This window comes from Ptychodera flava, chromosome 3 (assembly GCF_041260155.1).
Source record: "Ptychodera flava strain L36383 chromosome 3, AS_Pfla_20210202, whole genome shotgun sequence".
NCBI lineage: Eukaryota > Metazoa > Hemichordata > Enteropneusta > Ptychoderidae > Ptychodera > Ptychodera flava.
In genome coordinates this window covers 50,452,687-50,596,865 of record NC_091930.1, presented here as the reverse complement: position 1 = coordinate 50,596,865, position 144,179 = coordinate 50,452,687, and the positions used below count along the sequence as shown (strand labels likewise).

General features: G+C 37.4%; 4 protein-coding genes across 6 annotated transcripts; all 4 read right to left on the bottom strand.

The window, feature by feature from the left end:
* Window positions 1–27,723: 27,723 nt before the first annotated feature.
* Window positions 27,724–33,205, bottom strand: LOC139129386 (uncharacterized; the record flags this gene model as incomplete). The annotated part of the gene is made up of 5 exons (XM_070695021.1): window positions 33,140–33,205; window positions 31,109–32,390; window positions 30,698–30,793; window positions 29,107–29,493; window positions 27,724–28,272 (listed from the first exon to the last, which is right to left on the bottom strand). Coding segments are annotated over exons 1-5 (2,380 nt in total), but the record flags the coding sequence as incomplete, so codon positions are not given.
* Window positions 33,206–44,445: 11,240 nt separating this feature from the next.
* LOC139130233 (uncharacterized) lies at window positions 44,446–60,081 on the bottom strand. The gene is made up of 3 exons (XM_070695983.1): window positions 59,708–60,081; window positions 56,020–56,556; window positions 44,446–45,298 (listed from the first exon to the last, which is right to left on the bottom strand). Exons 1-3 carry the CDS (start codon window positions 60,036–60,038, stop codon window positions 44,961–44,963), a joined length of 1,206 nt encoding a protein of 401 aa, XP_070552084.1. The 5' UTR covers window positions 60,039–60,081; the 3' UTR covers window positions 44,446–44,960.
* An 18,876-nt stretch (window positions 60,082–78,957) lies between these two features.
* LOC139127187 (uncharacterized) lies at window positions 78,958–134,369 on the bottom strand. 2 transcript variants are annotated; one of them, XM_070693118.1, is made up of 6 exons: window positions 134,091–134,369; window positions 133,728–133,809; window positions 131,656–131,826; window positions 130,595–130,678; window positions 129,848–129,958; window positions 78,958–79,124 (listed from the first exon to the last, which is right to left on the bottom strand). In XM_070693118.1, the coding sequence occupies exons 1-6, from the start codon at window positions 134,184–134,186 to the stop codon at window positions 79,105–79,107; spliced, it is 564 nt and encodes a 187-aa protein (XP_070549219.1). In that variant the 5' UTR covers window positions 134,187–134,369; the 3' UTR covers window positions 78,958–79,104. The 2 variants fall into 2 exon arrangements, with proteins under 2 accessions (XP_070549219.1, XP_070549214.1); XM_070693113.1 differs by lacking the exon at window positions 78,958–79,124 and adding an exon at window positions 129,395–129,573 and having other exon boundaries at window positions 134,091–134,368.
* Window positions 83,136–96,504, bottom strand: LOC139127175 (uncharacterized). Of its 2 annotated transcripts, XM_070693103.1 has the most exons (7): window positions 93,891–94,043; window positions 89,353–89,431; window positions 88,024–88,099; window positions 87,326–87,574; window positions 85,979–86,065; window positions 84,008–84,126; window positions 83,136–83,426 (listed from the first exon to the last, which is right to left on the bottom strand). In XM_070693103.1, exons 2-6 carry the CDS (start codon window positions 89,401–89,403, stop codon window positions 84,008–84,010), a joined length of 582 nt encoding a protein of 193 aa, XP_070549204.1. In that variant the 5' UTR covers window positions 89,404–89,431; window positions 93,891–94,043; the 3' UTR covers window positions 83,136–83,426. The 2 variants fall into 2 exon arrangements, with proteins under 2 accessions (XP_070549204.1, XP_070549194.1); XM_070693093.1 differs by lacking the exons at window positions 89,353–89,431; window positions 93,891–94,043 and adding an exon at window positions 96,417–96,504.
* Window positions 134,370–144,179: the final 9,810 nt, after the last annotated feature.

The following is a 144,179-nucleotide window of genomic DNA, read 5'->3' as shown; positions in this document are numbered from 1 at the left end:
GTGACATTTTGTCAACACACTTTGCTCCTATACTTCTCCCTGTGTACCAAAAATCAGATCCCTAGCTCTATTGGCAAGCCCGGAATTAGATATGCGCATAATTAATGAGCGAGGTGATGTGGTACCATATTGTCTTCCATCCAACCAAATATCAAGGCAGTAGCACTTGTGGTTACTGATTTACAAGCATATTCGTGAAATCGAGGTCAAAGGTCATCCTGGTCACGTGACTTTTTGCAAAAATCTTGGCTTCCACAGGTCTCCCCATGTACCAAAAATCAGACCCCTAGCTCTATTGGCTTGCCCAGCATTGGCATTAGCAGCCCCTGTGCACTAATGCTGGCTGAGCATATTCCCCATTCATAAGCTATAGGCTGGCCTCGTACGTAACTCAATGAGATGAAAGCTCGCTTGCTTCACATTCTGAAAAACTGATCTGATTTTGCAATGAATCTCATGTTGGCTCTAAAATCAGCTTACAACCCATGCTCTATCTTTGTAAGCCACTAGCTGAGTGCTGATCAGCTGCTATTCAAACATAGAGACAGGCACTATTTTTTGAACCGGACTATCTTCGTGGGTAACGGATGACCTTTGACCTAGTAGCTCTACCTTTGACCTAAGCATCTCAACAGCATATCCCTGTCTATGTGTACCCTGGCCCATATGCCTACAGCTTTCTCCTATTGCTTTCATTAGGGTTTCGACACCATGGGTGCGAAACCCTATAGTAATCGTTCTGTTTTTTATTATTATTATTAGGGTTTCGACACCATGGGTGCGAAACCCTCTAGTAATCGTTCTGTTTTTTATTATTATTATTAGGGTTTCGAGACCACGGGTCCGAAACCCTCTTGAAATCGTTCCGTTTTTTATTATTAGGGTTTCGACACCATGGGTGCGAAACCCTATTGTAATCGTTATGTTTTTTATTATTATTATTATTATTATTATTATTATTATTATTATTATTATTCTTCTTCTTCTGTCGCGCTTTTGCACCTACCACGCAAACACCGCTGCACCTAGAGACTTCATATTTGGTACACAGGTACAACTCAGCAAAAGTAATTTTTTTGTCACATGACCATAACAAAAGGTCACGTGACCTTTCGGCCATTTTGAAAATAAACTTTAAAATTGACCTCATTTGCATAAAAATTAACCAATCAAAATTCTGTCCTAAATTTTTGTAGACCATAGGGTTAGGCCCCTTCATGCCAAATATCAAGGTCACAGCTCTTGCCGATTTTGAGAAGAAGATTTTTAAAGTATTATTTTTCATATTTTTCTGTGACCTTTGACCTCCCCTATTGATTTACAAATGCCCATTATAGGCTAGCCAATAGAGCTAGGAGTCTGGTTCTTTTTCGACATAGACGATCATTGGCTGTTAATGTTCACCGAAAAATTTTGGGTCAGGTCACGTGACCTTGACCTCATTAATTATGCGCATATCTAATTCTAGGCTAACCAATAGGGCTAGAGATCCGAATTTTGGTACACAGGGACTACTATGGGATAGAAATCTATTGCAAATATGTCACGTGACCAGACCTCATTAATTATGCGCATATCTAATTCTAAGCTAACCAATAGGGCTAGAGATCCAAATTTTGGTACACAGGGACTACTATGGGATAGAAATCTATTGCAATTATGTCACGTGACCAGACCTCATTAATTATGCGCATATCTAATTCTAGACTAACCAATAGGGCTAGAGATCCGAATTTTGGTACACAGGGACTACTATGGGATAGAAATCTATTGCAAATATGTCACGTGACCAGACCTCATTAATTATGCGCATATCTAATTCTAGGCTAACCAATAGAGCTAGAGATCCGAATTTTGGTACACAGGGACTACTATGGGATAGAAATCTATTGCAAATATGTCACGTGACCAGACCTCATTAATTATGCGCATATCTAATTCTAGGCTAACCAATAGGGCTAGAGATCCAAATTTTGGTACACAGGGACTACTATGGGATAGAAATCTATTGCAAATATGTCACGTGACCAGACCTCATTAATTATGCGCATATCTAATTCTGAGCCAGCCAATAGAGCTAGAGGTCTGATTTTTGGTATATAGGGATAACTAAGCAATACAATTTTTTTGACAAAATGTCATGTGACCTCGATGACCTTTGACCTTGAATATACGTATATGTCCATAACTCAGTAACCACAAGTGGTACAACCCTTCATATTTGGTATGATGGGAGACCTTATGACATCACATCCTGTACCTCATTAATTATGCGCATATCTAATTCTGAGCCAGCCAATAGAGCTAGATGTCTGATTTTTGGTATATAGGGATTACTTAGCAGTACAATTTTTTTGACAAAATGTCATGTGACCTTCATGACCTTTGACCTTATATATTCATATATGGGCATAACTAAGTAACCCCAAGTGCTAGACCCTTCATATTTGGTATGATGGGAGACCTTTATGACACCACATCTCTGTACCTAATTAATTATGCGCATATCTAATTCTTAGCCAGCAAAGAGAGCTAGAGGTCTGATTTTTGGTATATAGGGAGAGCTTAGCAATAAAAATTTTTGACAAAATGTCATGTGACCTCCATCTCCTTTGACCTTAAATATACCGATATGCCCAACTTGATAACCACAAGTGCTACAGACTTCATATGTGGTATGATGGGAGACCTAATGACACTGCATCCTGTACTTCATTAATTATGCGCACAATCTAATTTTTCTTTTGCTCTTAATGCTGCTACTTGTGTCGAAACCCGGTCATCGCTGCTTGCAGCTATATTTATTAGGGTTTCGACACCATGGGTGCGAAACCCTATTGTAATCGTTCTGTTTTTTATTATTATTATTATTATTATTCTTCTTACGACGATCTTTTGCAGCTACCACGTGAACACCGTTGCACCTAGAGACTTCATATTTGGTACACAGGTACAACTCACCAAAAGTAATTTTTTTGTCACATGACCATAACAAAAGGTCACGTGACCTTTCGGCCATTTTGAAAATAAACTTTAAAATTGACCTCATTTGCATAAAAATTAACCAATCAAAATTCTGTCCTAAATTTTTGTAGACCATAGGGTTAGGCCCCTTCATGCCAAATATCAAGGTCACAGGTCTTGCCGATTTTGAGAAGAAGATTTTTAAAGTATTATTTTTCATATTTTTCAGTGACCTTTGACCTCCCCTATAGATTTACAAATGCCTATGATAGGCTAGCCAATAGAGCTAGGAGTCTGGTTCTTTTTCGACATAGACGATCATTGGCTGTTAATGTTCACCGAAATATTTTGGGTCAGGTCACGTGACCTTGACCTCATTAATTATGCGCATATCTAATTCTAGGCTAACCAATAGGGCTAGAGATCCGAATTTTGGTACACAGGGACTACTATGGGATAGAAATCTATTGCAAATATGTCACGTGACCAGACCTCATTAATTATGCGCATATCTAATTCTGAGCCAGCCAATAGAGCTAGAGGTCTGATTTTTGGTATATAGGGATAACTTAGCATTACAATTTTTTTGACAAAATGTCATGTGACCTCGATGACCTTTGACCTTGAATATACGTATATGTCCATAACTCAGTAACCACAAGTGGTACACCCTTCATTTTTGGTATGATGGGAGACCTTATGACATCACATCCTCTACCTCATTAATTATGCGCATATCTAATTCTGAGCCAGCCAATAGAGCTAGAGGTCTGATTTTTGGTATATAGGGATAACTTAGCAGTACAATTTTTTGACAAAATATCATGTGACCTTCATGACCCTTGACCTTATATATACATATGGGCATAACTAAGTAACCCAAGTGCTTGACCCTTCATATTTGGTATGTTGGGAGACCTTATGACACAACATCCTGTACCTAATTAATTATGCGCATATCTAATTCTGAGCCAGCCAATAGAGCTAGAGGTCTGATTTTTGGTATATAGGAATAGCTTAGCAATAAAAATTTTTTGACAAAATGTCATGTGACCTCGATGACCTTTGACCTTAAATATACCTATATGTCCACAACTTGATAACCACAAGTGCTACAGACTTCATATGTGGTATAATGGGAGACCTAATGACACTGCATCCTGTACTTCATTAATTATGCGCACAATCTAATTTTTCTTTTGCTCTTAATGCTGCTACTTGTGTCGAAACCCGGTCATCGCTGCTTGCAGCTATATTTATTATTATTATTATTATTCTTTTTCTTCTTCCACCCTCTAAATGCAACTGCCACGCGAACACCGTTGCACCTAGAGACTTCAAATTTGGCACATAGGTAAAACTCCTCACAAGTAATTTTTTGATCACATGACCATAACAATGGGTCACGTGACCTGGCCGCCATATTGAAAACAAACTTTCAAATTGACCTCATTTGCATAAAAATTAATCAATCAAAATTCTGTCCTAAATTTTTGTAGACCATAAGGATAGGCTCCTTCATGCCAAATTTCAAGGTCACAGGCCTGGCCGATTTTGAGAAGAAGATTTTTAAAGTATTATTTTTCATATTTTTCAGTGACCTTTGACCTCCCCTGTAGATTTACAAATGCCCATTACAGGCTAGCCAATAGAGCTAGGAGTCTGGTTCTTTGTCGACATAGACCATCAGTGGTTCTTTATGTTCACCAAAATATTTTGGGTCAGGTCACGTGACCTTGACCTCATTAATTATGTGCATATCTAATTCTAGGCTAACCAATAGGGCTAGAGAGCCGAATTTTGGAACACAGGGAGTACTATGGGATAGAAATCTATTGTCAATATGTCACATGACCAGACCTCATTAATTATGCGCATATCTAATTCTAGGCTAACCAATAGGGCTAGAGATCCGAATTTTGGTACACAGGGACTACTATGGGATAGAAATCTATTGCAAATATGTCATGTGACCAGACCTCATTAATTATGCACATATCTAATTCTAGACTAACCAATAGGGCTAGAGATCCGAATTTTGGTACACAGGGACTACTATGCAATAGAAATCTATTGCAAATATGTCACGTGACAAGACCTCATTAATTATGCACATATCTAATTCTAGGCTAACCAATAGAGCTAGAGATCCGAATTTTGGTACACAGGGACTACTATGGGATAGAAATCTATTGCAAATATGTCACGTGACCAGACCTCATTATTTATGCGCATATCTAATTCTAGGCTAACCAATAGGGTTAGAGATCCGAATTTTGGTACACAGGGACTACTATGGGATAGAAATCTATTGCAAATATGTCACGTGACTAGACCTCATTAAGTATGCACATATCTAATTCTAGGCTAACCAATAGGGCTAGAGATCCGAATTATGGTACACAGGGACTACTATGGGATAGAAATCTATTGCAAATATTTCATGTGACCTAACCTCATTAATTATGTGCATATCTAATTCTAGGCTAACCAATAGGGCTAGAGATCTGAATTTTGGTACACAGGGACTACTATGCAATAGAAATCTATTGTAAATATGTCACATGACAAAACCTCATTAATTATGTGCATATCTAATTCTAGACTAACCAATAGGGCTAGCGATCCGAATTTTGGTACACAGGGAGTACTTTGGGATACAAATCTATTGGAAATATGTCACGTGACAAGACCTAATTAATTATGTGCATATCTAATTCTAGGCTAACCAATAGGGCTAGCGATCCGAATTCTGGTACACAGGGAGTACTATGGGATACAAATCTATTGCAAATATGTCCGTGACCGGACCTCATTATTATGCACATATCTAATTCTAGGCTAACCAATAGGTCTAGAGATCCGAAATTTGGTACACAGGGACTACTATGGGATAGAAATTATTGTCAATATGTCACATGACCAGACCTCATTAATTATGCGCATATCTAATTCTAGGCTAACCAATAGGGCTAGAGATCCGAATGTTGGTACACAGGCAGTACTATGGGATAGATATCAATTGTCAATATGGAACATGACAAGACCTCATTAATTATGCACATATATAATTCCAGGCTAAGGTGATAGAGCTAGAGGTCTGATTTTTGGTATAAAGGGATAACTATGACATTGAATTCTTTTAACAAAATGTCACATCACCTCGACTACTTTTGACCTCGATTTCACAAATACTACCATAGCCTCCCATCTTTTTGCATATGTATTTCTCTATTGCCCCTGTTGACCGAGATGTCTCGAAACCCGGTTGATTGCTGCTTTGCAGCTATATTTAGGGTTTCGACACCATGGGTGCGAAACCCTCTTGTAATCGTTCTGTTTTTTATTATTATTATTCTTCTTCTTCTTCTTCCGTCGCACTTCTGCAACTACCACGCGAACACCGTTGCACCTAGAGACTTCATATTTGGTACACAGGTACAACTCAGCAAAAGTAATTTTTTGGTCACATGACCTTAACAAAAGGTCACGTGACCTTTCGGCCATTTTGAAAATAAACTTTAAAATTGACTTCATTTGCATAAAAATTAACCAATCAAAATTCTGTCCTATATTTTTGTAGACCATAGGATTGGGCTCCTTCATGCCAAATTTCAAGGTCACAGGTCTTGCCGATTTTGAGAAGAAGATTTTTAAAGTATTATTTTTCATATTTTTCAGTGACCTTTGACCTCCCCTATAGATTTACAAATGCCCATTATAGGCTAGCCAATAGAGCTGGGAGTCTGGTTCTTTTTCGACATAGACGATCATTGGCTGTTAATGTTCACCGAAATATTTTGGGTCAGGTCACGTGACCTTGACCTCATTAATTATGTGCATATCTAATTCTAGGCTAACCAATAGGGCTAGAGATCCGAATTTTGGTACACAGGGACTACTATGGGATAGAAATCTATTGCAAATATGTCACGTGACCAGACCTCATTAATTATGCGCATATCTAATTCTAGGCTAACCAATAGGGCTAGAGATCCGAATTTTGGTACACAGGGACTACTATGGGATAGATATCTATTGCAAATATGTCATGTGACCAGACCTCATTAATTATGCGCATATCTAATTCTAGGCTAACCAATAGGGCTAGAGATCCGAATTTTGGTACACAGGGACTACTATGGGATAGAAATCTATTGCAAATATGTCACGTGACCAGACCTCATTAATTATGCGCATATCTAATTCTGAGCCAGCCAATAGAGCTAGAGGTCTGATTTTTGGTATATAGGGATAACTTAGCATTACAAATTTTTTGACAAAATATCATGTGACCTCGATGACCTTTGACCTTGAATATACGTATATGTCCATAACTCAGTAACCACAAGTGGTACACCCTTTATATTTGGTATGATGGGAGACCTTATGACATCACATCCTGTACCTTATTAATTATGCGCATATCTAATTCTGAGCCAGCCAATAGAGCTAGAGGTCTGATTTTGGTATATAGGGATAACTTAGCAGTACAATTTTTTTGACAAAATGTCATGTAACCTTCATGACCTTTGACCTTATATATACATATATGGGCATAACTAAGTAACCCAAGTGCTAGACCCTTCATATTTGGTATGATGGGAGACCTTATAACACCACATCCCGTAACTTATTAATTATGCGCATATCTAATTCTGAGAGAGCCAATAGAGCTAGAGGTCTGATTTTTGGTATATAGGGATAGCTTAGCAATAAAAAAATTTGACTAAATGTCATGTGACCTCGATGACCTTTGACCTTAAATATACCTATATGTCCACAACTTGATAACCACAAGTGCTACAGACTTCATATGTTGTATGATGGGAGACCTAATGACACTGCATCCTCTACTTAATTAATTATGTGCACAATCTAATTTTTTGTTTGCTCTTAATGCTGCTACTGGTGTCGAAACCCGGTCATCGCTGCTTGCAGCTATATTTATTATTATTATTCTTCTTCTGTCGCACGTTTGGAACTCTGGAGCTAAAACCGCTGGACCTAGAGTCTTCAAATTTGGCATATAGGTAGAAGTCTGCGAAAGTAAATTTTTGATCACATGACCATAATCAGGGGTCACGTGACCTTTTGCTATTTTGAAAATAAACTTTAAAATTGATTTCATTTGCATAAAAAATGATAAATCAAATTCTGCTCAAGTCACTTTTTAGACCATATAGTCTTGCTCCTTCATGCCAAATATCAAAGTCACAGGTCTTGCCAATTTTGAGAAGAAGATTTTTAAAGTATTATTTTTCTGATTTTTCATTGACCTTTGACCTCCCCTATACCTATGCAGCTAAGCTATGGCAATGGCTTATTCTGGCCTATGTTAAAGTCCAAGACAGCCAGCGTCTATTGGACAATGGCCAGTAGGGGACCAAATTGCACTCCACAATTTTGGGGATTCCACTTGACCTTTGACCTTCGCATCTTCCTGCAACTCATTTATTTTGCGCATTTCTAATTCTGAGCTAGCCAATAGAGCTAGAGGTCTGATTTTTGGTATATAGGGATAACTTAGCAATACAATTTTTTTGACAAAATGTCATGTGACCTCGATGACCTTTGACCTCAGATATACATATATGGCCATAACTCAGTAACCACAAGTGCTACACCCTTCATATTTGGTATGATGAGAGACCTTATGACATCACATCATGTACCTCATTAATTATGCACATATGTAATTCTGAGCCAGCCAATAGAGCTAGACGTCTGATTTTTGGTATATAGGGATAACTTAGCAATACAATTTTTTTGACAAAATGTCATGTGACCTCGATGACCTTTGACCTCAGATATACATATATGGCCATAACTCAGTAACCACAAGTGCTACACCCTTCATATTTGGTATGATGAGAGACCTTATGACATCACATCCTGTACCTCATTAATTATGCGCATATGTAATTCTGAGCCAGCCAATAGAGCTAGAGGTCTGATTTTTGGTATATAGGGATAACTTAGCAATACAATTTTTTTGACAAAATGTCATGTGACCCCGATGACCTTTGACCTCAAATATACATATATGGCCATAACTAAGTAACCACAAGTGCTACACCCTTCATATTTGGTATGATGAGAGACCTTATGACATCACATCATGTACCTCATTATTATGCGCATAACTAATTCTGAGCCAGCCAATAGAGCTAGAGGTCTGATTTTTGGTATATAGGGATAGCTTAGCAATCAATTTTTTTGACAAAATGTCATGTGACCTCGATGACCTTTGACCTTAAATATACCTATATGTCCACAACTTGGTAACCACAAGTGCTACAGACTTCATATGTGGTATGATGGGAGTCCGTATGACACTGCATCCTGTATTTCATTAATTATGCGCACAATCTAATTTTTCTTTTGCTCTAATGCTGCCACTTGTGTCGAAACCCGGTCATTGCTGCTTGCAGCTATATTTAGGGTTTCGACACCATGGGTGCGAAACCCTCTTGTAATCGTTCTGTTTTTAGGGTTTCGACACCATGGGTGCGAAACCCTCTTGTAATCGTTCTGTTTTTTAGGGTTTCGACACCATGGGTGCGAAACCCTATAGTAATCGTTCTGTTTTTTATTATTTATTATATTATTATTTTTCTTCCGCCTCCTAAATGCGCTTGCCATTCGAACACTGTTGGACCTAGAGTCTCCAATTTAGCATATAGATAAAACACCTCGCAAGTAATTTTTTGATCTTATTACCATAACAATGGGTCACGTGACCTTTCGGCCATTTTGAAAATAAACTTTAAAATTGAGCTCATTTGCATAAAAAGTGATAAATCAAAATTCTGCTCAAGTCACTTTTTAGACCATATAGCCCTGCTCCTTCATGCCAAATATCAAGGTCACAGGACTAGCCAATTTTGAGAAGAAGATTTTTAAAGTTTTCAATGACCTTTGACCTCCCCTATACCTCTGCAGCTAAGCTACGGCAATGGCTTATTCTGGCCTATGTTAAAGTCCAAGACAGCCAGCGTCTATTGGACCATGGCCAGTAAGGGACCAAATTGGACTCCACAATTTTGGGGATTCCACTTGACCTTTGACCTTGGCCTCTTAATGCAACTTATTTATTATGTGCATATGTAATTCTGAGCCAGCTAATAGAGCTAGAGGTCTGATTTTTGGTATATAGGGATAACTTAGCAATACAATTTTTTTGACAAAATGTCATGTGACCTCGATGACCTATGACCTTGAATATACATATATGTCCATAACTCTGTAACCACAAGTGCTACACGCTTCATATTTGGTATGATGGGAGACCTTATGACACCACATCCTGTACCTCATTAATTATGCGCATATCTAATTCTGAGCCAGCCAATAGAGCTAGAGGTCTGATTTTTGGTATATAGGGATAACTTAGCAATACAATTTTTTTGACAAAATGTCATGTGACCCCGATGACCTTTGACCTCAAATATACATATATGGCCATAACTAAGTAACCGCAAGGGCTACACCCTTCATATTTGGTATGATGGGAGACCTTATGACATCACATGCTGTATCTCATTAATTATGCGCATATCTAATTCTGAGCCAGCCAATAGAGCTAGAGGTCTAATTTTGGTATATAGGGATAAGTTAGCTGTACAATTTTTTTGACAAAATTCCATGTGATCTCGATGACCTTTGACCTCAAATATACATATATGGCCATAACTAAGTAACCTCAAGTGCTACACCCTTCATATTTGGTATGATGGGAGACATTATGACATCACATCCTGTACTTCATTAATTATGCGCATATCTAATTCTGAGCCAGCCAATAGAGCTAGAGCTCTGATTTTTGGTATATAGGGATAACTTAGCAATACAATTTTTCTGACAAAATGTCATGTGACCTCGATGACCTTTGACCTTAAATATGAGTATATGTCCATAACTCGGTAACCACACGTGCTACACCCTTCATATTTGGTATGATGGGAGACCTTATGACAACACATCCTGTACCTCATTAATTATGCGCATATCTAATTCTGAGCCAGCCAATAGAGCTAGAGCTCTGATTTTTGGTATATAGGGATAACTTAGCAATACAATTTTTTTGACAAAATATCATGTGACCTCGATGACCTTTGACCTTAACTATACCTATATGTCCACAACTCAGTAACCACAAGTGCCACAGACTTCATATTTGGTATAATTGGAGACCTTATGACACAACATCCTGTACTTCATTAATTATGCGCACAATCTAATTTTTCTTTTGCTCTAATGCTGCCACTTGTGTCGAAACCCGGTCATCGCTGCTTGCAGCTATATTTATTATTCTTCTTCTTCTTCTGTCGCACGTTTGGAACTCTGGAGCAAAAACCGCTGGACCTAGAGTCTTCAAATTTGGCATATAGGTAGAAGTCTGCAAAAGTAAATTTTTGATCACATGACCATAATCAGGGGTCACATGACCTTTTTGCTATTTTGAAAATAAACTTTAAAATTGACTTCATTTGCATAAAAAGTGATAAATCAAAATTCTGCTCAAGTCACTTTTTAGACCTTATAGCCTTGCTGCTTCATGCCAAATATCAAAGTCACAGGTCTTGCCAATTTTGAGAAGAAGATTTTTAAAGTATTATTTTTCTGATTTTTCTATGACCTTTGACCTCCCCTATACCTATGCAGCTAAGCTATGGCAATGGCTTATTCTGGCCTATGTTAAAGTCCAAGACAGCCAGCGTCTATAAGACAATCGCCAGTAGGGACCAACTTGCACTCAACAATTTTGGGATTCCACTTGACCTTTGACATTGGCATCTTCCTGCAACTCATTTATTATGCGCATTTCTAATTCTGAGCTAGCCAATAGAGCTAGAGGTCTGATTTTTGGTATATAGGGATAACTTAGCAATACAAATATTTTGACAAAATGTCATGTGACCTCGATGACCTTTGACCTTAAATATGAGTATATGTCCATAACTCAGTAACCAGAAGGGCTACACCTTTCATATTTGGTATGATGGGAGACCTTATGACACCACATCCTGTACCTCATTAATTATGTGCATATCTAATTCTGAGCCAGCCAATAGAGCAAGAGGTCTGATTTTTGGTATATATAGGGATAACTTAGTGATACAATTTTTTGACAAAATGTCATGTGACCCCGATGAACTTTGACCTCAATTATAAATATATGGCCATAACTAAGTAACCCCAAGTGCTACACCCTTCATATTTGGTATGATGGGAGACCTTATGACACCACATCCTGTACTTCATTAATTATGCGCATATCTAATTCTGAGCCAGCCAATAGAGCTAGAGGTCTGATTTTTGGTATATAGGGATAACTTAGCAATACAATTTTTTTGACAAAATGTCATGTGACCCCGATGACCTTTGACCTCAAATATACATATATGGCAATAACTAAGTAACCCCAAGTGCTACACCCTTCATATTTGGTATGATGGGAGACCTTATGACACCACATCCTGTACCTCATTAATTATGCGCATATCTAATTCTGAGCCAGCCAATAGAGCTAGAGGTCTGATTTATGGTATATAGGTATAACTTAGCATTACAATTTTTTTGACAAAATGTTATGTGACCTCGATGACCTTTGACCTTAAATATGAGTATATGTCCATAACTATGTAACCACAAGTGCTACACCCATCATATTTGGTATGATGGGAGACCATATGACACCACATCCTGTACATCATTAATTATGCGCATAATCTAATTTTTCTTTTCCTCTAATGCTGCCACTTCAGTCGCGACGCAGCTCCGCGATTTGGCGGTTAATTTGAACTGCGCACTTTTTCTGCGCAGGTTGCCAGGATTGCTCATGGCGGATTGAGCTGTACGATCATATAAGTGGTATGAGTTAGGAATCGTTGGAATTCTCGAACATCTGTTAATCTGTCTGTCTAATTCAGGCAGAATGTATTAAGGGAAGACGTTGCCTTTGTGTGGACGATTGCATGATATTTGTACATACGACATCGACCTATTTTATATGTCAATGAATGTAATACGTTGATTTCCAGCTACTCGTTACGTACCGATTCTTTTCGAAATGGCAAAACCGTCCTAGACAGGATTTACCTAACCATTAACAGAAATGTCTTTTATCATCCTTGTGCTACGAAATTGTGGAATATGGAACCGGTACATCCATTAAGACTAGTAAAATTTTGCAGTAAAACTCTGCCTGTACGGTGACTGGTTTCACCCATAGAGCTGCAGGGCGTGTGGACGGAAATGTTGGGCGACAGTTGATTTAGCGCCAGCGCTCCGTTTTCCATATCGGCGATTGTTCCTCTTTAGGCCCCTAAATTCCAAAATGTTCTTGCCAGACCGGGTTCGGACCTTATTTCGCACCTACTCGCCAAAGGATGTCCCGATGTTTGTTATTTTCGCTGATAAAACTCGTATTTCGATTGACATGTGGTAGTATCCGCTGTTCAGCTGTGTTGCCACGTCCATGCTTAATATTGTCTTTTTTATGAGCCACAAAGGTGAAAAAATCTTGTAATTGTTAGATTCAGATCATAAAGCAGATCATAAATCAGCACGATTTCAAAAATAGTGTGCGACCTTCATCTGAGTTTATTCAGCACAAATCCGAAGTATTAGGTAAGATTTGATCTTGTGACCATTGAGGGCGCTTCTTGGCTGCATCGGTAGGTGAACTGAGTGCGGGAACTGTTTTGACGAATTGGCATAGCCGTCCTAGAAAAAGAATGCGGTAAGGAAGTGGATTATTTGGTCAAAACATAATCTGTTATGGGTTCAGTGCATTTTCGACTCTGGACACAAACGTTTTGCTGCTTTTTACGGTCGATGAATAGATTATATCGCATCGATACGATCGCGAGTTGTCTCCCATGCCTGCCGATTTTGGGGGGTTCTTGATGAGGTAACCATTGATTTGACCGATGTAGTTATTTATAATGTTCTGTTTTCGGACTGTGTTGATTTAGAACGCGAAATGAAATCATTTAAGGTGAAAAATTCCACGACAAACGAGGACATGTTGAGTGCGAAAATGGCCGCCATATATTTGAATTTAATGTATGCAGACCCCCCACGAACGGCAAATGGATTCTATTGTTCTCGCAGAGCTGCGTCGCGACTGCTTGTGTCGAAACCCGGTAATCGCTGCTTGCAGCTATATTTATTATTATTATTCTTCTTCTTCTTCCGTCGCACTTCTGCAACTACCACGCAAACACCGTTGCACCTAGAGACTTCATATTTGGTACACAGGTACAACTCAGCAAAAGTAATTTTTTGGTCACATGACCATAACAAAAGGTCACGTGACCTTTCGGCCATTTTGAAAATAAACTTTAAAATTGACCTCATTTGCATAAAAATTAACCAATCAAAATTCTGTCCTATATTTTTGTAGACCATAAGGTTAGGCCCCTTCATGCCAATATCAAGGTCACAGGTGTTGCCGATTTTGAGAAGAAGATTTTTAAAGTATTATTTTTCATATTTTTCAGTGACCTTTGACCTCCCCTATAGATTTACAAATGCCCATTATAGGCTAGCCAATAGAGCTAGGAGTCTGGTTCTTTTTCGACATAGACGATCATTGGCTGTTAATGTTCACCGAAATATTTTGGGTCAGGTCACATGACCTTGACCTCATTAATTATGCGCATATCTAATTCTAGGCTAACCAATAGGGCTAGAGATCCGAATTTTGGTACACAGGGACTACTATGGGATAGAAATCTATTGCAAATATGTCACGTGACCAGACCTCATTAATTATGCGCATATCTAATTCTAGGCTAACCAATAGGGCTAGAGATCCAAATTTTGGTACACAGGGACTACTATGGGATAGAAATCTATTGCAAATATGTCATGTGACCAGACCTCATTAATTATGCGCATATCTAGTTCTAGGCTAACCAATAGGGCTAGAGATCCGAATTTTGGTACACAGGGACTACTATGGGATAGAAATCTATTGCAAATATGTCATGTGACCAAACCTCATTATTTATGCGCATATCTAATTCTAGGCTAACCAATTGGGCTAGAGATCCCAACTTTGGGACATAGGGACTACTATGGGATAGAAATCTATTGCAAATATGTCACGTGACCAGACCTCATTAATTATGCGCATATCTAATTCTAGGCTAACCAATAGGGCTAGAGATCCGACTTTTGGTACACAGGGACTACTATTGGGATAGATATCTATTGCAAATATGTCACGTGACCAGACCTCATTAATTATGCGCATATCTAATTCTAGGCTAACCAATAGGGCTAGAGATCCGAATTTTGGTACACAGGGACTACTATGGGATAGAAATCTATTGCAAATATGTCACGTGACCAGACCTCATTAATTATGCGCATATCTAATTCTAGGCTAACCAATAGGGCTAGAGATCCGAATTTTGGTACACAGGGACTACTATGGGATAGAAATCTATTGCAAATATGTCAGGTGACCAGACCTCATTAATTATGCGCATATCTAATTCTAGGCTAACCAATAGGGCTAGAGATCCGAATTTTGGTACATAGGGACTACTATGGGATAGAAATCTATTGCAAATATGTCACGTGACCAGACCTCATTAATTATGCGCATATCTAATTCTAGGCTAACCAATAGGGCTAGAGATCCGAATTTTGGTACACAGGGACAACTATGGGATAGAAATCTATTGCAAATATGTAACGTGACCAGACTTCATTAATTATGCGCATATCTAATTCTAGGCTAACCAATAGGGCTAGAGATCCGAATTTTGGTACACAGGGACTACTATGGGATAGAAATCTATTGCAAATATGTCACGTGACCAGACCTCATTAATTATGCGCATATCTAATTCTGAGCCAGCCAATAGAGCTAGAGGTCTGATTTTTGGTATATAGGGATAACTTGGCAGTACAATTTTTTTGACAAAATGTCATGTGACCTTCATGACCTTTGACCTTATATATACATATATGGGCATAACTAAGTAACCCCAAGTGCTAGACCCTTCATATTTGGTATGATGGGAGACCTTATGACACCACATCCTGTACCTAATTAATTATGCGCATATCTAATTCTGAGCCAGCCAATAGAGCTAGAGGTCTGATTTTTGGTATATAGGGATAGCTTAGCAATAAATTTTTTTGACAAAATATCATGTGACCTCGATGACCTTTGACCTTAAGTATACGTACATGTCCACAACTTGATAACCACAAGTGCTACAGACTTCATATGTGGTATGATGGGAGACCTAATGACACTGCATCCTCTACTTCATTAATTATGCGCATATATAATTCTGAGCCAGCCAATAGAGCTAGAGGTCTGATTTTTGGTATATAGGGATAGCTTACCAATAGAAATTTTTTGACAAAATGTCATGTGATCTCCATGACCTTTGACCTTAAATATGAGTATATGTCAATAACTAAGTAACCACAAGTGATACATCCTTCATATTTGGTATGATGGGAAACCTTATGACACCACATACTGTACATATTAATTATGCGCATACTGTAACTTTTTTTTGCTCTAATGCTGCCACTTGTGTCGAAACCCGGTCATCGCTGCTTGCAGCTATATTTATTATTATTATTATTCTTTTTCTTCTTCTTCTTCTTCCGTCCTCTAAATGCAACTGCCACGCGAACACTGTTGCACCTAGAGACTTCAAATTTGGCACATAGGTAAAACTCCTCACAAGTAATTTTTTGATCACATGACCATAACAATGGGTCACGTGACCTGGCAGCCATATTGAAATTAAACTTTCAACTTGGCTTAATTTGCATAAAAATAAACCAATCAAAATTCTGTTAGATATTTTTGTAGACCATAGGGCTAGGCTTCTTCATGCCAAATTTCAAGGTCATAGGCCCTGCCGATTTTGAGAAGAAGATTTTTAAAGTATTATTTTTCACATTTTTCAGTGACCTTTGACCTCCCTCATAGATTTACAAATGCCCATTACAGGCTAGCCAATAGAGCTAGGAGTCTGGTTCTTTTTCGACATAGACGATCATTGGCTGTTAATGTTCACCGAAATATTTTGGGTCAGGTCACGTGACCTTGACCTCATTAATTATGCGCATATCTAATTCTAGGCTATCCAATAGGGCTAGAGATCCAAATTTTGGTACACACAGGGACTACTATGGGATAGAAATCTATTGCAAATATGTCACGTGACCAGACCTCATTAATTATGCGCATATCTAATTCTAGGCTAACCAATAGGGCTTGAGATCCGAATTTTGGTACACAGGGACTACTATGGGATAGAAATCTATTGCAAATATGTCACGTGACCAGACCTCATTAATTATGCACATATCTAATTCTAGGCTAACCAATAGGGCTAGAGATCCGAATTTTGGTACACAGGGACTACTATGGGATAGAAATCTATTGCAAATATGTCACGTGACCAGACCTCATTAATTATGCGCATATCTAATTCTAGGCTAACCAATAGGGCTAGAGATCCGAATTTTGGTACACAGGGACTACTATGGGATAGAAATCTATTGCAAATATGTCACGTGACCAGACCTCATTAATTATGCACATATCTAATTCTAGGCTAACCAATAGGACTAGAGATCCGAATTTTGGTACACAGATAGTAGTTTGGGATAGAAATCAATTGTCAATATGTCACATGACCAGACTCATTAATTATGTGCATATCTAATTCTAGGCTAACCAATAGGGCTAGAGATCTGAATTTTGGTACACAGGGACTACTATGGGATAGAAATCTATTGTCAATATGTCACGTGACCAGACCTCATTAATTATGCGCATATGTAATTCTAGGCTAACCAATAGGGCTAGAGATCCGAATTTTGGTACACAGGCAGTACTATGGGATAGATATCAATTGTCAATATGGAACATGACAAGACCTCATTAATTATGCACATATATAATTCCAGGCTAAGGTGATAGAGCTAGAGGTCTGATTTTTGGTATAAAGGGATAACTATGACATTGAATTCTTTTAACAAAATGTCACATCACCTCGACTACTTTTGACCTCGATTTCACAAATACTACTATAGCCTCCCATCTTTTGCATATGTATTTCTCTATTGCCCCTGTTGACCGAGATGTCTCGAAACCCGGTTGATTGCTGCTTTGCAGCTATATTTATCAATATGTCTTTATTTTCACACAGATCAATGCATGAAGACAAAGTTACACCTTCCATGATGAATATTAGAAAGAACTTGTAACAGAATTGGAGATGATGTCAAAGATGGCAAAGGTCAATCAGTCAGCCATAGTGAAATTTCTTATGAAGTGAAGTTCATCTAACACATTGGTTGTGAAGACTTGGAGACAGATGATGAAGCCAATGAGAGTGTCACCAACTCTACAGATTACATCCTTACCAGTAGTAACAACAACGGTGAAGATGTCTTTGGGTTCAAGTGACCCTGAAATTCAATACTGTGTACATATTGTACACACAAACCAAACGGCCCTTTTCAGGGCCATCACATCCTCCAAAAAGAGAACTACCGTGTACAAACCATCATACCTTCCATTCTCTAACTTTTCACGGCAGACATTCTTGAAACAATATGATTTCATGAAGACCAGTTTGTTTTGCTATTGATATTATTGAACATTGCCCTAACATTGAAATAACAAATTTCAACATGAATGACTCCAAAAAAAGACATTTACCAGCTATGAATTCAGAACACACCATTTCCAGATCTGTTACAATGACAGTTGTTTCATTTGATTAAAAGAAAAAGAAGGTAGAAGCAAGAACCTCAATGGATGTACCAAGTGCTGTTTAATGCACTATGAATTACCAATTCTAATTCTTTTTAATTGAATTAACCACTCTTTTTTTAAGGTAGGGGAATTAGCTGAGCGGTTTCAATGAAGAATGATTTCGTTGACACTATGTCCTTGCTCCATGACTTGGTTCTATACTTGGTTCTGTACGTTGTGAGTTCAAATCCCAAGAATTTTACAGTAAATAATTTCACTTGCATTTCAGCTGAAATCATTGAAAACACTGATATGACTTGGAGGAACTGAGATGTTGCTGAGTGGTTTTGAGGCTGATATCTTTCCTACTTGTAGGTAAGTAGTTACTGCAGGTTGTGAATTTGAATCCAATGAAAAATTATTGGATTTGAAACATCACCCAAGGCAAACCAAATTAAGGCTGAATTAGCAAGCTGAGAAGTGGTCCAATGATCAGAATTACAACTTCTATTCTCATTTTCAGAGTTCTAGTTGTATGATATATATCTACAGTCATTGATTGTGAGTTGACCATGTACTGATATATCCCCTGTATTCACAACACCAGCTGATGTGTGACCCAGCTGTGATCAGAATTTAACTCATGTTTCTATTTCAACTTCTGTTCTCATTTTCAGAGTTCTAGTAATGATATCTCAAGTCTTTGATTGTGAGTTGACCATGTACTGATATATCCCCTGTATTCACAACACCAGCTGATGTGACCCAGCTGTGATCAGAATTTAACTCTGTTTCTATTTCAACTTCTGTTCTCATTTTCAGAGTTCTAGTAATGATATCTCCAGTCTTGGATTGTGAGTTGACCATGTACTGATATATCCCCTGTATTCACAACACCAGCTGATGTGACCCAGCTGTGATCAGAATTTAACTCTGTTTCTATTTCAACTTCTGTTCTCATTTTCAGAGTTCTAGTAATGATATCTCCAGTCTTTGATTGTGAGTTGACCATGTACTGATATATCCCCTGTATTCACAACACCAGCTGATGTGACCCAGCTGTGATCAGAATTTAACTCGATTTCAACTTCTGTTCTCATTTTCAGAGATCTAGTAATGATATCTCCAGTTTTGGATTGTAAGTTACATGTAGACTAGTATGACTTGTCATCGGCAGGTCTTGTTTCCGGATCATACGAAAAAAAGCCATCCTAATCAAGTTTTGATAACAATATGACAATTGCAGATCAGTGACACGGTAATACCGATCACATCGCCATGCAGCCTTAGGTCTTTGTTAATCAATTGCTAACATAATGCTTTTGTCAACAAACAGCCTGAGTACTCCTAACACTAGAAACCATGGTGTTTGCAAATTGCCCTGCAGTCACCCAGCTAACTACCAGTATAACAACCCTGATGTATGTCCAAGGGAAGCCATGCAAGCGTAGAATGAAATTTCATGCCAACAATAATTTCAATATTCAGGTGCCGCCAACTACGCTGTTCGTGCAAAAAGGTGTTTGTGCAAAGTTTTTCAGCATGCGGGCAAATTTCAAAACTAATCAGTGGATGGGCAGAAAAAATCGATATTTACACTGGGCGGGGAAGAAATTTCATTATTTTCAGTGGGCAGGGAGAAAATTTTTGACAGTGGGTACTGGAAAATACATAGGGGGAGGGGAAAACCATGGTTGATAGAACTTGAGGGGAGAGCACAAAGCGCCTAACCTAGAGGGGGAACAATATTCCAAGGGATACTGCTTGCTACTCGCGCAGTTTTGAGTTGATCTAGGGTACCTAGTGGGTGTCTAGTGGGCAATGGGGAATTTCAGTTGTGGGTAGAGGGCAGTGGGAATCAATTGAATTGTTGTAGGGAGTGGGGAGCCGGCTGACCGTAGATTCTGGAGGGCAGTGGGCATCAAAAAATTCAGTGGGTGGGCACATTTTCTGTGTATGCTGGTGGGAGGGCAGGTATGAACAGCTTTACTTTCCCCTCCAAATTTTAGGTCAAGGTGAAAAATAAGTGAAATTGGTATATCAGCCTTCAAAACATGTTTTAGGATGATTTTGCGAAATTGATGAAATTTACCAGTTGGCAGCACCTGCATATTCTTATCTGTTAAAAATGTTTATCAAAGCTTAATCATGCTTTGTTAATTTTAAATTAATAATTACTTCACTTTTTAGCCCTGTACATATAGTGTACCTGGTCAAGTCTGTGTGATATTCTAACCAATGTAAACAATGATAGTTGCTCAGTGGATGATTTTATTGGCTACAAGTCTTCTTTGTTCATGGATGATAGCTAAGATAAGGAATATATCTCAACTGCACTTTATTCCATGTATTAGATAAATTCTGAAAAAACTTTGTCAACAACTTATGAACTCTTATACTACAGCAATAAAAAACCTATTTAATATATAAAAAAAACTCTTATACTACATAGATAGAAAGCCTTCCAGTTTTCAGGACATGCCTATATACAACATGGTCTGTAACGTCTACAGACTGTGAAAAATAAATAACCTATGGTACAGAAAACGGGGACATATTTCAGAGTTGTATCAACAGAACTAGCTGAATCAGGTCTGATAGTACAGGACTGTACGTATACACAGAGGTGAAATATCTGACTGTGTCCAGTGCTGTGAACTCTCGACTGAAACATTAAAGCAATGAATCCGGTACAGAGTCGTCTTCATACAGATCCTGAGACACATATTTTAGACCTTATATATCACATCACTGTGATCATATCACTGTATGCAAATCATATGCCCTTGCAGCGCTGGGGGATAAAGATCTGTATATCTACCCAGGTTGTCGCAGCCAATATGACGTATTTGCGGACACCACATGGTTGTGTCAGGGCCAGGTGTCACAGGGCCTGTCACAGGGGTGGCATGTTGTTGCTTGCCATCTACTGGGTATCAGGTGTAAGCACAGCTACATAGGTACTTGTTCTAAAATTTTAAAAGTTTCCGCTGATGCTAGACAACTTCTAACATCTAAGAGTTTTGCAAAAGTTAATGACCTGAAAAATGCACAATTACTTTGGAATCAAACAGAGAGATTTAATCAATTATGTACACCAAACCTTTCACACCATAAATTTTAATGCTATGTGGATTAAATCAGCCACAGCCCAATGATGATGTCAGAGGTCATGTCTGGAAAAATGCCTCATGTAATATAGTATCTCTCATAGAAATCACAGCAGTTGCTCTGAACAAACACTTTCTCATTAGACAATGCAATGTGCCTTTACTTTGAAAACAGCTTCCAAACTCTTACTTCAGAATTTATGTCTATAACTAATGAAACAAGCATGTGATAATATTTGCTAAGCAACTTACTGGGCTTTTGACGTTATATCAGATGAAATGGAATTGTTGATTTCATAACAGTTAAAGTTGAATTGTGTGTATATACACCTGTTGTATTGGTTATGTGAAAAAATGCCTCACACAGTTAATGGTGGGTGTGACCCCAGGATGACCCCACTTCAAAACAGTGGCCCACAACCAAATGTTGTGGATTCACAGCTGGTGTTACCTTTTGATTACATACCCTGCAACAATGTTTAGCCTTAATAGAAACAGACAGCAAAATTCCATTAAAGTAATGACCATTTCCAACCAGTATCTTAAGTCGATCCTCCATACATGCCTTTCAAATGGATTAAACATTGTGAACATGTAATGAAGACACAAAAAAGAAATTTTATCAGAAAGTATTACAGTAAAAAACTACCAAGTCACCATTTTTTCGCTCAGTATTTCCTTAAGGTAATATGCACCTCAAAAGTGAAAGATTTAAACGTTTGCTTAATCGTTCCTAAAGAAATTTTTCAACCATTCTCTTTCAAAATCAAGAATAAAAACCGGGGGTCACCGTGCAAATTTTGGTACCAAAGAAACGAGTAACTCAAGATTTTATCGATATTTAAAATTCAAAATGGCCGCCATCCCTGTGTTAACTCCATGGAGAAAACTGAAATTTTCGAATTTTGAAAAACTAAGCCAGTAAAAAGTTTTCTTTCACCAATAGCTTTTAAATGAACCCAAACAAGTGGTATATCAGAAAACAATTGTGAAAATTTGAGAGTCCGAATATCTGGTCCCCGAGGCGCGATCTATGTTAAATGAATTAAACCTACCAATTTGGCTTTAAGTGATATCAAATATTTTCTTGCCTTCGAACATATCCAAGTCAAGGTGTAGCCAACTGGTAAATTCAGTCAATTTTACAAAAATCATCGCGAAATATATAACTTAAGTCGATATGCTGATTTCACCTATTTTAGTGACCTTTTAGAGGGAAAAGTGAAGCTGTTCGAAACTCCCCCCCCCCCAGCGTATACAAAATACCTTCGCTCCCAGTGAATTATAATGCCAGCTGCCCTCCAGGATCTATAATCTGCCCACTGCCCCTCCGCACAACAGTTCAAGCTCCCCACTGCACTCTCAAATCCCCACCACAGACAATTCTCTTCTGTTCCTTTTCACCATTGCTAATCAGTTCTTTTGAATAGGATTTGCCCAGACTGTATAGGAGTGGCCGGATGTGAGCCCCAAAGTGCAATCTGGGTAACTGAGAGGTAGATGAGCAGCATACTGATTATTTTCTAATTTACACATTGAATGATTTCCTTTAATTAAGACATATCAATACTGAATAGGTTGATTGTGACCATATTTCTGAAATTCAAAGATCATACTTTCAGTTAAACTGAAAGTTTACGAGCATGATAATCTGAGTATTAGCTCATTACCATATTCAGCAACTCTCTGTAACTAGGTCTCATGTAAAAGCTCAATTCACTGAATTTGATGAGAGTTGGAGAAATACTAGTCCTTCTTTGAGTTTTGCTTTTCCTGGAAATTAATTTAGAATGAAATATTGATCATTGGCTTATTTCCATATTTAATTAATTTCATGAGGTCATCAATACTGAGTGCATTGAATTTGAGCAGACTTCTAAGATACATTTGTCAAGCTTAGCTTTGGTCATGCTGTAAATTTTATTTAATGACTTGTTGATAAATAGCTCATTTACATAATTAATGAAGTTTTGTAATAAGTTCATATGTCAAAAATTATGAATACACTGAATTGTAACAGTTGTCTGAGGTACAGTGGTACTGTCACTGAGATTTAGTAAAGCTTAATGATTGATGAGCATCAGACGCGATAAGTAGCTCATTTGCATATTGAATTATATTCAATATTTTGAAATTAGGTCAAGTGTCAAAACTGAATGCACTGAATTTGAACACCTACGACATTGATGAATGACCTGTGTCTGTGCGCACTTTGATTGCACACATGCAGCGTCTGTGATTTATGACAGAGAATACATAAAGCGATAAAGGACCAGAACAACCTCTGACCTTTGACCTGTGGTAGTTAGAGATTTCTGTACTTCTGAACAACATCCACCACTATGGCAAAGAAAATATTTGGACTGACCCTCTACATATGTTTGAAGAATTTATTAGAGAAGCTGGAGTCAATGATTTCACTTAAAATATTTTGCTAATTGTATGAGCCGAGGAAAAGTAAAAAAAGCTGAAAAGTCCCACGGCCAGCAATTTTGAAAGCTAATTGAAAATTACACTCAAGTCATTCACTGCCATCTCAGGCAATGAATACCGGTCTCGCTGAATCACATCATATATCTCTCTATCACAGGCTAATTGGATATTATTTGTTCTGATTTTCCAGTTAATGATCAAAAATTAATTATGAATATTGAAAAATTATTAATATGAATGTTACAGAATAATTAAATCTTAGTTTTTTTCAAAAAATGTCGTCTATTTTGTGTAAATATCTTCCGGAAACATCATTGTTGTTAAAATTATGATTATTAATAAATTATTATTATGATTTCAAAATCATATTTACACATTGTAATCTGCTCATGTATACAACGCTCTAGAAACCCTTATTTAGTTCATAATCTATGCAAAAAATATACAAGTGACACCATGACCCATGTTCAGTCTACGGCGAATGTTACTACACAGTGTATATAATAATATATAATATATAATATATACACTGTGTAGTAACAAACATGTCCATGTTAACACAGTCCGCGCAAATAAATCATAGTACATGCTCAATGATATAAGTGTGCTGAAAATGTGCATTTCAGTCAAGGTTCAGCCAACGTCTGCACATAGATTCTCACAGCTGTGTCCAAACTCTAGAAAAGTCTCTGTTGAGCAAATTTTGGACGTCATGCGCAGTAAGCGTTCAGAACATTGACTGTTGTGTATTATATTTGCCAAATTTCCGGAACCATGATAAAATCCGATAGACAACAATAACAAAAACTAAGTTTTGGTCTAAACAACAAAAATGCAAATAAGAAGTCGGGAGATTTTCCACAACGTACCTATTAAGAGGAAATAATAAAAAAAAAAGGCATTGCAGTAATTTTTATGTTGATGTACCCAATGATGTAGTTGTGTGCATCCTGAAAAGTCAAGTTTACAAGAGATTTCTTTGGGAAAGTAACTAGCCTTTAAAGGTAAAAATCATAAAAATATGACGACAGTCAGTTATTACACTTGTATATATTCTAGAAAAATGAATAAGAGTTCTGCTTCAAAACCAAGGATATGTCAAAGCTCGAAAAATTCGAAAAGAATTGTGTGTGGTAACTTTGATGCAAAGTACAGTGTATGCGGTTTACGATAGAGAGAGAATATTTCCATAAATATGAACATATGAAGAAGTGAATCATTTTACTGTCAATGATCTGTTCACCAAAATTTTATAATTAAAATTTGTAGGGAATAGCCTGGAGGAAATTTTATAAAATTTAGTGCATTTCCAAGATGCTGCCACCAACGACAACACAACTTTTGAACTCATTTCAATGACATTGACCGTTAAGTTGATATTCGAGATTAAATTTAATGAAAAAATGGTTACAACTGGGCAATATTTTCTATCATTTTCAAGAAAACGGGAGTTCAATTACTCGATACTGGACAAGATCTTGATACATCACAAACCAAAGGTCCCACCACGAGCACTGATAAACTACTCAGAAAACGTATTGATAAAAAGTTTATCACGGAAATGTTTCAACATCCTTCTATACATGGTTTATATTTTGGGAATGATACTCGTCTCTTCCATGGATTTGTCTACAATTTCAAATGGACTGGACTCTGTCGTTTCTAACAATGCAGACTTACCAAATTATAATTGAGACACAGTTCGAAACACGACAAAAATTTCTACAGTAACTCATCACCTTGAAATGCAGCTTTGAACAGCAGTCAAACACCAGGATCAAATCATGACAACTACCTCTACGAATGAACTCACGTGTACTTAATTAAGAGTACAGTGACACCGGATGATAACTAAGCTGATTTCATGACGTCATGATGTCCATCTTTTACAGTCTGTCATCATTATGTAGTACAAGGCAACAAAAACAATGCATTTTAAACCAAATTAATGAAAATAAATTCAAGAATTGCTTAAATTACAAGAAATTCAAAAAGCATGACTTCATAGGCTGATCAATAAAGACATACAACCATTTACTTGTCAAAACCACACGAATTGGACGGAAACAGTCAGGGATTTAATATTGGCATTTTTCAGGTGATGGTCTTGATCTCAATTATTCCAAGAAGCCTTTTCAAAAAAACCTCTTGTACCACTGCTTTGAAATTGACTTTGAAAGTTTTTAGGGACCTACTTTAACATTAGTGAAGTAGTAGTTTGATGTTGGGTAGAAACGTGCCAATTTCTTGTCAGAATTATTGTGCAAATATGAACAAAATGCGTATGACATTCTCAATTATGATTATGGAAATATCGACAATGCTGCTAGGCAGAGAATTAAGATCAGTTTGAGACTAATGATGCCCCTATTTTTATTTGTGACTGAAATCGAAACAGATGAGAATACAGCGTCGTTGACGCTATTTTTATATTTAAAGGGGTTAACAACAAAGATTTGTGGGAGATATTACTTGCAATGGGGAAAAACTTTAGGATTCGTGTCTCTACAGTGTAGAGGGATGTTTAGTCTGTACATGCCAGTACTGCTTCTAGCGGTATTTGAGAACAAATATCTCGTCTTTTACCGCCTATATTTAAGGATTCGTAATTTGTAAGGACTGTCAATAATTTACTCCCATTAACAATGTATGGCCTGAAAAAAATACGACTTGACAGTAAAGTTTAGAAAGCCCTGATAGGTAATCGGAGTAGAGCTTTTCCACCAGTTTGCCGGATTATAGGTAGCAAAAAGCTAAAATAGATTGATAACTTTTGGTAGATGTCATATCACTGTTAAATCGCTCGATTGTGACCACGAGCCTACAGGTCGTGATTTTATGTCCCTTAGCTGTTTGATTTATGAGCTGCTATTCTCACACAGCGTGTATATTTAGAATGGCGTGTACCGTTCGCTCCTGTACATTGTACCTGCCTGCACATTAAGCTGTAATCAGCTATGATAAATAGTCCTAGGAGTATGTATTAAGTGCTCAGGCCGAACAAAAAAATTTGTGCTGTTCCGATAACCCGACCTACCCTACTTTTTACCTGCTGTCCCTAAACTTTTTAGAGCTACGTAAGAAGAAAGAAAAAACCGTAAAATCACGCGTTCGTTACTTGGCATTTGATTTTTCCTTAAACGAGGATGTCTTTTTTGTTGTTGTTTTTCCTTTTATATTTAAGATACATTTTTCTGCAAATGTTGTCGCGTGTGTTTGACCGCCCTGAACCCCTAAAAATGCATAAAAATATTTTGGAAAAAAAAATTCCTGCGGACCTACCTTCAATATTTTAGAAAACCATGTTATCGGAACAGCACAATTTATTTTCTTGGCCTCAGCTGTTATCACGCATCACATGACATTCACAACATATCTAGATAACCAAATTATTATGGTGCTCCTTAACATATATTTCACCTAATGCTGAATCATGGTCTAAACTAGCATATCACCCACCTTGTGTAACTCGTTCTACATCACTCTGCAACTCATTGATGCGTGTCTTCCTGGCTTCACTCTTTTCCTTCAAAGGTGTAGCCTGGTTAGTTACGTATTCCCTCTGCATCATCAGTTTTTGACCAGCTTCATGCAGGACTGCTTTGCTGTGAGCAGAATGTTTACTGGCATGAATTTTCAGCTGGACAAACTCGTTGACTGTGTCGTCTGCCGCTTTGAAGAAAGAGCTGGTTTCAGTGTTCAGAGTCATTCTGAGTTCATCCCGTGTTCCTTGAAACTGCCTGAACTTTCCTCCATTGACTTGGACATCAGCTGTGACTTTCCATTGCTTTGTGACAAACGTTGATCTGTGGCCCTGTAACTCCTCTACACTGAAGTCATCTCTACTCAGTAATTCAGAGATGGTTTGGTTGTCCCGTATCTGCATCCGTGACAGGGGTAGATTTAGACTGTCCACTGTATGGTGCCGGGTAATATCCTCACGCGGTGCAGCCTTCAGTTCAGTTATTGCAGCAACACTACGTCGACGAGATGGAGTTTGCACTGAACCTGTTGAGATGAATGCAATCAAAGTTTGTAAAAAATATTGACATTATTTTCCAGGATGCTATTAATATTGTAATGATGTGACCCAACGGCTCGATCAGCAAAAGTCTTGTTTCTGATAATTCGCAATGAGAGATGGGGAGAACAAGGAGTTTGTATATCCGTGATTGATCTTGTCTTGTGAATTAGGCACAGCGGACTTAGTTTAGCAGGAGAGATAAATCGTGACTTTATTCATTATAATACAGACAAGGTGAAAAAGCTCACATTTGCTATCACTGCGGCTGAACACCTTCAACAAAGCAGACTTGCGTGAACATGTGATGCAAAGGAAAATATCAGCAGAATTATTATTTCATAAGCATTTGCAAAAGAGGCAGAAAATGTTTAAGTGTACAATAATATTGTTTTCCCATGTTTTGGTTCTAGAGCGAGCAGAATGTCTATTTTATATTTCTGTCATTAATGCTGGCTAGCAAAATGCATTCCAGAAGTTGTTAATCAAATTTTGCCTTGCGTTTGTTACTTGGCCAGTCAAAATTTTGTGTCGTTACATGTTTGACAATTCGATAGAATCTGCATTTTTAAATAGATGATTATTCTATTCTCCAGCACTAGCTTCCCCGAAGGTGGATTTTTTAATGAAATATGTCTGCACGCGACATTTCTCTAAACGTAGGTTGAGAACACGGATGTATTTCACCATGGCCATTTCACCTTGTGTACTCACTTCAACAAAGAAATCCCGGCTACTCAACTGTAAATATCACTATCTAAACTAGTGCAGAAATAAACTGCCTTCACTATACATTTAAACAGAATGTTTTAAATTGTTACCTGTGATCAGTGGCAGTTCCCTCTTACAGAGTAAATACTCCTGTACTGAAATGTAGATATCAAGGGTTAGGTAGTGAGCTTGAATCTTTCTGAGTAGTGTTGGTGTGATGATTGTAGAATGGATGGTTTTGTCCAGTCGTCCACTGATATACTCACTCCACAGGGCTTCCAGTGCTTCGAGTGATCCACATTTCATCACGTATCGAATACTTCCCTTGTCAACTTTCGCCACTTCCAAGTCATCGTGTACATCACTCAGCACTCTGCCCGTCCCTTCGGTTGCTGGTCTATTTTCTTCCATTTCGTAGAATCTATTCTCTACTTGTAACATAGATGCACCATTCACTGCATGCCCTTGCGAAGTTCCAACTTGTACACCGATAGTACCTGAAAAAATATTAATCAACATTACTGGCCCGTCCAGTTTTAAAATTTATTTATTTGAACAACTTTTCCATCTGGACTTTATTGTATGATTGACGAAAATTTGTTGCTAATTTCCTGCCCAATGCAATGATCTATTCATAACAGGAAATAACGTTATAAGTGTTATCGGTCGGATTTTTTATATGTAAAATCTTAAATGCGAATTCAAGCCGTAGCTAATGTCAGGGGAATAAAGACAAGTTAGTTTCAGTTACTACGAGCTAAGCTCCCTATAGGCTTTGAATTTATTAATGCTTGCTTACTTCAAGCCAGAGTTAAAGTAAAAACCCGCTAAGGGAAGTGTGCTCGGCATGGAGATCAACATTGATGGTGATTATCAATACCAACTCAGCCGAATATACTATAGTAACCGGAACGAAACAGGCACACTGGTTGCCCACAATCTGCTCAGATATAAAGGCAAGAGAAATATTTAGCTTACTCAATAGAAACTCATAACTCTTTAAAGCTCCAATACCTGTAACTTTTGGTGTATTTTTGGTATGTTTGTTCTGTTTGAAATATACAGTTTCTTGTTCTACCACCAATTTCATGACAGGTGAAAATTCCTAGCGTTCCTAGCGTTTGTCTACATAACCCGAATATGTGTGGAGTGGTCCACGTTATTGTTTTTCACGACTGGATTTACCACCGTACGGTAAGCATAGAAAATACAATTGTGCACAACGTTGTGGAGGCATATGCTTTCCATTCCGGCATAACTTTGGAAAAGGAAATTGAGACATTAGTCTCTTTCTCCTGAACAAAAGACGCTAAAACTTGATCGAAGGCAAAGTTTTTAACGTCGCCCTCTCTGCTATTGCTGTTGTACGAGAACGAAAACACTTACAAATTGCGAAATTCGTCCGATGTATTGGCACATTAAAATATATAGAAGCTGCCAAAACAGTTAGCCTGGTGTTTTGACTCCACTCTGCCTATACAATGACATCTGTTTTTAAAGCTGACACGTTAAATCAGCCAAATCTGCAATTTTTGAAAACTGTCATACATCACGAAGTCGTGCAAATTTGATAGGCTGTTTTTTTCCACAAATTACCGCTTACTACGAAGAACTATTTCAGCAACTAGTAAACATTTGCCACAAGTGAGTGAATGTCTGCATACGTTTACAACTGAATTAGCACAGAAAAATGACACTTACAAAGTTCTCGAGCTGGACTTTGTGAATGTTGAGAGGTCAAAACATTGCCTGCTGAAGTGGATGGTTGACCGTCGAGACTTTCTTGTTTGTTTGATTCTGTGAAGAAAAGAAGTTAAGTTGAAAGGCGGTGAGACATTGCAAATTGCATATATCTAGAAAGGCATGATTTAGATGACGAATATGTAGCTTTGTCGTCTAGTATTTTCAGCGCAGACGTGATGTTACCAGTGCGACCTTCAACTCGGACTAAGCCGTCTTTCTTCACAAAGCCGCCGCCACACTTGGTAAATAACGATATATTTTCTGATCGTGATATCCTGATGTCACATTCATGAATTCGAAGTGGATGAGTTAAATACATGATAAGAAGCTCTGCAATCCTTAAGCTAGTTGCATTATAAAGCCTCTTACCTCCAGTCAAATGTTTGGGGATCTGGCCTCCTAATGCCATGTGTTGCAATGTCGACTGTTCTAGATGTTCTCCTATCACCGTTACGAACTCAGAGTTCGCGTTCCTCAACTCTTCCATTACTGTAGTCTTCATAATCTCTCTCATCTCTTTTGCATTCTTCAGATACACCGCGTAATGTTCAATGATGTGTATTATCTTGGCCTTTAGCGCCTTTGGGCCTTTACGCATTTCAACGACTACGTTTTCCCGGTAATATTTAAAGTATTTCTTGATGAAGTGGTCTCCTTCCGAGGCTGTAGGGAGTATTATCGGTTTTCCACTGGCTATCGTTGCAACGATAACACTCAGCGAATTGATCGAAGGCAGTGGAATAACGACGAGATGTGCGTGCAGCAGTACCTTTCTGAATGAATTATTTTGGAGTCCTTTAATTATCACTGTGAGATTCGAGTGTGGTTTCAAACATGCCTTTATTTCTTTGTCGTCATGTTTATTCATGCACAGAATTTCCCATTTCGGTGGTTCACTCTCCAGTTTTTCGTAACTTTCAGCCACGATATTTAGGGCTTTCGGAACGACGGCGCGATGATTCAATACTGATATGGCATTCTTTTCAAAGGGAGTCATAATTCGAAAATTGTGACTGTCAGGAGGGTTTCTAGGGACAGGCATATCGAAGTAACGTTCGTCTGGTAGTGGTACAAGTTGTAGGTGCTTGGTCGATGGGTCGCGATACGTAGATTCAAAGTGATCAAATATTTTTGGACCAATTGACAATACAACAAAAGCATTCTGGTTTTGTTCATCGAGGCATTCACGTCTGTATTCGAACTCTTCTTTGTCATAAGGAAACATCTCGTGGGTTAGTTCTTCTGGATTCCATACATTGACATGAATGTATTCTGCATTGGTGAGTACGTTGTCTTTTAAGTGAACAGCAACGGATGAAGAAACGATTCCGAATCCGAAAATGAACTTCAAGTTTGGAATATCTTTTAGATTCGGATAGAAGGTTGTATGCGCCGAAAGCCAAAAGTAGCTTGGTTTCTCCTTCTTAAAGAGAGCATTTCTCTTTGGTAAAACTAACGTAACTCCCAGTCGTTCTGCCTCCTTCTCTGTTGTGCCATTCGCATCTAAAACTGTACAATGAATGGTGAGTCCAGACGATTTCAACTGGTCAAGTAGTTGGTAAAGGGCAGCTGCAATGCCTCCATGGATCGGTGAACCCCATTTTTCTAGCAAAATTAACGCCGCCGGTGAGTTCACATCATCATCCAATTTCTGTAAATGGAAATATCGGTCATGTGAAACTAAACCTGTAGTCACAATTTGTGAGTTCTCGGGCATATACCTGACACATGAAAACATACAAGGGGATGTATACATGGACTAAACAACGTGTCGTTGGGTGATTAGCGTAATGCGAGCGTATAGTGACTACATACCTGTAAAATCGGTATATTAGAAAATATTCCCTGATCGAAAACTTTTGACAGAAAGAGAATCATTTGATCACCTAAACATGTTTCATTCCCTGACAGATTAACTTAGCTCTATTTTATTCAGAGAACAGAGCATAACTACTCGTCTGTAGTTTGATTGACCCAATAGTAAATTCTGTCTGGCCAAATCCTACTATTTTTGTCTTAATGCTGAGTATTCCAAACATCACTTTCGTATCACAGGCCACCTTTTGTTCACGCAAACACTCACTATGCTCCAAATGTTACTTCAATGGAGAGAGATATATTTGACAAGCTTTTTGCTTTGACCTCTGTTACTATTGAGGCGGTAGTTTGTCAGCATATTTCTAGAAATATTTTGGTGTAGATTTGGGAATTGTAGCGAAATAAGACTGCTAGCGTTTTCAAAATCTAATATCTATGCAAAGACCCTCAACGGATATAATCTCACAACATGTCACCTTCTTCCACTCAAACAGAGGTATATCAGATCAAAATATGTACGTATATGATTTAAAAGCAAGGTATCATGTCAATATTAACGAAAAAAATATCGGTCACACTTACCCGAATTTTCTTCTGTATCACTTCCCCACCGTTTTTCCTATTACTATCATCATCATCCATCACCATCATCGACGTCATTATCACCATCTCCAGTATCATGTTTCCTTTTTTGGCCCTCTCCAGCTCTACTCCCGCCGGCGATGACTCCCGCCATAGTGTAAAATCACATATCGTGGAATGCTGCAGTGTGGAATTGGAAAGGCTTAATCTTTTGCACAAAGTTTTATTTATTTATTTATTTATTTATTATTTACTTATGTATTTATTTATTTATTTATTTATTTATTATTATTTATTTATTTATTTATTTATTTATTTATACCCATCCAACAGGCGAACCCAATACAGGATGAGGAACCCATAACTCACTACCCAATGGAGCAATGAGGAGTAAAGTGCCTTGCTCAGGGACACACACCGTGCTAGAGTCTTGAACTCACCATCCTCCGACAGTGAGTCCGTTACCCTGGACCCACCGGGCTTGAAATAGCCATGATCCTCCGATAACGAGTCGGGCACCCTAACCACTGCCCCTCGGCGCCTCCTCGATGAAACTTTCAACAGGTCTTTTACCATATCATTAATTCAAGAATAAAGATCAGGGGTCACCGCGCAAAGCTTGGCAGGAGAGAAACAAATTACCTAACATTTGCCACTATTTAAATTCAGAAAGGCTACCACCCTTATGGTAGCTGTATGTCGAAAAATTATGTTTTTCTATAAACTAAGAATAATGATTTTTCCCTCACTGCATGAGCTTTTAAATGCCCCCTCTCTCAAAGAGGTAGATCAGAAAAGAATAATAAAAAATGCATGGCCCATTCTACCATAATAGCAATCAAAATATAGACACTAAGCCTGAGAGCGAATATCGAAAATTTACTACTCTGTAGGATTTTTCTGACCCCAGAGAATGCAAACATACTGTATCTAATCTCATTAAATCTATAAATTTGCTGATAAGCTCTCACCAGTGAGCACTGATGATTAGTCTAATCAGTCTTTCGTGGTCAATATATTGTTGACTAATTTGTCGGCCCTTCAACGTCATCACAAGTAAAACCCACGCCAACGTCTCACCTCCTTTCCTGTGTCCTGCCACTACCTGCCACTAACGATGTCATGACCCTGTCAAGTTGCAATATACAATGCTGATAACGGACGAGCTTATTGAATGCTGACACTCTGATGCGTTTATATGGCGATATAGTTAAGCGCCCTCATAGATCCCAAAACAAGGCCTCTGGTTTTGTCTTTGGTTTATGGTTCCCTCAGGACAGAACATTTCTTTTATATACAATGCATCATGATAACACGTGATATATGACTGTTTTTATCCATATGTAAGAACCATATTGCCTCGTGAAAGTCTACAATCTGACAAATAATGTCATCAAGTTTCAAAAATTACTAGATGCGTTTAAAAAGAACAGTGAGCGTGTGCGAGCTTCTAAATTATCATTCAGATGAAACGAAAATGTGCGAATTGTGAACAGGTCGAATAAGTATATGCTGCCTAGAAAAGGTCAGTTTATTCGAAAATGAATAACAAATATGCCTATATAAACTATTATAGTTGATTATCCTGAAATGGACTGTGTAGGGCGGCTCGATGACAGCTCAAAGTTCGGTGTGAGTAACCAAAACTAGTACCATGTCACGACATGACATCAGAGACAGGCACACACTGTTATTTAGACAGGTGGCTATAATACATAGCCAAAGATGAATTGCTCTGTGTCAAGGGTGTACAAGATTCTTTCGTTGCTATCGCTTCATAGTGTATGAGTAACAGGACAGTTATCCTGGGACATTTAGTCCCCGGACATTTGCAACCTACCATTTACCCCCCAGCTATTTACCACCCGACACTTACCACTTGGACACTTGCCACACAGGACATTTACCACCCAGACAATTACCACCCCCTTCTCTTAAAAATTAATTTGAAAGACATCTGATTCACTATCTTTAATTTCAAACGTTTCAACTTTGTTTTGATGTAGCAGAGACGCTTTCTATGATTCAAAAAGCCTTATGGAGTGTAGTTTATATGTTGGTGATGAAGAATTAGTAAATATTTTATGAAGCATCTAACACACATTCTACCGTAAAACATGAAACTGAAGATATGTGTAACTATTATTGCAACCCGTTTAAATACAAAAATAGAAAAATAAAAGTTGAAATATTAATTGTTGCCTAGTGTTAGGGCCAAGGTTAGGTTTAGGGTAACCAATAATAAAATGATTCGTAAGCTAGAGACATTATTTATTCCCATAACACCATACTTGTTATTTTAATGTCATTTATAGTACTCATTTATTATATCACGTATGGGTAGACATACAGTGTTAGATTCAAAATTAGCATTTCAACTGACAGCCACAGACAACTCCGAGTGGCGTAGTGGTTAGAGCGGGGGTCTTTAGTTCAGGCGTCACGGGTCGATTCCCTTACAGGCATAGCCTAAAATTTAGAATGTATAGTACACTTGCGAGGCATAGTAAAAGGTAAACCATGTGGAACCCAGCAGGAGACAGTACTAGAAAAGATGCACACGCAGTCTTCGCGTTTGTTCGGAACCGTCTTTTTTCATCATTTCCTATTTAACATTTTTGACAAAGCAACATTGTCGTTATAAAAAGTGTTAGGGGTAAATATCCTAGTGGTAAATGTCTGGTTGGTAGTAATTAGCCGGGGGGGGGGGGGGGGGGAATGTTCGGTGGTGATTGTAAAGAGGGTATTTGTCTGGGTGGGTCTGTCTTAGAACCAATAAACTATGGGCTCTCGGCGGACTTGACCATACATGTACGTCACAAAAGCCTATCTTTCATGAATGGTGGCAATTCAATAACATTGAAATATTTCAACAGAAAGGCTGAAGTAAACTGTAAATGGTGGCAAGGATTCCTTGGCTGCCTGAGGCAGTACGGTAAACTCTTTGTAATTCATAATACATTTAGTTCAGTTGTATAGTGACTTCCTTGGCGAATTTGCTAACCCAGTCTGATTAAATTATGGCAAAAATTAGCAATGATTTACTTGTACGTTTTGTGTTTAACCGTATAGTTCTGACAAGAGTGAGAAGATATGTCTAATCATGCCCTAAAGATGAAATACTCCATCCATACAGAAATCTGTGGCTGAGAGATTATCCCAGGACAGGTTACCGTTTTCATTCTGGAGGCTTGCAACAAAGTAGAATCCTCTGTCACGTATTGAGGAGTTATATATTGATTTACATCGACGATGATATGTATATCATTCAAGATTATCTAACTTGTCAGAAACACTTGTAAATCCTCCACACACAAATTATAAAGGAACTATGATTGAAGTACCTCATCGAGAAAGGTAGTGATTCTAAATGCAGAAATTTAAACATAATAGAAGGTCTTGAATAAACTTTTCTTTTACCGCTTTTAGCCTGTAGTGTAGGATGAATTTGAAAGATTGCTTTATATAGTCGTCTAATTACCTTTTAGCAAATTCATGCGCACTGTTTCTGCTGCTTGACGTCAATAGCCTGTAGGCCTGCATTGAAAATGTATCTCATCATTACCTTTCTTTGTGGCCATTTCACGGGAATTTACATAAATATAAGACAATATGTTCTATTTTACTTATGATTTCAGGTGTTGTGTTCACCTTCTGAACGTATGTTAACGGTCTTTTGGTAATTATACAAATCATGGTAAACGAAATTATGTTAGTATTTCCACATTTTTCCCTCGTCACAAACCAAGTGGGCAATTGAGGCAATCCTACTTGGTGCCCGGAGGCGTCACTAAAATACACTCTAACTAATATGATGTGAATAACACTAGAAAACATTATCTAGGACAAATTGAAAATCAACGATTTCAATTGTAATTTTGCGTATTCATACACTTCCGTGCTGTGAATAATAAAAATGTTTTGGTGATTTTTTATAACTGTTATGACCTCTTCCATTTTCTCTATCCACAGACAGTGTGTTCCCAGTGTATCATGGTTGAACGGCATAGTCAAGACAAAGCTAATACCACGAACGATTTGCCGACAACAGGCGTGGATAATGCAGTTGTTAGTTTAAACAATGCCCCTTACCTGCAAGGTAATCTGCTGAAGGTGACGAAGCTCCTGCAATGTTACAACTGTTTATATCAGTACAGTTTTTTAAAATACAACACTACTGATTTAGTCCGATTTCATCAATAACTTTCAATCATGAAAAGGTCATTACAAGTCCAGCAAATTTACCAGTAGATGAATTCTAGTGGAAAACACAACTTGAATTGTTCACAGTCGTGCTGTCACATGACCATGTTAATCATTAATTATGCCTGGCTGTTGCCTATGGCACTTTGAGGTCACCAAACTCGTTAGTAGAATATATTTTCGATGTGTTTCGCGTGTTCAAAATCAAAGATTGCAAGGGAAGTATATTACCGCACAGCGTCTCTTTCAAAACAGGCAAAGCAGAACCAAATTGAAAGTTTACAAAAAGATCATGTAAATAAAACTTAAATACAGGAAATGTTGGCATAACAATAAAATTTATAGTTTACGCCGGTATCGGTAAATAATAATGTTCTCTTCATCATTGAATTTTGCTTGAGGTCTACAATGTGCTGCACTTAATACACGTACTCCCTGAGGAACGGTCCTGGCCAGTTTTTCATAATGTGTATGAAAAACAGTCATTCTCTGCATCAGCCAGCATTCAACAGCAAAGCCAACAATATATAGAGTCTGTCTTTTTTCACTTTGAAACAAGATCTGGTAATGGTGGCTTGTGATATGGAAATGAATGTAATTTTTTAAGACTTTTATTTGGCGAAACACATAACGGCCGGATTCAGTAATATCTGGTTTTCAAACGGGAACTGAAACACAACCCACATCGTCATGCGTTTTGCATCAATTTTGATAAGAGGAGAATTAAATAGTCAAACGACTTCTCGTCCTGCTGAAACTTTTACAAACGTTTTGTGCTTCCAGCTCTGCCTTTAATTAAAAAACTGCTAACTTCAAATTTGACTAAACACAATAACACTCAGCCACCCTGTTCCCTGTTAAACAATCTTTGTCGGTCCCGTTTAGATACCTAAGTTAACCTTGAACAATTAATATAACTTTTGATAAACATCTTGTCAGCTTGTCAAGTAAAATATTGCTCAATGTACCAGCACATGTGACATGTGAGCCAGCTTTTTAGCAGAAAAATCACCTTTTAAATGGGCAGTGCTTCAGGTGTACACCCGGAATAGAATAGAAGGTGATATGGCCAAAAGCTTTGTTCGCCATTGTTCATGAATTAGTGTTCTTGATCAAAATGTCGTATCTAGGATAGGCATTGTATACTAAAATATTGGCAAATGAGTTCATAAGAATTGGATAAGCATTTATCCAACCAACGCTAGGATTTGGTATATTCTGTACTAAGGTGACGCCACAGCAAAACGTTTTATTTAGAAACTAAGTGACACTAGACCACATAATATGTGATAGATCCAGCGGGTACAAAGTACAGCGTGATTTATGATTGCTGGTTGTGACACTGTATTGTAAAGCTGCGATAAAATTTCATTCCAGCTGTCTTAGTTTTGTCCACCTAATTTGTAGTAATTTGCATAGCATTCGCTTGAAACTATTTGACGGCATACACTAGCATCACATGGTTTCCTATGAGGTGAAATGTATTGTGTCGAAGCGGCATTTCATCTCCATGGAAACAGCAGGTTTTAACTCATGCTATTTCTCTCCGTCTTACAACACAACTTATACATGTAGTATGTAGAGTCAGACTTGTCACCACTCACTCTAAAATATACAACCTCGGTATATCAATTTTGTCGGTACCTGGGAGGACATACAGTCTAGTACTTCAGTGTGTGTCTTATCAATTGCATGCACACAGTTATTTATTGCTTGGCAAGCTTGTTGACCTTTAGGCGACCTAAAATAGACTCGTCTGGTTCCCGCCCCTATCTACCGCTGGCTGCGCTGTGCTAAGATGGACAGGAATTTAGGCTATCAAATAAACCAAGTTAGGATTAAGCACAGATGATATTAAATGCATAGTTTGTCAAGACCATTTTAGCTTTGATGGAATGTAAAATGTTGTGTTAATAATGGTGGAATTTCATTGTTTAAACTACATTTTTGACAAAATTGTCACGACGATTTGACTAAAAGGTGTTTCTAGCACCGAGGGAGTTTAATTTATTGGAAAGTGCCCACAGCTCCGCCATGTATATAGTTAGGGTTGGAATTTGCGGTGACCGAATCTTTTATTTCATAATAACACACACCTGGACAACAAATGTAGTTTTCACTCTGACGCAATCAACTTGTGACGTGTAGATGAATATCATAGCATGTATTGCAGCCCATATTTCAATCATTATCACATGCACAAGCCAAGTTTGTCGTCTCCGAACAAAAAATACGGGATTTATTCTCTGGTCGTTCTACGTCACGACAACCCGCGTCTATGTCATCAATTTTGGTGCGTCGGACCTTTTTTTTGTCGATCTTCGGTGTGCTCGTAAATATGTAAACAAACAACATGGCGGCCGATGTTTCTCCCACGATCAAAAGTCATGTAATGAAATCGATATTTTCACAGACTACGACATTACTAATCCGAACAATGTAAACACAAGAGTGTACCGCCTGTATATTCCGAAGGAATTATGTGAATGATTTGCGGAAACAACGAACTCGAAGTGGTCGCGTATAGCCTACCGTGGGTTCCGTACGCATTGCAAACAGGCGCGACCTTTACAGTGTTCGCGCCGTCGAGATTCAGTCGATATTTGTTCCCGAAAAATAGCGTATCTTCGTCTGTGATAAATTTCTAGGACTATGCTATCTTTGAAATAGATTATAACTTTGCGGAAGATAGCCTACGTGTAGACCGAGGAGAGCTGTCATTTGCTCCACACACGAACGAACGTGAGTGCTAACGCAATCGACGGACGACTGGAAATGATTGACAACTTGTGCATGGCGCACTGATATTTATTCCTAAAGTAGTTCAAAGTTTAAACGCGGAATCGTCATGGAAAACTTATTTTATTTTGCAAAAAATAACGAATTCTTGGCTTGTGCATGTGATAAGTATATTATTCCCTAATATTTTTCTTCGTTCAGCTCGGAAAATACTCGTGACGTAATGACCGTGTCACCACTCGTCTTCGACTCGTGGTGACACGGTCATTACGTCACTCGTATTTTCCTTCGCTGAACGAAGAAAAATATTAGGGAATAATATCTAATTGTTATGCGATTTATCGATATTTAATGCATAAATATTTTAGAAGCCAGCGTTCCTATGTAAAACACGTAATTTGATCATTTTAGATCAGAAGTTGTTAAATTTAAAATAGTTCCGGTCACATTTAGTCAAATAATGACTATGCGTACCTTTTACGTCGTCAACAAGTTAACATTGAATCCTGCGGACGCGTAACGTTCGATATATGAGGCGAGTAATGCATATATATATATATATATATATATATATATTATATATATATATATATATATATATATATATATATATATATATATATATATATATATATATATATATATATATATACTAATTGGTCTGCTAGATTACAGTGATAAACTTCGTCCATTGGCATTACTATGTCATTCACAAAATACCTTCGTCAGTAGGCGTGCTGCAACATGTTTAAAACCCAGTCAACTCTGTCGCAAAATACTATCATCTGATTATAATGACAGACACTGTACCCTTACTGTAGAAATGACCTCTGATCGATTGATTTTAGTCTTCATCCTCTAAACAGAATTGTATGGCATTCAATAAGTAAGCGTTATAACTCCTTGTCCATCAGGCTGACTTTTGGACGTTGGCTTATCTGAACGCACATGTGTGTTAATTTATTACGATGTTGAGGTCACCTTGAAACGGACCAAGCTGTCGTCGCATGTACTCAAATCGAATCTTGAATGAAGTCATAATATGACTGAGGTTTTCTTTTTAATGTTGTCATCTGCTTGTCGTGGTTTATTGGCTGGTGTTTTTCGTGGTCTACGGATCTCTGGATTCTAAGCAATCAACTGTTATGATATCTTACATCAGTCAGGCTTGACATTAAATAAGGTACCGTCAATTCTTATGTCCACTCCAAGCATAGTAATAGTAAAACTGTTCTTATAATGTTAAAATATGCTAGATATTTCCCTCAGCCGAGGAATAATCTAGGGCGGGAAACGAACATAGATTCTGTCTTCATTTCCGCTATAGACACGAATTTGGCTGAGCTAATGCAAATAATGCAAGATTTTAGGCTAACGAATATTATCTATTATGATGATTAATCGAGACAGTATTTTTTTACTCAGACAATGCTCATTAATACTGTTTGCACAAATAAATGCATAGTTTGTCTAGAAATTCTAACAATATATGGAGCTACCACCCTTTCGAACGTAATAATTTATGTCATTAGTACTTCTAGTACTAAGCTACAATAACGCTTTCCTGACAATTGTCTCTGGGCAAATGTTAAAGCAACGTTTCAGTATTACAATATCCAAGGCATTTTTAATAATAATATTCTAACTCGATCTTATCAATGTTAATACATTAAGGAATACTACACTTGAATGCGGAACGATATCGTATACACCACTCTGTTTTGTTCGATAACAGTGTATCTTACCTGCAAAGTTGACTGGAGACAGTGACGCGGACTCAACGTTGACAAATATGGTTATGTCGTGTTTTTGTCCTCTTCAGAAAACACGTCGGTCTTTATCAGTATTCAACAGGGATTATGGTTAGTAACAAATAAGACATGTAAACCTCTGTGAATCCGATCCAACCGTGAAATAAAATCAGGAACCAAATAACAGTCCCGGCCTACCAAAGCGAGGGATCACAAAGCATTTGTTATACAGTGCTGTCACATGATAAAGTTAATCATTAACCATTTCAGACTCGTTTTCGTCCAAACAGAGCACCAATGACGCCACGCGCAATATTTTTAGATATAAACGACGCAAGATTATAAGATCTTTCGTTTGTGCTAAAATCTGCTCACAATCTCTTTCTGATCACGATAACTTCAGTGCTCAGTTTCATTTCCCATGTAGATGAAAGTAAGAAATTTATATTGCCTGTTATGCCTTGGCTTGTCTGCTGCCCGTTGGTGGGTCGTCAGTTCAGCATATGCTGTTTGTTAGTCGACCTCAATGCTGATGTTTAGAAGTCTGATTTTATTTGCAAGAGGTTTACATTTTATATGTAATTTTTAATGTAAACGTTGATTCTTTGTAATCAGAAATTACAATTGCAATTTATGATCTGCACCTTTTGGCAGAGTTACTTAAGAACATTTCCTTTCAGAGACAAAATTCTTCATGACATTTCTGGAGAGGCACATCGTTAAGAAAAAGATATTACAATTACTTCCGACAAAAAATGACACCAAATATGATAATAACGACGAAATTAAGTGAAGTGGAAACGGGCATCGACAAGTGAAATGTTTCTTTATGCATGACTCACAAAGTTAAGCATAACCAAAATTGAGGAATATTATGACCATTGAAGCATTTTATATTATATCTGCCGATATTGTGCGTAAAGCTGTTAGAAATTGAAAGTGAAGGGTTTGTATTGGCATGAGTGTGGGAACCACTTTATGAATGAACAACAAATACCCTTGATGACAAGTCATGTTATATAAGCCTGACACATTGTATAGAACAACTATTAGCACAGGATATCCAGTGCAGGCTATCTGTACATTACAAGCTGAATTGAGTATTCATGGCATTTTCTGGTGTAAAGATGATAAACTGTAGCAGAAGCAAAACAAATAGATAGTGCTACTTGAACTAAAAAGATGACGAACTAAGCTGAGGATTTTATCACAAAGTTTCAAGCATTTAAGACTTGAAGGAGAAGGCTACGCGTCCTCTGAATGATACGGCTTTTTAAAATAGTTCTGTTCTCTTAAGTTAAATGCCCGAGCGTGATCGATACTCGGCTGCTCAGCAGTACAGTTTTAAAATTGAATATAGAATAGTAATACAGATAGTCGAGAGGAATGTTTAGTTGTAAAAGGGAACAGATTGCATGATAGACTGTAAAAACGGCCGATAGAGGTCGCTGTAACATGAAGAATTGAAATTTTCAACATTCGAGTTCCGTATTGAACTCAGAACAGAAATTTGAATCGTAATGTTGAAAAATTGAATTCAGAATAGGACGGTAAAATAGAAAGTAGTAATTTTGACATGGATTGGACAACATAATCTCTTTCTGTTTAAATGCACGTTTTATAGTTTAAGCACATATTAAAACACCACAGTTTGCTTTCACACAAAGTTTATGTTTAACAGACTTCAAATATAGCATTCTCTTTTCACGATATCAATGTTTTTCGGTCGAGTTTACAACAGTGTACTTGTTACAACTTAACATATTTCGAAATTCTTTATTTATGCATCATGCTTATTGTCTTGTTATTGTTTAAATAATAAAACTGTAAACTAAAATTGCAGTAAAGACCAACGTCAGCAATGTCGTACCGTTCTGAAAGCGATATTGATGGAAGAGCCCCCTTGCGACCAACAACTCCCTCTGATACTGACACGCAGTTGAAACATGGCAGCTTGTCCACGACAGGACAATTTGCCTACTCCGTATAAAATTCCCGAAAACTGCGGAACTCATTACCAATGTTGAGAAATCTGTGCTCCGTACGTTTCCGCACACATATATCTGTGAAAATCGTCGATTTTTACGACAGGTTTTATAAAATTGCATGTACGACTGGAATTTTCCTTAAAATGTCATTATTTTGTGTTGTAAGTATACAAAATAATGATTTTACCCAAAATTATAAACTCTATGGTAGAAGTACAAGTAAAATTCAAATCTATCTACAGTCTGTCAGTTGCATTGTGTTGTGTAAAATTAGTCTGGAAGATGTAGATTTTCACCACAAATATACCTGCAGACTTTACATGTTGTATTGTCATGTCTGCTTCTATGTATGTTTCTGTACACTCATGCACACATCTGTGAAAGTAAAAAAAAATTATGCTGACAAATATTTCACAAAAAATTGCAACAGGCTGCAGTTGGAAAATGAACAAAAATGATTAATAAGAATCAGTGTTTAATTTTAAAAAGTTTGGTAAAACAGTCATTCTAAGTGAGAACATTATTTTCGATCCAACATAACATTGGTGAATAAGAAAAACTGTCGGCGTGACAACAAAAAATACCCATTTACAGCCTGGCAGTTGCAATGAGTTGTGTAAAATTTGTCAGAAAATCTGTAGATTTTCACTAAAGATATCTCTACAGAGTTGACATGATGTGGTGTCATGTCTGCTTATATGTACAGTAGTTTAATACAGTGTGGCTGTGTTACAACTAATCTGTATGGATTATCCTTACACAGTGCAATGTAACAGGGTTTCTCTAACTGACCCTGACCTTTATAGCTGAGAAATTCACCATCACAATTGAAGTGAACCACTCTATTCCCACTCCAATCACAAACATATATGCCATCTTGTTGGTGATCAAAACACAAACCCCAAGGCCACTCTAAGTGTCCCTTGCCAATGTCTCTTATACTTTGCATCTGGTGATTCAAAACATGAACACATTTCCTGCCAATGCCTCTATCTGATACAAAAATACATTTCTTATTCACAATCAGATCACAGGGATTTATGACTTGTCCTTCTTCAGTTCTTGCAATGTGTTCACCAGATTTATTATATTTTCTCACATATCCATTCAAGTCACCAATGAATATAAAACCATCAGGACTCAAGCTGATACCTCTTGGATCAATTCCTTCTTTAAAATCTTGCTTTGTCCAGAACTCACCACAACTTGGCCATTCCCGTAATCACTCATAAAGTATTGGTCATTGTCTTCATCCACTGTGACATCCTCCGGATTAAATGGATTTGGGAATGCATGGAATTGTAAGATGAGATCACAGCAGAGTTTGATTGGATCAATAACCTGAACTCTACGATTCCATTCATCACATATAACCCATTGACCGTTGTTCTTGATGTATATTCCCATGGCCCAATCAAATCGTCCCGGCATTGATCCTTTCCCAAACACTTCCAGGACACTTTCCTTGACGGGATAACCTAGTAGCAACACAAAAACATAAACAAACGTCAAAGGTCAATTTGTAAACTACATTATCTAAGGACTGGTAAATTTCTTCGGCCAGTCCTTTATGAAGTCAAACATTTTCAGATCTCACAAATTTTGACTGAATGTAATCTTCTTTGGTTTACACAAACACATGGAACATGTAAAGGATAAGCTTCCTTACATTGTTATGTAAGTCACGTGTTTCCATGGCAACACAATTCTATTTTATTGATGGAAATGTGTCCATAAAGTAAGTAATTGTATTGTTTTGTTGATGTGTTACTGGTGGAGCAGTCAGCTTGCAAACAATCTTGTCATGATTTGATTTCATCAGCACTTCATAGTTTATTACTGTGTATGTTTTGTTGGGTTGTTTTTGTAATTAAACCAGATACTTTTATCGAAATTTTACTTACCTAATTCATAGTTTATTTCATTTGTGATGTCGGGATTGTTAAAATAATTTTTATTCACTTGTTTCTACTTCTCTGTCAAAATAATATCAGACCGTAGATCTTTTGTTTCGTTTTATGATGTCAAACATTTTAATACTAAAAGGATGTTTTATTTTGTTTGTTTTGTCAGGACATTTTAAGATAATTTTTTGTGTACCAGTATCTACTTCTCAATCCAATGATGTCAGACTGTAGATCTGCGTTTATGATGTCAATATTTGATGCTGAAGGGATGTTCATTTGTTTGTTGTGTTGGTCATATTGGAATGATGTTTTGTGTCCTAGTTTCTACTCCATCCAAAATCATATAAGACTGTAGATCTGTAGTTTCCGTCTATGATGTCAATATTTTATTGCTAAACTGATTGTTATTGGTTGTGGATTGATGTATGCCTCCATAAATGAGTTTTAACCAATTGACATGTTTTTACAAAGTATCTGCTAGAAATTTTAAAATCCCCACTAATGCCTTTTTAGATGCGCTGTCAGAGACACAGAGCTTATCAAATAGGTTGATTTTCCATCGCCCGTCCGTCGTCCGTGAACAATTGCCTTCTCCTCTGAAGCATCAAATTTGGCTGCTGTGAAATTTGACATGAGTTCACTTTGGGTGACCATACTTTAGTTTGTCCGAATCGTCGTGAAATTTGCACATTTGCATTTTGGGAGCATTTAATGCTGTTTTTGTAAAAACATTCTTCTCTGAAACCTCGTGTCCGAAATGCAGTTTACTTAGAGTGACTTCAGTTGATTTATTAAAATCGCGGTGACAATTGCATATTTGTATTTTTAAGGCATTTTTGTCATTTTTGATCAAAAATGTTTTCCTCAGGAAGTACTGTTCTAATAACTTTGAAATTCGGTATACAGATTTCTACAAATGAACGTAATGTAATATATTGAAATTATGTTGAAATCTGCAATTTTGTATTTTTGGGGCAATATTTGCCATTTTTGGTCCAAAAATACCTTTCTCAAAAAGTACTCATCTGATAGCTTGGAAATGTGCTGTATGGGTTCCTACAGATGAACTAAATGTGATATTTATGATGAAATCTGCAATTTAGTATTTTTGGGGCAATTTTTGCTATTTTGGTCTAGAAATGTCTTTCTCAAATACTGCATGTCTGATAGCTTTTATATTCTGTATACGGGTTCCAAGAGGATATTCTATATTAAAATGATGATGAAATATGCACTTTTAACTGATTTTTGGGAGGCAACATTTGCCATTTGTGTCAGAAAATTCAATTCTCAAAAATCTATTATCAGGTAGCTTAGGTTGATGTGTTCACAGAGAGGATCTTCATGTGATATGTTCAAATTATGATGAAATCTTCAATTGTGTATTTTTACAGCTATTTTTGCAATTTTTGTCTAGCCAACGTAATGAGCTATCAAAAATTTTCACCTTCTTCATCTATACGAGTCAATATCAGCCGCTAGTTCGCTTGTTCAGGAAAATATGCAAAATGTCTACTATAATGTCCTCAGGAAGCCTTCAGAAACAGTAGTTGTACCAAAGATGTCGTAAAACAAAGAGAAATAAGTAACTGTCTTTCATCCTAAGCTGAAATAAAATCTATTCACTGATTCATCATAAACGTCCACATTCTATAGGTGCTAAAGTTACCGGTATGTATGTGATGCAAACCTGAATATTCCTGTAGTCAATTCAAATTTACTGACGGACAGTACAGAGTTTTGTTAAATAAAAGTCAATCAGCATGATTTTCACCAGTGGTTTTCATACTTTTTTTCCTTACAGAAGATAAAATGATGTCAAAGTTTGTTGCCCGAATACTTTATACTAGTTATGTTACTAGGTTTGTGATTTTATATTATTTTGTATATTTGCATACAAATCTTCCAAACGTTTTGGTGGTACCATGGAGGTAGAGACAAGAATCTCAATGGATGTACTTTGCTAGTCAATGCACTATGAATTACTGAATCTAATTGAACCACTCTTTCATAGGGTAGGGGCTTAGCTGAGCTGTTTTGTCTTTTGTCTGATGTCTTCATTAGCTGGTATCTGTACGATGTGAGTTTGATGTGAGTTTGAATGACATTGAGAATTTAATGAAATTTTACTTGCTTATAGCTAAAATCATTGAAAACATCACTGATATGACTTGGAGGCACTGAGATATCTTAATGATGAGTGGTTTTGACCCTGAAATCTTTCCTACTTGTAGGTAATTAGTTACTGCATGTGTTGAAATTGGTTCCAATGGCAAATTACTGGACTTTAAACATTTACCAAACAGACACCATGCACAGACTAATAAGTGAGCTGAAAAATAATCAACTTTGAGTTCTAGTAATGATATCTCCAGTCTTTGATTGTGAGTTGACCATGTACTGATATATCCCCTGTATTCACAACACCAGCTGATGTAACCCAGCTGTGATCAGAATTTAACTGTTTCTATTTCAACTTGTATTCTCATTTTCGGAGTTCCAGTAATGATATCTCCAGTCTTTGATTGTGAGTTGACCATGTACTGATATATCCCCTGTATTCACAACACCAGATGATGTGACCAAGCTGTGATCAAAATTTAACTCTGTTTCTATTTCAACTTCTGTTCTCACTTTCAGAGTTCTAGTAATGATATCTCAAGTCGTTGATTGTGAGTTGACCATGTACTGATATATCCCCTGTATTCACAACACCAGATAATGTGACCAAGCTGTGATCAAAATTTAACTCTGTTTCTATTTCAACTTCTGTTCTCACTTTCAGAGTTCTAGTAATGATATCTGCAGTCTTTGATTGTGAGTTGACCATGTACTGATATATCCCCTGTATTCACAACACCAGCTGATGTGACCCAGCTGTGATCAAAATTAAACTGTTTCTATTTCAACTTCTGTTCTGATTTTCAGAGTTCTAGTAATGATATTCCAGTCTTTGATTGAGAGTTGACCATGTACTGATATATCCCCTGTATTCACAACACCAGCTGATGTGACCCAGCTGTGATCAGAATTTAACTGTTTCTATTTCAACTTCTGTTCTCAATTTTAGAGTTCTAGTAATGATATCTCCAGTCTTTGATTGTGAGTTGACCATGTACTGATATATCCCCTGTATTCACAACACCAGATGATGTGACCCAGCTGTGATCAAAATTTAACTCTGTTTCTATTTCAACTTCTGTTCTCACTTTCAGAGTTCTAGTAATGATATCTGCAGTCTTTGATTGTGAGTTGATCATGTACTGATATATCCCCTGTATTCACAAGACCAGCTGATGTGACCCAGCTGTGATCAAAATTAAGCTGTTTCTATTTCAACTTCTGTTCTCATTTTCAGAGTTCTAGTAATGATATCTGCAGTCTTTGATTGTGAGTTGACCATGTACTGATATATCCCCTGTATTCACAACACCAGCTGATGTGACCAAGCTGTGATCAAAATTTAACTCTGTTTCTATTTCAACTTCTGTTCTCACTTTCAGAGTTCTTGTAATGATATCTCAAGTCGTTGATCGTGAGTTGACCACATACTGATATACCGGGCCCTTTATTAACAACACCTTCTGATGATTTGAATTTAACCCTGGTTCTACCTTATAATTCAGAGTGTTAGTACTGATATCTCTCGCCCAAGACTTGCTCCAAGTCTGGTAAGGGCATATAAATATTAAATAAGAAAATTAAAATTGAAGGAATAAATTTCAGTAAACTGTTGCTTTATGGTTAGTTGATCGTGTAATTGAAACATATAATATCCTTTTGAAGGCTATTGTGTAGATAGAGCGGACATTAAATCTACAGACTAGAGTCAGTGTACATCGCAGGGTTATATGTTTCTATAAATATGTTAGGCCTTCTATGCATGCATGAAAGGGCAGGCAGAGTTTCACCAGGATTTTTTCATGACCATTGAATGTGTTGTACTTGATTACGGAAGATTTATCTCATGAATGTTCGTCATGGTAACTTCATGACTCTAGTTTTTCAAGTTGGGTAAATTATCGACCTGATCGAGTCAAACAGAAAACCTTGTATCCGTGGAACTTGGCGGCATCGTATAGTGGAGGCCTACTGATATCTCCATTGCCCCGTGTCTTTTAATACCATAATGTGTGAATTAATAGTTGGATTACAGTACTGACTTATCCCTGACAGGTTGAGATTTTGTTTCCGGATGATGCCAAGAAAACCATTCTGATCAAATTTTGAGAACTACCTGATCAGATTGGCGTGATTATTGATGTGATTTACTGTTTGTATCATTAGCCTGTGGTCTTTGTTAATCATTTGCTTACAAAGTATGCTTTTTTCAACAAACAGCATCACTCCTAACACTAGAAACCTGGGCATTTGCAAACTGCTCCAGTCACCTGAGCCTTCCATTAACAACCGTGATGTATGTCTACGGGAAGCTATGCATGCCTAGAATTAAGTTTCATGCCAACAATATTTTCAATATTCTCTTCTTTTAGAAATATTTATTAAAACTATATCATGCTTTGTCAAAATTGACTAATGATTACTTTACTTTTCTGTCCTGCATATAGTATACGGTCAAGTCTGTGTGATATTCTGACCAATAGTAGCTCTGTGGATGATGTCACTTTTGTTGGCTACAAGTCTTCTTTGTTAATGGATGATAGCTAAGATAAGTAATATTTCTCAACTGCATTTTATGCCATGTATTTGATAAATTCTGAACAAACTTTGTCAACAACTTACACTGAACTTATACTACACAGCTAGTTAGAAAGCCATACAGAGTTTCCAGGACATGCCTATATACAACATGGTCTGTTTAGAAACAGTAACAAACTGTGAAAGTTAAATAACCTATGGTAAAGAAAACTTGGACACATTTCAGAGTTGTATCAACAGAACTGAATCAGGTCTGATAGTACAGGACTGTACACAGAGGTTAACTTTCTGACAGTATCCAGTGCTGCGGATTCTCGACTGAAACATGGTTGCATATCCAGTACAGTGTCCTCCTTATACAGGTACAGAGACAGATAGAAATTTCAGACCCTGTCACATCACTGTCTGCAAGTCATGCCCTCACAATGCTGGGGAAACAGATCTGTATATCTATTCAAGTTGTCACAGCAAATATGATGTCTTTGCTGACAAAGCCCTTTAGCACGTGGTAACAATGTGTCAGGGCCTGTCACAGAGCCTGTCACAGTAGTGGAATGGTTGTTTGCTACAGGTATGTACAAGCGTGGTATACAGGTACAGGCACAGCTACATAGGTACTTATTCAGGAAATCTTGATGATTAAACTTCTGAGATGATTGTTTTATTTAAGATAGAATGCACCTCGGGGACAAATATTGAAATTTTAAATTTTTTGTGATCTACCACTTGTTGGTCTCGTTTTAGAGCTCTCGTACAAAGGAAAACTTTTACCGTCTTAGTTTTTCTAAAATGTAAAATTTAACTTCCCCCATAGAGTTAACACAGCAATAGCGACCATTTGGAATTTCAAATGTCGTAAAATGTTGGGTAATTTGTTTTGCTAGATCCAAACTTTGCACTGTGACCCCTGATTTTTTTATTGTTGATTTGTTAAAAGAACGGTTTCAAGTTTCATTTAGGAAAGTTTGAGCATAGGTTTAAGTATTTCACTTTTGAGGCGCATACTGCCTTAAGACGTAATTCTCAAGTAAGAGTTTGGCAACAAAAGTTTTTGAGAAGCCAGTCAATCAGTGCATTGGAAAGGATGTTAAAGTAGAGTGTTTGGACTCTCACCCTTTTTAGTTCTGTATTATATTGGTCTACCACTAATCGGGGCAAATTCTGAAGCTCTTAGAGAATGTGACGTTTTCTCTGACTTAGTTTATGAAAATTGCGAATTGTATTTTTTCCCCGTCGAGATAACACATGGATGGTGGTAATTAACTGTGAATGTCAAATATTGATAAATATTGGGTAATTTATTTCTCTAGTATCAAAATTTAGAACCTTGAACCTCGAGTTTTACTTTTGATTTTAAAAAGGAATGGTTGAAATTTTGCTTGAGGAAAATTTGAGCAAAAGTTCAAAACCTTCATTTTTTGAGCAGTGAGTTACATTAAGTAACGGTAGATTTTTGGATTTACTGAGATTGATATTTTTAGACATGAGAATCCTATTGTACATGACATCAAAAGCACAAATATGAATTTTATCATTGCTTTGTAATCACACAGAGAGATTTAATAAATTATGTACACCAACATCTTCGAGACATAAACTGTCATGCTACGTGGATTAAATCTGCCACAGCCCAATGATTACTTGACACTAGATTGCTAAATGTAAAAGTTGTAGGTCATGTCTTGAAAAATGCCCTCATCATGTATGGTAACCATCATTGAAATCACAGCAGTTGCTATGAACAAATAATATTTCATCAGAAAATGCGCTGTGCCAGCTTTAGTTTCAAAACCGTTTCCAAACTCTTACTGCAGAATGTCTAAAAAAGTAAATGAAACAAGCTAGTGATAATTTTTGTTAAGCAACTCAATTACCATGCCACTACAACTTTATAAGGCTTTGACGTTATATCAGATGAAATGGAAGTTTTGATTATAGAAAAATTAAGGCTTTGCATATACACCAATTGTATTTGATTAACCCTTTGAGAGCTGTAATTTTTCATGCCAAAATGTTAGTGCAACACATAACTAATTTTTATGAATGTTTCTGTTACACTGTGTCATCAATATTTTGGCAAAAATCTGAAAATAACCTGACTGGGGTATATCTTAGAAAGAAGACTAAAATTGATTTTTGCGCTCAAAGGGTTGAGCGTTAGAATGCTTCACACAGTTATTGGTGGGTGTCCGTGTGACCCCTGGATTACTCCAGTTCAAAACAGAGGTCCGCACTCGAATACTGTGGATTCACAGCTAGTGTTGTCTTTTGATTACATATGCAAATGGCTTGTACACGTCCTCCAACAATGTTTAGCCATCATAGAAGCAGACGGCACAAAAGTAATTGCAATTGGAGTATTTCCATATATTATTAATTTAATGAGAGCTAAGCCGTCAATACTGAGTGCATTGAATTTTAGCAGACTTCTAAGGTACATTTGTCAGCTTAGCTTTGGTCGTGATGTAATTTTGTTGATGACATGTTGATAAATAAATCATTTGCACAATTATAAAATGTTGTAATAAGTTCATATGTCAAAAGTGAATACACTGCATTTGAACAGTTCTCTGAGGTACACTGATACTGTCACTGAGATTGAATTTGAAATGTCTGATGAACATGACATATGATGAATACCGTAGCTCATTTGCATATTGAATTATATTCAGTATTTAAAAGAAGGTCAAATATCAAAGCTGAGTTTGAACAGGTACGACACCGATGAATGACCTGTGTCTAGTGCATACTTTGATGGCACGCATATACGGTCTGTGATTTATAACAGTGAATACATGAAGTGATAAAGGATCAGAACCAGCTTTAACTTTTGACCTGTGGTAGTTTGAGATGTCTCTACGTTTTACTGACCCTGAACAGGTGTTTGAAGAACACAGTTTGAAAATGCTGAGCCAATGATTCATCTTAAAATATTTTGCTTATTGTATGAGCCAAGAAAAAGTAGAAAAATTGCCGAAAAAATTGTCCTTTTGTCAACATTTTGAAAGACAGTTAAAAATTGCACTGAATTACTCACTGCCATCTTAGGGCAATAGAATACTTCACTGGACATTGCTGAACTTATATTCATTTTCTCTAACCAGGAACATACCATTAAGCGGAACATACCCATTAAGCGGAAATATTAAAAGGAAAAATAGCATTGCAATAATTTTTATGTTGATATATCCTAATATGGTATTTGTGCGCATCCTAAAAATTACTTTTACAAGAATTCTCTTTGGGAAAGTAACTAACCTTTTTAGGTCAAAATAATGGAAAAAACTGACAGACAGTTATTACTCTCGTATAAATTAAAGAAAACAAGAGTTTTAATGCAATTGACAGTGTTGTGATTATTATAGGGAATAGACGAAACAATAAAATATAAATACAAAATAAAATAGCACACTACAAAGTAAACATTTCCAAAAAGCTTGCCAAGTCTCGGTAGCATAAATATGGACAAATGAGTCAATAATTTTTATATTAATGTTTTGTTTGTCAAGGTTTCATAATGAAGATATGTAGGGAATGGCCTGGAAGAAATTTTATAAAATTAAGTGCATTTCCAAAATGCTGCAGCCAACACAAACTGAATTTGTGAAATCATTGAATGAGTTAAAGTTGACAACTTAGATTAAATTTATTGAAAAAAAATTACAACTTGGTAATATCTTCTCTCATTTTCAGTAAAACAGGACTTCAGTTGCTCGATACTGGACAAGATCTTGATACATCACAAACCAACAGTCCCACCAGGAGGCAAACTACTCAGAAGACCTTTTCTATCAGAGCTTTTGTACACTGACAGGTCTACAAGGACAACAGATGACATCACGTTTGACCTTTGGATATTTTGCTGACGGCTACACTGGTACCGAAGGTTTATTTTCGCAGAGAGCAATGTCTCAATATAAAGGTTATCACAGAAACGTGTCAACATCCTTCTGTATATAGTTTATATTTGAGGAATGTTGATACTAGATTCTTCAATATAGTTGTCTACAATTTCAAATGGAATGGGCTCTGTCGTTTCTTACAATGTAGACTAACCAAATTGCAATTGACACATTTCCAAACACGACAAAAATTTCTACTCCTCATCACCTGAAATACAGCTTTGAGCAGCAATCAAACACCAGGATGAAATCATGACAACAAACCCTATGAATGAAAACACTGCAGTGAAGCCTGATGATAACAGAGCTGATTCTTTGATGTCATGCTGTGAGATTTTTACGATCGCGTCTCTCATCACTATATAGTACAAGGCGACAAGAACCACGTATTTAAGCACAGTTAATGAAATAAATTTCAAAAAGTGCTAAACTAAGGCGAGCATGACTCCATCAACTAATCAGTGAATACATAAAACCGTATACTTGTCTTAACCACTCGCATCGGACAAAAGCAGACGGGAATTTCATATTGGCATTTTTCAGGCGTTATTTTTGATTTCAATTATTGCAATAAGGCTTATTAAAAACATCTTGTGCCACTGCTTTGAAATCTACTTTAAAGGTTTCTTGGGAATCGACTTTGACAATAAGTGAAATAGTTTGATGTGGGTAGGAACATGCCTAATTCTGGACAGAACTATGGTGTAACATTATGAACAAAATGCGCCTGGCATTTTCCATTATGTGCGTGAAATAACGACAAGGCTCCTAGGCAGAGAATTAAGATCAGTTAGAGATTTATGGTGCTCCAATTATTTGTTAATAAATCTTAATCAGATCAGAACATAATGTTGTTGACACTATTCTTATATCCAAAGACGTCAATGTCAAGAATTTATTGGGATATTGTTAATTTAGGATCCTTGTCTCTACAGGGTGGAAGGAGGTTTAATTTTACCTACGAGTATTGCTTCTTGTGACGTTTGTGACCAAATATCTCGTCTTTTACGACTGTTAATAATTGACCTTATATAAATGATATATGGTCTGAAAAAACGACTGGACAGTAAAGTTCAGAAAGGCCAGATAGGAAATGCAAGTAGCAATTTTTCCACCATTTTGCTAGCCTAGACCCTATTCTTTGCTTTTGACCTTCGTCCGTAGTAATGACGAAGGTCGAAAGCGGAGTATAGAGTCTAGGCATGGAGCTAAAAACGTTAAACTTTCTAGCTCCATGGTCTAGACTACCAGTTTGCAGGATTGTTGGCAGAAAAAACTAAAAATCGATCGATAACTTTTAGTTCATGCCATACCACTTTTAAATCGAACGATTGTAAAGGTAAAGTCGTGCTTTTATGTCCCTTACAAGTTTGATTTGTGAGCTGGTATTCTCACACTATGTATATATTAAGAATGGCGTGTACCGTCCGCCCCTGTACCTTGGTACCTGCCTGCACATTAAGCTATTAGTAGTCTTAGGTGTATGCATCGAGTTCTCAGCTGTTATCACGCATCACACGACATGCACGACTTCAGCCGACATCAATATACTTGAAACAGCATTAATTGTAGCTACAGTCGACCCCGGGCGTCGACCTCCGTTAAAAGCCACCGTACGCACACTCTTCAACTGTACACGAATTACGGTGTCTTCTTTGGATTAGATTACAGAAACCACACGCTAACCTTTCACCTAATACTGAATCATGGCCTAACTGACATATTACCAACCTTGTGTAGCTCGTTCTACATCACTCTGCAACTCATTGATGAGTGTCTCCCTGGCTACACTCTTTTCCTTTAGAGGTATAGCCTGGTTTGTGATTTCTTCCCTCTGCATCATCAGCTTTTGACCAGCTTCATGCAGGACTGCTTTGCAGGTAGCAGAATGTTTACCGGCATGAATTTTCAGCTGGACAAACTCATCCTCGACTTTATGGAAAGAACTGGCATCAGCTTTCAGAGTCCTGATGAGTTCTTCCTTTGTACTTTGAGAGTTCCCGAACTTGGCTTCTTTGAAATACACATCAGGTCTGACTTCCCATCGCTTTGTGACAAACTTTGTCCTGTGGCCCTGTAACTCCTCCACACTGAAGTCATCTCTGCTCAGTATATCAAAGATGGTTTCGTTGTCCTGTATTTGCATCCGTGACAGGGATAGATCTAGACTGTCCACTGTATGGTGCCGGGTAATATCCTCACGCGGTGCAGCCTTCAGTTCAGTTATTGCAGCAACACTACGTCGACGAGTTGGAGTTGGCACTGAACCTGTTGAGTTGAGTACAAATCACAACGTCTCAAAAATACGAAGTGCGTTTTCTAGGAGGCCAACTCTACTGTGATAATCGATATGGAATTATATGAATCACTGATTCGAATTATTTCTGATACTCCTCAGTGAATGACAGGGGAACAAAGAGAATCCATGTTCGTGATTTCGGTTCTACCTTCAACATTTGGCACAGCGATTTTATAATTATATATAATCCCATGGTATTTTCTCTGTTTGACGTCATCGTATACGAGTGTTTTTCGCGGAGCCGTGCAACTTCGAGCCGAAGGCGAGAAGTTGTGCGGCTCCGCGAAAAACACGAGTATACGATGACGTCAAACAGAGAAAAATATCATGGGATTATATATTTATCACATGAACAGTCTTCTTATTTTCTTTTGATGTGAATGGATCAAAATTATCGTAACAAATTGCATGAATTTCGTCGCTATTTGTGTTTTACTCACGCGGATTACTTTCATTTAAAGAGTAAAGCGGCCCGTCACCCAGGAGATACTTTCATTCATAAATCCCATCAAGCTGAAATTTGCTACATGAAATGGTATCTCCACCAACCAGACATACGGATTCTGTCACGTGAACCTGTCAATCATTGTCTCGCGCTGTACCGATGCCAAGGCAAGTCGGCCATCGGTACGGTGAGTGGTGGACATAACTTTCATGATCGTACTAGCGACGGATAGCATAGTATTCAGAGTTATTCAGAATATTTACAAATAGATTTTGAAGTAAATGCAACGACACGATCGAAACAGTAATTCTCATTCTCAGAGATTCCGTGGCTTTTCAAAATATCACACAAGTTTACGACCGTGGCGAGCGCGAAATATTCTGTTCGATGACACACAGAGTGTACCTCAGGCTCATTGCATGTTTATGCCCACCCCCCGGCCACAACGCTGCCGTCACCGGTCTCTGCCATGCCGGTGTCAACTCGTTAATCCCGATCTCGGTCGTCAATGTTTTCGTCTTAAGGACTTTGATGTTTGCAGTGACATATATCTCACCCGTAGATACATGTACATCCTAATTTTACTTGACGGAAACTCTGTTTTGAGTGTTGTCTGAGTCAACTTTCGAAGTACATCGGATTCCACAGCGCTGCAATGCATATATGTCTTCGCTATACAGCCTTACGCCGCGCTACAGGTTTGATTCCGAGCAAGAATTTACAGAATTTGTTGTATGATGAAGGAAATTTATCGTTTTTAGTCGAATGACTTTATGCTTGTGCCTGTATGTCGCTTTCCCGATGATTATACTGTACTCATATCAGTAGAACTTCCGTTGAGGTGTAGATTTCAGGTTTATCGCCAACCGGGATCGCCAGGTACGACATCGACATTGAGCGTTACGAGGCGACGTGGCTGGATCGGCGGTATTCGGGGCGGTATCCCCATTCGATTCCCGATAACAGCTATAGTTTTAGCGACTAGAAATTTCGCTGGACATGCCTTTTATGTTTCCATGTGTGGATTTATCGGGTCACCTTTTTTGTAAAAATGTCATGAGAGCACGGCATCGATCACGACAAATCGGTCTATGTTTACGTCGCGACCCGCATAGTGTATGAACGGTACCATGCAAGAAAAAAGTTCCGGTTGATGACGTACAACAGGGGTAATTCGGATTTCTTATCCGTCCTGTTCTACGTCACACAGGTGGGAATTCGGGCCAGTTCATGTGATAATATCCCTAATGTCCCATAATAGTTACAACCATGTTCATATTTATAATGACGTAACCAAGGTAACTCGAGCACCTGTGTATGCAAACAGACTATTTTCAGAAAGTTTGATAGCCTTTGCATTTTCTATTTGGCCAGCCAACATTTTGTGCCATTTTACATATTTTACAATTTATTGAAATCTACAGTTAAGATAAATGACAATTCGTTCTACTGTAATTTTCCAAGGCTAACTCCTTTTAAATCCTGTTATCTTTTGTAATATTGATTATATTTTACCTAGTGTCTCTGATCGCACATTTTATGTGGATTTTGTCACTTTATAAATGAATAAATTATATTAAATTATTATATTATCATTAGGTAAGAAACAATAGTTTATCTCATCACTTTAGTTTATTTTGTCTAATCTCCTTCGGGTATTTGAAAATGGTGAATAATTTGATATTGAGATATTGAGCAGTTCTTCATCTTTACGTTTAAGGTAGCATGCACCTCGAAAGTGAAAGACCTAAACTTTTGCTCAAACTTTCCTCAATGAAACTTTCAACCATTCTCTTACCAAAGCTAGAATAGAAATCAAGGGTCATTGTTCAAACTTTGGTAAAAGAGAGACACATTACCCAAGTCTAGAGTTCCCGATATTTGAAATTTCAAATAGCCGCCATCCCTGTGTTAACTCTGTGGGGAAAATACTGTTTTGGCAAAACCAAGACGGTGAAAAGTTCTTTTTATCGAGAGCTTTAAAAGAAAATTGATAAAAATTTGAAAGCCCGAATTTTGTGTCTGAAGTGCATTCTCCTTAATACCGCATATTTTGCATGTATGGTCATTACGGTGCTGCACAAAATGTCCGTCCTCAGGGGCAGGGGCGGAGGTAAGGATGACTTGGGCTCAGCATAGCGTTAGATGGTTTTATTTTATTTTAATACGGTTGACTTTGATAAGTATTGCCAATAAAGAATACTGCTAACCTTAGGTGTCTTGGTCTTATGTAAACACTGGTTTTGTAACAATTCGTTTTCTCCTTCGCCGTGTCACGTATTTGTCTTTTGTCAATCTTAGGGGAAGTGCTGTCACTGTGTTGGGTCTATTAATTGATGTGCGTTCGTTGTTGAATTTGCCAATGTTAATCCGATGATAATCTGGTGACAGCCTTCACAGATTATAAATTTACCCTTGTTTCATTAGGCAATCAAACGCATCAGCTAATATATGCAGCATGGTTGATAAAACGTTTACAGATTGAAGATTGTCAAGAGCAGGCTAAGACCAAAACACCAAAGGTTTGTAGAATAAACATTTATAAGCAATACAACACAACACCTACCCACCCCTAGGGACGGATATGTAGGCAGCCCCCTATGGTGTGGTTTCATGAAACGGGTGTATAGCAGACAGTGTTCATTATTTATTGAAAAACTAAGTCAAAAGAATACCTGTGATCAGTGGCAATTCCCTCTTACAGAGTAAATACTCCTGTACTGGAATGTAGATATCAAGGGTTAGGTAGTGAGCTTGAATCTTGCTGAGTAGTGTTGGTGTGATGATTGTAGAATGGATGGTTTTGTCCAGTCGTCCACTGATATACTCACTCCACAGGGCTTCCAGTGCTTCTAAGGATCCACATTTCATTATATATTTCAGACTTCCACGACCAGTTTTCTCCACAGTCAGACCAGGATGTATGCTGCTGAGGACTTCGCCAGTCCCTTCAGTGGTTGGTCGACTTCCCTCAGTTTCGTAAAATCCTTCTTCCAATGTAGACATAGATGCACCATTTACTGCATGTCCTCGAGAAGTCTCAACTTGTACTCCGACGGTACCTGAATAATAATTGTCATTTAGCTGTATTGGTTTTGAGAAACTATTGTGACTTTATTTCACATACTAAAGATATATCTCGACATATTATCAATTCGCACCAGTAAAGTACGAATCCATAATGTTTTATTGATTTCCCTTTGACTATACCATCCATGATATCTAGTATCACCAGTAGCTGTCACGTTTGATGTAATTCGACTATATGAAATACCAGGTGCTATACTTGTCCTAACAGCCTGTAAGTAAGGACTGTCCAGTCTCACTGAAGTTTCGAAAACAATAACAGTGTATATATATATATATATATATATATATATATATATATATATATATATATATATATATATATATATATATATATATATATATATATATATATCACTTACCAGGTTCTCGTTCAGAGCTGTCGGAATGTTCAAATCCGTTTGGTTTGTGTACAAAAGAGATAACGTTTCAGGTGGAGGGAATAATAGTATAAGACATGGAAACATCAAGAAAAAACGTTAATTCAATGAAAGTTATATCACTGGACAAAATGCTTGATATACGTACAGTATATTGACGTATATTGACATATATGGAACACAATATTAATTGTTTACGTAACATATCTTTCTATATGAATATTTCAATACGTTGATATGCGCAGTATACAATATCTATGCAGATCAAGAGTATACGTAATGCAGATCTTTGCACACCAAGTATAAACTGTACTTATGCATTTTATTAGTAAACTGACATATCTGACACATGTACACAATCAGTATATGTGTATATATTGTGTGTATCAAGTATTTTGCCCAGTGTAAAATGTTTAACTTGACAACATGAATCAGATAAGTAACAGTCCGTACAATGTAAATCTATCCCTTTATTATAGAAGCTTTTAGTTTCGAACAGTTAACTAAGATGTCAAAACGTTTGCATTGTATGTATAATCCTTCAGCCACTGATATGTTTGATATGAATGAAATCATCTTACCTGTAGTTAGAGGGTTAGGAGTGTGCCGTGCAGGTGTTGCTAGTCGGAGACTTTCTTTCACCACTCTTCTGAACTCACAATTTACTGCCATTATTTGTTCTTTTATTGTTGTCTTCAGCATCTCCCTCATCTTAGATGCCAGCTTCAAAGACTCGGGATACTTTTGGACGATGCGGATTATTTTATCCTTAAGCGCGTCTTTGCCACCTCGCATTTCGACGACTACGTTTTCTCTGTATTCTTTAAAGTATTTGCTGATGAAGTAGTCTCCCTCCGACATTGTCGGGACTATAATTGGCTTTCCACTGGCTATCGTGGCAACGACAACATTCAGCGAATTGATCGAACGAGGTGGAACGAGGACAAGGTGCGAATGAAGCAGTTCCTTTCTGAACGAATCACGTTGGAGCCCCTTTATGATAACGTTCAGCTTCGAGTGTGGGTCGAGACGTGCCATTATTTCTTTGTCGTCATGTTTATTCATACACAGGATTTCCCATTTAGGGGGTTCTCTCTGAAATTTTTCAAAACTGTCAGCCACCGCGTTTATACCTCCAGGGACGATGGCGAGGCTATTCAACTCTGAGATAGCGTTATCTTCAATAGGTGTCATTATTCGAAAGTTACGACTATCTGGATATTTTGTAGGAACAGGCATATCGAAGTAATGTTCATCTGGTAGTGGTACAAGTTGCAGATGCTTGGTCGATGGATCGTGATAAGTATGGTCAAACTGATCAAAAATTTTTGGACCAATGGACAGTACAACGAATGCACGTAGACTTTGCTCCTCAAGACATTCACATCGCTGGTGGAACACTTTCTCGACGTAGGGAAACATCTCATGTGTTAGTTCTTCTCGATTCCATACATTGACATGTATTGTATTCTGCCTCAGGAAGTACTGTGTCTTTTAGATGGACAGCAACGGATGTGGAGACGATTCCGAATCCAAAAATGAATCTTAAGTCGGGAATATCCTTCAGATGAGGATAAAAAGTCGCATGCGCTGCGAGCCAAAAGTGACTAGGTTTCTCCTTTTCAAAGAGAGAATTTCTTTCTGGTAAAACTAAATTTACACCTAGTCGTCGTGCCTCCCTCTTCGTTCTACCATTTGGTTCTAAAACCGTGCAGTGAATGATGAGCCCACATTCGTTTAGCTGATCTATAAGTTGGTACAGTGCAGCTGCAATACCGCCATGTATCGGTGAACCCCATCTCTCTAATAAAATCAGCGCCGCAGGGGAGTTATCACCATCGTCCGAAATCTGGAAATGAAAATACCCATCATGTAAAACTTAACCTGTAGTTTAGGTTTGTGAGTTCTTTGGCACGTTTTGTACAAGGTTCACAAGAACATGCAATGCTTTCTATACACAGACTAAACCTTACGTTGTTGGGTGATTTACGTAATGCGGGCCTTTAATAATGACCATGTTGACTTGTAAAATCGGTCTACTAGAATATGTTCCAAAAGATTAACTGTGATAGTTTTTTCAATGAAGAACGAAACCTATGTACACGCTTGTATCGCGGTGTATGATTAACCTGACGGTAAATTCTATCGGCCGACAAATATAAATTTGTCGTTACAATAAATACCCCGAACATTACTCTTGTGTCACATGTCGCTTATGTTATATTCCAAATGCTAATTCGAGGGAGAGAGACTGGTTTGACATGTTTTTTGCTTTGTCCTTCGATGGGCTGGAGAAGGTCGTTTTTCAGCAGCTTTCGAGAAATATAGAGGTGTACATTGAAGTGCATTACTGATACACGATTCTTATGAAGTATGGCGACTTCACGGATGACAGCGAAATGAGAGAGCAGACGCTTTTCCACCATCTATTATGGCCATGAAGACCTTCAATAGAAATAACCTACCTTCTTCCACTTAAACTGAAGGGTCACGACATGATTGCATATGATTTAAAAGCATGTTCATTGGAAGCAATCACCTATCGACGCGCTATTGACATGTGACGTCTGTAGAATTTTTAAAACATTTTTTCACAGGACATTTGTTTGATATCTGTCGTCGGAACATGTCAATGTCCGCATGTCTGCAAAGATCAAAATTGAAGCAGTATTTTACTTGTTGCTGTTTTTACGTCACAAATATCAATCGCACCCACCGTATATTTCTTCTGTATCACTTTCCCATCCCTTTTCCGATTACCATCATCATCGTCGTCGTCGTCGCCATGGTCATTATCGCCATCTCCAGTAGCATGTTTCATTTTTTGACCATCTTTAGCTCTGCTTCTGCTAGCCCTGACTCCCATCACTGCGGCCACCTTCTGTAGGCAAGTCACATGATAAAGTAAATGTTAGTAGATATTAGGAAGCGCTTTTGAGTTAACTTTTGAAGCTTTCCAAAATTTGGATACTTCAGCTTATTGTTTGCGGTCAAATTTATAGAGCCTGCGTGATGGCTAAATAGTTGATGTTGAAGAAAACGTCATCGTAATTGTTACCTAGAAATTATGCCATTGTCATGGGGTGACAATTCTGTTGTGAATAAATGCACATTTATTATGGTGTTACGCATATTCGTTTTAAAGTGATTGTGTGTCTTTTATTTTAATGTCAATCAGTAACTTACAAAACAATCTTTGCCACTGTCAAAAAGTTTACTGATGTCATTTTTTAAAAAGATAATTCAGTATCTACGGAAAACAAGACCGCTTGATGAGTACGCGTCGAAAAGGGAAAGACCCTAAACTCTTGCTCAAACTTTCCTCAATGAAACTTTCATTCATTTACCAAGAAGAATAAAGATCAGGAGGTCGCCTTGAAAAACTTGGCATCCGAGATACCAATTAGCCTTCATTTACCTGTATTTAAATTCAAAAACAGCCGCCATCCTTTTGTTAGCTTTTTTTTTTAATTTCGAAAAACCAACGATGAAAACTTTCCTCAATACAATAGCTTTCAAAATATTTCTAAGTCGGAATATTTATCCACTTGGCATATCCTTTCTTTAAAAAATCTACCAAATATGAACATTGGTCTTCGTTCAGTCTGTGTTTCATTAAGAGGTGCTGCACCCAACACAGCATATTTTGCTCGAAATTACTATGTTGCAAATTTTCATCCGATTTCAATGAATTTGTTAACCCAAAATTAAAATATCGGTTGAGTTTACCTATTAGCTTGTCAGGCAGTCGTAAGTTTCGTAATGAAGAAGAGTTAATTTATGCAAATGCAAATAACTCGATATCCTGGCTTCTCTTTTCTCCCAATTTCAACTCCATTCTTCCCGGGTCAAATTATGCTCTTCAAATAGTATATAACAAAATGAATATTTGTTTGGCAATAAAGTTCTTACGTTTTAAATAAGAGTCATTATAAATTTGCTAATCATGATTTTAATCACTTTTTTGGATTGTCAGTCTTTCAACCCACTTTAGAATGAGGATAGATAATGGGAAATAAAATGGTCGGTGTTTTCTACATATAGTCTTGTTTGAAGTGAAATATTACATTTCAGAAAATAGTATCAAGTTTTTGACTTAAATTAATTTTATCATTTTTTACTTCAAATTTACAGCCACTTAATCTTTCGAGTAAACTACAGCTACCTTACTTTAGATTCTATGCGTTTTCAAAACAATAGTATTACGGGGTTTCATTGTCATCTTAGATGAGAAATATTCCTTTGAAAAAACTGTTGGCAGTATGGAGCTCCACCATATCGATAATTCATTGCTGTGTAAGATTTTTCTGACCCGATGCATTTGCTGACACACTCTTATCAGTGAGCACCGGTGATTAGTCTCACCAGTACTTCGTATACGGTTCATCTATTATTGGCAAAGTTTGTTGACCCTTAAACGTCACCACAGGTAAAACTCGTGTCATCATCTGAGCTGCAACCATGTGACCCCGTATGACGACATAGACCCTAAAACGAGACTTTGTTTTTTAAATATGGTTCCCAAAAGAGAGGAAACTAAATTAAACCATGTTAAGATAAGACATGATGTGTCACATGTCTTTTATCCATGTGTAAGATTCATATGACCTCGTAAACCTCTATCAATTTGACTAATAATGTCGTCATGTTTCAAGAGGTTCCAGATGTGTTTTAAAAAGTGAGGGTGTTTTAGCTTTCTCAATTATCATACAAATCAAACAGAAATGTACGATCAATGTGGTGATCAATGTGAATTGGTCGAGTAATCATATGCCGCCAAGGAAAGGCAAGAAGAGAATAACAAATATCCTGGATAAACTATCATAGTTGATCATCCAGAATCAACTGCGAGGGGCGACTCGATGAGAGACCCAAGAGCAGTCTGGGTAACAGACTAGTGCATGTCACGACATGACCTGAGAGACAGGCACACACTGTTATTGGAGACAGGTGGTTATCGTGTATAGCCAAAGGTGAATTGTATGGTTTCAAAGGTGGACTAGATTGTTTGGATGCTATCACTTCATAGTGTATGACACAATATGCTCGATGGGCCGCAAGTGATGGTTTCTTAATATTCATTTTCATTATATAGATAGTTCGTTTTGTCATACGTATGAAGTGAGATTATATTGAATGCCTAGGAACACTAGTATTTTCAAGTTAACCGTCACAGTAGAGGTTGAACTTCACATCAACTTGTAGAGACCCTTTGTTGAAGGTGTCAGAGAATTTGCATTTAAAAATAACTGATATGTCGCTATGTCACTGCTATTGAAGAAAGGTTTTATAGGGCGCCTAGTCAGTGCCCCTCTCTATGAAGGTCATATTTCAAATGAAAGATATCGTGAAGAAGTTTAATTGAAGTTCACGAGTTTTATTATTAGCATCGACTTCCAATGACAATGCGCACGAAAGAGACCAAGGCTGCTTGAAGCCGTAAACTCTTTCATAATAGATTTCGTTCAGTTGTATAGGGTCTTCTTGACTTTTGATGGACATTTTACAACTCTTCTGGCGACTGTGCTAACCGAATCCGATTAAAGTACAGCTAAATTATAAATGATCGGCTTGTACGTCTGGTGTGTCACCGTATTGTAGTTCTGGCAATAGGGAGAAGATGGAATTGATCATGCCGTAAATATTAAATACTCCATCCTTACAGAAATCTTTGCCTAAGAGGTCATCCCAGGACAGATTGCCGTTTTCATTCTGAAAGCTTGCAACAAAGTAGAATCCTTTGTTACATGATGAGGAGTTATATATTTATTTACATCGATGAGATATGTATATTATTGAAGATTATCTATCATCGCAGACACACTTGTAATCCTCCTCACATAAATTGTAAAGGGACCATAACTAAAGTTCCTCTCTGGGGTGGTGAATCTAAATGCTGGAATTTAAACATGAAAGTAGCACTTAAATAAATAATTTTCTTTTGCCGCTTTTAGCGTATGGTCTGGGATGAATTTGAAAGAGTGTTGAACATAGTTTTCTAATTACCTTTTGACAAATTCATGCGCATCGGTCCCACTTTGAAAAATTATACCATCATTACCTTTCTTTTCATTGTATTGTGGCCGTTTCACGGAAATTCAAGGTAGTTTACGCCTCGAAAATAAAACACTAAATTTTCGCTAAAATTTTCGTCGAGGAATCTTTCAACCATTCATATTAAAAATCACAAATATAATTCGGGGGTCGCCTTGCAGTGTTTGATACCAGAGAAACAAATTATCCAAAATTTACCGATATTTGAAATGCAAAATGGCTGCCATCCCTGAGATAACAACCCTAAGGGGAAAAAAAATAAATATTCGATTTTCAAAAAACTAAGACGGTAAAAGTTTTTCTTATACACTGATCTTTAAAATGAATCCCCAAAGTGGTAGATCAGAAATACATTGAAAAAGTGTGAGAACCTAAATATGTGGTCCCGAGGCGCATTCTACCTTAAAACGACTAGTTTTGTTTTGCTTACAATTTCAGATGTAGCTATGTTCACCTTCTGAACATACCTGTGATATGTCGGTAGTGTGCCATTTCCCCATTAACCGAACGAAGTTATTTCGTTTGCCGTATACTCGCGACATACTTGCCAAGGCTTCTGTTTCTTTTATCATAGCTATTGTCGTTATAATGTTTTTGCCCGCCAGAAAGAACCCACTGCCATGACTGACCGTATACATCTAGATTGAAGATTTGTTTTGTCACGTCCGTGATTGTGTGCCTTCGTGTATTAGCGTCCGAACTCACCATTCACATATATGTAGATATATCCGTATGTCGTCAGGTATAGTTCCTTTTATGACACGCCGTCTGCTATTTTGTGAACAACCTGTACGTCATTTTGATGGAATTCCACCTTCCAAGCGTGTTAGTGACTAACCTAGTGAGAAAGTCGTGTTTGTGGTGATTAAGTAAAAGCATCTGGCCAAATGTGAAATCAAAGTTGGCGATCGAGGACTATGTCTAGTCTTTTTGAAGTTACACAAATCTTTGTCAATGAATTTATGTTGTTACCACCACATGCCACAAACCACATGTGCTCAATTGTGGCGATCCTACTGGCTGCCCGGACGCTTCAATGCAATACACTCTCAAACAATATGATGTGAATATAACATCAGTGAAAATTATCTAAGAAAAAATGAAAATCGACAATTGAAACGGTGATCTTGTGTATTTCATACATTTACATGCTGTGATTAATTAAAAAGTTTCTCTGATTCTTTCAAACATTTATGATCTATTCCATTTCCTGTCTCCAAAGACATTATATACCCAGTGTATCACGGCTGAACGGCATAGTCAAGACACGGCTAATACCACGAACGATTTGTAGGACTCAAGACATTAAACAGTTAGTTTAAACAATGCCCCATTACTTGCAAGGTAATCTGCTGACTGTGACGAAGCTCCTGCAATGTTGCTATTGGTTATACCAGTTCAGTCTTTAAAATACAACACTGCTAATTTTAGTTTGATTTCATCAATAACGTTAAATCATGAAAAGGCCATCACAAGTCCAAATTCACCAGTTAGTTGAATTCTAGTGGTAAACACAACTTGAAATGTTCACAGTTGTGTTGTACCATGATCATGTTAATCATTATATGCTGTACTATTGTCTCCTTTGGCACTTGAGGTCACCAAACTCGTTAGTTGAATTTATTTTCGATGTATGTCGAGTGTTCACAGTTAAAGATTACAAGGGAAGTATATTATTACAGCACAGCGTCTCTTTCAAAAGGAGTAAAGCAGAACCAAAATGAATATTACGAAAATACCCTATGTATTGCAAAGATAACTTAAGTACAGGTAATGTAGGCAATAATAATGAAATGTATATTTTACGCTAGTATCTTTAAATAATTGCCTTCTCTTCATCATTGAATTTTGTTTGAGGTCGTCCATGGTCGTCCATGAAATGTACTTTATGCACGTACTACCTGAGGAACGGTCCTGGCTAGCTTTCCGCATTGCGTATGAAAAACAGCCATTCCCTGCATCAGCCAGCAATGGAAGTCAATGTAATTTTTGAAGACTGTTTCATATGGCGAAACACATATTGGCCGGATTCAGTATTATCTAGTTTTAAAACGGGAAATGAAACAAAACCCGCATCGTCATGCGTTTTGCATCGATTTGATAAGAAGATAATCAAATAATCAAAAGACTTCTCGTCCTTTGACAATTATTTTACTTTTAAGCTTTGGCCAAGTATTTTGTGCTTTCAGCTTTGGTATTAAAAAGCTGCCAACTTCAAATTGAATCGAACACAATAAAACTCAGCCGCTCTACCAAAATTTTTTAAGGCAGTTTGTTCCCTGTCAAGCAATCTTTGTCGGTCCCTGTAGATACCTAAGATAACCTTGGACAATTAATGCAGCTTTTGATAAACATCTTGTCAGCTTGTCAAATAAATAGTGCTCAATGTAGCAGCAGACATGTTAGCCAGCCTTTGAGCAGAAAAAAAACACCCCTTTAAAGGGTTTTAAAGGTTTACACTCGAAAGGAATATAATGTCATGTGGCCGAAAGCATTTTGAAATGAGTTCATTAGAATAGTATACTCATTTGTCCAAACAACGCTAGGATTAGGGGAGAAGATTCTTTAGATTGGTCCTTACCTCGGGCAAAACGATGACCCGAAGGAATCTTTCTGTTGAAATAATTAGGAAAATATCAGTATTGTTGGTATATTCTGTACTACGGTGACGCCACAGCAAAACATTTTATATAGAAACTAAGTGACACTAGGCCACATAATGTGTGCAACAAAGTGTAACGTGATTTATGATTGCTGGTTGTGACACTGCATTGTAAAGCACTATACAATTTCATTTCAGTGGCACTAGCTAACATAGTTTGCTATTATGAACTTTAATTGTGTCTAATCGGCGTTTTATCTTCATAGAAACAACATGTTTTAGTCCAAGTTGTCTACATAATTATAAGATTACATGATGGTACAAGTGTACAGAAGTGACATGAAAAATACTAAACTCAAGAATCGATTACACGTACAATTTGCGGCTCTCTTTCTACGTCTCATAAAACAACGTAGTATATAGAGTGAGAATTGTCGACAATCAGTTTGAAAATAAAAAACCTCGATATAACAATTTTGTCGGTGCCTGGGACAACATTCTTCGGTTGCGCATTTCACCAACACGTACAAACAGCCATTTATTACCTTACAAGTTTGTTTCAGCGCCGTCAAATAAACCAGTTTTGGATTAAGCGCAGGTATCATCAAATGCCTAGTTTGTCATGACCCTTTCAGTTTTGGTGGAACCAAATGTAATGTTTACAACGCTGGAATGTTCATGTTTAAACTGCATTTCTTAAAAATCTCTATCTTGACGATTTGAGGAAGTGATTTTTCCGGGCAGTGCTTACAGCTCGTCAATCTTCATGGTGTGGATTGAGGTTGGCGGAGACTGAATCTTTCATTCTTATCAGAGTGCACACCCGGGACAATAAATAGAGCTTGCAGTCTCACGCAATTACTTTCTGGCGTGAAGGTGAATGTTATACTGTATGTATAATATTTAAATCATTTTAAACATATAATTTGATCGTTTTTTTAAACCCGAAGTTGTCAAGTTGAAAACAGTTCCGGGTTACTTTAGTCAAATAATGACTATGCGAACCGCTACGTTGTCAACAAGTTACCGCATTGAATCGTGTGAGTGTGTGACGGTCGATATATTAGGCGCGTAATAATAATAATAATAATCTTTATTACCCTTAATCATAATAATATTACAATTCAATGATGAATGTACATCTGAGTTGTGCTGTGATAAAGGGTAAATGGAAACGGAAAATAGCAAATGCTAGTCTAGTCCGTTCCAAAGCCATTTGATGTTAAAGCAAGGAAACGAAGAAGAAAAAAATAAAACGAAGAAGAAAAAGAAAACTGAAGTATATCGTAACAAAGTAACTAAGTGAATAAAAGAACAACTACATAAATAAATATATAACTAAATAGATACATTACGAGTAAGTAGAAATGCGTAAAAAAGAAAACGATAAGAGAGAAAAAAAAAACGTATATAAAATATATATATATTTAAATATGATATACATATATGTAAAGTTGAATATAACTCTTCATCACTTAAAAAACAAAAACAAAAAACAATCGTGTAAAAGTAGACTTGAAAGTGCTAAGTAACTAACTAAGTAAATAAGAACAACTACATAAAATTCATTACGAATAAGTAGAAAATATGTAAAATAAAAAAAAAAAAAAACAAACCCAAAAACAAAATGTATAGTGAAATATATATATTTATATATCTATGATATACATATTTGTAAAGTTGAATATAACTCTTCGTCATGTAAAACACTAACCGTGTATGAGGAGACTTGAAAGGGAGTGTCTGAACGAATTTCTAGTGGTTTTTGTTTTAATTTGTTTAGGTAATGTATTCCAATAGATGCAGCCTGTATATGATATCGAGAATTTACCCAAGGAAGTGTTGACACTTGGGACATAAAGGTTACCATTAATTTTATGACGAGTACTGTAGCAATGAGAAGGCAACTGACAGTATGTTGTAAGACTGTGTGGCAAGTTATTATTTATAAGATCATACATGAATGTACTGATATGTAATTTATGTAATTTGTATATATCGAGAATATTAAGTTGTTTGAAAAGAGTAGCTGAGTTTGCTGTGAAGTCACTGAAAGTTATAGCTCTGACTGCCATTTTTTGCGAAAGAAAGATACTATTGAGATGTGAGGAATATGTTGAACCCCAAACTTCAAGACCATAAGTGATGTGTGGTAGGATGAAAGTTTTGTATAGAAGAATAAGGATATTGCGTGGTAAAAACTGTCTCAATTTGAAAAGGATGCCAACCTTTTTTCTGATAGTAGAATTAATCATTTTAATGTGCTTTGACCATTTAAGATGTCTGTCCATGTGAATACCTACAAATGATGTCACTTCAACCTCATTGATAACTGTATTATTGATGTGTAGAGTACCATTCAAGAAAACATGTTTGTTATGATTTCTGAAGACAATGTAATTTGTTTTGAGGTAGTTTACAGTAAGTTTGTTAGCCCTGCACCAGTCCACTACAGTATTGAGGTGAATGTCGACAGTATTTAAATTTATATTAACTTGGTTAGCAGGGAAAGTATGAAATAGATTGGTATCGTCAGCAAACAATCTAAAATTGAAGTATGTGGAGGAACGGGCAATGTCATTGATAAATAGTATGCATATAATATACTGATTACTTCTTCAATCATCGACTGAAACAGGTCAAGGCATGTCGAAATAATAACACGACGAGACAAAAATGCCCAATGTCATATGCGTTGTCTGCGTATCATCATAGACCCTCCAAAAGGTGGGTCTATGGTATCATAGAGTAAAATAACGTTACCGTTGTCATCAAGCCCGAGAAATATTTTCAGGTGAAAAACCGTAGAGTGAGGTATAGACATACGGTCATCGATTGGGCCGATGGATTACAGTGATAAACTCCACCCATGGGCATTACAATTCGTCCACACAATACCATTGCTAGTGTGCGTGTTACAAACGTACAAAACCCAGTCAACTCTGTCTCATGGCAAAATACATATGATCTGATAATAATGACAAAGCTCTTTCCTTACTGTGAAACATGACCTCTGATCGATTGATTTTAGTTTTCATCTTCTAAACATTGAAGTGTATGGCATTTAACAAGTAAGAGCTATGACGCCTTTGTCCATCAGACTGACTTTTATGGACGTTGGCTTTTTCTAAACACATGTGTTTTTTAACATTATAATATTGGAGTCACCTTTAAATGGGCAAAGCTATCGTAACATGTACACAAATCTATTCTGGAATGAAGTCATAATATGATTGGACTTTTTTCAATATTTAATTTTTGCACCTGCTTCTTCTTCTGCTTCTGGTTTTTGTGGTCTACGAATTTTTAAATTTTAAGCATTCTATTGTGATTACATATCTTGTGAATCAGTGACGCTTTTTACATAAAATGAGGAACTATCAATTCTATGCCTCTCCAAGCATAGTAATAATGGTTAAACTGTTCACTGTATGTTAAAGGAATGCTAGATCATTTCCCACAGACGAGGAATAATCTAAGGACGGAAAAGAATATAGAGTTTGGCTGAGCTAATGCATATAATGCAATATTTTAGACCAATGGATAATATCTATTGATGGTGATTCTTTATTGGAGTATTTTCGTACTCACACAATGTTTATAAACACTGTTTGCATAAATAAATACATATTTTTTCTTGGAAATCTAGCCTTAGATTGAGATACGACTCTTCTACTCAAAAGGACTTTATGCATTGTCTGCTACTAAACTACAGCAAAGCTTTCCTGACAAGAGTCTCTGAGCAAATTGTTGCAACGTTTCAGTGTTACAATACCCAAGGCATTTTTAATATTGATATTCTAACGCGATTTAAGTAATACAAGTACTTGAATGCGGTAACGATATCGTATGTACTACTCTAACTTGTTCGATAGCAGTACATCTTACCTGAAAAGTTGACTGGAGACAGTGACGCAGATTCACCACTGACACAAATGGTAATGTCGTGTTTTTGTCTTCTTCAGAGAACACGTCAGTAGTGATAATTATTCAACAGGGATCATGGTAATTAACGAATAAAACATGTAAAAATTTGCGAGTCCGATCCAACCGTGAAGTAACACTCAGGAACAAAGTAACAGTCCCGGTCGATCAAAAGCAAGGATTACTAACTTGGCATCAGTTGCTGTCACGTGATAATGTTAATCATTAACTATTTCCGACTTGTCAACCATCGATACAATAAGATACGATTAACTGAAAAATACACAAAAGAAAAATCACCAAGTATGTGAACTTGACTGTTATACCAACGTCATAGAAATACCCATCAAAATGAGTAACCCTTACAACCAACATATAGTAGTGGTCCCATGAAAGTACATGATATCGAAACAAATCAAAATTTCAGTTTACTTCCTACACTAATATGACGTCATCCCTAATTTTACTGTCAATGGCTTTCTTTACATTGAAAATAATAAAATACATTAAACATTGCGCTTTCATAACACATTCTTACTGGGCCTACTCATCCCTCAAACTGATTAGGTATGACCCTGTTTAACTTGTAAAATTGCTGTGATTCGTGTCCTGTGTCATTTCATGCAGTGTTTAGACAATTTTGGGACCAATCCTGACGGGTGTAGCATGCTAGCAGGGTACGCTTACCCATTCCGGACACCTGGTACCACCACTAATTATCAGTGGTTCAGGATGGTCCTACTTAAATTTGTAAATCACTATTGTCCCATGGACCTGGTGATTTATTGCCTTGGGTGGAAACGGTTATTGGACCGTTTAATGTCATATCTATACTCTGCAAAAGTATCTTGACTCTGTCTTATACACACTGGGAAAGTAAAATAACAAAGCACTGTCTATAAATCACACAAGTTGTGGCAAGGCATTTTAATACCTACGGCAAATATACTATTTTTCAGCACATGAAACGTTCAAGCAAAGCTTGGGTAATGCACACACAGTAAAAAATTTGCCGCACAAACTTGTACTAAAATGCCTATGGATTGCACAACGCGAAACCCATACTCGAATACATAATTCTGAACGTCTTTTAGCGTAGAATGTAAACACATAAATCATCCACGAAACTGCTATGGGCTGATCAGAGCTAGTCACATGGCCGGATCTAATACACAGAAAAATCGCCCAGAATTACTCAGTATATATAATTTGTCTACGTTACTCTGTGACATATTCAGTCTAAACTAGAATCTTGCCAGTCTCGGGGCAGGTGAAACTTGATATCCCTATCTAGTCTGCGCAAATATCTAATTAATATTATACCATTTAGAAATCAGTCAATGGATGATGGCAGCTATGATAAGTTTTTCTTCAATGCATGATTGCATGTGTATTCAGACCCAGTAACCTCACGACAGTGACGATACCGTCATGTACACAGTCAAGACCAGACAACTGCAAGGTCAAAGCTGTAAGCCTAAATCACCACTGCTGTTTGAAAGCGTGATTATTCATTGGATTTAATCTTTTTCTGGCCATTCACTAACCCGTATGTTTAGATGTAGGTACTGCCGTGTACATTGCAACCACCCAAGATATTACCCGAGCAAGAAATGATGATGACGATAGGTGTTCACTACATCGACGTGTAAGAACAACGCAAAGGAGAACAAGCAACACAGATTGCAGAGACCAATATTATCTCCTGACGAGAAAAGAAATGAAAAATGATAAACAAGTATTTATTTAAATTATTGCTTAATAAAAAGGCAACAACGAACGACTTATGAGTGGAGACACCGATTGTGCGATTATATATATATATATATATATATATATATATATATATATATATATATATATATATATATATATATATATATATATATATATATATATATATATATATATATATACTGAGAATCTATGAACTTGTAGTTGTCACTCTACAGGCTGTTTCATGCGCTAAACAATCATAAGGAGCTTACGCCGTGCTATTATATATATATATATATATATATATATATATATATATATATATATATATATAATATATATATATATATATATATATATATATATATATATATATATATATATATATATATATATATCGAAGTATACAGATGTCCTCGTGGGAAATTACAGTGCTTGATGCTAAGCAGAGCGTCATAAATAAACAAATTACTTCAAACACAAAGTAATGAAATTTATATATATATATATATATATATATATATATATATATATATATTATATATATATATATATATATACACACACACACACACACACACACACACATGGTGTAAGACACAGACCATGAACCCATTCTCGTTTACAAACCGATTGTTATAGCAGTTGATGTGTCTCACGTCATTGGAATATCGATCAATGCGATATTGTACGCCGTGCTCTCTTTTCTGCTGCTTTCAATTCGAGAACAATTCGCGGTTTTTGCAAAGTGGATATCAAGTGCTGATTAAACAGCGCGCGTTTTATTTCCCTGTCTCGGCGTTTGTCAACGTGTTTAAAATATTGATTCGGGATATCGCATTACGGAAGACTCAATTCAATCAACCGGTCGCCCTATGTATATTGTAACCACCCCTCCATCATGATCAGAACTTATTTTCACGCCCTGGTCTTTCGATTGGCAAGCTATAGACTCTTGGTTAGCGTTCTATTAACAGGGACGAAGCAGTCGACAAGGTATTTGCCAATGAATCACAGTGACTTGTTTTGTCAGAACTGGCGACGACAGCGTTTCTTTTTTGCTTCTTAACGACTGGTAAGGCAATGCTGTGCATGTGTTAAGGTAGTATGCGCCTCGAAAGTGAACGACTTAAAGGTTTGTTCAAACTTCCCTCGATGAAACTTTCGATCATTCTCTTTCCAAAGAAGCAGGGGTCACCATGCAAAATTTGGTACTAGAGAGAAAAATTACCTAAGATTCCCAACATTTGAAATTCAAAATGGCTGCCATCCCTGTGTTAACTCCATGGGGAAAATACATTTTTCGATTTCCGATAAAATGTCAATGCTGTCAATATCTAAAGGAGAATAAATTAAAATACAAACTGTGTTTTAATGTCGTAAGCTCATTCGCCAGTGTCAGTCAACAGGGAAGTTCGAGCCATGGGCCCCAAATACGTATAGTTAAGTTCCCTTTTCAAAATCTTGATTGCAGGGTTCCGTAGTAATCGTTGACAACTCAAAACCTCGTTACTTAGAGTCTAGTTTTCGCACGGAAAACGAAGGCTATTGGTGAAGGTACTGTTGCTAGATTAATGATGACGTTGCCAGACTGTAGCTAGACAAGATTTATTTTGCGTCAGTTGCGCATGTGCCAATTTTTCTTAAGACGAAAAAACACTGCTCAAGTTCTTTTTGAGAAACACAGTAAGTGATGGGAATAGTTAATTAACAATGTATGGAAAAATGAAAATTGCAATTAGAATCGCACGTAACAACTTAATAGTAGAAAAATAAAAAAAATACTTACAAAGCCTTGCATACATAATTTAGTGTACACAAGGAGCTATCATGCATATTTACACTGTCCCTAAAACCGCAATCGCCGAAAGGCAGTGCTGTCACTGGAACACTGACAATATAGAAAATGCTAAATTGTAATTTTTGATACTCTATTGAAAATATGAAGTCAATGGGAATGACCTTATCATGACAAATACACTAATAAAAACGAAACGCGCCAAAACCACGTCGAACTAAGTATTTCTCCTACTAAAACTTAAACTTGTCATTAACTGAACAACTCGCAGGCTATGATATTTTCACATTTCATCAACCAAGCAATTCGTAGTTATATCCACTATTTACAAAGTCATTTTAATCATTTTTTAATTATATTATATGAATAAATTTCACCTTGTAAAATTTTTAATCGCTGCAAAATGCGATGTAAATCTTTATTTCCAGCAGGAATTGAATATTGTCATTATGTTAGTCACCGGCAAGCCGTGTCAGCGTCTGTTGTTTCTTCTGTCAAGTCTTTATCATTGCCAAGTTCAAAGTTCGAGTATTTAGTGGCAATGAAAATGTTGTACAAAAAGCAGCAGTGTTAGAGCTGCTGTAAAAAAAGAGGACATGTCAATAGGCCTATACAGGTCCATGTATACATAAACAATATCACAAAGATATTATAACAGATAGCAGCTACCTGTCAAAAAATAATGCCGAGTTTACGGAAAAAGTCCCATTTGTGAATTCATCATTTTCCAAAGAAATACTGGTAGTTTTCTATCAAAAGAATACTCGTATATTGTTTCTATCAAGGTCGCTGGAAGGGACCTAAACTAAAAGGAGAAATAAATGGTAAAAAAGAAATAAATGTTTCATTCTTTCTGGAATGCGCTGTTTAGAAATGTGATCGTGAAGAACAGGAACTTATAAGGTCAGTCTACGCTCTTCTACCAGACTAGCTGTATCCATTTCACTTTGCTAAAGGTTATTGCAATCACTTTATTCCACACAGTGCTAATAAAATTGGTAGAGTTAACGCAGTTTTTTTCAGAGAAAATTTTCCCTCCAAGAGTGAGGGGTTTTTTAATCTCTGTTTTTAGAGAGCAAAGTCTTAACTGGCTCATATTTAGCCGTAATGGGAAATAAAGGCTTTCAATTTAAGCAATGTACTTCTATTTCCACGGTTGTAACAAAACAGATAGTGGTAAAACAGACTCCTTTTGCAGCTATAAAGTGATATACAAATTGACAGATTGTGCATTTACATGCAATAGAGCTGTGTACTCCTTTGTCTACTGTTATAATAAAACAAATGAGTGTTGTGTAGCCACATACATTATTTAAGTGGTATGACCCAGTTTTTGCCATTTTTTCCGATACTGGTAGCATTTTGGAGAAGATACAAAACTTGTCACGTTCTCACCAAAGGTAACACTGTTCATTTTAGAATTTTAAATTGAAATGAACAAGTTCTGGTTGTTTTCTATTTGAGATCACAATGAGCAGATGGCCAATAAATAATAGTTTCATGGCCTTCATTGACATTCTAATAAAACGCCGCTGGTATATCTGGTGCTGTACTCTAGCCTTGTCAGTCTCAAAACGGTAACTGTTACTGTAACTGGTGTGAGAGTTAAATCACGTGGTATAGCATTGTCAGACATGACTGAATGTACCATAGCGTATTTTGAAAGAACAATATTTTGAGGGGACCTGACAGCTTTTTTTCCCAACTGCTCTTCCCCTACAAAGTGAAAATCATCCTAAATCTGCATAGGTTCCCCACGGTCCCCATTTCCTCTCAGAAAGGATAACTGCAAACATGTTTTTCCCTGACAGATGATTTTTTCACCAACAGTCCTCCCCTCCCCAATCTTAGCGTCCCCTAAGATAACCGAACTCTGTTCCCTCCCCACTGATCTCTTTCAATCTGATGCCCACTAAGAAACAACATAAACTTACCCGGTCCGCTGATGATGACAAGAACTCTTATAAACAGTTGACACTTTTGTCAAACAGTCTTCGAGGCTGAGCCTGTTGTACGGCGCGTTTCCAGATATGATTTGTGTTCCACAGGTGCCCATACTCTTCCTCGTCAGGCACTGCCTGTGTAAAGTTCAAGGAATTAGTTTGGAAACAAGCAAATTCCACTAAACTTTGCCTCGACCGCGAAATGTGGCAAGGGACCTTCGAAAAGACATGACTTGACCCCTCTTTATGTATCTAGGGACGGGTATACAGCAAGATGTGACCAATTCGTGTATTACACATCACGCAAGATATAACAAACACACTCACACACATGTACACTCACACACACACACATACATACATACATGCATGCACACAGTGCACACCATTGTTTAAAGAAAACCATTCGAGTAGATGCATATTTCAATCCATAACCACATATTTATTGGTAATATCTGTGCTTTGAAAAGTTGGCATTCATTCCTGATGACAGTGTCGCCACTCAACATGCCCAATGACGTCATTGCCATATTGGACCGACTTGGGCCTCCTGCGCTGTCCGCTCATTTCAATATGTCTCGTGGTATTCTGAAACATAACCAGAACACATCATTGAATTAACTTTTTAATTTTAGTTTTCTATTAATACCCAATGCTTGAAATTAAGAGATAAGTTGAGAGATTTGCTATCTGTAAATATGAAATGATGTGATTTTAAAAATAATCAAAGGAATGCGATTTTTATGACTCTCTTTATCGTTTGATTTTACACATTTTCTTCCAGCGCTGGTATTTTGATTTTATAGGTACCGCGATATTTTCAATGTTATTTATTACCACATGGGCTGGCTGTTAGGTTAGTACTTACGCGTCGCATATCGTATCAGATCACCGACACATTTACAGTCCCCAGATTCGTCACACATTTCTGAATAATTCATACACCCTCCTCTCACTGGACGCGACCATCATCACAGACTGAAACGGAACGGACGACAATGGCTTTGGACAGTCTGTCTTCATTTGCATAAAGAGTAAAGCCGGCAAACCCACTGTTTACCTTTGCTTTATACAAGGAGAGAGAGAGGAGAGAGAGAGAGAGAGAGAGAGAGAGAGAGAGAGAGAGAGAGAGAGAGAGAGAGAGAGAGAGAGAGAGAGAGGGAGAGAGGAAATTCATAATCAAAATAGTGGAACACAAAGGAAAAGAATCATTGAGAAATAAGACTAAAATGTAATCGCGTTACCGAACAGTGAAAGATGAATAAAATTGCATCTGTTTGGATTATTACCTTTGGTTGTTGCTGATGCAGTGGTAAATTGGCAGAAATCACCACCGTTGTCGTCACACAAAGGCAAAAGGCAATTTTCAGCAGAGAGAGACTCATTGTTGATCGTTTCTATCTGACGTATCTCCCTGTTGAATAAGTCTACCAACTCACAATTAACAAATCATCGAGTCAGTACTCCTTATATAGCCAATGATTCTCTAGCTATTATAGTGAGTGCTAATTTTACGCTCTCTCATACACATGTAAATACAAAGGAGTGATATTATCCAAAAATGTCATTCAGAATAAATGACACATGTCAACGGCAAGCTGTCTTCCTTTTTGTGTTTCAATAGGTGATTTGTTGACGGAATAAAATTTTACATTTCCTGCCTGTCAACAAATACCACACGTGAAATTTTGACGGTCGAAACATTTTTTGGTTCCCCCACTGACCGAACGTACAGTGACCAATGGGAGTGTTCTGAATTACAAACGAAACAAGGTTAGATGTACATTGTGCTGGTGTTTTGTCTTTTTGTAGATCACTGAGATACGTGCGGTCCCACATGTAACACCGAAAACTCCAATGTCGCGATCACAACTCTAATTTTGGCAGACGTCACAAATTAAATTCTATTGGGCACAACTTCAACTTTGACAGACATATGTTAAAGTTTTGTGGGGACATAACGCTAATTTGTATGGACGAAACATCTAAATTTTCTCAGACACAACTGTAATTTGGGTGAACCTCCCCTGAATTTTAGAAGACACAAGTTCAAGTTTTTAGGGCACAAGCCTAATTTCGATGGACAAATGTTTCCAATGTTGCCATATAAAACTCAAATGTTGGCAGTGTACAAGAGTCGCCGTTTAAAGGGAAACAGTCGTCGGAACTGCGCCTGTGTGAATTTCTTGTTTACAAACAACGTATTTCGTGCGATGAGATTATGACAGACATGTTTAAACTTTCATCAATTACCATCGTACCCTGGATACAGTATTTACATTGGTCGTATCAGTGCCTTACGACTTTTGAGCGCAGTTCCGTAACATAAAGGGATATCATTTTATTATATTTACCTTTGACTTTACCATTGTCATCGGTGACATAATGACCCCACTATGATAGGTGATGGGTTCAAATGTTTGGTTTCTTCTACTTGCTCCATCTTTCGCACCAGAGCCATGATCTTGCCCTTCTGATTTGCGACAGGTTGACGCCTGTAAATAACTTGACGTGCAAATCAAGGTCATGGTGCTTTGCCTTTTGTGCAAAGTTTGAACAAAATCAGAACATGGATGTTTGAGTTATGGTTCAAAGACATGAACAATCGCAAAAAAATTGCCGCCTAGCGGCCATATTCGATCGTATCACTAAATAAATTGACATGCACATGTAGATCATAGTGCTTTCCTTTTGTCTCAAGTTTGAACAAAATCAATTCACAGATGTTTGAGTTAATATTCAAAGACATGAAAAATCGCAAAAATATGGCCACACCTTGCGGCCATATTGAAACCGTATCGCAAAATAAATCGATGTGCATCTGTATGTCATAGTGCTATGACTTTGTGCCAAGTTTGAACAAAATTGGTTCAGCAGTGTCTGAGAAACTGTTGATGACGGACGGACGGACGCACGGACGCACGGACGGGACCCAATCTATAAGTCCCCGCGGACTTCGTCCGCGGGGAACTAAAAATCAATTGCAACAGTTTATCTTGTGTCTCTTATATTTCATGCAACACTATTTGAAGTGGCAGCACAGGTCAGGTTTTCCTAGCGATCAAAGACGTTACCTTTGAGTCTGCGCAGAAGTTGAGTTAGTTTCTGCTAGATCGCCGACTCGGCATCTCTGCACAGTACTAGTACTAGCTGGACGGACTGTGTACACAGTGACGAACGAAGCCATGCCACTTCAACATCGAGTACGCTACGCACTGAGCAAATATGGCATCTTGTACGGACCGCGTTTTAGATTAAATGGTCGATCGACCGCTAATTATGCGAGATTACCAGAGAAAAATTGATGGAGAGGGCAAAGTGTGTTCGTCTACGCACCAACTGGCAGCGATAAATCACAGAGGTATGAAGTCGCCCACATTTGTTTGGATTTTCATCGCTTCGCACACGTATTAACATACTTGGAGTTATCGAACTCGACATTTTTTCAACAATGTCATGTGAGTTTTATGCAAATCTCTAGGGGTCGACAAGTATCTCCGAAGAATATGCAAAATAAGATGATAATATATCAGTTAAGGTAGATCGCGCCTCGGGGACAGATATTCGGACTCTCAAATTTTTACAATTCTCTTCCGATCTACCACTTGTGGGGGTTCATTTTAAAGCTCTTCGTGTAAGAAAACTTTTCACTGGCTTACTTTTTCGAAAATCGAAAATTTTATTTTTTCTCCATAGACTTAACACAGGGATGGAGGCCATTTTGAATTTTAAATATCGATAAATCTTGGGTTATTTGTTTCTCTAGTACCAAAATTTGCATGGTGACCCCCGATTTTTATTCTTGATTTAGTAAGAGAATGGCTGAAAGTTTCATTAACGAAAGTTTGAGCAAAAGTTTAAGTGTTTCATTTTCGAGGCAGATCCTACCTTAATACATATGTCATCTCATTTATAATTACAACAATTCAGATTGTGCAAGAACACCAAATCTGTGGTTTCAGGTGAAACTCTCCTGCGCTCAAAGTTCGTATGGGACCCATACGAGCTACGTTAACACTGTATCCAAGGTAGATGGTGATTGATGAAAGTTAAAACATGTCTGTCATAATGTTCACCGTATAATTCAAATGTTGCAGCTATGATGATGAGGTGCATCAAGATATCGTGCGCGAAATACATTGTTTGCAAACAAGAAACTCGCACTGGCGCACTTCCGACGACCGTTTAATATGCAAGATAACAAATTACGCAAACAACATAGCAACACTGCAGGTATCAAACACTGCATGTATCAAATCTCGGAGGTCTGCACTAGTTTTCACCCGAACTGTCTTCGTGAATTACTGGTCATGTACCAACTGGGGCAACATTTTCTCATACTGTATGCTTCGATTTGTCGAGGCGATTACGGTGTAATGATTAGCCAGGGAATCAGGCTGTAAACATTACTTATGACGACTATACCATATAGGCAGTAGCCTGAGTCATCACAGGTTACATTTAAAGAGCAACGCATATACACATACATGCATGCATGCATGCATGCATGCATACATACATACATACATACATACATACATACATACATACATACATACATACATACATACATACATACAAGGACACAGCGTAGACAAGTTTTTCATTTTTTAAAGTTTAGTTTGGGAAGCAAATGTTCAGCCATTTGAATGACAGAAATATATACTACAGGGCAACGACAAATTGAATTATAGTGAAATAATGAAAGTGCATTACAGCTTTCGCTCTGAGACCTAAAGCTTGTTCAATGTTGCCGTGGCGCCGCATGGCGATGTCCTCTCGTTTGCATGTAGCTCTATATCACATATTGAAACAATTCCAACCAATTGGACTTTCTTCCAACTGATCTTCGGCCACGTCCCAGTACTCCCATTTCTGTGTACTTTGCTCCTGTTGAAGTACCAGAATAAACAAGAAATAGCAATTGTATTGCCTTAAGTGTGGATGCTACTCAGTCAGTTTGGTCTGTCCGCCAACTGATGTATTTACCCCTCTCTCCCTACCCCTCCATGCGTCTAGGATATCTGTCTGTCTGTTTGTCTTTATCTATCCATCCGTCCCCAATCTGCCTGCATGTCTCTCTGTCTACATATCTACCCATCTCTCGGTCTTCCAGTTTCTTTTGCAAATTTTGTAAATATATTCGATTCTTCCTGTTAATTTCTTCTACAGCGTGTGGAGGGGTCGCAGTCAGAAAAATTGTAACAACTTAGCTCGGTTATTGAACCAATCTTTTTGAGATTGGGGATTTGGCCGAGTGGTTTTGTCTGTGGCTTCTCTGCTAGGTGACTGGGTACCGTACGTTGTCAGTTTGAACCCAATTGAAACCACCGTATTTATCACCAAAATCTAAAGCTGCCAACACCAAGGATAATAGATGATGATGATATTGATGATGGCGATGATGATGATGATGATGATGATGATATTCCCTTTTTCTAAGCAGATACTTTTGGAATGTTTAGACTTACTCATGGTGTCGATGACACTGAGGATTGATGTCCGTTACACTTACAGCCGTCGTCATTACACAGATCTTTAACCGCAAGACATTGTCCGTCGGGACACTTTATTGTCCCATCCTTACACACTGTGATTAATTTTAAGAAAGAATTTGAAATGCATTAACTCTCATATATCGTTTCGGGTAATATCATAGCGGTTGTTTACATGTCCGTCGCCGGGGATTGGGTGGGGGTTAGGTGTGTCTTGGTCTCACCATGGTCTCAGCACAGGTTTCTTCCTACCACTATTTATTTCATATCAATATGTTTGACGATGATATGGATTGCCAATAAAGATTTATACTACCAACCTTTGGCGTCTTGGTCTCATCTTTTGTAAAGATTTCTTTTTCTCCTTCACTTTTTCATGTATTTGTCCTTTGACAATCTTACGCGGAGTTTTATCACCGTGTAGCGTTATCTGATGCGTTTGATTGCCTGATGTGCCAAAGCAAGCAAGGGTAATTTACTAATCTGTGGACGCTGTCGCCAGATTATCACCTGATTACATGTAATTTGACAAAATCGACAATGACCGCAGCAGAAAGGGCATAACAGAGGACTGTTATACCCTTGCTGGTGCGTTCCTTGTTGACCTTGGAGATACTGTTGCTATTTCTTGGAGGAACTGTGGATAAAACTTCGTGTAATAATATTGTCAAAGAACAAATGTGTGAAACAGTGAAGGAGAAAAAGAAATCTTTACAAAACCATTGCTGAGATGAGACCAAGACTCCAAAGGTTGGTAGTATACATCTCCACTGGCAATACATATCATAGTCAACCGTATATTGCAAGAAGAAACGTGTGATGAGACCAAGACACACCTTACCCCCACCCCTGGGGAGGACATGTAAACAACCTCCTATAGTAATATTGGTAGACTGTACGCTCGAACGGGGATATATGTTCATAGTTGTGAAGTACTTTTGAAAATCAAACTTAAAGGGACATAACTGTAACTTGTGGTAAGTTTTTCTGTGTATTCTGCTTCTGTATATCAACTACCGTGTCTGACTCTAATCCGTTTGTCATGATGAACTTTCGAGTATTCCTTTTTGTATGATCATTGTTTATTGTTTACAAATGAATTCTAGTCCAGGCTTGAATACAATTTTCAACAGTAAAAATGGAGATTATACTCATATAGGTTGTGTTGATATGCTAAATACTTCGGATTAAATTACAGTTTAGGGACTTAATGCAGAAAGTGTAGGGAAACCACAAAACAAAAGGTCTGAAAAAATAGCCAAAAGATACAGCTTATGGAGCTTTAAAGAAGAGAAATCTTTTTTTCTTACTGCTGCATGACATTTACGTTATAGTTTAACATCCGGGAATGTAGAACTATGTTTCTTTGTAAAATCACTGAGGGAATCTGTTCTACAACATTGACGTTCACTGAAACCCGGATCAGTAGGATAGAATCTCAAAAAATTAACATTTTATAAGGATTTAGCAGGAAAAGATAATTTTGTTTCTTTGGGTATATGCAGCGAAGTTGTTCCTATTAATGTGGACGAAACTGACTTTCTTACGTTTAAACAACAACAAAGAACACGATTGGAACTAATTTGGGAAAATTGGATGGTGAAGTAATGTCAATTTAATCTACAAATGTTATCTCATCTGCTTTTCTTTTTATATTACACACTTGTTTTTATGAGTAATTTGCAATATTGCAACATTCAGCTATATGGCACATAACACTTTTGAGAAATTTGCAAAATATGAAAATCCAATTATCCCAAATTAGTTCCAATCGTGTTAAAGCGAATTGGACGAAGAATTAAACAGAAAAGCGAGCGCCTTTTTGGCAAAGGAAAGCCGATTAGTTTGCAACACGACATTTACCACAAAGCTGAAGAAGGAGAGTAAGTGAACAATAAAGCGAAGAGCGCTTAAGGTCACAGGATAGCATCAAAGAGGTGCACGTACATTTTACGTCAATGCCAGGTACCTGCATCAGCCTAGCAAGGACGGATGTGTCGAGTGGGACACCCATTCCAAAATCCGGTATCACATCTGCAAAGAGGTAGAGAGATGCACAATTTTTATCGATCATTGAGGATGGAAACAAGATGATGATGAGGATGAAAGTTGTTTCTGTTGTAATGCTTTTACAGTGTGTGGTCTTTACTGTCTTGTTAATGGAAAATCATACGTTCCTCATGAAGCAACAAAACGAAATGATGTCAATTTGAAAAAAAAAACCCGACTGTAGGGGGCGATCCCTACAGAGATGCCCATATCGCAACACCGGACTAAACAATTATCGTGTTGTGTGAATGATTCCCAATAATTTTTGCGCAATCTCGCCCTTTTAAATATTCTTGATTTATCAAATGAGTGAGTGAAAAGACCAAGACAAATTTATTTGTTCGAACTCTTCTGCTATTTTATATGCCCGGAGGGATGGTTTGAACATGTTGATGCAAGTCCCTTATTGTCCATGCACCGGGGTCCATACTGACATCACTGGCGCCTCACGGAAAACACGAGAACATTTTAATTGTAAATGATAAAAGCCAGTGGTACTGTTGCGGATTGAAATTACAATTATATGTTTAATGAGTGGATGGCAATTGGAATATTAAGGTAAAACGCACATCGGGGACAGACATTGGGACTTTCAAACTTTTACAATTCTCTTCTGATATACCACATGTAGGGGTTCATTTTAAAGCTCTTGGTGAAAGAAAACTTTTCACCGGCTTAGTTTTTTCGACATTCGAAAATTTTTATTTTTCTCCATAGGGTTAACACAGGGATGGCGGCCATTTTGAATTTCTAATATCGGTAAATCTTGGGTAATTTGTTTCTGTCGTACCAAATTTGCGCGGTGACCCCCTATTTTTATTCTTGATTTTGAAAGAGAATGATTGAAAGATTCCTTGAGGAAAGTTAGAGCAAAAGTTTTAGTCTTTCACTTTCGAGGTGCATACTACCTTAAGTGACTTACACGATTCGAAAGTAGACGCCTTTGGTAAATTGCGTAAATGTTCATGTCCGGTTGTATTTTTTTTAAATTGAGGTACCCCTCTCACAATGAGCCAACGGATGCTAGCGGATTGAATTTGGATAATTTCATAATGTTGTAATAAATGGGAAAAAGTTGTCGGTGGGATGAGGAAAGTTTGTATGTACGTGCATGGTCACTTTCTTCCTGCACATGTTAAAGAGATGAAGGGAGCCAGACTGGAAACTCCGGGAATTAGAGTTTAAGGGGTGGCGTCATTATTTGGGGGAGGATAGAGGGAGGGGATCCCGTCTAAATGTACTCACGATTTTCTTCCACAATTTCAGTAATGTCTGCAAAGACACACATTGACATTATCAGTGACTCAACGCACATCTCCACTCCCATCTCCACTCCCATTACGTCACCGGTTAACCTTGCTAGCTCCGCGCACATCCCTTCGATGTCGCACAGGGCTGGATCCTCACACAACGCTCGGACGGAGGACATGCATTGCACGTCGGCTGAGAATGGATTTGTTGACGGACATAGATATCCAGGTCCAGAAGAACATCCTGAAACGAAGATCACCGACAGTTCAGACAGTTTCTTTGATCTTTGAATGGGACATGAAACCGTATTACATTACGAACGTGAATTTACTATTCCATGAGTTTTTAACTATGATGTGGAAATATAAGCTTACACACTTTCAGTTGTTCTGTTTTTTTTCTAAACATGTTCTTCCTAGTCTTCTATGATACATCAAACGACTCCGTAAATTATTTGTTGATATTCATCGATTCAAATATTCATATTTTAAGGGTCCTTTCGAGATTCATAGACGAGTAAGCGTAAATTAATGATTTCTATATCAATGAAGATGAAAAATATTCGTTTTGATGCTGGATATATACACACCATGTTCAAAAGTGTGACAGGTTTTCGGTACATTACTGTAGCAGACAGAAACGGTTAATGCTTCAAAATTGGTGTCACAGTGTTACAATTCTTATGCACCTACTTTCAACCTCAATTTCTTGATAGTATTCATCGATACTGTCGAATCTATGGACTGGTTGCGTCCGTCCATTCACCGCCTAAAACATGATAAACACATACTTAGTGTTTTGCGCTATTTTGTTTGGGTGATAAATTACTTTTAAAAATGTTCACGGCCAAAAAATAAGCGGGTTTGTTCTTTGCTGATAGGTGTCCTCTGCACTTTAATACTGATGTCGTTTATATTTCAGCGATAGCGACCATCGTTTTTTAAGGTGCGCTTTCCCATGCATGCATGGTCAACTTCGCTCCAAGCTGGTCAACTTTGAATTCAAAGTATTTCACACGATGACATTGAACTACCGTCCAAATATTTACTTATGGCGATCGAGCTGGGAATAACTCTAATTATAATATGCTTTTCTGGAATCCGGCAATCTGATTGGCTGGAGCCCGGGTTTATATGCTCAACAAGACGACCTGCGCGCCGCGTAACATTTTAGAGCTCGCGCAAATTTCGAACGCCAACTTGAGAGCTCAACGCGCCATAATGTCGAACAAGTTATGGCTTCAGATTGATTTTGATCGTTAAATTTTAGTCTTGTGGAGCTTGACGAACCAACATATGAAGAGTTTATGTAAGCAGCGGAGGCTATGTAACAACAACGTAATTTTTTAAAGTTTTATGAGCGTTTTTTGGAGTAAAAAAGTTCGATGTCTAATCGCGATATCGATGCGTTGCGTAACCGTATTTAATGAATTCAACTGTGCACGCGCTCACGTTCTGAAACGTTCTTTTTTCGAGTTTGTATGAGGCTGGGCGCTCCGCGATCCTGAACTCTCGTTCCAACTTCGGCCCTAAATAACGAAATTGTCCACTTGTTTTTAACATTAGCATATTATAATGAGGTTATAAACGGTGCGCTCGGGTATTTGGTTGCGGATATAAGACCTCTGGGGTGAAAATTAGCATATTTGGGTGAAATAATCACCTCACTTCGCTCGGTGATTATTTCCCGCCAAATATGCTAATTTTCACCCCAGAGGTCTTATATCCGCAAGCAAATACCCTCGCTTGCCGTTTATAACCTCTAAAGCTACACCTGACATTGAGACTGTACATACACTGGCGCAAGGGATTTGGCATACATACAATTTTGACCAAAAAATATAGCATCACCGATGGATTTGATAACAAGTTGGAGTGATCGATGCTTGGCCTACCCCATCTTGCTTTGACAGCAGGTCCGACGATTACACCTGAACATGAAAAGTTGCAGATGGCATCCTAATCACGTTTGGTAATTATGGGAAACAATACGGAGACTTCTAAGATAGAGAGACAGCTCACCGTGACCGCCAACAATGACAATCCAAACACCAAGTAAATGCTTGCTTCCATCTTCGGTCAGACGTTCGGCATTCGTAATCTACGGTTGAAAGCCAGAGAATAAACTACCAGATACAATTCTAAACATCCAATTCTATATAAAGCCTGGTAGGGTAAAATGCGATACTCAACTCACGTTTCCGCTTTAATTTTCATACTCACCATAATGGGCTTCCCGTATTAATTGGTACAATTAAATTAATTTTATGGGGCTGGCCTATTCATACACAATACCTGTCATATCCTGATTAACTATTACTTATATTCTTTTGTCGTCATTAATTAAAACAGCGATTTCCTGATTTCCTGAGCAAGAAAGGTACACTTTCCTACGATTACAAGCCGTTGAAACAGTGCATACACTGGAGCGCTAGCCAGGGATTTGGTATACATGCAATTTTGACCAAAAAACAGCACCATCAGGGATGGATATGATAACAAAGTTGGAGTGATGCTTGGTCCACCCCACCAAGCAGGGCCGACGATTGATCTGATTTCTAAATATTGGGTCAAACAATCCGGAAACTATGAAGATAGGGAGCTCACCGCGCGCGCCAGCAATGACAAGCCCAACACAATGTAAATTCGTGTTTCCATCTTCATAAGACGTAAGCTATGGTTGAAAGCCAGAGAAAAAACTGCCAGATACAATATAAACATCCACTCTATGTAAAGCCTGTTAAAGCTAAAATGCCATGTTAAACTCACGTTTTCACAATTATTTAATACCATAAACCATAATGGTCTTCCCATATAAACTGGGACAATTAATTACTGTAAATACATGTGTTGACCAATTCATACATAATGCCTGTCATATCCTGATTAGTAATTACTTATATTTCATTGCCGTTATTAATGAAAACAACAATTGGCCATTTCCTGAAGCTAGAAAAGTATATTCATGTCTGATTACAAGCTGTTTCCTCCTATTGCCTTCACAATATGCAATTATTGTTACTTTACCATTACATGTGCATTTTACCAAGGTACCCTGAATATTTACCTGAAAATTGAACAGAAAGCAAGGGGCAAACGTTATTACTTGTTGATGCAGGTCTGGTGGATTGGCCAAACCGTTACCTTCTACCTGATGTTCTGCCATTTCCACCACTTCAGTATCTTCACCCACAGGCGCTTGGCACATTGCTGGGCCCAATCGTATTTAATATGTAGAATGTCTATATACGACTTGATTATTCAATAAAAGAATCACCGTACGTTATATTAGTGTAGGCCTGTAGGCCTACATGTTGACTGGCATATACGAGTGGCTATGGTTCCTGGCTCGGGCCCGGCGAACGCACTGCACAGTCATCAATGTGTAGAATGTCTACATGACTTGATTATTTAATAAAGAAGTACGGTACGTGATATTACTGCACATGTCGGCTAGCTTAGGCAGTGTTCAGTTATTATGGCCGGGATGGGCCGGCAAATTCGTCCTGCGCATCAGTCATTGTACAAAAAATTGATGACCCCCCCTTTCAAGATGACAAAAAATTCATGACCACCACCCCCCCAATTGCTTGAGTAAAGCTGCACACACAAACACCTCGTGGGTATGGAGCAATAGAATCCCCAAAAGAGCTCAGAATTTTTCAATGACTTTCCTTACAAAACTCAAAAGGTGTTAATTCTCAGATTTCCCCTTCTGACTTGCTATAATTTTGAAATTACCCCTCAAAGGGGTTGGACAGAAATTACTGGTGGATCGCAATATTTTTGCACGAGCGTGTGTGTACAAAATGTTGATATTTGGATTTCATTAAAATCAGCTGTTGATAATGTTGATTCACCACACAAGGCATACATATATTTTCTCATACATTTATGAGAAATCTATGTAATACTTTTTCAATGCAAAACTATATCTATGCATTTATAGATATGTGATAATTTTCATAAATGTACTTAAAGGAAATAGGGTTGTTACAACAGGCATGTGGACAAAAGTTTGACCTTAGAAGTTCACCAAAAATGTTCATCCACTATACATGGAAGTCAATGATAAAATAGTGAATATTTTTTTTTCCAATGAAAAACTTGGTATACTAGTGCATATACAGATGTTCAATAATTAACATAATTGTACTTGATTAGAATATGATGGTTAAAGGTGCATATTATGTGTACAAGAAATATGATTATGGAACTTCACTGAAAATGTTCATCCACTATACATGGGAGTCTATGGGGAAAGTATGAATAATTTTTTTCCAATACAAAAATAGGTAAACCTGTGTATTTATGTACTCTCGATTATTGATATCAATGTACTTGATTAGATTAGTGTTGTAACAAATGGATGTGTTCACCAGAAATTGGATTTTGGAATTATACCAAAATGTAGATTCACTGTACATGGGAGTCTATGAGGAAAATGAATAATTTTTTTCCAATACAAAACTATCAAAATCTGTGTATTTATAGACATTTGATAATTCATTTTAAAGTACTTAGTTAGCCTAGGATGGTTAAAGGTTGATATGTGTGCAAGAAATTTGATTTTGGAATTTCACCGAAATGTTGATTCACTATACATCGGAGTCTATGAGAAAACTAAGAATAATTTTTTTACAATGCTAAACTAAATTAATTTGTGCTTTTATAGGTGTTTGATAATTGATACAAATGTACTTGATTCAAATAGGGTATTTAAAAGTTCAGATGTTGACAACAATTATGATATTGGAATTTCACCTAAAAGTATTATTTAACTTTTCATGGTACTAGTAGTCTCAGTACAGGTACCTGTTAAATAATTTCCCTGACAAAACTTACTATATTTTTAATATGTAAGTAATATGAATTGTTCATCGCCCTCAGTGCAGTGAGCTTGATTTACAATAAGAAAAGCCTCAGAGTTGTCAAGTCAAGATGTTCATGTGACAGATAATTATACTTTTGTTAAGATTTACAGGCGAATAACTTCAGCGGAACCTTTGAAGAAAATTACTGGTCATGACTATGATCTTTTTACAATGTGTTTTGTATGTCGATTGCATGTTCTTAGTCTACTTCCCAAAGCATTCTCAAACACCAACTATTTTCTTCATCAGCGTCGATAGGTGTGTTAATGTTGTCTGAACTGAGGTTCATGTACAAGCTGAGATAAAAAGTTGAATTCTGTGCATATCAACATGTTTGGAATAAACACAAAAACGTATATGATGTTACATACAAAAATAGAGGGGAAATCGTTTAAAATTACAGCCACTGGCCCTCTAACAGCTTCTGTTTTGAAGCCAAAGTGTGTGGCGAGAGCGCCTCTGAGAATAAACATTGCTTGTTGATTATGGTGCGTTATAAATATTTTTGATTAATTGATTGACTGATTGAAAGGATGAAATTAACCGAGTGATAAATTCCCTTCAAACATGACACTTCATATATTTTCAAGCCCCCTTTCCAACAAACCTACTTATTATGCCAAATCAAGGATATCAATGTTTCCCATTTGACGATTAGTTGCAAACACTTTTGTTATGATTCGTCGTCGATATACTTCCCACTTAGTCATGAGGTGACCATTCTGTTGTGAATACCTGCACATAGCTGCATATTCATTTTATACTATTGTGTGTCTTCTATTTTACAGTAAATCAGTAGGGAAAATTGCATTACAATGATGTCACCGTCTCTTTTATCCACGCGTTAGATTCATATGCGTCGAAAACCGACACAATCTGACCAAGAATATCATCACGTTGCAAGAGGTTCAAGATGCTTTTAAAAATAATGGTGAAGGTGTATGAGCTATCTCAATTATCATGAAATTGAATTGTGCGAATCGTTCTGATAAACGTGAACTGGTCGAATAATCATTTGCCACCAAGAAAAGGTAAGTTTAATCAATAAGAGAATCGCAAATATGCATGGAAAAAGTTGATTGTCCAAAAATTGACTGTGAGGGGCGGCTCAACGAGAGCCCCAAGTGCAGTCTGGGTAACAGCATAGTGCATGTCACGACATGACTTCAGAGACAGGTACTAACTGTTATTTGAGACATGTGGTTATAATACATAGCCAAAGATGAATTGCTTTGTGTCAAAGGTGGACCAGATTGTTTGGTTGCTATCGCTTCGTAATGTATGGTACGAAACAAGCGCTGGGCGGGCTTGACAGTCCACGTACGTCACAAAGCATATAGTTCATGAATCATGTCAATTTAATCACATTGAAATCTTATAGAGACCTTTGTGGAAACTATGAGGAATGTGCATGTAAAAATTACTGATGTATCGTTATGTCACAGATAAACAGTAAACTCTATCATTATACAAAGTAAACTCTATCATTATATCATTTCGCTTCCGCGTTATGAATAATTTAACTGTTTTGCTGATTCTGTCAAACTGTTATGACCTCTTCCCCTTTCTCTCTCGACAAACAGTGTCATGGCTTAACGGCATAGTCAAGACACGGCTAATACCACGAACAATTTGCAGGACTGCAGGCGCGCATAATGCAGTTGTAGTTTAAACAATGCCACTTACCTGCAAGGTAGTCTGAAGATCGCGACGAAAGCCTCTGCAATGTTGCTACAGGGTATATCAGTTCAGTGTTTTAGATACAACACTACTATATTTAGTCCAATTTCATCAACGATTTCATCAATGACGTTCAATTATGAAAATATCATTACAAGTCCCGCTAAGGACCCAAGTAGATGAATTCTAGTGGAAAACACAACTTGAATTGTTCACAGTCGTGCTGTCACATGACCATGTTAATCATTAATTATGCCAAACTGTTGTCTCCTTTGGCACTTGAGGTCACCAAACTCGTTAGTTGAAGATATTTTCGATGTGTTTCGCGTCTTCAAAATTAAAGATTCCAAGTGAAGTATATTATTAGTGCACAGCGTCTCTTTCAAAACAGAGCAAAGCAGAACCAAATTGAAAGTTTCAAAAAGATCATGTAAATAAAACTTAAATACAGGAAATGTAGGCAATAACAATAAAATTTATATTTTACGCTGGTATCTGTAAATATTTGTATTCTCTTCATCATTGAATTTTGTTTGAGGTCGACAATTAACGGCACTTAAAGCATGTACTCCCTGAGGAACGGTCCTGGCTAGTTTTTCGTAATGTGTATGAAAAACAGTCATTCTCTGCATCAGCCAGCATTCAACAGCAAAGCCAACAATATATAGAGTCTGTCTTTTTTCACTTTGAAACAAGATCTGGTAATGGTGGCTTGTGATATGGAAATGAATGTAATTTTTGAAGACTGTTTTATTTGGCGAAACACATGACGGCCGGATTCAGTAATATCTGGTTTTCAAACGGGAACTGAAACATAACCCACATCGTCATGTGTTTTGCATCGCATTGATAAGAGGATAATTAAATAATCAAATGACTTCGTCCTGCTGAAACTTTTTTCTTTCAAGCTCTGGCCAAGTGTTTTGTGCTTCCAGCTTTACTTTTAGAAAAGTGCAAACTTGAAATTCAACCTAACACAATAACATTCAGCCACCTTTCCCAAATTTGTTAACGCAGTCTGTTCAATGTCAAGCAATCTTTGTCGGTCCCTACAGATACCTGAGATATCCTTGGACAATTAATATAGCTTTTGATAAACATATTGTCAGCTTGTCAACTAATAGTGCTCCATGTACCAACAGACATGCTAGCCAGCTTTGGAGCAGAAAAATCGCCCTCTTAAATTGGCAGTGCTTAACGTATTAGGTTTTCACCCGAAGCAGAATATAAGGTGATATGGCCGAAAGCCTTTTTCAGCATTGTTCATGAGTTAGTGTTCTTGATCAAAATTTCGTATTTGGGGATAGATATTGTATACTCAAATATTGGCAAATGAGTTCTTTAGAATTACATACACAGTTGTCCAAACAACGCTAGGATTCTGGGGAGAAGATTCTTTTAGATGGTCCTAACCTCGGGCAAAACGATGACCCGAAGGAATCTTTCTTTTGAAATAATTGGGAAAATATCCGTATTGTTTTTATAAGGTGACGCCACAGCAAAAACTTCTTGTTTTGGAAACTAAGTGACACTAGACCACGTGATATGTGATAGATCCAGTGGATACAAAGTACAGCGTGATTTATGATTGCTGGCTGTGACACTGTATTGTAAAGCTGCGATAACATTTCATTCCAGTTGTCTTAGTTTTGTCCACCTAATTTGTAGTAATTTGCATAGCATTCGCTTGAAACAATTTGACGGCATACACTAGCGTCACATAGTTTCCTATGAGGTGAACTGTATCGTATCGAAGCGACATTGCATCTCCATGGAAACAGCAGGTTTTAACCTATGCTATTTCTCTCCGTCTTACAACACAACTTAGTATATAGAGTCAGACTTGTCACCATTCACACTCTAAAAATATACGACCTCGGTATGTCAATGTTGTCGGTACCTGGGACGACATACTTCAGTGCGTGTCTTATCAATTGCGTGCACACACTCATTTATTACCTGGCAAGCTTGTTGACCTTTCATCGCCCTAAAATAAACTCGTCTGGTTCCCTATCCTCTTTCTACCGCTGGCTGCGCTGTGCTGAAGAAATGCGTATGACATTCTAATGGGAACCAGACTATCAAATAAACCAGGTTCGGATTAAGCACAGGTGACATTCTATGCCTAGTTTGTCATGACCACTTTAGCTTTCGTGGAACGTAAAATGTTGGTGTTAACGACGGTGGAATTTTCATTGTTTAAACTATATTTTTGAAAACATTGAACTACCGTCCATATATTTTCTTCTGGCGATCGAGCTTGGAATAACTTTAAAGCTACACCTGACATTGAGACTGTACATACACAGGCGCAAGGGATTTGGCATACATACAATTTTGACCAAAAAAATATAGCATCACCGATGGATTTGATAACAAGTTGGAGTGATCGATGCTTGGCCTACCCCATCTTGCTTTGACAGCAGGTCCGACGATGGCACCAGAACATGAAAAGTTGCAGATGGCATCCTAATCATGTTTGGTAATTATGGGAAACAATATGGAGACTTCTGAGATAGAGAGACAGCTCACCGTGACCGCCAGCAATGACAATCCCAACACCAAGTAAATGCTTGCTTCCATCTTCGGTCAGCCGTTCGGCATTCGTAATTTACGGTTGAAAGCCAGAGAATAAACTACCAGATACAATTTAAACATCAATTCTATATAAAGCCTGGTAGGGTAAAATGCGATGCTCAACTCACGTTTCCGCTTTAATTTTAATATTCACCATAATGGGCTTCCCGTAGAAATTGGGACGGGACAATTAAATTAATTGTATGGGCCTGGCCAATTCTTACACAATGCCTGTCATATCCTGATTAATCATTGCTTATATTTCATTGTCGTTATTAATTAAAACAACGATTTCCTGATTTCCTGGAGCAAGAAAGGTACACTGTCCTACGATTACAAGCCGTTGAAACTGTGCATACACTGGAGCGCTAGCCAGGGATTTGGTATACATGCAATTTTGACCAAAAAATTAAAAGACAGCATCACCAGGGATGGATTTGATAACAAAGTTGGAGTGACGCTTGGTCCACCCCGCCCAGCAGGGCCGACGATTGCACTGATTCCTAAATATTGGGTCAAACAATCCGGAAACTAAGAAGATAGGGAGCTCACCACGCACGCCAGCAATGACAAGCCCAACACAAAGGAAATTCGTGTTTCCATCTTCGGTAAGACGTAAGCTATGGTTGAAAGCCAGAGAAAAAAAACTGCCAGATACAATATAAACATCCACTCTATGTAAAGCCTGTTAAAGCTAAAATGCCATGTTAAACTCACGTTTTCACAAATATTTTAATACCATAAACCAAAATGGTCTTCCCATATAAACTGGGACAATTAATTACTGTAAATACATGTGTTGACCAATTCATACATAATGCCTGTCATATCCTGATTAGTAATACTTATATTTCATTGCCGTTATTAATGAAAACAACAATTGGCCATTTCCTGAAGCTAGAAAAGTATATTCATGTCTGATTACAAGCTGTTTCCTCCTATTGCCTTCACAATATGCAATTATTGTTACTTTACCATTACATGTGCATTTTACCAAGGTACCCTGAATATTTACCTGAAAATTGAACAGAAAGCAAGGGGCAAACGTTATTACTTGTTGATGCAGGTCTGGTGGATTGGCCAAACCGTTACCTTCTACCTGACGTTCTGCCATTTCCACCACTTCAGTATCTTCACCCACAGGCGCTTGGCACATTGCTGGGCCCAATCGTATTTAATATGTAGAATGTCTATATACGACTTGATTATTCAATAAAAGAATCACCGTACGTTATATTAGTGTAGGCCTGTAGGCCTACATGTTGACTGGCATATACGAGTGGCTATGGTTCCTGGCTCGGGCCCGGCGAACGCACTGCATAGTCATCAATGTGTAGAATGTCTACATGACTTGATTATTTAATAAAGAATTACGGTACGTGATATTACTGTACATGTCTGCTAGCTCAGGCAGCGTTCAGTTATTATGGCCGGGATGGGCAGGCAAATTCGTCCTGCGCATCAGTCATTGTACACAAAATTGATGACCCCCCCCCTTTCAAGATGACAAAAAAATCATAACCACCCCCCCCCAAATTGCTTGAGTAAAGCTGCACACACAAACACCTCGTGGGTATGGAGCAAGAGAATCCCCCAAAAAGAGCTCAGAATTTTTCAAATGACTTTCCTTACAAAACTCAAAAGGTGTTAATTCTCAGATTTCCCCTTCTGACTTGCTATAATTTTGAAATTACCCCTCAAAGGGGTTGGACAGAAATTACTGGTGGATCGCAATATTTTTGCACGAGCGTGTGTGTACAAAATGTTGATATTTGGATTTAATTAAAAAGCAGCTGTTGATAATGTTGATTCACCATACAAGGTATACATATATTTTCTCATACATTTATGAGAAATCTATGTAATACTTTTTCAATGCAAAACTATATCTATGCATTTATAGATATGTGATAATTTACATAAATGTACTTAAAGGAAATAGGGTTGTTACAACAGGCATGTGGACAAAAAGTTTGACCTTAGAAGTTCACCAAAATGTTCATCCACTATACATGGAAGTCAATGATAAAATTGTGAATAATTTTTTTTCCAATGAAAAACTTGGTATACTAGTGCATATACAGATGTTCAATAATTAACATAATTGTACTTGATTAGAATATGATGGTTAAAGGTGCATATTATGTGTACAAGAAATATGATTATGGAACTTCACTGAAAATGTTCATCCACTATACATGGGAGTCTATGGGGAAAGTATGAATAATTTTTTTCCAATGGAAAAATAGGTAAACCCATGTATTTATGTACTCTCGATTATTGATATCAATGTGCTTGATTAGATTAGTGTTGTAACAAATGGATGTGTTCACCAGAAATTGGATTTTGGAATTATACCAAAATGTAGATCCACTGTACATGGGAGTCTATGAGGAAAATGAATAATTTTTTTCCAATACAAAACTATCAAAATCTGTGTATTTATAGACATTTGATAATTCATTTTAAAGTACTTAGTTAGCCTAGGATGGTTAAAGGTTGATATGTGTGCAAGACTTTGATTTTGGAATTTCACCTAAATGTTGATTCACTATACATTGGAGTCTATGAGAAAAAAAGGATTAATTTTTCACCAAAAATGTTCATCCACTATACATGGAAGTCAATGATAAAATTGTGAATAATTTTTTTTCCAATGAAAAACTTGGTATACTAGTGCATATACAGATGTTCAATAATTAACATAATTGTACTTGATTAGAATATGATGGTTAAAGGTGCATATTATGTGTACAAGAAATATGATTATGGAACTTCACTGAAAATGTTCATCCACTATACATGGGAGTCTATGGGGAAAGTATGAATAATTTTTTTCCAATGGAAAAATAGGTAAACCCATGTATTTATGTACTCTCGATTATTGATATCAATGTACTTGATTAGATTAGTGTTGTAACAAATGGATGTGTTCACCAGAAATTGGATTTTGGAATTATACCAAAATGTAGATCCACTGTACATGGGAGTCTATGAGGAAAATGAATAATTTTTTTCCAATACAAAACTATCAAAATCTGTGTATTTATAGACATTTGATAATTCATTTTAAAGTACTTAGTTAGCCTAGGATGGTTAAAGGTTGATATGTGTGCAAGACTTTGATTTTGGAATTTCACCTAAATGTTGATTCACTATACATTGGAGTCTATGAGAAAACTAAGAATAATTTTTTTACAATGCTAAACTAAATTAATTTGCGCTTTTATAGGTGTTTGATAATTGATACAAATGTACTTGATTCAAATAGGGTATTTAAAAGTTCAGATGTTGGCAACAATTATGATATTGGAATTTCACCTAAAAGTATTATTTAACTTTTCATGGTACTAGTAGTCTCAGTACAGGTACCTGTTAAATAATTTCCCTGACAAAACTTACTATATTTTTAATATGTAAGTGATATGAATTGTTCATCGCCCTCAGTGCAGTGAGCTTGGTTTACAATAAGACAAGCCTCAGAGTTGTCAAGTCAAGATTGTCAAGTCAAGATGTTCATGTGACAGATAATTATACTTTTGTTAAGATTTACAGGCGAATAACTTCAGTGCAACCCTTGAAGAAAATTACTGGCCATGACTATGATCTTTTTACGATGTGTTTTGTATGTCGATTGCATGTTCTTAGTCTACTTCCCAAAGCATGCTGAAACACCAACTATTTGCTTCAGCGTCAATAGGTGTGTTATTGTTGTCTGAACTGAGGTTCATGTACAAGCTGAGATAAAAAGTTGAATCTGTGCATATCAACATGTTTTGGAATAAATACAAAAACGTATCTGATGTAACATACAAAAATAGAGGGGAAATCATTTAAAATTACAGCCACTGGCCCTTTAAGAGCTTCTCTTTTGAAGCCAAAGTGTGTGGCGAGAGCGCCTATGAGAATGAACATTGCTAATTGATTATGGTGCGTTATAAATATTTTTGATTAATTGATTGACTGATTGAAAGGATTAAATTAACGGAGTGATAAATTCCCTTCAAACATGACACTTCATATTTTCAAGCCCCCTTTCCAACAAACCTACTTATTATGCCAAATCAAGGATATCAGTGTTTCCCATGTGACGATTAGTTGCAAACACTTTTGTTATATATAATGATTCGTCGTCGATATACTTCCCACTAAGTCATGAGGTGACCATTCTGTTGTGAATACCTGCACATAGCTGCATATTCATTTTATACTATTGTGTGTCTTCTATCTTACAGTAGGGAAAACTGCATTACAATGATGTCACAATCTCTTTTATCCACGCGTTAGATTCATATACATCGAAAACCGACACACAATCTGACAAAGAATATCATCACGTTGCAAGAGGTTCAAGATGCTTTCAAAATAATGGTGAATGTGAGCTATCTCAGTTATCATGAAATTGAATTGTGGGAATCGTTCTGATCAACGTGAACTGGTCGAATAATCATTTGCCACCAAGAAAAGGTAAGTTTAATCAATAAGAGAATCGCAAATATGCATGGAAAAAGTTGATTGTCCAAAAATTGACTGTGAGGGGCGGCTCAACGAGAGCCCCAAGTGCAGTCTGGGTAACAGCATAGTGCATGTCACGACATGACTTCAGAGACAGGTACTAACTGTTATTTGAGACATGTGGTTATAATACATAGCCAAAGATGAATTGCTTTGTGTCAAACGTGAACCAGATCGTTTGGTTGCTATCGCTTCATAGTGTATGGTACAGGCGGGCTTGACAGTCCACGTACGTCACAAAGCATATATTTCATGAATTCATGTCAATTTAATCACATTGAAATCTTTCAACGCAAAGGATAAAGTTTGACGGTCAATGGTGGCAAGGATCATCCGTAATACTTTTTATTTTTTGCTTTTTTAGAAGACACGTATGTCTTTGCTGAAATTAGGCCAACCAAAGGTGTAATGATTGTAGTTACTATTTTACTATTCGTGAGAGTAACGACAGTTGAAAGATGGAACAGTTCGTACAGGTTTTAGTTATTGGTAATTTGCATGTCCTTGATAGTAGTTGTATTTGTTGTGAAACAAATTCAATGCAAGTGATGGTTTTTTATAATTCATTTTTATTGCACAGATAAATTGTTTTGCCATTTTGTATGATAAGAGATTATTGTAAAACCCTGGAGCACTAGTATCTCCAAGTCCACTGTTAAGGCTGAGCTTCACATCAACATTTAGAGACCCTTTGTGGAAACTATGAGAGAATGAGCATGTAAAAATAACTGATATATCGTTATGTCACAGATAAACAGTAAACTCTATCATTATATCAGTTCACTTCCGCGTTGTGAATAATATAACTGTTTGCTGATTCTTTCTAACTGTTATGACCTCTTCCCTTTTCTCTCTCGACAAACAGTGTCATGGCTGAACGACATAGTCAAGACACAGCTAACACCACGAACGATTTGCAGGACTGCAGGCGTGCGTAATGCAGTTGTTAGTTTAAACGATGCCCCTTACCTGCAAGGTAATCTGCTGATCGCGACGAAGCCTCTGCAATGTTGCTACTGGATATATCAGTTCAGTCTTTTAAATACAACACTACTGATTTCATCAACGATTTCATCAATAACGTTCAATCATGAAAAGGTCATTACAAGTCCAGCAAGTTCACCAGTAGTTGAATTCTAGTGGAAAACACAACTTAAATTGTTCACAGTCGAGCTGTCACATGATCATGTTAATCATTAATTATGCCACACTGTTGTTTCCCTTGGCACTTGAGGTCACCAAACTCGTTACTTGAAGAAATTTTCGATGTGTTTCGCGTCTTCAAAATTAAAGATTCCAAGTGAAGTATATTACTAGTGAACAGCGTCTCTTTCAAGACAGAGCAAAGCAGAACCAAATTGAATGTTCCAAAAAGATCATGCAAATATAACTTAATTACAGGAAATGTAGGCAACAATAATGAAATTCGTATCTTATGCCGGTATCTGTACACAATTGTATTTCCTTCATCATTGAGTTTTGTTTGAGATCGACATAGAGGTGCACTTAATAAATGTACTCCCTGAGGAACGTTCCTGGCTAGTTTTCCGTAATGTGTATGAAAACAGTCATTCCCTACATCAGCCAGCAATCAACAGCAAAGCCAACAATATATATAGTCTGTCTTTTTTTTACAAGAAACAAGATCTGGTAATGGTAACTTATGATTTGGAAGTGAATGTAATTTTTGAAGACTGTTTTATTTGGCGAAACACATAACGGTCGGATTCAGTACTATTTGGTTTTCAAAAGCGAACTGAAATGCAACCCACATAGTCATGTGTTTTGCATGGCATTGATAAGAGGATAATTAAATAATCAAACGAACTTCTCGTCCTGCTGAAACTTTTTTCTTTCAAGCTCTGGCCAAGTGTTTTGTGCTTCCAGCTTTACTTTTAGAAAAGTGCAAACTTGAAATTCAACCTAACACAATAACATTCAGCCACCTTTCCCAAATTTGTTAACGCAGTCTGTTCAATGTCAAGCAATCTTTGTCGGTCCTACAGATACCTGAGATATCCTTGGACAATTAATATAGCTTTTGATAAACATATTGTCAGCTTGTCAACTAATAGTGCTCCATGTACCAACAGACATGCTAGCCAGCTTTGGAGCAGAAAAATCACCCTTTATAAATTGGCAGTGCTTAACGTATTAGGTTTACACCTGGAGCAGAATATAAGGTGATATTGCCGAAAGCCTTTTTCAGCATTGTTCATGAGTTAGTGTTCTTGATCAAAATTTCGTATTTGGGGATAGATATTGTATACTCAAATATTGGCAAATGAGTTCTTTAGAATTACATACACATTGTCCAAACAACGCTAGGATTCTGGGGAGAAGATTCTTTTAGATGGTCCTAACCTCGGGCAAAACGATGACCCGAAGGAATCTTTCTTTGAAATAATTGGGAAAATATCCGTATTGTTTTTATAAGGTGACGCCACAGCAAAACTTCTTGTTTTGAAAACTAAGTGACACTAGACCACGTGATATGTGATAGATCCAGTGGATACAAAGTGCAGCGTGATTTATGATTGCTGGCTGTGACACTATTGTAAAGCTGCGATAAAATTTCATTCCATTTGTCTTAGTTTTGTCCACCGAATATGTAGTAATTTGCACAGTATTTGCTTGAAACTATTTCACAGCATACACTAGCGTCACATAGATTCCTATGAGGTGAACTGTACCGTATCGGAGCAGCATTTCATCTCTATGGAAACAGCAGGTTTTAACTCGTGCTATTTCTCTCAGTCTGACAACACAACTTAGTATGAAGAGTCAGACGTGCCACCGCACACTTTAAAAATATTCGACCTCCGTATATCCATTTTGTCGGTCCCTGTGACGACATACTTCAGTGCGTGTCTTATCAGTTGCATGCACACACTCATTTATTACCTGGCAAGCTTGTTGACCTTTCATCGCCCTAAAATAAACTCGTCTGGTTCTCTGTACCCTATCTACCGCCGGCTGCACTGTGCTGAAGAAATGCGTATCCATGTACAATTCTAATGGGTACCAGACTATCAAATAAACCAGGTTCGGATTAAGCACACGTGACATTCTATGCCTTGTTTGTCATTACCAATTTAGCTTTGGTGGAACGTAAAATGTTGGTGTTTAACGACGGTGGAATTTTCATTGTTTAAACTACATCTTTGAAACATTGAACTACCGTCCATATATTTTCTTCTGGCGATCGAGCTTGGAATAACTTTAAAGCTACACCTGACATTGAGACTGTACATACACAGGCGCAAGGGATTTGGCATACATACAATTTTGACCAAAAAATATAGCATCACCGATGGATTTGATAACAAGTTGGAGTGATCGATGCTTGGCCTACCCCATCTTGCTTTGACAGCAGGTCCGACGATGGCACCAGAACATGAAAAGTTGCAGATGGCATCCTAATCATGTTTGGTAATTATGGGGAAACCATACAGAGACTTCTGAGATAGAGAGACAGCTCACCGTGACCGCCAACAATGACAATCCCAACACCAAGTAAATGCTTGCTTCCATCTTCGGTCAGCCGTTCGGCATTCGTAATTTACGGTTGAAAGCCAGAGAATAAACTACCAGATACAATTTAACATCAATTCTATATAAAGCCTGGTAGGGTAAAATGCGATGCTCACTCACGTTTCCGCTTTAATTTTAATATTCACCATAATGGGCTTCCCGTATAAATTGGGACAATTAAATTAATTTTATGGGGCTGGCCTATTCATACACAATACCTGTCATATACTGATTAATTATTACTTATATTCTATTGTCGTCATTAATTAAAACAGCGATTTCCTGATTTCCTGGAGCAAGAAAGGTACACTTTCCTACGATTACAAGCCGTTGAAACTGTGCATACACTGGAGCGCTAGCCAGGGATTTGGTATACATGCAATTTTGACCAAAAAGACAGCACCATCAGGGATGGATATGATAACAAAGTTGGAGTGATGCTTGGTCCACCCCACCAAGCAGGGCCGACGATTGCACTGATTTCTAAATATTGGGTCAAACAATCCGGAAACTAAGAAGATAGGGAGCTCACCACGCACGCCAGCAATGACAAGCCCAACACAAAGGAAATTCGTGTTTCCATCTTCGGTAAGACGTAAGCTATGGTTGAAAGCCAGAGAAAAACTGCCAGATACAATATAAACATCCACTCTATGTAAAGCCTGTTAAAGCTAAAATGCCATGTTAAACTCACGTTTTCACAATTATTTTAATACCATAAACCATAATGGTCTTCCCATATAAACTGGGACAATTAATTACTGTAAATACATGTGTTGACCAATTCATACATAATGCCTGTCATATCCTGATTAGTAATTACTTATATTTCATTGTCGTTATTAATGAAAACAACAATTGGCCATTTCCTGAAGCTAGAAAAGTATATTCATGTCTGATTACAAGCTGTTTCCTCCTATTGCCTTCACAATATGCAATTATTGTTACTTTACCATTACATGTGCATTTTACCAAGGTACCCTGAATATTTACCTGAAAATTGAACAGAAAGCAAGGGGCAAACGTTATTACTTGTTGATGCAGGTCTGGTGGATTGGCCAAACCGTTACCTTCTACCTGACGTTCTGCCATTTCCACCACTTCAGTATCTTCACCCACAGGCGCTTGGCACATTGCTGGGCCCAATCGTATTTAATATGTAGAATGTCTATATACGACTTGATTATTCAATAAAAAATCACCGTACGTTATATTAGTGTAGGCCTGTAGGCCTACATGTTGACTGGCATATACGAGTGGCTATGGTTCCTGGCTCGGGCCCGGCGAACGCACTGCATAGTCATCAATGTGTAGAATGTCTACATGACTTGATTATTTAATAAAGAATTACGGTACGTGATATTACTGTACATGTCGGCTAGCTTAGGCACGTTCAGTTATTATGGCCGGGATGGGCAGGCAAATTCGTCCTGCGCATCAGTCATTGTACAAAAAATTGATGACCCCCCCTTTCAAGATGACAAAAATTCATAACCACCCCCCCCCCAAATTGCTTGAGTAAAGCTGCACACACAAACACCTCGTGGGTATGGAGCAAGAGAATCCCCCAAAAAGAGCTCAGAATTTTTCAAATGACTTTCCTTACAAAACTCAAAAGGTGTTAATTCTCAGATTTCCCCTTCTGACTTGCTATAATTTTGAAATTACCCTCAAAGGGGTTGGACAGAAATTACTGGTAGATCGCAATATTTTTGCACGAGCGTGTGTGTACAAAATGTTGATATTTGGATTTAATTAAAAATCAGCTGTTGATAATGTTGATTCACCATACAAGGTATACATATATTTTCTCATACATTTATGAGAAATCTATGTAATACTTGTTCAATGCAAAACTATATCTATGCATTTATAGATATGTGATAGTTTACATAAATGTACTTAAAGGAAATAGGGTTGTTACAACAGGCATGTGGACAAAAAGTTTGACCTTAGAAGTTCACCAAAAATGTTCATCCACTATACATGGAAGTCAATGATAAAATTGTGAATAATTTTTTTTTCCAATGAAAAACTTGGTATACTAGTGCATATACAGATGTTTCAATAATTAACATAATTGTACTTGATTAGAATATGATGGTTAAAGGTGCATATTATGTGTACAAGAAATATGATTATGGAACTTCACTGAAAATGTTCATCCACTATACATGGGAGTCTATGGGAAAGTATGAATAATTTTTTTCCAATGGAAAAATAGGTAAACCCATGTATTTATGTACTCTCGATTATTGATATCAATGTACTTGATTAGATTAGTGTTGTAACAAATGGATGTGTTCACCAGAAATTGGATTTTGGAATTATACCAAAATGTAGATAAACTGTACATGGGAGTCTATGAGGAAAATGATTAATTTTTTTCCAATACAAAACTATCAAAATCTGTGTATTTATAGACATTTGATAATTCATTTTAAAGTACTTAGTTAGCCTAGGATGGTTAAAGGTTGAATATGTGTGCAAGACTTTGATTTTGGAATTTCACCAAAATGTTGATTCACTATACATTGAGTCTATGAGAAAACTGAATAATATTGTTAAAATGCTAAACTAAATTAATTTGCGCTTTTATAGGTGTTTGATAATTGATACAAATGTACTTGATTCAAATAGGGTATTTAAAAGTTCAGATGTTGACAACAATTATGATATTGGAATTTCACCTAAAAGTATTATTTAACTTTTCATGGTACTAGTAGTCTCAGTACAGGTAACTGTTAAATAATTTCCCTGACAAAACTTGCTATATTTTTAATATGTAAGTAATATGAATTGTTCATCGCCCTCAGTGCAGTGAGCTTGATTTACAATAAGAAAAGCCTCAGAGTTGTCAAGTCAAGATGTTCATGTGACAGATAATTATACTTTTGTTAAGATTTACAGGCGAATAACTTCAGCGGAACCTTTGAAGAAAATTACTGGCCATGACTATGATCTTTTTACGATGTGTTTTGTATGTCGATTGCATGTTCTTAGTCTACTTCCCAAAGCATGCTGAAACACCAACTATTTGCTTCAGCGTCAATAGGTGTGTTGTTGTTGTCTGAACTGAGGTTCATGTACAAGCTGAGATAAAAAGTTGAATTCTGTGCATATCAACATGTTTTGGAATAAACACAAAAACGTATCTGATGTTACATACAAAAATAGAGGGGAAATCATTTAAAATTACAGCCACTGGCCCTTTAACAGCTTCTGTTTTGAAGCCAAAGTGTGTGGCGAGAGCGCCTATGAGAATGAACATTGCTAATTGATTATGGTGCGTTATAAATATTTTTGATTAATTGATTGACTGATTGAAAGGATTAAATTAACGGAGTGATAAATTCCCTTCAAACATGACACTTCATATTTTCAAGCCCCCTTTTCAACAAACCTACTTATTATGCCAAATCAAGGACATCAATGTTTCCCATTTGACGATTAGTTGCAAACAGTTTAGTGATATATAATGATTCGTCGTCGATATACTTATCACTTAGTCATGAGGTGACAATTCTGTTGTGAATACCTGCACATAGCTGCATATTCATTTTATACTATTGTGTGTCTTCTATCTTACAGTAGGGAAAACTGCATTACAATGATGTCACAATCTCTTTTATCCACGCGTTAGATTCATATACATCGAAAACCGACACACAATCTGACAAAGAATATCATCACGTTGCAAGAGGTTCAAGATGCTTTTAAAAATAATGGTAAAGGTGTATGAGCTATCTCAGTTATCATGAAATTGAATTGTGCGAATCGTTCTGATAAACGTGAACTGGTCGAATAATCATTTGCCACCAAGAAAAGGTAAGTTTAATCAATAAGAGAATCGCAAATATGCCTGGAAAAAGTTGATTGTCCAAAAATTGACTGTGAGGGGCGGCTCAACGAGAGCCCCAAGTGCAGTCTGGGTAACAGCATAGTGCGTGTCACGACATGACTTCAGAGACAGGTACTAACTGTTATTTGAGACATGTGGTTATAATACATAGCCAAAGATGAATTGCTTTGTGTCAAAGGTGGACCAGATTGTTTGGTTGCTATCGCTTCATAGTGTATGGTACAGGGCGGGCTTGACAGTCCACGTACGTCACAAAGCATATAGTTCATGAATCATGTCAATTTAATCACATTTAAATCTTTCAACAGAAAGGATAAAGTTTAACGGTCAATGGTGGCAAGGATCATCTGTAACAATTTTTTTTTTTTTTGCTTTTTAAGAAGCAACGTATGTCTTTGCTGAAATGAGGCGAACCAAAAGTGTGAGCGTTTAAAAGAATCATTGTAGCTGTTTTACTATTCGTGACAGTAACGACAGCTGAAATGTGGAACGGCACAGTTTTTAATAATTGGTAATTTTGCATGTCCTTGATGGTAGTTGTATTTGTTGTGAAGCAAATTCACAGCAAGTGATGGTTTCTTATTATTCATTTTCATTGCACAGATAAATTGTTTTGCCATTATGTATGATAAGAGATTATTGTAAAACCCTGGAGCACTAGTATCTCCAAGTCCACTGTTAAGGCTGAGCTTCACATCAACATTTAGAGACCCTTTGTGGAAACTATGAGAGAATGAGCATGTAAAAATAACTGATATATCGTTATGTCACAGATAAACAGTAAACTCTATCATTATATCAGTTCACTTCCGCGTTGTGAATAATATAACTGTTTGCTGATTCTTTCTAACTGTTATGACCTCTTCCCCTTTCTCTCTCGACAAACAGTGTCATGGCTTAACGGCATAGTCAAGACACGGCTAATACCACGAACAATTTGCAGGACTGCAGGCGCGCATAATGCAGTTGTAGTTTTAAACAATGCCACTTACCTGCAAGGTAATCTGCTGATCGCGACGAAGCCTCTGCAATGTTGCTACTGGATATATCAGTTCAGTATTTTGAATACAAGTCCGATTTCATCAATAACATTCAATCATGAAAAGGTCATTATAAGTCCAGCAAGTTCACCAGTAGTTGAATTCTAGTGGAAAACACAACTTAAATTGTTCACAGTCGAGCTGTCACATGATCATGTTAATCATTAATTATGCCACACTGTTGTTTCCCTTGGCACTTGAGGTCACCAAACTCGTTACTTGAAGATATTTTCGATGTGTTTCGCGTCTTCAAAATTAAAGATTCCAAGTGAAGTATATTACTAGTGAACAGCGTCTCTTTCAAGACAGAGCAAAGCAGAACCAAATTGAATGTTCCAAAAGATCATGCAAATATAACTTAATTACAGGAAATGTGGGCAATAAGAATGAAATTTATACTTTACACTGGTATCTGTACACAATTGTATTCCCTTCATCATTGAATTTTGTTTGAGGTCGACAATGAACTGCACTTAAAGAATGTACTCCCAGAGGAACGGTCCTGGCTAGCTTTCCGTAATGTGTATGAAAAACAGTCATTCCCTACATCACCAGCAATCAACAGCAAAGCCAACAATATATATAGTCTGTCTTTTTTTTACAAGAAACAAGATCTGGTAATGGTAACTTATGATTTGGAAGTGAATGTAATTTTTGAAGACTGTTTTATTTGGCGAAACACATGACCGCCGGATTCAGTACTATTTGGTTGTCAAAAGCGAACTGAAATGCAACCCACATAGTCATGTGTTTTTGCATCGCATTGATAAGAGGATAATTAAATAATCAAACGAACTTCTCGTCCTGCTGAAACTTTTTTCTTTCAAGCTCTGGCCAAGTGTTTTGTGCTTCCAGCTTTACTTTTAGAAAAGTGCAAACTTGAAATTCAACCTAACACAATAACATTCAGCCACCTTTCCCAAATGTGTTAACGCAATCTGTTCAATGTCAAGCAATCTTTGTCGGTCCCTACAGATACCTGAGATACCCTTGGACAATTAATATAGCTTTTGATAAACATATTGTCAGCTTGTCAACTAATAGTGCTCCATGTACCAACAGACATGCTAGCCAGCTTTGGAGCAGAAAAATCACCCTTTATAAATTAGGCAGTGCTTAACGTATTAGGTTTACACCTGGAGCAGAATATAAGGTGATATGGCCGAAAGCCTTTTTCAGCATTGTTCATGAGTTAGTGTTCTTGATCAAAATTTCGTATTTGGGGATAGATATTGTATACTCAAATATTGGCAAATGAGTTCTTTAGAATTACATACACAGTTGTCCAAACAACGCTAGGATTCTGGGGAGAAGATTCTTTTAGATGGTCCTAACCTCGGGCAAAACGATGACCTGAAGGAATCTTTCTTTGAAATAATTGGGAAAATATCCGTATTGTTTTTATAAGGTGACGCCACAGCAAAACTTCTTGTTTTGAAAACTAAGTGACACTAGACCACGTGATATGTGATAGATCCAGTGGATACAAAGTGCAGCGTGATTTATGATTGCTGGCTGTGACACTATTGTAAAGCTGCGATAAAATTTCATTCCATTTGTCTTAGTTTTGTCCACCGAATATGTAGTATTTGCACAGTATTTGCTTGAAACTATTTCACAGCATACACTAGCGTCACATAGATTCCTATGAGGTGAACTGTACCGTATCGGAGCAGCATTTCATCTCTATGGAAACAGCAGGTTTTAACTCGTGCTATTTCTCTCAGTCTGACAACACAACTTAGTATGAAGAGTCAGACGTGCCACCGCACACTTTAAAAATATTCGACCTCCGTATATCCATTTTGTCGGTCCCTGTGACGACATACTTCAGTGCGTGTCTTATCAGTTGCATGCACACACTCATTTATTACCTGGCAAGCTTGTTGACCTTTCATCGCCCTAAAATAAACTCGTCTGGTTCTCTGTACCCTATCTACCGCCGGCTGCACTGTGCTGAAGAAATGCGTATCCATGTACAATTCTAATGGGTACCAGACTATCAAATAAACCAGGTTCGGATTAAGCACACGTGCATTCTATGCCTTGTTTGTCATTACCAATTTAGCTTTGGTGGAACGTAAAATGTTGGTGTTAACGACGGTGGAATTTTCATTGTTTAAACTACATCTTTGAAACATTGAACTACCGTCCATATATTTTCTTCTGGCGATCGAGCTTGGAATAACTTTAAAGCTACACCTGACATTGAGACTGTACATACACAGGCGCAAGGGATTTGGCATACATACAATTTTGACCAAAAAAATATAGCATCACCGATGGATTTGATAACAAAGTTGGAGTGATCGATGCTTGGCCTACCCCATCTTGCTTTGACAGCAGGTCCGACGATGGCACCAGAACATGAAAAGTTGCAGATGGCATCCTAATCATGTTTGGTAATTATGGGGAAACCATACAGAGACTTCTGAGATAGAGAGACAGCTCACCGTGACCGCCAACAATGACAATCCCAACACCAAGTAAATGCTTGCTTCCATCTTCGGTCAGCCGTTCGGCATTCGTAATTTACGGTTGAAAGCCAGAGAATAAACTACCAGATACAATTTAAACATCAATTCTATATAAAGCCTGGTAGGGTAAAATGCGATGCTCAACTCACGTTTCCGCTTTAATTTTAATATTCACCATAATGGGCTTCCCGTATAAATTGGGACAATTAAATTAATTTTATGGGGCTGGCCTATTCATACACAATACCTGTCATATACTGATTAATTATTACTTATATTATATTGTCGTCATTAATTAAAACAGAGATTTCCTGATTTCCTGGAGCAAGAAAGGTACACTTTCCTACGATTACAAGCCGTTGAAACTGTGCATACACTGGAGCGCTAGCCAGGGATTTGGTATACATGCAATTTTGACCAAAAAGACAGCACCATCAGGGATGGATATGATACAAAGTTGGAGTGATGCTTGGTCCACCCCACCAAGCAGGGCCGACGATTGCACTGATTTCTAAATATTGGGTCAAACAATCCGGAAACTAAGAAGATAGGAGCTCACCACGCACGCCAGCAATGACAAGCCAACACAAAGGAAATTCGTGTTTCCATCTTCGGTAAGACGTAAGCTATGGTTGAAAGCCAGAGAAAAACTGCCAGATACAATATAAACATCCACTCTATGTAAAGCCTGTTAAAGCTAAAATGCCATGTTAAACTCACGTTTTCACAATTATTTTAATACCATAAACCATAATGGTCTTCCCATATAAACTGGGACAATTAATTACTGTAAATACATGTGTTGACCAATTCATACATAATGCCTGTCATATCCTGATTAGTAATACTTATATTTCATTGTCGTTATTAATGAAAACAACAATTGGCCATTTCCTGAAGCTAGAAAAGTATATTCATGTCTGATTACAAGCTGTTTCCTCCTATTGCCTTCTCATATGCAATTATTGTTACTTTACCATTACATGTGCATTTTACCAAGGTACCCTGAATATTTACCTGAAAATTGAACAGAAAGCAAGGGGCAAACGTTATTACTTGGTTGATGCAGGTCTGGTGGATTGGCCAAACCGTTACCTTCTACCTGACGTTCTGCCATTTCCACCACTTCAGTATCTTCACCCACAGGCGCTTGGCACATTGCTGGGCCCAATCGTATTTAATATGTAGAATGTCTATATACGACTTGATTATTCAATAAAAGAATCACCGTACGTTATATTAGTGTAGGCCTGTAGGCCTACATGTTGACTGGCATATACGAGTGGCTATGGTTCCTGGCTCGGGCCCGGCGAACGCACTGCATAGTCATCAATGTGTAGAATGTCTACATGACTTGATTATTTAATAAAGAATTACGGTACGTGATATTACTGTACATGTCGGCTAGCTTAGGCAGCGTTCAGTTATTATGGCCGGGATGGGCAGGCAAATTCGTCCTGCGCATCAGTCATTGTACAAAAAATTGATGACCCCCCCTTTCAAGATGACAAAAATTCATAACCACCCCCCCCCCAAATTGCTTGAGTAAAGCTGCACACACAAACACCTCGTGGGTATGGAGCAAGAGAATCCCCCAAAAAGAGCTCAGAATTTTTCAAATGACTTTCCTTACAAAACTCAAAAGGTGTTAATTCTCAGATTTCCCCTTCTGACTTGCTATAATTTTGAAATTACCCCTCAAAGGGGTTGGACAGAAATTACTGGTGGATCGCAATATTTTTGCACGAGCGTGTGTGTACAAAATGTTGATATTTGGATTTAATTAAAATCAGCTGTTGATAATGTTGATTCACCATACAAGGTATACATATATTTTCTCATACATTTATGAGAAATCTATGTAATACTTGTTCAATGCAAAACTATATCTATGCATTTATAGATATGTGATAATTTACATAAATGTACTTAAAGGAAATAGGGTTGTTACAACAGGCATGTGGACAAAAAGTTTGACCTTAGAAGTTCACCAAAAATGTTCATCCACTATACATGGAAGTCAATGATAAAATTGTGAATAATTTTTTTTCCAATGAAAAACTTGGTATACTAGTGCATATACAGATGTTCAATAATTAACATAATTGTACTTGATTAGAATATGATGGTTAAAGGTGCATATTATGTGTACAAGAAATATGATTATGGAACTTCACTGAAAATGTTCATCCACTATACATGGGAGTCTATGGGAAAGTATGAATAATTTTTTTCCAATGGAAAAATAGGTAAACCCATGTATTTATGTACTCTCGATTATTGATATCAATGTACTTGATTAGATTAGTGTTGTAACAAATGGATGTGTTCACCAGAAATTGGATTTTGGAATTATACCAAAATGTAGATAAACTGTACATGGGAGTCTATGAGGAAAATGAATAATTTTTTTCCAATACAAAACTATCTAAATCTGTATATTTATAGACATTTGATAATTTATTTTAGAGTACTTAGTTAGACTAGGACGGTTAAAGGTTGATATTTGTGCAATAAATTTGATTTTGGAATTTCACTGAAAAGATTGATTCATTATACATTGGAGTCTATGAAAAAACTATGAATAATTTTTTTTACAATGCTAAACTAAATTAATTTGCGCTTTTATAGGTGTTTGACAATTGATACAAATGTTCTTGATTCAAATAGGGTATTTGAAAGTTCAGATGTTGACAACAATTATGATATTGGAATTTCACCTAAAAGTATTATTTAACTTTTCATGGTACTAGTAGTCTCAGTACAGGTAACTGTTAAATAATTTCCCTGACAAAACTTGCTATATTTTTAATATGTAAGTAATATGAATTGTTCATCGCCCTCAGTGCAGTGAGCTTGGTTTACAATAAGACAAGCCTCAGAGTTGTCAAGTCAAGATGTTCATGTGACAGATAATTATACTTTTGTTAAGATTTACAGGCGAATAACTTCAGCGGAACCTTTGAAGAAAATTACTGGCCATGACTATGGTATTTGTACAATGTGTTTTGTGTGTCGATTGCATGTTCTCAGTCTACTTCCCAAAGCATGCTAAAACTATAACTATTTACTTCATTAGCGTCGATAGGTGTGTTATTGTTGTCTGAACTGAGGTTCATGTACAAGCTGAGATAAGAAAAGTTGAATTCTGTGCATATCAACATGTTTTGGAATAAACACAAAAACGTATCTGATGTTACATACAAAAATAGAGGGGAAATCATTTAAAATTACAGCCACTGGCCCTCTAACAGCTTCTGTTTTGAAGCCAAAGTGTGTGGCGAGAGCGCCTCTGAGAATAAACATTGCTTGTTGATTATGGTGCGTTATAAATATTTTTGATTAATTGATTGACTGATTGAAAGGATGAAATTAACCGAGTGATAAAATTCCCTTCAAACATGACACTTCATATTTTCAAGCCCCCTTTCCAACAAACCTACTTATTATGCCAAATCAAGGATATCAATGTTTCCCATTTGACGATTAGTTGCAAACAGTTTAGTGATATATAATGATTCGTCGTCGATATACTTCCACTAAGTCATGAGGTGACCATTCTGTTGTGAATACCTGCACATAGCTGCATATTCATTTTATACTATTGTGTGTCTTCTATCTTACAGTAGGGAAAACTGCATTACAATGATGTCACAATCTCTTTTATCCACGCGTTAGATTCATATACATCGAAAACCGACACACAATCTGACAAAGAATATCATCACGTTGCAAGAGGTTCAAGATGCTTTTCAAAATAATGGTGAATGTGAGCTATCTCAGTTATCATGAAATTGAATTGTGGGAATCGTTCTGATCAACGTGAACTGGTCGAATAATCATTTGCCACCAAGAAAAGGTAAGTTTAATCAATAAGAGAATCGCAAATATGCCTGGAAAAAGTTGATTGTCCAAAAATTGACTGTGAGGGGCGGCTCAACGAGAGCCCCAAGTGCAGTCTGGGTAACAGCATAGAGCATGTCACGACATGACTTCAGAGACAGGTACTAACTGTTATTTGAGACATGTAGTTAGAAAACATAGCTAAAGATAAATTGCTTTGTGTCAAACGTGAACCAGATCGTTTGATTGCTATCGCTTCATAGTGTATGGTACAGGGCGGGCTTGACAGTCCACGTACGTCACAAAGCATATATTTCATGAATCATGTCAATTTAATCACATTGAAATCTTTCAAAGCAAAGGATAAAGTTTGACGGTCAATGGTGGCAAGGATCATCCGTAATAACTTTTTTATTTTTTGCTTTTTTAGAAGACACGTATGTCTTTGCTGAAATTAGGCCAACCAAAGGTGTAATGATTGTAGTTACTATCTTACTATTCGTGAGAGTAACGACAGTTTGAAAGATGGAACAGTTCGTACAGGTTTCAGTTATTGGTAATTTGCATGTCCTTAAAGTAGTTGTATTTGTTGTGAAGCAAATTCAATGCAAGTGATGGTTTTTTATCATTCATTTTTATTGCACAGATAAATTGTTTTGCCATTTTGTATGATAAGAGATTATTGTAAAACCCTGGAGCACTGGTATCTCCAAGTCCACTGTTAAGGCTGAGCTTCACATCAACATATAGAGACCTTTGTGGAAACTATGAGAGAATGTGCATGTAAAAATTACTGATGTATCGTTATGTCACAGATAAACAGTAAACTCTATCATTATACAAAGTAAACTCTATCATTATATCATTTCGCTTCCGCGTTATGAATAATTTACTGTTTTGCTGATTCTGTCAAACTGTTATGACCTCTTCCCTTTTCTCTCTCGACAAACAGTGTCATGGCTGAACGACATAGTCAAGACACAGCTAACACCACGAACGATTTGCAGGACTGCAGGCGCGCATAATGCAGTTGTAGTTTAAACAATGCCACTTACCTGCAAGGTAGTCTGAAGATCGCGACGAAGCCTCTGCAATGTTGCTACAGGGTATATCAGTTTCAGTCTTTTAAACACAACACTGCTAATTTTAGTCCGATTTCATCAACGATTTCATCAATATCGTTCAATCATGAAAATATCATTACAAGTCCGGCAAAGTTCCAAGTAGTTGAATTCTAGCGGAAAAAACAATTGAAATTTTTCACAGTCGTGCTTTCACATGACCATGTCAATCATTGATTATGGCATACCGTTGCCTACTTTGACACTTGAGGTCACCAAACTCATCAGTTGAACATATTTTCGATGTGCTTCGCGGGTTTAAAATTAAAGATTACAAGGGAAGCATATTATTACCGCACAGCGTCTCTTTCAAAACAGAGCAAAGCAGAACCAAATTGAAAGTTTACAAAAAGATCATGTAAATAAAACTTAAAAACAGTAAATGTAGGCAATAACAATGAAATTTATACTTTACACTGGTTTCTGTAAATATTTGTGTCCTCTTCATCATTGAATTTTGTTTGAGGTCGACAATGAACTGCACTTAAAGAATGTACTCCAGAGGAACGGTCCTGGCTAGCTTTCCATAATGTGTATGAAAAACAGTCATTCTCTACATCAGCCAGCATTCAACAGTAAAGCCAACAATAGAGTCTGTCTTTTTCGCTTTGAAACAAAATGTGGTGCTGGTAGCTTATGATATTGAAGTGAATGTTATTTTTGAAGACTGTTTTATTTGGCGAAACACATAACGGCCGGATTCAGTACTATTTGGTTTTCAAAAGAGAACTGAAACGCAACCCACAGTGCCATACGTTTTGCATCAATTATGATAAGAGGATAATTAAATAATCCAACGGCTTCTCGTCCTGCTGAAACTTTTTTCTTTCAAGCTCTGGCCAAATGTTTTGTGCTTCCAGCTTTACTTTTAGAAAAGTGCCAACTTGAAATTCAACCTAACACAATAACATTTAGCCACCTTTCCCAAATTTGTTATAGTCAGTCTGTTCCCTGTCTAACGATTTTTGTCGGTTTCTGTAGATACCTAATATACCCTTGGACAATTTATATAGCTTTTGATAAACATCTTGTTAGCTTGTCAACTCAAATCGTGCTCCATATACCGGCAGGCATGTTAGCCAGCTTTTTAGCAGAAAAATTACCCTTTATAAATTGGCAGTGCTTAACGTATCAGGTTTACACCTGGAACAGAATAGAAGGTGATGTGGCCGAAAGCCTTTTTCAGCATTGTTCATGAGTTATTATTCTTGATGAAAATGTCGTATCTAGGGATAGACATTGTATACTAAAATATTGGCAAATGAGTTCATTAGAATTGCATACACAGTTGTCCAAACAACGCTAGGATTCGGAGAGAAGATTCTTTAAGTTGGCCCAAACCTCGGGCAAAACGATGACCCGAAGGAATCTTTCTTTTGAAATAATTGGAAAAATATCCTTATTGTTTGTACAAGGTGACGCTACAGCAAAACTTTTTATCTAGAAACTAAGTGACACCAGACCACGTGATATGTGATAGATCCAGCGGTTACAAAGTGCAGCGTGATTTATGATTGCTGGCTGTGACACTGTATTGTAAAACTGCGATAACATTTCATTCCAGTTGTCTTAGTTTTGTCCACCTAATTTGTAGTAATTTGCATAGCATTCGCTTGAAACAATTTTACAGCATACACTAGCGTCACATAGTTTCCTATGAGGTGAACTGTATCGTATCGAAGCGGCATTTCATCTCCATGGAAACAGCAAGTTTTAACCCATGCTATTTCTCTCCGTCTCACAGCACAACTTAGTATATAGAGTCAGACTTGTCACCATTCACTCTAAAAATATACGACCTCCGTATATCAATTTTGTCGGTACCTGGGACGACATACTTCAGTGCGTGTCTTATCAATTGCGTGCACACACTCATTTATTACCTGGCAAGCTTGTTGACCTTTCAGCGCCCTAAAATAAACTCGTCTGGTTCCCTATCCCCTTTCTACCGCTGGCTGCACTGTGCTGAAGAAATGCGTATCCATGTACAATTCTAATGGGTACCAGACTATCAAATAAACCAGGTTCGGATTAAGCACACGTGACATTCTATGCCTTGTTTGTCATTACCAATTTAGCTTTGGTGGAACGTAAAATGTTGGTGTTAACGACGGTGGAATTTTCATTGTTTAAACTACATCTTTGAAAACATTGAACTACCGTCCATATATTTCTTCTGGCGATCGAGCTTGGAATAACTTTAAAGCTACACCTGACATTGAGACTGTACATACACAGGCGCAAGGGATTTGGCATACATACAATTTTGACCAAAAAAATATAGCATCACCGATGGATTTGATAACAAAGTTGGAGTGATCGATGCTTGGCCTACCCCATCTTGCTTTGACAGCAGGTCCGACGATGGCACCAGAACATGAAAAGTTGCAGATGGCATCCTAATCATGTTTGGTAATTATGGGAAAACAATACGGAGACTTCTGAGATAGAGAGACAGCTCACCGTGACCGCCAGCAATGACAATCCCAACACCAAGTAAATGCTTGCTTCCATCTTCGGTCAGCCGTTCGGCATTCGTAATTTACGGTTGAAAGCCAGAGAATAAACTACCAGATACAATTTAAACATCAATTCTATATAAAGCCTGTAGGGTAAAATGCGATGCTCAACTCACGTTTCCGCTTTAATTTAATATTCACCATAATGGGCTTCCCGTATAAATTGGGACAATTAAATTAATTTTATGGGGCTGGCCTATTCATACACAATACCTGTCATATACTGATTAATTATTACTTATATTCTATCGTCGTCATTAATTAAAACAGCGATTTCCTGATTTCCTGGAGCAAGAAAGGTACACTTTCCTACGATTACAAGCCGTTGAAACTGTGCATACACTGGAGCGCTAGCCAGGGATTTGGTATACATGCAATTTTGACCAAAAAGACAGCACCATCAGGGATGGATATGATACAAAGTTGGAGTGATGCTTGGTCCACCCCACCAAGCAGGGCCGACGATTGCACTGATTTCTAAATATTGGGTCAAACAATCCGGAAACTAAGAAGATAGGGAGCTCACCACGCACGCCAGCAATGACAAGCCCAACACAAAGGAAATTCGTGTTTCCATCTTCGGTAAGACGTAAGCTATGTTGAAAGCCAGAGAAAAAACTGCCAGATACAATATAAACATCCACTCTATGTAAAGCCTGTTAAAGCTAAAATGCCATGTTAAACTCACGTTTTCACAATTATTTTAATACCATAAACCATAATGGTCTTCCCATATAAACTGGGACAATTAATTACTGTAAATACATGTGTTGACCAATTCATACATTATGCCTGTCATATCCTGATTAGTAATTACTTATATTTCATTGTCGTTATTAATGAAAACAACTATTGGCCATTTCCTGAAGCTAGAAAAGTATATTCATGTCTGATTACAAGCTGTTTCCTCCTATTGCCTTCACAATATGCAATTATTGTTACTTTACCATTACATGTGCATTTTACCAAGGTACCCTGAATATTTACCTGAAAATTGAACAGAAAGCAAGGGGCAAACGTTATTACTTGGTTGATGCAGGTCTGGTGGATTGGCCAAACCGTTACCTTCTACCTGACGTTCTGCCATTTCCACCACTTCAGTATCTTCACCCACAGGCGCTTGGCACATTGCTGGGCCCAATCGTATTTAATATGTAGAATGTCTATATACGACTTGATTATTCAATAAAAGAATCACCGTACGTTATATTAGTGTAGGCCTGTAGGCCTACATGTTGACTGGCATATACGAGTGGCTATGGTTCCTGGCTCGGGCCCGGCGAACGCACTGCATAGTCATCAATGTGTAGAATGTCTACATGACTTGATTATTTAATAAAGAATTACGGTACGTGATATTACTGTACATGTCGGCTAGCTCAGGCAGCGTTCAGTTATTATGGCCGGGATGGGCCGGCAAATTCGTCCTGCGCATCAGTCATTGTACAAAAAATTGATGACCCCCCCTTTCAAGATGACAAAAATTCATAACCACCCCCCCCCCCCAATTGCTTGAGTAAAGCTGCACACACAAACACCTCGTGGGTATGGAGCAAGAAAATCCCCCCAAAAAGAGTTCAGAATTTTTCAAATGACTTTCCTTACAAAACTCAAAAGGTGTTAATTCTCAGATTTCCCCTTCTGACTTGCTATAATTTTGAAATTACCCCTCAAAGGGGTTGGACAGAAATTACTGGTAGATCGCAATATATTTTGCACGAGCGTGTGTGTACAAAATGTTGATATTTGGATTTAATTAAAAATCAGCTGTTGATAATGTTGATTCACCATACAAGGTATACATATATTTTCTCATACATTTATGAGAAATCTAGGAGTAGACTATTTTGGACCCATTGAAGTTAAACGTGGCAGAACCACAGTAAAGCGGTATGGTGTTGTATTCACCTGTTTGAATATGCGAGCTATTCACCTGGAGGTTGCCTACTCGCTGCATACAAATTCCTTTATTAATGCACTACGAAGTTTATTGCCAGAAGAGGACAAGTAAAAGTTCTCAGATCTGATAATGGTACAAATTTGGTTGGTGCTGAAAGAGAATTGCGAGAAGCAATAAATAATTGGAATCAAGTGAAAATTGGAACAGCGCTTGGCCAGAAGAATATAACTTGGCAATTCAATCCTCCTTCTGGCTCACACTTTGGTGGCATATGGGAGCGTCAAATCCGTACAATTAGAAAGGTACTGTTCTCACTGCTAAAAGAACAAATGGTACATCTAAATGACGAAGTTTTCCAGACCTTATTCTGTGAAATAGAAGCTATTGTAAATGGACGTATCAGGGATTTTACGGGTTGGTCAACATCGCGAAAGATAGGAATGGTTACTACAACTCCTTTTTCATTAACATCACTATCTTTCCGATGTTGACCAACCTCTGATAAGTCCACGGATTAGCATAATTAGTTGTGTTGACTAATTAATTACAGCATGTGTGTATGAGATATGTACGTCCTTTAATGGAGTGTAAATAAATAAAGAGTCACAGGTTAGGTTAGGTTAGGTTATATAAACCATTTATTTTATTTATTCCGATCATTCAGAGCATGAAGAAAGAAGAGAAAATGATAGAGAAAACAGTGTGAAAAACTCAGTAATACTTGGGTCGCCTGTGGTGTCACATGATAAAGTTAATCATTAACTATTTCTGACTTGTTTTCGTCCAAACAGAGCACCCGTTACTCCACGCGCAATATTTTTACATATGTACGACGCAAGATTATAAGATTTTTCCTTTTAATCTGGTTCCCTGACCCATTTTCCTCGGTAGAGGGCGTGGGGAAATATAGGGACCCTATATTTCCCCACGCCCTCTACCGGGGAAAATGGTCAGGGAACCAGACTATTTCCTTTGTGCTAAAATCTGCTCACAATCTCTTCCTCATCATGATAACTTCAGTGCTCAGTTTCATTCCCCGTGTAGATGAAAGTGGATGATAGTAATTAAGCCATTTATATTTACTGTTATGCCTTAGCTTGTCTACTGCCAATTGGTGGGTCGTCAGTACAGCATATGCTGTTTGGTAGTCAACCACAATGCTGATGCTTACAAGTGTAATTTTATTTGCAAGAGGTTTACATTTTTATTGTAATTTTTAATGTACATGTAGTGATTCTTTGTAATCAGAAATTACAATTGCAATTTATGATCTGCACCTTTTGGCAGAGTTACTTAAGAACTTTTCCTTTCGGAGACAAAATACATCATGACATTTGCAGAGAGGCACATCGTAAGAGTACGACATTACAATCACTTACGAAAAGAATGACACCAAATATTATAATAACGACGAAATTAAGTCAAGTAGGAACGAGTATTGACAAGTGACATGTTTCTTTATGCATTACTCACAAAGTTAAGCATAACAAAATTGATGAATATTATGACCAATGAAACATTTTATATTATATTTGCAAATATTGTGCTTAAAGCAATTAGAAATTGAATGAGAAGGGTTCTAGATATATTCAATATTGGCATGAGTGCGGGAACCACTATATGAACGACAAATATCATTGAGGACAAGTCATGTTATGTAAGCCTGACACATTGTATGGAACAACTATTGACACAGGATATCCAGTGCAGTCTATCTGTAATTACAAGCTGAATTGAGTATTCAAGGCATTTTCAGGTGTAAAGATGAGAAACTGTAGCAGAAGCAAAACAAATAGATAGTGATCTTAATGTTTCAAATTGAAACACTAGATACATGTAAACCGCAAAGTGTGAGTAAAAGTATTAATCAAATCAAGGCATTAAGGGAATGAAATGTAATGAATTCAGAAGTTATGAAAATTGTATGACTAGCGATGTACCGATGTACTGAAAAAAGAAGATATTATTGGCGCGCCGATATCGAAAGATATCATAAACATGGTGTGTCTGAAGGGCTCGCCGAAAATTAACGATGTTATTTAAGGAACGCCGGAGGGCGTGCGAAATATATCTATTGGAAATTGTTTTTATTGTGCTACCACCCTTGGCTGGAATGTTTTCTTTCAAAGCAAAACTCGAAATCTTCTTTCACAAAAAATCTTCAAAGCCCCCCCCCCCCACGCACCCAGATATCAAATGGCCGGCCCACCCCGTAGAAGATATTGATCTCTTCCCGACAAGGAAGCAGACTATAGCAGCCACTACCATCACATTCATGCAGTCTTCACAAGCCGAATACTTGGCGTGTGAAAGTTTTAACCCTACACTGCAAGGAGCATTACTAATAAACAATATGACGAACTGAAACTGTCAAAACATAGTGTTAGTGTTACCAGGTTGTGACAAACTGCCTTTAACAGTAAAAGCAGACCTGTCGAGATCCCTCTCCCTCCCTCCCCTCTCTCTCCCTCCCTCCCCTCTCTCTCACTCTCTCTGGATTTATGGAAAGATGCTATGATTTTGTAAATTGTTGTAAATTATATTTCACTTCGATCATGGAAGTAGATCTTTTATAATAACCCCACTCAAACGTTCACAAATCACAGACTTGAACAAAGTCTACGGTTGTCTATGACACGTTCAGTTTTATCTAGCCCGACTCAGGAAATATGAAGCCAGATATCCTTACCTAGTCTAACACAAATAAAAACAAGCATTTTTACGATCATTAATTGATGTTATACCATTTAGAAATCAGTCATAAGATAGTGGCAACCATGATTCGTTTTCTTAAATGGATGATTACACGTGTATTCAGACTCAGTAAAACTCACGATAAATGATACGTCATTAACACAGTCAAGACTAGACTGTTGCGAGGTCAAAGCTGTAGGCCTAGATCCTCACTGCTGTTTTGCTGTTTGAAAGTGTGATATATTATTCATTTGATTTAATCTTTTTCTGGTCATTTACTAATCCTGTATTCCTGTATGTTTATATATATATATTATATATATATATATATATATATATATATATATATATATATATATATATATATTATATATATATATATATATATATATATATATATTATATATATATATATGTATGTATGTGTATGTATATATATATGTATGTATGTGTATGTATATATATATATATATATATATATATATATATATATATATATATATACATACATACATACATACATGGCGTAAGACTGATCTACTGACTAATTAAGACTCTATAGACATACCATGAATGCATTGTCGTTCACAAACCCTTTGCTATAGCAGTTGATGTGTCTATTCACGTCATGGGAATATCGATCAATGCGATGTCGTACGCCGTGCTCTCTTTTCTGCTGCTTTCAATTCGAGAACAATTCGCGGTTTTTGCAAAGTGCATATCTAAGTGTTGATTAAACAGCGCGCGTGTAACCTCCACAAATATAATAATCTCCACAAATGTAATATCAACCACAAATGTAATAAAATCAACCACAAATGTAATAAAATAGTCAACCATTAACAGCCCGCAACCACAAATGTCATAAACAAACTAACCATAAATGTAATAAAACACAACCATAAATGTAATAAACTTGAACTTACATATGTGATCATTTGTTTATCAATGCCCTGAGTAAATAATAACTTGAATAAAACTAGTGTGATCTTATTGCATACTTTCCTGAAACTAGGTTTCCTTTCCAAAACACAGAATATAATACTTTGAGAATACTCAGTATCAGAAAACGGCGAGATACCGATCAAAGCGTTAGATAATGGAAGTGGAACAGCAGTTCTAGACACCGATAATTACATAATAAGGAAGCGTCAAAATAACTCGTCAACCAGTGATACCACACAAAGTTTATGACAAATTACTCAGAACAAATAACAGAGGAATATACAACCTTATAGAAACTTACGACTCAAAACATGTTGACGAGAACGTCCACATTTAAATCTAGTAAAAACAATACAAACACTAGAGTATACCTGGAACACAGTAGAACAAAATTAGACATCCTAACATCCCCAATGAAGGAACAAACATCAAGTGGGACAACATAGGAATACAGAAAATCTATCGATTATTCAACACAATTTATCCACTGAAGACGAATTTGAGGCGACTGATTAAGAAAGTGCGGCACTCTCGAATAGAGACTGCACTGACGTTCAGATTACAGCTGTGTCTCGCCATGGCCAATCAGTTTTGTACACAAAATAGGGAAACGTAAAATACACTTTCAAATATAGAAAACACCCTAAACGCAAACAATTAAGATATGAATAATGTATTGAATTGTTTTCCTTATTACAAAGATAAATATTTAAGGGCTAATTCCTCAATTGCAATGACAAAATAGATTTATTACATTTAAGCTTATGGTTGACAAGTATTACATTTATGGGTGATTTTTATATTACATGTATGGTTACCATTTATTACATTTGTGGTTGGTGTTTTTATTACATTTATGGTTGATTTTTGTTACATTTATGGGTGATATTACATTTATGGGTGCATTTTATTACAATTATGGTTGATGTTACATTTATGGAGATTATTACATTAATGGAGGTTACACGCGCGTTTTTATTTCCCTGTCTCGGCGTTTGTCAACGTATTGATTCAGTTCCTAGTGATTGTCGCTCGGGATATCGCATTACGGAAGACTCAATTCAATCAACCGGTCGCCCTAAGTATTATCACCACCCTCCGTCAGAACTTATTTTCACGCCCTGGTCTTTCGATAGCAAACTATAGACTCTTGGTTAGCGCTCTATTAATATGGACATCTTTATGTCCCTGTTAATAGAGTGCTTCATTTGCCAATGAAGCACAGCAAATTGTTTGTCGGAACTGGCGGCGACGACAGCGTTCTCTTTTGCTTCTTAACGCTTTGTAAGGCAATTCTGTGTTAAGGCAGTATGTGCTTCGAAAGTGAAAGACTTAAAGTTTTGTACAAACTTCTCTCGATGAAACTTTCGACCATTCTCTTACCTAAGCAAGAATAAAAATTCTGGGGTCACCATGCAAAATTTGGTACCATAGAAACAAATTGGCTAAGATTTCCCGACATTTGAATTCAATATGGCCGCCATCCCTGTGTTCACTCAATGGGGAAAAATACATTTTTCGATTTTCGAAAAACTGCGATGGTGAAAACTTTTCTTTTATCAAGAGCTTTCAATGAGCCCAAACAAGTTGTCGATATTTCGAGAAATAAAAACACAATGCTGTCAAAATCTAAAAGAGAATAAATTAAATTACTATGTTGTAATGTCGTAAGCTCATAAAATTTCGAGCCATGGGCCCCAAATATTTAGAATTAAGTTCCCTTTTCAAAAATCTTGATTTAGGGTAGTAATCGTTGAAAATTCAAAAGCTCGTTATTTAGAGTCTAGTTTTCGCTCGAAACGAAGGCTATTGGTGAAGGTACTGTTGCTAAATAATGATGACGTTGTCAGACTGTAGCTTGACAAGATGCATATTTCGTCAGCTGCGCATGTGCCAATTTTCTTAAGACAAAACAATAAGCGCTCAAGTTCTTTTTGAGAAACTCAGTATATAAGTGATGGGAATAGTTAATTAACAATGTATGGAAAAATGAAAATTGCAATTAGAATCGCACGTAACAACTTAATAGTAGAAAAATAAAAAAAATACTTACAAAGCCTTGCATACATAATTTAGTGTACACAAGGAGCTATCATGCATATTTACACTGTCCCTAAAACCGCAATCGCCGAAAGGCAGTGCTGTCACTGGAACACTGACAATATAGAAAATGCTAAATTGTAATTTTTGATACTCTATTCGAAATATGAAGTCAATAGGAATGACATTTTCGTGACAAATTCACTATTAAAAACGAAACGCGCCAAAACCACCCCGAACTAAGTATTTCTTCTACTAAAACTAAAACTTGTCATTAACTGAACAACTCGCAGGCTATGATATTTTCGCATTTCATCAATCAAGCATACGTAGTTATATTCATTATTTACAAAGTCATTTTTCATCATTTTTTTCATTATATTATGTGAGTAAATTTTACCTTGTAAAAAAATAATCGCTGCAAAATGCGGTGTAAATCTTTATTTCTAAATAAGGAGTGAATTTTGTCATTATTATAGCCACCCGCGAGTCGCGACCGTGTCAGCGTCTATCATTTCTCCTTAACGGGCGGCGTGGCGTGGTAGCAAGAATTTATCATGGCCAAGTTCGAAGTTTGAGTATTTAGTGGCAATGAAAATGTTGTACAAAAAGCAGCAGTATTAAATTGCTGCCAGAAAAGAGGACATGTCAATAGACCGATACACGTCCATTTATACATACAATTCGACAAAGGTATCATGACTGGTACCAGCTACCGGTCAAAAATAATGCCAACTTTACGGAGAAGGACCCATTTTTGAAGTCAACGTTTTCCAAATAAATACTGGTAGTTTTCTATGAACAGAATACTCGTAAACATATTGTTTCTATCAAGGTCACTGGAAGGGACCCAAAGGAGAAACACATGTTTAAAAAGAAATAAATGTTTTGGTGTTTCGGGAGGGCGCTGTTCAGAAATGTGAGTGTGAAGTACAGGAAGTTATAGCGGCAGTCTACGCGCTTCCACCAGACTAGCAGTATCCATTCATTTTGCTCAAAGTTATTGCAATCACTTTATTCCATACAGTGTTAGTAAAGTTGGTACAGTTAACGCTTTTTTTCAGAGAAATTTTAACGTTTTTTTTTCCGAGAAAATTTTCCCTCCAAGAGTGAGGGGTTTAGAGAGCAAAGTCTTTAACTGACTCGTGTTTAGCCGTAATGGGAAATACAGGTGTACTTATTTTGCCACGGTTGTAACAAAACAGATAGTGATCAAACAGACTCCTTTTGCAGCTATGCAGTGATATATAGGTTGACGGATTGTGCATTTACATGTAATAGAGCTGTGTACGCCTTTGTCTATTGTTGTAATAAAACAAATGGCTGTAGTGTAGCCACATACTGTATACAAGTGGTATGGCCCAGTTATTGGTAATTTGTCCGATACTGGTAGCACTTTGGAGAAGATACAAAACGTGTCGCGTTCTCACCAATGGTAACACTGTTCATTGTATAATTTATATTGAAATGAACAAGTATAGGTTGTTTTCTATTTGAGATCACTATGAGCAGATGGCAAATAAATAATAGTTTCGTGGCCTTCATTGGCATTCTAATAAAACGCCGCTGGCATATCTGGAACTATATCCTAGCCTTGTTAGTCTTAAAACGGTAACTGTTACTGTAACTGGTGTGGGAGTTTAATCACGTGATACAGCATTGTCAGACATGACATTTTGAGTATCTGTTACACAATGCCATGCCTTACATTGCTGTGTGCTATTCAACACATCTGAATGTATCATAGGGTATTTTGAAAGAATAATATTTTGAGGGGAACTGAGGCTTTTTTCGCAACTGCTCTTCCCCTACAAAGTGAAAAATCCTCCATCTGCATATAGGTCCCCCTCATTTCCTCTCAGAAAGGATAACTGCAAATCTGTTTCTCCCTGACACATGATGTTTTTTAACCAACAGCCCTCCCCTCCCCAGTCTTAGTGTCTCCTAAGATAACCGAACTCTGATCCCTCCCCCGTTGGTTTCTTTCCAACTGGTGCCCACTAAGAAACAACATAAACTTACTCAGTCCGCTGATGATGACAAGAACTCTTACAAACAGTTAACACTCTTGTCAAACACTTTTCGAGGCTGAGCCTGTTGTACGGCGCGTTTCGAGATTTGATTTGCGTTCCACAGGTGCCGATACTCTTCCTTGTTAGGCACTGCCTGTGTAAAGTTCAAGAACTTGGTTTGGGAACCAGCAAATTCCACTAAACTTTGCCTAGACCACGAAATGTGGAAGGGACCTTCGAAAAGACATGACTGGACCCACTTAATATGTATCTAGGGATGGGTATACAGCAACATGTGATCAATTCGTGTATTACACATTACACGCACGATATAACAAACCAACACTCACACATATACACACTCACACACATACACACATGCACACAGTGCACACCATTGTTTAAAGAAAACCATTCGAGTAGATTGGATATTTCGATCCATAACCATATATTTATTGGTAATATCCATAACATCTGTGCTTTGTAAAGTTGGCATTCATTTCTGATCACAGTGTCGCCACTGAACATGCTCAGTGACTTTATTGTCATATTGGACCTATTTAGGCCTACTGCGCCGCTGTCCGCTCATTTTAGTATGTCTCGTGGTATTCTGAAACATAACCAGAACACATCATTGAAATAACTTTTGAATTTTAGTTTTCTACTAAATGCTTGAAATTAAGAGATAAGTTGAGAGATTTGCTATCTGTAAATATGAAATGATGTGATTTTAAAAATAATCAAAGGAATGCGATTTTTATGACTCTCTTTATCGTTTGATTTTACACATTTTATTGCAGCGCTGATATTTTGATTTTATAGGTACCGCGATATTTTCAATGTTATTTATTACCACATGGGCTGGCTGTTAGGTTAGTACTTACGCGTCGCATATCGTATCAGATCACCGACACATTTACAGTCCCCAGATTCGTCACACATTTCTGAATAATTCATACACCCTTCCTCGCACTGGACGCGACCATCATCACAGACTGTAACGGAAGGGACGACAATGGTACTGGACAGTCAGTTTTCATTTGCATAAAAAGTAAAGCCGGCAAACCCACTGTTTACCGTTGGTTCATACAAGGGGAGAGAGAGAGAGAGAGAGAGAGAGAGAGACAGAGAGAGAGAGAGAGAGAGAGAGAGAGAGACAGACAGACAGACAGACAGACAGACAGAGACAGACAGACAGAGAGTGAGAGAGTGAGCTTTAAAGGCATACTGTCACCTGTTCCAATTTTGCCACAGTCACCATGGAAAGAGAAAATATAACCAATCACAGATTTTAAGCGGATGGCCAATTTTAAAAACAGCGCCCTCACATGGGCATTTTGAATACAAAGGGACACCCCTTTGACCATATATGGGTATATTTAGATTACAGGTGACTGTATGCCTTTATGCTAGACCAGGGTGAAGGAGGAAGAGTCAGACAGAGAGGTGAAGGTGACGTCGTCAGCGAATGAAACTAGTGATAAGGAAAATATATACAGCACAGTCATGCAACGTTGGCGACTGAAGTAATATCCGGGTTATACCACCGGGAAATATAGACAAACTGCACGATGGTCAAATGTTAAGAAACCAGAGTCTGAGTATAAACGGCAAATGGTGCTTGTACTTACATTTTACGTTTGTATATATGGCCAGCGAGATGAAGACGTACATGTCTTTCCTGAAGCTAGTCATTCCAAACTTGGGGGCGACAACTGTGACAGATAACAACATAAACATTTACAACTTATGAAATAGAGTGCTGATTAGAAAATCCCGCAAAGACATGACTTTTAAATGTTCGATGTTTGTTTTTTCTTCAAACTCTTGCGAGAAATGATGTTGAATAGCAATTCAGGGGAAATTATGCAGAATATTTGGTTTATTTATTTTCATATTAAACGACTCGACGTGTGCGCAGTGTAAGAAACAAAAAAAAAAACAATCTTTGTCGGAAATTGAATGGTGATTTACATGGTGTTGATGTGCTAAAACAACACTCCATTCAAAGAAGACAAACAAAACAACAGTAAATACGTTTTTAGGTAAAATCGTACAGTCATAGCTCCCCTTCAGGTTTCTGGTGCAAACTTAGAAAAGTACTTCGTTGTATTCGGGTCCACTCATCATACTGGTAGAATTTATGTAGAAAACCCCATTAAATGATATTGAGAGCATTCTAAGAATAAAAGTTTCACTGGTGCATTTTTGAAAAATTACTTTTCACTACATTTGAACATTTGCTGGTAAAATTTTGACAAATTGATCTCCTATGCCTGGACAATGAACTTTTGCAAAATGAAGTACTATTTATAAAGTATTTTCTCCTCCGATTTTTCCATGGTCATTATTCATTTCATGACGATGAAAAGTGCTGGTTGTGTCATCGTGGGAATTGATGTTTTGCAATCGGAAAATACACCTTAACATCTTTCCTTCAAATCTATATTTGTAGAATATATGCATACTAAAAGAGGCTATCCACAAACCATCAACCGCTTTCTGTACTTTTCTTTCGCCCTATAGTTTTGCTGTTTGGGATCTGTCGCTGCGTGTCTCAGTCCCTGTATTCCTGATTCGCCTGACTGTCTGTCTACCTGTCTGGCCATCAGTCTGTTCCCCCGTCTGTCTATCTGTCTGTCTTGTGTCCCCCACAAAGCCAACACTGCAGATGATTTGCAAAAGAACTTACGGTGTTCGGCGACCCAGTCTTGGAGATCCGCCGCCCTGCAGTACTGCTCTGTATAGGATTTCTGTTTGAATTCAGGCACTCCACACATGGTGACGTCACGACACACCTCTCGCAGGGACGGATAGCAGTGACCTTTGTAGCTGCAGGCAAACCCTGGACCGTTTGGACATCCTATGGTGGAAGCCAGGCGTGGAATTTGTCAAAGTTCAAAGTTGAAAACAAGCTAGCAGAGGGAATCATTATCACCGGAAACAAAATAAAAGTTACAGTGATTTTCTTCGATTTCTTCTTCTTCTTTTATCTAAAGTATAAATGTTATTGGCTTTGCCAGTACAATGCACTGTTATTTTTGATAAAGGGATTGTATGCCTTGAACCTGACTTCCACATATTGATAATAATGTTGGACGTAACACCCATCCAAAGTGTGTTTACAAGTATAGTACCAGGCATTACAACATGATTTTGAAGAAGGAAATGTCTCACAAAGGAAACACTGAAAAAGTCACACAGGACGTTACAAATTGGATACCGCTGCCAATAGCCTTTACCAGGCAATTCCGAACGTCGGACTCTCTTGAAAGCATATGTCATGTATTTGTCAATGCAGTCCCATAATGCTTTCAAGACATGCAGAATGCACCAGGTCAGGGACAGAGTCTCAAAGGTTTTCAATATCGTTTTGGTTTCCCACTTGTTGAGCTCATTGTGAATTTCACGGATTTCATCGGCTTACTTTAGTGAACGTCGAAAATTTATATGATTTTCCCTCATAAGTTACTATGGCAGCCATTTGCATCCCAATAAGCTTACTTGTAAATATAAGATAGCTCTTTTTTGTGACCAAAACCAGTGCATGGTAACGGTTTATTTGTATTATCTGTGATCATATTGAAGTGTCTCAAGAGAAGTATTAGCGAAAATTTCAAACTTCCATTTCCAAGTTGAGTGCTGATTTGTGTACTTGTATTCGTTCAAACCTTTAAAAAGGGCGTGTCCGCCCTCAAATTTCCTTTATTATATCATTAAAAATGTAGATATACTAGTTGGAGTAATGTGTTGCCAGTCCACAACGCGACAACATTAGTTGAACATTCATGAGTTCAATCAATAGCAATTTATCAACAGCTGAAAAAAGTTAAGACTAGCGCAATAGTTCAGAGCTCTGCGAACTTTTCCAAAATGTTTGCTTTTGATTAACTTCAGTCTGCGAACATTTATTTTTTTATTATAACACGCCACATGCTAATTCCCTGTCGCGATTCGCTAGAATACGTCACGTGACGAGAAAATAGATACGTCTAGTCCATCCGATCGACAAAAGTGACATCAGAGGGTATTTTTTGAAAAGCTATTTCCCTAGGGAAATAGTCCTGACCAAATTTGGAACAGTGTTTGGTCACGTGACCGTAGTGTCGTCTGCAGTTTTGCAACAGCGGCGGGTGACTGGAACGTGATGTGCGTCCGGGATACGTGACGACACATTCTCTAAAACAGATTTTCCAACATTTTCCAACATTCCAACAGCGTAGGAACTTGAACAGCTCATCGACGAAAAAGATTTAAGTGCAACTAAGGATGTCGCTAGGTATGCTTAGAATATTTTTGAAAGAAAGTGGTACTACCACGTACAACTGAAACCGCTGTGGAAACATCGCCCAGTAAACTTGTTACAATGGATTGTTGTGGTGCAAAATATCAAAACACATTAAAAACTATATAACAATACAACATGAGCATTCGGTGTGTTATAAAACACCTATCGCCTGGTCTTTATTCGGGCTTTAGCGCTCGTCTATTACCCCTCGTGGCCGTGTGTTACCAGAAACACATCGCTATATACCCCTCGGCCCACAGCCTCGGGTAATAGCGATGTGTTTCTGGTAACACACGGCCTCTCGGGTAGTAGACGGGTGCTATAGCTCTCATGACCAGGCAATAGGTGTTTACTAGTAAACAGCCACGATGCGGACTTGGCAGCAATTCGACCTGCAGCTGAGAGTTTCATTCAAAAGTTGCGTTCTGTACATAATGCATTTTTTTCAGAAAAAGTTCACTCTTAAATAAACTTACTCTCTAGATCAATTCTGGTCATAAAATCCTCCGCGCTTTCAAAAATGTAAACCTCGGGGGCGCTTTCTCTTTTCTGTAGTATCTGCAATCAGCAAAAAAAGAAAAAAGAGAGACAGACAGACAGACAGACAGACAGACAGAGAGACAGACAGACCCAGTGGTTGAGAATCACAATTAAGCAATTTATTGCAAGAGCAGCATGTCATGTTCAACTGAACGTTTCACGACCATATCAAATTGAAGGCAGAAAGCCTCCAGTAGAAATTCACAATTAAAATAGTGAAACAAGAAAAAATGGAGAAATGAAAATGGAATTTTACTGCGTTATTGATCAATGAAAGATGAGAAATGTATTGGAGCTACCTTCTGTTGATGAGGGTGCAGTGGTAAATTGGCAGAAATCACCACCGTGGTCGTCACACAAAGGCAAACGGCGATTTTCAGCAGAGAAAGACGCATTGTTGATCGTTTCTATCTGACGTACCTCCCTGTTGAATAAGTCGGCTTCCTCAGACATCTAACACATCATCGAATGGGTTTCATCCCTTATATGGCCACTGCCTCTATAGCTATTAAAATTAGTGGTGAAAAGGGAACTCTCTCACTCAAACATGCAAAGGGAAGGGGTGACATATACCAAAAATATCTCACAAAGAACAAATGACATGTCAACGGTTAGTCGTCATCCTTTGTTATACTATTTCTATGGATGATTCGTTAAAGGAATACAATTTTGCATTTCCTGCATGTCAAAAAAAAAAACTGCACGTGAAATTTTGAAGGACGAAACTCTTTTTGGAGGTCGAAGGTTTTTTCACCGAACCTACAGTGACCAATGAATGAGAGTGTTCTGAACTACAAACGAAACAAGGTCAGATGTAGATTGTGCTGGTGTTTTTGTCTTTTTTTTAGATCACAGAGATACGCTCGGCTCCTCACGTGACACCGAAAACTCGAGGACAACTCTAATTTCGACAAACACATATTAAATATATTTTGTTTGACGCAACTCCTATACCTTGGAAGACATAAGTGTAAGTTGTGTGGGACATAACGCTAATTTCTACAAAAGAATCCATCCAAATTTTCTTGGACAGAATATTAATTAAAAAAGGCTGATGGCCCAAACCTTAATATTAGAAGACGTAAGTGAAAGTGTTGTGGCTACAAGTCTATTTTAGATGGGCAATATTTTAATATTACCCGACAGATCTTTCAAATTTTGCAAGACAAAAGTTTAATTTGGTAGTGTATACAAGAGTCGCCGTTCAAAATACTGAAAACCGCTCTGGCTAGGATTGACACCATTGACCCTGTGATCTTTCGCGATGCAAGTCCATAGTGTACACTGACTGTGTGTACTGCGTGTAGCTGCTGCCAACTTGTGTATCTCTGTCATCAGTGGAAGTGAAACATTATACGACTGAAATGAGTTGTCCCTCAGCAACTAAGTACGATGAAGAAAGTGGTAGCAATGCCTCTCTTATAGATGATACAGGCATGACAAAATCGTTTTTTTTTTTTTAACTAAGTAAATCAATGAAGTAGAAATGATGACAGCAAATAGCAGGGTATTTCAAATATGTCGTTCATAAGCTTAATGCTCACGTGTCTGGGCCGTCAACGTGGCGGGAAGAAAAGTATCTACACGGGTGTTTACTTTTGTGTACAAATCATGGTGCTTGAATGCGATTGTTCTTGTCACCAAATGTTTTGTTTTAATTAATCTACCAAATACAGAACGTTGAAATGTTCTGTTTTAACAACCTAACGAAGCCAGTATGTGTTACAGCGCAAAACCACCCAAGATATCCCTGGAACAAGAATTATCCCTAAACGACGATTGTGATGACGGCGATAGTTGTACACTACATCAACATTCAGTACAACGCAAAGGAAGTCAAGCAACACAGATTGCAGAAACCAACATTATTTCCTAACATGAATAGAAATGAAAATAATAAACTGGCATTTAATTAATTAATTTCTTATAAATGATAAATGAGCATTGAGCGGAGACACTAATTGTGCTATTATATATATATATATATATATATATATATATATATATATATATATATATATATATATATATATATATATATATATATCTGCATGGCGTAAGACTAATCTACTGACTAATTAAGACTCTATAGACAGACCATGAATCCATTCTCGTTTACGAACCGTTTGCTATAGCAGTTGATGTGTCTATTCACGGCATTGGAATATCGATCAATGCGATGTTGTACGCCGTGCTCTCTTTTCTGCTTCTTTCAATTTGAGAACAAATTCGCGGTTTTTGCAAAGTGGATATCAAGTGCTGATTAAACAGCGCGCGTTTTTATTTTCCTGTCTCGGCGTTTGTCAACGTGTTTAAAATATTGATTCAGTTCCTAGTGATTGTCGCTCGGGATATCGCATTACGGAAGACTCAATTCAATCAACCGGTGCCCTATGCATTGCCAGCACCCCCTCCGTCAATAATTGTTTTCACATTTGCTTCTTCGATCGGCAGTCTATGGACTCTCGGCTTCTCTCGACTGGCGCTTTATTTAGTCAGGAAGTATTTTTATATGATTGGTATTTTAAGGCTAAGCTTTTGTTGAAAATCTTCGAGGCGGAAAAGATATTTACTTAATCATCTTCCGAAAGTAAAAACACGGTCTTTGCACCTACCATTAACAATTGTGGTCAATAAATGGTTTCCCGAGGTGTGCTTGACAAAGGAGATTCAGATCAAATTTTGTTCTGTTTTTTCTCTTCGGATTCGCCTATAAAGATACAGCTTCCAAGATTTGTTTCAAACACGTATCCACGTATGGAAGCATGCATAGATGCCCAATAAAGTAAGAGATCAAAAGTGTAATAAGGTATGTACAGTAAATAGTTAATGTAAACAAACAAACAAACAAACAAACAAACAAACAAACAAACACATATTATCAATGAATATCAGATATCCAATAAGGTATTAATAGAAAACGTGAACGAGTTGACGGTTTTAGATTGTGCGAACTCGGTTCAACACTGAAAGTTGGCAAGAAATTTTAAGTTGTGAACATATTTTGAAAGTACACAAGTCAGAATTTAGCATGCTAAAATAAAATGTTTAAACATACAACGAGGTGATCTCACTGGCCTTCGACAGCAGATCTCGTGATGTGGATTTTAATGAACGTTGACGCGGAAATCACTCGAGTCGATATCCTGATCATAGCGAAGGAATGTTTTTAAATCGTTATTTTTTCAACAAAGAAGCTTAAAAAATCAACCAACATCGATACAGATAATCCATTATATTTACAAAAATGGACGACTTTCGACAGGGTTTCTGCTTGGCGGCAATTTACAACGGGTGCTGCTCGATAGACGAAACAGCCTCTTTAGTCCAGAGGCCGTTTACGGCATCGTCAGGAAATATCCCATAGAAACGCTGCCAGAATGACTGTGGCATGCTAATTAAAAAAAAAAGCAACAATTTCCTGTCAGTCTGCAATGAAGGAACATTCTTCATCAATATATTTGCTTACGTTCTGACAGGAGCTGATCGGAAAAAAACCCAGGTAAGACCTCAATACCTGCTTACAGCCTATGTCACTGGAGTGTGGCGCGGTAAATTTGTCGAGAAAAAACATTCTCTTTTGTCTGGGCGTTCTGATTTGCTCTGGCGACGTTTAGAACAAATGTCGGCGCCAAAACACCGATTTCTCGACGGCTTATGTCATGTGAAGGCCAGCTGCAAGTTAACGCAGGACGAGTTAATAAGGGAAAGAAAGGCAGAGATCAAGAAAGCATGGAATGTTGCGTAACGACCTGGAAAATCGAGGGAGTTCGTTCGGTAATTGCAATATTTCTTTGGCGGGGAATTCGGTATGTACTGTTACAATATTGGTGTTCGACGATTATCCGCAATGGGCGATATGATAAAGGCAACATGGCGACAACGTAAACCGAACCACAGTTCAGAAAACTCTGCTTTAGTAAATCATTGTGGACGACCCTGACATATCGCTATAATCATCACAGTTATATTATCATTTGAGTATCGTTCATTGAATGTAATAATCTATTTTCATTGCCAGTCGTCTTGGGGAAAGGAAGACAGATTGTTTGTTTTTCATTTCATTTGCATTTCATTGAAAATGCCGTGAATCTAACGTACGTAAAAGTCGACGCCATGCTGAATTGATCTAATGAATGCAGACGGCAGAGTGGAATTTTGCTGTCAGATTTATTTATATCAATTAAAGTAATCGTTCAAACTGTGGTAACCGATCCCCTGCATGTCAAACTAATTTATCATCAACGCAATCTTCGTGAATAACCTTGGGAATGTGTTACAGTAGAAATATTCTTTTGCTTTATCTTCTGGATAGTACGGAACACAGGACCAGCATCGTCAACGGTTTGTTGGACAATGTGTGAATATCAAACAATAGAATGTGGACATTCATTTGTGTGTGTATATGTGTGTCCATGTGTATTAATATATGAACAATATGTCATTATACATTGTACGTTATACAATGTACATTACAATAGTAAACATAATATATACATAGGCACGTACGTATGTTCATACATACATGCATGCATGCATGCATACATACATACATACATACGTACGTACGTACGTACGTACGTACGTGCGTGCGTGCGTGCGTGCGTGCGTGCGTGCGTACGTACGTACGTACGTACGTACGTACGTACATACATACATACATACATACATACATACATACATATACATACATACATACATACATACATACATACATACATACATACATACATACATACATACATACATACATACATACATACATACATACATACATACATACATACATACATACATACATACATACATTCATATACGTAAAATTGCAAATTCATGTATGGATTGATTTTTGGAAGAATTAGCTTTGTAAATACATGTAGTAAAGTCAGGACATAACGTCGATCTTACTCACTGACATTTCTGCCACTTATGTACCGATCATTGCTTGTCACACTATAAAATTGACAGCTTTCCATATGTACAGAGTGAAACGCTCTCACGCTGCCTGACAGATATATCTGTGAAGAGATCTTGAATACGATGCACTCTTTGTGAGCAAGTTCATTTTACAATCTTTTCTTTGTGACCCTGTATTTTGAACTACCTGTCCCGTTACTTTCACTGCTTCGTTTCCAAACTGGTAATTGCTCTCAGATTATTCTATTAAACCAGCTTGGATGAAATCACGACTGTTTTATGATGAAAAGCCGGGATTTACAATGATCAAATAATCTTACACCAGTAATTAAAAAGCTTCAAGTCAAGCTGGAAACTGACTTCTGACGTTCAATTGAATAACCATTCTGCTCTGAGATTGCCGTTTTATTTTGTTGGCCATTCATTGACAGCTTTAATCACATTTTTATTGAACATTACTTGGCAGGATACTTGAGGGGCGTTTCCATGGCATCTGTTTGATGTCGGCCATGACTGGGTTGCGGGGAATAAAGGTAGGCGTCAGAAACGATGGTGGCTGTCGACTTATGTTTGGTTTAGCGATGAGAGAGAGAGAGAGAGAGAGAGAGAGAGAGAGAGAGAGAGAGAGAGAGAGGGGAGGAGGAGGAGAGAGGGATGGCAAATAACGTTGCCTCATTAAGTTTGTTTGTGAATTATAAATATCCACAATTCACAGGAAAATCGTTGGAGAGGGTAGGAGGAAACCGCATCTTTAAACCATTGATATAGTTTTTCCGATTACTAATCATTTTGGCTACACTAGAATAACGCAATAGTAATGTAAAGACCCTCATACAGTGTATAAGTCCAATTCTATATCTTGTGTTCGCCCGTTCATATTTTGCTTGTTTGGTTTGTTTGCAGGTGAGAACTGCGTCGAGTTTGTTGGCTGTCATATCTGCGTTACTGTACATGGCTTTTTATTTCTTCTTGCCGATATGTCGTTCGCTGATGACGTCACGGCATATAAAGTGAGTGCCGCTGAATTAATTGCCAGTGTGAGCTGTATACAATGTGTCTCCTCCAATGAAGGTTGTAGTCATGGCGCCATGTTATGGCAGAATGCACTTTTAAGGAGCAAATTTTTATTCCATAAAATTTCCTCAACAGCTCATTTTATACTTCACGAAGTAAGACTAATTTGCATCGTCCCAGTTTTTTAAAGATCGAAAAATGTTGTAATTCCCATTCAGATTAATAATGGAGGTGGCAGCCATTTAGAATTTTAAATATCGGCACATTGTAGGTAATTTGTTTCGCTTGTGTAAACTTTGCACAACAGATCCTAATTTTTATTCTTCATTTTGAAAGAGAAAAGTTGAAAGTTGCATTGGCCTGCATGGAGAATACACGTTAACACCGCTGATGTGAGAGACTGTAAAATGCCGATGTACTCTCCTTGCTAGAACACTAACAGCTTCAACGATTATAAAAAAAATATTTTATTTCGATGAATTTGCTCAAATGAATCACTGTAAAGTTTGCTGTATTTCCCATGTTTATGTTTTTGTCTCCACACGATTGTTTCATGTTTTAAGCCAATCGTTTTGAAATGTCATACCATTATGTTTATTATATCACCATGTTAATCTCATGTGATGTGTTGTATTAACAAGACCTGTTACATTGTATTTCAACACGCTACAACCACAACTCGTTTCATAAGACCAACATAGTGATAATGTTTTCAAAAGTGACACTGTCGCTTACATCGTTTCAGGGGGAGCTCCCTGCTCCTCAACCACGACGGATACCACAGCGACGGACCAGGGACAAATAATGGCGCCGTGTCACAGACCGAGGCAACAGCGGCAGCATGTTACATCGACTCGAGGAAAATCAGTAAGGGGTATGAAAACGGGCAAGTATTCAACAATATTGTATTTATTTTCAAATTGAAGTATCTTATGTTCAAATTGAGGTATTTTATATTGGAACTTGGAAGGCGTTATTGTTTTATGCATCATCTCCACAATAGCTCCGACTTGTTGCTGATTTTTTTTGAAATAATTGAAAAACTCAAACTTGTTGAAACAAGTCTGTTTTGCTGCTGCTGCTGTTGTTATTGTTGTTGTTGTTGTTTTTGGTGATGATGATGATGATGATGATGATGATGACGATGTACTTTATTGTTGATATTATGCGTCAGGTCTCACTTTGGATTTACCAAAAAGTTCCTCAATGATATCATTCTGACGAAGACAAACGTCAGGGCGGGTATGGGAGTACACATTGACCGACTCTCGGATGGTGGCGGCAGGACTTACAAAATCTCGCCGGAACTCTTCAACATCCTGTCGGATATGACACCCTTCCAATCCGACACACTGGTCAACTGCCTCGTAATCGGCACCGACGGTGAACCGAAAAACTCGAAATTCGGAAACTGTTCGCTAGAGGACGGCCAGATCGATCTAACATTAAAATGCAGCGTAGACAATTACGCCGACACAGGCTTACCATCAAAAGTGACTCTTTCACTGTTGAATTCGTCTGACCTTCGCAAATATCGCTTTTCTGACACTGGAGGCGGGAAAATCCACGCTCTCATCGAGGCAACGGTGAACGACGACTTCTTGTGGCTACCGATATTCGACTTCATTCAAGGGAAAGGAGATTTCAGTCTTATCGACAAAGTTGTCCGCAGTTTTAGCACGCATCGGCAAAATATTCCGCAAGAAATTATTGTTCCTCTCGGTATGGACGTCATCGCCAACAGGTAACACTTTCCTTAAAAAACGAAAGTACTATGGGTATGGTAGAGTGAGGGCGCTTTACCGTGGACCAAACATCGAGTCGAACGATTCCATATCTGTCTGATTTTCCATATGATCATCTTGAACCGCTTCATGGGACTCCGATTTACAAACACTGTTATCGCTTATCACGGACCACACTGCTCAAATTTGACACGGTGACTGTCAGCGTTTGAAATAAGCTTTGTAGACCAATACATTTCGCAATAATGACGATTTATATCCAAGGCATGGGGGCCGGGGATGCATTGAATTCTTGAAATCAGCCGACGCCCGCTAGGAAACGAACCCTGACCAGAAGAACTCGTTAAAAGTATGCTTAATTCTCTTGCAGGTACTCCGCGAACGTTATCGATGCGATGCGGGGTTGCTATGGCGACTGCTTATCCCTCTACTTCGTTGCCAAGGAAATGTGCAGAAATGTCTACGTCCAGGGGGTCAAAGGTTGCAGAGTAACGTGATTGGTGGTGGAAGCCGCTGGTTTAATCACTTTAAAAAGTCATTTCAAGTAACTTTCTGTACTGTGTCGATGAAGACCTCGCTTTCTTGTGGGATCGTCTTCTATACTAGAAAGTTCAAAGGGTGCCCTAGTATCCTTTACATAGGTATGACGTTTTGAGAATCGAGGGAAAGTAATATTTCCACAATTTAATTCTATCAGCTACATTGAGGAAAAACTCATCTTATCCAACGACTGCAGCATGCATAAGTAAATCCAAGTGTGACCAATGTACGACGTCGACAGGAGCCTGGTAAAAATTAAGTGCATCTAGTTTTGGTACTATGAACCGGTGACGAGTTAGCTTAATATATGTTCAATAAGCTAATAATAAGCAATGCTGACACAAAACTGTACCAACAAGATAAGCACACTCTCGTTGTAGTTCCGAAATCGCATAAAGTTTCATGACGCTATTCTATGTATACTGCATTTGAGCCAAAATCACTGACCACGCAAATTAGTCTTAAATTGTCAACACCTAAGGCCTTCGACAACAAACGAGAGCTTGATATGCCAATAAAGATACCGAAAACGAAATTTTGTTCAATTCGACAATGAAGTTGTTGAATTATTATTAATCTAAAATTGTCGGAAAAAACTTAGAATAGAACTTTCCTTGACTCATGCTCGGAATTGAATTCAAAGGACTTACACGCCAAAAAGTTCCGCAGGCCATCGCCAATGTCGTCAATTCAGGTTCCCAAATAAGCAACGTCTTTGTGTCAAAAGACAATGTGGGATACGATACAATTTCTTTTGTATTCTTTGAAAATGGTGAAAAAAATTTCAAAAAGCTATCTTCTCAGATCTTGCTTCTTTCTTGTTTTGAAAGTTAATAATCAAAACTTTAAGTTTTGTTTCGGTAAAATCTGGGATGTATTTTGGTCCTTTTGTTGTTTTATTTCTTGCCTTAACCTGTTTCTGTTTCCGTAAATTTATTTAAAAGGTGATTTAAACAAATGCTGGAGCTATAATGCGACTGAAATGTCTTGAAAATGCCTAAAGTACATTTAATGTTCTTTAATAGACACTTAGTAGAGAAACTGATTTCTTATGTTTCCAGATGACATTAATTCACGGCAAGCAGATAGCATGATTCTATTGCAATATTTCACATGCAAAGTACATAGCATCTAGGGGCAAATAACGGTCTATTATTTTCACTTTTGACTTTCAAGGGACAGTTCCAGGCAAATCTATGAGGACTACCGCTACGACTGCACAATATATATTGTAGCCATGCAGATCATGCTAAGTTGCTTTACGAAATGCAATAACTTTGCAAATCAAAGCAAAAGTAAATAAATCAACGTACCTGGTTAGAGATAACGTGACATCATAACTGACAAGCGCGCGTAAGCGTACGAAGGAAAGTTTATAGTTTGTTCGTCCACGATGTGTTCCGAGATTCCTTGGTACGATCGATTTTGAAATGGACCAGTGAAATCCACAATATGCAAATCAACTGTCTCGATATTGCGACCTGTCGTAAAGGGGTAACCCTAGCAATGGCATCAGATAGCACAAGAGACAATCGTTAGCGGCATCTTTAAGACCTGTCATTTTAAATAAACATATAATGATAATGATATGCGTATGTCTGTAAACATTCTTGAGGCATAAACTCGTGAGCGCAAACAGCTGATATATATTTTGTGGGCACACCAGATCATTGTGGACGGAAACTTACAGAATCACAAATAAACAAAGGCAAGTTTGAAAAATAAAATTATGAAAAAATAACAAACATAAGAACCATCATATAATTTCCTAGATTAATGATATCAAATTACATGGTCTTCCGAAGCAAACGCGTTCTCATCATATGGGATCCCGGAGCCTTCGATAGTTACATCGCATGGACAAATTGGGACTTTTGGCAAGCGAGACTTCTAAATTATGAATATCCCATATATATATATATATATATATATATATATATATATATATATATATATATATATATATATATATATATATATATATATATATATCAAAGTATAGAGATGTCCTCGTGGGAAATTACAGTGCTCGATACTAAAGCAGAGCATTATAAATAATTACACAAAATTACTTCAAGTACAAAGTAATGATACTGTTACTTAAGTTTCATGCATCCTGCAATCATCAGACAGAAGAGGTGAAAGGATTCTTAGCTCGACAGTCTTATATAT

Excerpts from the sequence above, each read along its gene's own strand:
- LOC139130233 (XM_070695983.1), bottom strand. The coding sequence starts at position 60,038 with ATGTCTACATTGGAAGAAGGATTTTACGAAACTGAGGGAAGTCGACCA. Across the intron at positions 56,557-59,707 it reads GGAATTGCCACTGATCACAG|GTTCAGTGCCAACTCCAACT; the intron begins GTATTCTTTTGA and ends TCAACTCAACAG. Across the intron at positions 45,299-56,019 it reads TGTAGAACGAGCTACACAAG|GTTATCCCGTCAAGGAAAGT; the intron begins GTTGGTAATATG and ends TGTTGCTACTAG.
- LOC139127175 (XM_070693093.1), bottom strand. The coding sequence starts at position 96,467 with ATGGAAGCAAGCATTTACTTGGTGTTGGGATTGTCATTGCTGGCGGTC. Across the intron at positions 88,100-96,416 it reads TGTCATTGCTGGCGGTCACG|GCGGTGAATGGACGGACGCA; the intron begins GTGAGCTGTCTC and ends ATCATGTTTTAG. Across the intron at positions 86,066-87,325 it reads TGAAATTGTGGAAGAAAATC|ATGTGATACCGGATTTTGGA; the intron begins GTGAGTACATTT and ends ACCTCTTTGCAG.
- LOC139127187 (XM_070693118.1), bottom strand. The coding sequence starts at position 134,186 with ATGCGTCTTTCTCTGCTGAAAATCGCCGTTTGCCTTTGTGTGACGACC. Across the intron at positions 131,827-133,727 it reads GACCAGAATTGATCTAGAGA|GATGTCCAAACGGTCCAGGG; the intron begins GTAAGTTTATTT and ends CTTCCACCATAG. Across the intron at positions 79,125-129,847 it reads TCTGATACGATATGCGACGC|AATACCACGAGACATATTGA; the intron begins GTAAGTACTAAC and ends GTTATGTTTCAG.